Source organism: Zingiber officinale, chromosome 2B, assembly GCF_018446385.1.
Source record: "Zingiber officinale cultivar Zhangliang chromosome 2B, Zo_v1.1, whole genome shotgun sequence".
Taxonomy (NCBI): Eukaryota; Viridiplantae; Streptophyta; class Magnoliopsida; order Zingiberales; family Zingiberaceae; genus Zingiber; species Zingiber officinale.
In genome coordinates, this window is record NC_055989.1 from 156,456,501 (window position 1) to 156,600,679 (window position 144,179).

At 39.3% G+C, this 144,179-nt stretch overlaps 1 long non-coding RNA gene across 1 annotated transcript; it reads left to right on the top strand.

The window, feature by feature from the left end:
- Positions 1-25,253: 25,253 nt before the first annotated feature.
- Positions 25,254-26,015, top strand: LOC122049717. Its single transcript, XR_006131024.1, has 3 exons — positions 25,254-25,357; positions 25,443-25,523; positions 25,933-26,015. It is a non-coding gene; the product is annotated as an uncharacterized LOC122049717 (long non-coding RNA).
- The last annotated feature ends 118,164 nt before the right edge of the window (positions 26,016-144,179 follow it).

Sequence of the window (144,179 nt, forward strand, 5' to 3'; positions counted from 1 at the left end):
GGTCAGAAACTCCATGAAATAGGCTAAATTGGTCCTCTATTGATCGAGACAACATGAATCAATTGATCCTTTACTAACCAAGCCAATAATTGTATACAACTCTATCTTTCACCTAGATGGTAGTAGCAAGAGTTGGTACCACTGGTGGTAGGGTAGGATTAATTCTCTGAGACTATAATCTCTAATCTCCACTAGGTTGTTGATAGATTCGACCCTCACTTTCCAACTCGATATCAGTCGGTGCTACTAGAGAATCAACATTCTCTTCATCAAGGTAGCGTCTTCAACGTGTCAGCTAGTCACTTTCATAGTCAACAATGACCACAATTGAAAATAGAGCTGATTGACTAAGTATCATCATGCTACACCAAGTTAAAGAATACCTACTAGACAGGTATAGAAATAGATACACAATCCAACTAAATTGGAGAGTGTCTATCCATGATGTATAAAAGGTAGTCAACACAAAAGATAAGATAATCACCAGAAATATAACTTCGTTTCCTATATCTTGGAGATGTCCTACAGTTGCCTAGTCCTAGAACTCAAAAGTCGCATCGAAAAAAATAAACCATAAAATCAGATACATGTATAATAGACCTCGTAAACCTATGACTCTGAAACCAGTATCAAGCAATCAAAAATTGGGATCAAGGACTAGAAATCCATGTGGGACATGATCTTGAGAGATAAAGGGTTAATTTCTATAAAAAATGGATTGTTTACAAGGAATCTAAGAAACAAAATTCCTATCTTGGAGTATTTAATAGAAGCTATGAAATAAAAGTTTATTTTTAGGATATGGGTTCGTATGGAGTAAATGGTGAATCTATTCAGGTCAAATTTAATTTTTTTCCCAAATAATTAACTCTTCCATATAGTATTTTAGAAAATTAGACCATGTTGAATTTCAACCAATATCTTTATATTATGGTTGTTGCTTTGCTTTGCAAGGTTAGATTTGCATCATCACATAACAAAGTTTTGATACATTATTTATGTCTCACTCAAAATACAGGGCAGAACTTAATATTTGTATTGAGACTCTTAAATTTCAAGTGAGATGGTAAGCTAATAAACTAGAATTTATAATTTTTTTATTGAATCAAAAGTATCAAAATAGTAATCATTGATTAGCTCAGGAGAAGTTCAATGTATTGATAGGTTATATTTATATCAAATATCAAAATTTAAAATTTTCTTTTAGTTTGTATTTAAAAGTAAAGTTTTTTCTTGTATTGATTCAAAACTAAGGCATTTAATGTTGAATTTAATGAAACTTATAGGCATCTTTCAACTTTGTATCATTTTTGAAAATTTTGATGATGTTCATGTAACTTTGTGATTTTTCAAGAAAACCTTTCTTTGAAACTTTAAAATTTTTAGTGATTTGTATATTTTTTCAAGCAACATAGGGTTAAACTTATGTTTTCATTTAAATATATATGGATAATAATAAAAACATTTTTTTTTGATCAATTGTAATTTTGTAAAAAACTTACGTTTTCATTTAAATATTTCATAGTATTGATAATTTTTTTATTTATTATCATCAATATAATTTTTTCATTATATCTAATTATTTAAATTATCAACTAAATTTTAGGTTTTTTATAGTCAAAAAGTTGAATAATTACAATTTAAAGCATATTTTATATTAAAATTAATAATTTTAGTAAAAAAAAAAGTGATGCTATTTTTACACTAAATTATATGTAACAAATATTTTTATTATAAAAGGTGATTACGCTCACCCTATGAGCCCTTTACAACCGGTCCCTAAGTTATATAAAGGGAGATAAATCACGAGTTTAATTTATAGCCTACCGCCAAGTGGTTAGGGGGTGGAAGGGGGTTTTTTTTTTCAAAAGGATATGCACCCTTGGAGATTTAGTCCTTTGCTTCGTACCTAGTCTGCCCCCCTTTAGCTAAATGGGAACCTCGTGGGGACTATAGTTACCAAATCTTGACACTTATAAGCATTGCTATAATTTGTTAATTGAATAGTTTCATATTTACTTGTTCATTGCATCTTTTATTATAACTTTATTTTAGTTAATATTAATATAAGCTATAATATAGTTTAGTATATTCTTAAGATTACTAATAAAAATTTCAATAATTTTTTCAAATGATAATTTTTTTTTAATTTAAATTCTTTTATAGAATGTATATTCATTTTTGATATGCTCAATATTTCTATTAATTTTTTTAAAAATAATTTGAAGTATATTATCTTAGATCACTTAAATATGATTCATGCACATACCTCAATTAGATATTTTTAAAAGTAGTTTATTTAAGATATATTTATTTCTTATAGATATGACTAATCATACTGTCTAGGGGGATCCAAGCAAAGCCAACATTGCATGTTACGATTTCCAATTAATTGATTCCTTGGGAAAAATATGCCTTGTCTTTTTTCCGCAATTTCAGCAAGTTGGTTAACTGCGTATTAGTAAATAGAAATGAGTACTCTTAGTATTTGTAATTTGATAATCATACACAGAAAAATAAATATTTTGTATAAAAACTTTGAGATTTAAATTTAGGAACAATAAAGATAAGGTGATTATCTAAATATGTAATGTCACTTAGTTTCATAGCATATTTCACTCCGATGCCTTGAGATTTATGCTTTTAAACAATGTATGAAAATAATATTAAAAACTTACATAGTAATTCAAAAAAATCAATTCTTGTCGAAGATGGTGTAGGAGCAAGCTCTCTAGATGTTGTCGGAATAATAAAAATGGATAACATAAAGAGGATAGCTAAGCTAATTTTCCTTGTGTCCATTATCATGTCTCTAATATTAAGATGGATGTGAAACACAAACTTGATTAGCTTTTAAATTTAATTGAATAATATGTTCATTTGGATCTACTACTTATATGGTTAGAAACATATGTTACTTTTATGTGATAAGGATAACTTGAGATTTTATACTTTCTACGTAGGAAGTTATTTAAAGTATGTAAAGAAATGTTTATTTTGCATAAAGATAAATTGATAATTATAATATTTTTAAGTTACCTAAATGGTCTTGAAAATTATTATGCCAACAAAAAAACTTGTAAGAAAATTTCACATTATCATTTATTTTTTTTAAAAATTATCATAACCATATTATTGATCAATTTCTATAAAATACCGAAAAAGGGTAAATCACCATAACGGAATTTTTAGAAATCTTCTGAGAATTTTTCGAAGACCATATGGACGAGTTTACGGGGATAAAATTGGGCCCGGGAAAGGCTATTTAGGCTACCCCATTTAAATGAGGAAAAGTTTATTTCCTATTTCTTTTTCTTTTTCTCCCGTTACTGTGCCGTGCCCCTAATCTCCGCGCGCCCGAGCCGATGTCGATTTTCTTCTTCTCCCCCGATCTTCTGCACTAACTGCTCAACGACGGTTGCTTCTCCCTCCGGTACAAAAGCAGTCGCCAAGGGAAGCCAAAGCTTGTCACGCCCCAGAGGAGTCCCTGTCCGAAGAAATTTCGGCAGCATCTCCCCTGTACGGCGGACAATCTGAAACTTCTACATAACCCATATACCTCAGCCACAGACGATTGGAAAGATAACAATAAATAAAAACAATCACCACGCAGTTTATATAGATATTCAGCCTCTGGCTGTCACAACCACGCAGTTAATAATAGTAATCACAATACTACACTGACTCGAAATCCACCCTACTCCACTACACTCGTAAAACTCAAATCCGACGAAACTCACCTGTTCTGCCGTCCAGGCAGGCATGTAGTAAAGAAAACATATCGAATAGAACATCCATCAATATCAAAAGAAAACATACGATGTCCAAGTATCCAAATAACCAAGTACACACATAAGCAAATAAAAACCAAACCAAATGGTAAATAAATCCTCGAGATCTGTAGGGATCTAGCACTACGTGCAGTGAGGACTAGCGACTGGAACTCCCTCCGGACAGTATCAACCTGAAAATAACAACAATGGAGGCGGGGTGAGTCCAACACTCAGCAGGTACAATTGATATGCAAAGTAAAGAAAATAACACCTAGCACTAACCATGCGTACAGTCTCCTGATAAAAGTAAAGGTAAATGCAAACCGAAGTAGACAGGAGAGAAACTGTACTAACCAGGACCCGGTATAAGGACTGTAACGACCCAACTCCTGGGTACTAAGCTGTGAGCCGGATCGCTACATTAACTACTGATGCTACTGTGCGGAAACTGGGTAAAATAAAATTTCACTAACTGACTCGGTTAATCTGACAACTGATACACCCATGCTGTTATAAGGAAGGATTCAAGACCCTTTCCGGTTGGTGTACATGTGCTAAGGAGGATACTTGACCTCTCATCTGAGCTAGGAACTCAGAACTAACTTCCCAGCTAGCTACTGATCGATCCACGGATCGATAAACTTGCTACGATTCTGTGCCCTGTTGGATCGGTCTGCGGACCGATCTAGCAGAGGCTGGATCGGTCTGCAGACTGATCCAGGCACCTGGAGATGCTGGGATGCTTCTGTTCGGTGCTGGATCGGTCGGACGACCGATCAGATAGCATACAGTAGCATACTGTATGCCTCTGGATCGGTCGGCTGACCGATCCAGGACCCTGATACCGCAACGGATCGGTCGGCAGACCGATCCAACTCTGATATGAAATCAGAGTTTCTGATTTCAGAACTTTCAGGCACTGGAACGTACCACAACTCACAGACATAGGTTCTAGATACATGAAAAACAATCTAACATTAACCTACATGCGTCCTAAACTGAACAAACTGAATAGTGCATAGTTTTACTGGATTAAAACATTGAACCAGCTAAGGACTAAACCATAAATAAACTAACAACGTAAATGCTGGAATTAAGCTGTTTCGACCCCTAGGATCTTTATTCCAAACCCCTTGCACACACACACCTCCATAGCATTGTCCTCCAGCCTCCGTTAGTCCACCTTTCTGTATCTGCAGTATAAGAAAAGTAGTACCTGTAAGCTAAAGAGCTTAGTAAGAAACCATCTACCTCACAAAAACATGCAACGATGTGAGTATGGTTTCAAAACATGCTATTTGAAAACTGAACTGAGCATGGCAACATGGCATGGCATACAAACATGTACTGAACTGATCATGACATACAAACAAGCTGAGCATAGCATACTGTATCTGAAACTAAGCATACATACTGAACTGGTCATGCATATACATCTAACTGGTCATGAACTCAAATCATGAACTTAACTGAGATAATCAACTGTAGCTGAAACTAAGTTAGTGTTTCCATCACTGATTACATATTTGGAAAACTATATATAATAATAGATGAAAATACTAAACATGCTGTTGGGCCCTGGCAACTGTACTTACTGTGCGCGCATCCCTACGAGACCCGGGATTGCAAGTTCCGAATCCAGCAGGGTTACTAGGTTATCTGAACCTAGGGACGACTGTGGGAGTCCAGCCTATGGATATCTGATCCAATACAGTGCCAACTGAATAAAAGTAAAATACTGAATACTGTTTTATTTTACTTTGCTGTTCTAGGTTATCTGAACCTAGTGCTAGGTTATCTGAACCTAGAGGCTACTGTGAGAGCCCACCCAATGGATATCTGATCCATATAGTTGTAATAACTGATAATAAACTGAGTAAAATGTTTCTAATACATTTTACATGCTGTTAGGATGCCTATTGGTGCAATCTTCTGAACTGGGCATTCTACCGAATGCTTGGTGTGCACTAAAAGCACATCCTAAGACTGAAAACTGTAAAACTACTGAACTAACGCCAAAACTAACAAGCGAGAGCAATTATACTGCAGGTGAGGGGTTTCTTACCTCAATCGCAAGGTTTTCTTACGATTCTATTCGCTAGGTTTTCCGGAAAACTGCTCCGTTCGACGAACCGCTTACGTCCTCGTGTTCCTCTCGCGGAGAAGAACCTTTTTCGTGCTGGAGTCGTCGCCGGAAGATGATCCGAGAGCCCTTGGGGCTTGGGCTCCGAGAGAGGAGGAGGAAGAGGTGGCGTCGGCGTTGAGGGTTTGGAGAGGGAGGAGTTTGCCGAACCAAGCAAAATAAACCAAACCCACTTAGACCTTCTCTTTATATTAAGTGATAATTCCGGCCCCACTCTAATATAAATATAAATGTTTCTCCTTTCTCTCAGCACAGCCCTGCTGGGTTCAACTGGTTACTAACATTATCCCTTAAACCATAGGTCTCGGGTTCGATTCCCGCTTAGGCCGTTTTCGTTTATATTTATTTTTGCTACTTCCGCTACTCGGAAAATTCCGGAAAAATATCTAAAAATTCCAGAAAAATCACAGAATAATTCTAAAATAAATTTGAGAATTTTTCGGGCTTTACAATCCCCCATACCTTATAAAAAGTTCATCCCCGAACTTAAAACAATTCTGGGTACTTCTGTCTCATGCTGGCCTCTGGGTCCCAAGTCGCCTCTGCTGCTGTGTGATTTTGCCAGCTGACTTTTACTAATGGTACTTCCTTGTTCCGTAACTTCTTTACTGCTCGGTCTATTATCTGAATAGGCCGACTGTCATAGCTGAGATCATCACGGACCTGTACCATCGGGGCTCAATCACCTGGGTGGCGTCTGGAATATGCTTCTTCAGCATGGAGACATGAAATACGTTGTGGACAGCTGACATCTCCTGAGGTAACTCTAGCTCATATGCTACCTTGCCCACTCTCTTCGTGATAAGGTATGGTCCCACATATCTGGGAGCTAGCTTGCCCTTTTTCCCAAAACGCATGACTCCCTTCATGGGAGCTACTCTGAGGAAAACTGTATCCCCAACTGAAAACTCTAGGGGTCTGCGTCGTGTATCGGCATAGCTCTTCTGACGGCTCTGTGCTGTCTCTATCCTCTGGCGAATCTGCTGTATGGTTGCTGTGGTATCTGCTACTAGATCTGTCTGAAGCTCTAGTTCCTTCTGTTCACCACTCTCATACCAGCAGATTGGTGATCTGCACCTCCGCCCATAGAGTGCCTCATAAGGTGCCATGCTGATAGTGGTCTGATAACTGTTGTTGTATGCAAATTCTGCTAGACTCAGATATTTGCACCAACTTCCCTTGAAATCTAGGGCACAAGCCCGGAGCATATCTTCAAGTACCTGATTTACTCGCTCCGTCTGACCATCTGTCTGAGGATGGAAAGCTGTGCTGAATTTTAACTGGGTGCCCATAGCTGACTGTACACACTTCCAGAAGTGTGATGTAAATCTGCTGTCTCTGTCTGATACAATGGTTCGTGGGACTCCATGCAGCCTGACTATCTCCTTGAGATACAACTGAGCTAGCTGCTCCATGGAATAGGATATTTTGATAGCTAAGAAGTGGGCTGATTTAGTCAACCTGTCGACTATTACCCAAATGGCATCAAAATCATTCGTGGTTCTGGGTAATCCCACTATGAAGTCCATAGAGATATCCTCCCACTTCCATTCTGGAATCTGGATCGGCTGCAGAACTCCTCCTGGTCGCTGATGTTCTGCCTTAACCCTCAGACAGGTTAGACAGATGCTGACGTATCTGGCGATATCTCACTTTATCCCAGGCCACCAAAATCGTTTCTTTAGATCCTGATACATTTTGGTGGAACCAGGATGCATCGCATAGGGAGTCCTGTGAGCCTCGTCTAGAATCTGTTTTCGTAGTTCCTCCTGATCTGGAACACAAAGTCTGTCACCACAGTACACTACCCCACTGGCGGACACTCTGAACTCTCCATTTTCTGATTCTGCTAACCCTTGCTTGATTTTCTGGATTTCAGGATCCTGCTCCTGAGCTGTCTGGATATCATCAAGCAAGGTAGATGCTAAGGACATAGTGGAAAGCTGCCCGACTATAAGCTCGAGACTAAAGGCTGTAATCTCCTTCCTTAGGGGTGGTGACATAGCTGCTAAAGATAATAAGGTAGCACTGGTCTTCCTGCTGAGTGCGTCTGCTACCTTATTAACTTTCCCTGGATGGTAGAGGATATCTATGTCATAATCTTTGACCAGCTCTAACCATCCGCGCTGTCGCATATTCAGATCCTTCTGAGTAAAGAAATACTTCAGACTTTGATGATCTGTATACACTCTGCACTGAGCTCCGTACAAATAATGTCTCCAAATCTTGAGAGCGAACACCACTCCTGCAAGCTCAAGGTCGTGAGTAGGATAGTTCCTCTCATAATCCTTGAGTTGTCTAGAGGCATAGGCGATTACCTTGCCCTGTTGCATCAGTACTGCTCCTAATCCCAATTTAGAGGCGTCACTGTAGATGTCGAAGCTGTCTGTGTTTTCTGGTATAGCTAAAATAGGAGCACTGGTCAATCTCCGTTTTAGTTCGCTGAAGCTGTTCTCGCAATCCTCTGTCCACTGAAATTTCTTGTTCTTCCTGGTGAGAGCTGTCAGTGGGGAGGCTATCCTGGAGAAGTCCTCTACGAATTTCCTGTAGTAGCCTGCTAATCCCAGAAAGCTTCTGATTTCACTGGTGTTCCTGGGTCTCTTCCAGTTACTTACTGCTTCTATCTTGCTGGGATCTACCATAACACCATCCTTGGAGATGATGTGACCTAGAAAGGCTACCTGGTCTAGCCAAAATTCACATTTCGTGAATTTGGCGTACAACTGGTTCTGCTGAAGGATCTGCAAAACTGTTTTCAGATGCTCTGCATGGTCCTCCTGAGTGCCTGAATAGATAAGAATGTCATCGATGAACACGATGACAAACTTGTCTAAGTATTCTCTGAATACTCTGTTCATGAGGTCCATGAAAGTAGCTGGAGCATTTGTCACGCCGAAAGGCATGACTACGAACTCATAATGTCCGTATCTGGTCCTGAAAGCTGTTTTAGGTATATCACCTTTCTTGACTCTAACCTGGTGATATCCTGATCTGAGGTCAATTTTAGAGAACACTGTGGCTCCCTTTAGCTGATCAAACAGGTCATCTATCCTGGGGAGAGGGTACCTGTTTTTAATTGTGACCTGGTTCAAGGCACGGTAGTCTATGCATAGGCGCATGCTTCCATCCTTCTTCTTCACGAACAACACAGGTGCTCCCCATGGTGAGTGACTAGGGCGTATGAAACCCTTGTCAAGAAGCTCCTGTAATTGCTCCTGAAGTTCCTTCAGTTCTGCTGGAGCCATGCGGTACGATGCCTTGGAAATTGGATTTGTGCCGGGAATGAGCTCTATCTCAAATTCAATCTCCTTGTCTGGTGCTAAGCCTGGTAGTTCTTCAGGGAAGACTGCTGGGTAGTCACAAACGACTCGAACGTCTGTTAGCTGTTGGTTCTTGTCCTGACTGGTGTTGACTACATTTGCTAAAAATCCCATGCATCCTGAATCCATTAGCTGCTGTGCTTTCAGTGCTGAGAGGAACTTCCTGGCTTTTCTCTTTGGTTTTCCCATGTACTCAAACTGTACTTCTGCTTCAGGTTGGAATATGACCTTCTGTTTACGGCACTCTATAGAAGCGCCGTATCTGATCAGAAAATCCATTCCAAAGATGACATCGTAGTCAGTCATTTCTAGCACTATCAGATCACCAAAAAGTTCTCTGTCTGCTATAATGACTGGCACTGCTCTGAGCCAGTGCGTAGATGCCATAATGTCTCCTGAGGGTAGTGTTGTCAGAAACTGACTGTCGAATACCTCTGGAGGTGTTGCTAATTTCTCGGCAAATGCCCTGGATACATAAGAGTGGGTTGCCCCAGTATCGAATAAGACAGTTGCATTATGCTGTAAAATACTGATCTGACCTGTGACAACTGTCGAGGCATTTACTACGTCCTCTCTGGTCAGTGAGAAAATCCTGGCATTCGTGGTAGCTGTGGGGGCTTCTAATATGCCCTGACTGATCTGTGGACCATCTAAGGTAGCATACATCTGGTGTAGCTGCGCCGACTGAGCTCCATACTGTATCGGCTGAGGCTGAGGAAGACTGTTCTTGTTCGGGCACTGCTTAGCCATGTGCCCTTCCTGTCCACATTCAAAACAACCTCGCGTACCCTTGCGGTAAACTCCTGGATGATGTTTCCCACAAGTAGTACACTTGGGATGTCTGGAATGTTTTCCAGCTGGTCCTCCTTTTGGGTCACTGCTTGCCTTGCATTTCCCCTTCTAGTTGGAGCTATGTCCCTGTTGTTTCTGCTGAGTACCTGAGCCAGCTTGTCCCTTGGCCTCTGTGGAAACCTGCTTCTGCTGGGTGATGCTGTGCTGATAGTGCTCGGTGATCAGAGCACTACTCACTAGCTCCTTTGTGGTTTGTGGCCTATGAACGCCACCAGCCACATTCATTGCGATCTCTGGTCTGAGCATCTTCAGTATCAACCGTACTCGTTCCTTCTTTGAGCTGACTAGTTCTGGACACAGACGGGCCAACCTGTTGAATTTCTTCACGGCCTCCTGAACTGATAGGTTGCCCTGACAAAATTCTATAAACTCGTCATAGTGTCGGTTCGTGACTTGCATGTGAAAGAATTCTTCAAAGAATTCTTTCTCGAAGTTGGCCCATGTCATCTGGTTTACTGGCCACTTCGATTTAATCCGCTCCCACCACATGCGTGCATCTCCTGTTAAACAGAAGGAGGCACACTTCACCTTTTCGTGCTCTGGCCAGTCTAGAAGCTCGATCGTGCTTTCCAGTGTTTTAAACCATGCCTGAGCATCCCATGGTTCGCTGGTGCCTGAGAAGTTCTCGGGCTTAATTCTCTGCCACCGGATAAGGTAAGCTTCTCTCTTAGCCCCTGCTACTGGGGCCGCTGGGACTGGTACTGCAGGCTGAGCTGGTACTACCAATGTGATTACTGGAGTCGTGAGGTTCGGTACTAGAGTGACTGGGGGAGTAGTCTGCTGGTTAGCCTTTAAGGAGGCTATCTCCTGCTGCTGTTCAGCTAACTGCTGCTGTAGCTGAGCCACTAGTGCTGTAAGGTCTGGGGGAGGCACTGAACTGCCTGCCTCATGCTGGGGCTCAGCCGCTGATGCTTTCTTAGCTGGACGTCCTCGTACCATTTTCTAAATAGCAGAGAACACATATATATAACTAGGCTATCATGTTATAGTTAACTACTGGTAACATGTTAAATATTATCACTGTAAAGATGAATTAATTAACTACCAACATGAGAGCAAACATGAAAGCACATATAACTGATATGAAAGCTGAAAACAAAACTGAGTGAGAGATGTTCTTACTTGGAAGCTGTAGGCACAATGCTGATGTGTGTGTAGGAAGTAAGGAACTTACTCTGATACCACTCTGTAACGACCCAACTCCTGGGTACTAAGCTGTGAGCCGGATCGCTACATTAACTACTGATGCTACTGTGCGGAAACTGGGTAAAATAAAATTTCACTAACTGACTCGGTTAATCTGACAACTGATACACCCATGCTGTTATAAGGAAGGATTCAAGACCCTTTCCGGTTGGTGTACATGTGCTAAGGAGGATACTTGACCTCTCATCTGAGCTAGGAACTCAGAACTAACTTCCCAGCTAGCTACTGATCGATCCACGGATCGATAAACTTGCTACGATTCTGTGCCTTGCTGGATCGGTCTGCGGACCGATCCAGCAGACCGATCCAGGTGTGTCTGGATCAGTCTGCAGACCGATCCAGGCACCTGGAGACGCTGGGATGCTTCTGTTCGGTGCTGGATCGGTCGGACGACCGATCAGATAGCATACAGTAGCATACTGTATGCCTCTGGATCGGTCGGCTGACCGATCCAGGACCCTGATACCGCAACGGATCGGTCGGCAGACCGATCCAACTCTGATATGAAATCAGAGTTTCTGATTTCAGAACTTTCAGGCACTGGAACGTACCACAACTCACAGACATAGGTTCTAGATACATGAAAAACAATCTAACATTAACCTACATGCGTCCTAAACTGAACAAACTGAATAGTGCATAGTTTTACTGGATTAAAACATTGAACCAGCTAAGGACTAAACCATAAATAAACTAACAACGTAAATGCTGGAATTAAGCTGTTTCGACCCCTAGGATCTTTATTCCAAACCCCTTGCACACACACACCTCCATAGCATTGTCCTCCAGCCTCCGTTAGTCCACCTTTCTTTTACCTGTATCTGCAGTATAAGAAAAGTAGTACCTGTAAGCTAAAGAGCTTAGTAAGAAACCATCTACCTCACAAAAACATGCAACGATGCGAGTATGGTTTCAAAACATGCTATTTGAAAACTGAACTGAGCATGGCAACATGGCATGGCATACAAACATGTACTGAACTGATCATGACATACAAACAAGCTGAGCATAGCATACTGTATCTGAAACTAAGCATACATACTGAACTGGTCATGCATATACATCTAACTGGTCATGAACTCAAATCATGAACTTAACTGAGATAATCAACTGTAGCTGAAACTAAGTTAGTGTTTCCATCACTGATTACATATTTGGAAAACTATATATAATAATAGATGAAAATACTAAACATGCTGTTGGGCCCTGGCAACTGTACTTACTGTGCGCGCATCCCTACGAGACCCGGGATTGCAAGTTCCGAATCCAGCAGGGTTACTAGGTTATCTGAACCTAGGGACGACTGTGGGAGTCCAGCCTATGGATATCTGATCCAATATAGTGCCAACTGAATAAAAGTAAAATACTGAATGCTATTTTATTTTACTTTGCTGTTCTAGGTTATCTGAACCTAGTGCTAGGTTATCTGAACCTAGAGGCTACTGTGGGAGCCCACCCAATGGATATCTGATCCATATAGTTGTAATAACTGATAATAAACTGAGTAAAATGTTTTTAATACATTTTACATGCTGTTAGGATGCCTATTGGTGCAATCTTCTGAACTGGGCATTCTACCGAATGCTTGGTGTGCACTAAAAGCACATCCTAAGACTGAAAACTGTAAAACTACTGAACTAACGCCAAAACTAACAAGCGAGAGCAATTATACTGCAGGTGAGGGGTTTCTTACCTCAATCGCAAGGTTTTCTTACGATTCTATTCGCTAGGTTTTCCGGAAAATTGCTCCGTTCGACGAACCGCTTACGTCCTCGTGTTCCTCTCGCGGAGAAGAACCTTTTTCGTGCTGGAGTCGTCGCCGGAAGATGATCCGAGAGCCCTTGGGGCTTGGGCTCCGAGAGAGGAGGAGGAAGAGGTGGCGTCGGCGTTGAGGGTTTGGAGAGGGAGGAGTTTGCCGAACCAAGCAAAATAAACCAAACCCACTTAGACCTTCTCTTTATATTAAGTGATAATTCCGGCCCCACTCTAATATAAATATAAATGTTTCTCCTTTCTCTCAGCACAGCCCTGCTGGGTTCAACTGGTTACTAACATTATCCCTTAAACCATAGGTCTCGGGTTCGATTCCCGCTTAGGCCGTTTTCGTTTATATTTATTTTTACTACTTCCGCTACTCGGAAAATTCCGGAAAAATATCTAAAAATTCCAGAAAAATCACAGAATAATTCTAAAATAAATTCGGGAATTTTTCGGGCTTTACAAGGACAAACAGTCCGAAAGGTATAGAAGACCTGTATGCATGTCAAACATGGTATCCACACAATATGCAGCATATAAATGCAGCAAACACAAACACAAGCAATAAATGCATCATGCATATGATGCCAATGTCATGGTCACCCCTGACGCCAGTCAGCCATCTCACAACAAAAGTGGGACCGAGTGGGTAGGGCTATGACAACCGTGCACTCCGCAACACTACTCCTGATGAGTGATCGAGTGGACGGGATGCTGTCGGATTACATACATACTCCTACCCCAAATCATAAATGGGAGAGCGCAATGCTCTCATCTCCCGGTACGCTGTAACGGGGAGGGATCTCTAACGTGCTACACGCTGCGTCACACTACCCATGAGCGGATCAACGGAGCACCGGAAGAGTCAAACTGACGTGCTACCACGCTGTGTTACGCTACCCATGAGCGTCACAACGGAGCACCGAACAGTGATGAAACTGGCAATGTGCTCAACAATAATGGAGCAATCTATCGCACAGCATGCGATCATGCAAATGGTGCATGTCACTAAGCATGGTAATATACTAAACCAACCTCTGGACATATAACAATGGGCACCATAGTGAATAAATCAAATCAAGATATACTGATCAATAATGTATCAAACCTAGGTCCTGACATGGTAAAACATGGTTATATCACTACCCATGAGCATGTGAAATCAGATAGGTATCAATACGAGATGCAAATAAACAATCAATCAAGCAGGTAACATGTATCGGGTAGTGATTAACCGAAACAAATAAGAAAACACAATTAATGCAAATTGTTAATATCATTACTAAGCATATCAAAGACAATAAGTCAAAAGTACCCGCCTCCGATAAAATAGTCCAAATCTGACTCCGAGATACTCTTCTCGCATCAAAGTCCTGTGATACCAAACATACATTTTTATTTAGCTACAAATTAAACGAATAACTAAATAAAATTCCTTAAGAACAGTTTTAGGGAAAAACCCTAAACCATAATCTCGACCTTCCTAAATTAAATCCAACAATTAACTAGGGTTAATTTCCTTTAACCCTAATCATAACATTAGATTAAAAGTCTAAAGCGAATCAAATCTACCTATTCCAAACATAAACATAATCAACCTACTCGAAGTTCAATATCCTAAACCTTACCTCAAATTCACCGTCGTTACAAGAACCAATAGCCACTGTATGGAGTGACTGTCCAACCACAGCACAAAACTTCACCTCAAAGCTGGGGTCACTAATGAAATCAGACTGATCAGAAAAAGGATCAATCAGTGGAAATCACAGATCCTACACAACCTAACTCACCTTATCTGCTCGGGTTTAGGATCAATCGGGATGTGGCCGACGCGGTTTCGGGACTAAGGTACGTGGCTGGAGTTACCCAATCCAGGGTCGGCAGCAGCGCAGAGGGAAGGGAGAGCGGCAGTGTCGAAGAGGAGACCGGCTGGTGGCACTGTTTCGTGCGACGCCGGATACTAGCTAGGGCACAGCGGACAGAAGAGGGGATAGGCTCGGTGTCGGCAGTGCTCGGTCACAAGGGAAACACCGGCGGTGGTACTCAAGTGCCGGCGAGAAGGAAAACTAGGCCACAGTCGGCGCTGGGTCGAGAGATGGCAGCGTCGGCAAGCACAGTGGTGCCAGTCGGCGTTGGCTGTGATCGGCGGCGGAAGAAGGTGCGGCCAAGACGAAATCGGCTGGGAATAAGTAGAAGGAAAGAACCGCACAGCGGTTAGGGCACGAGGAGAGGTCGGGCTTGCGGGAGGTGTCGGCGTCTGTAGGGGTGGCGGCGGCGCGTCGCTCAGCGAGGAGGAAGAGCACCGGCGGTGCTGTTGGGTGGAGAAGGCCGGCGTCGCGAGAGATGAGGGAAGGAGGGTTCGGCAGAGGAGAAGAAGAACACGCGAGTTCGGCGTCGGGGAAAAACCAGAGGAAAAGAAAAATAAAAGAAAAAGAAAAGGAAAAGGAAAATTAAAACTTTTCCTCATTAAAAAAGGGTATCCTAAACAGGCTTTTCCGGGCCCCGTTTTTATCCCCGTTAACTCGTCCATACGAGCTCCGAAAAATTCCCGAAAAATTTCTAAAAATTCCAAAAAATTTCTAAAAATTCTGAAAAATTCCCTTATTAATATTCGCCTATTTTTCGGTATTTTACATTCTCCCCCACTAATAAAAATTTGGTCCCCAAATTTCGTTTCTACCATCAGCAAGTACTAACAACAGATATAAAGTATAAAATGCTGAACGGTAAATAAATCACATACCTCAAGTGAAAAGATGGGGATATCGAGCTCGGATTGTATCCTCGAGCTCCCAAGAAGCCTCCTCGTCCGAATGATGCTGCCATCCGACTTTAACCAGTCGGATAGTCTTGTTCCGCAACTGACGCTCTTTCCGGTCTAGAATCCATACCGGAACCTCCTCATAGGTGACGTCAAGCTGAAAGGAGAACTGAGATTATCTATCAACACATGTATCAGATCGGGTACGTATCTCCTCAGCGTAGATACATGGAATACGGCGTGAACGCCTGCCAAGGACGGCAATAGTGCCAACCGATAAGCTACTGCTCCAATCCTTTCCGAGATCTGGAAAGGTCCAATGTATCGCGGAGCTAGCTTACCTCTGAGGCCAATCTCTTCACCCCTTTCGTGGGTGAAACTCACAGAAATACCTGGTCACAAATGGAGAACTCTAAGGGTCTCCTACTCCGGTCAGCATAACACTTCTGGCAGTCTTATGCCTCTGACATCCTCTGCTGATAATATGGACCACTTTACCTCACGTTGAGCTCCATGAGGTCTCAACAACTGGGTCTCTCGGATTCTCTTCCTGATCGACGACTGAGCAACCATCGTAACAAGAATACCCTGCTCTGTCTGTCCCTGCTCCTCAATGTCTAACTCAGAGAAATCCTGAATCAAATCTGTGACCACAACTCGGTGGCAAGCTAAAGTCCCTCTAGACCTCTAGCTAAGTGCATCGGCAACCACATTAGCTTTTCCCAAGTGATAGCTATTGGTACAATCATAATCCTTCAGGAACTCCATTTATCTCCTCGGTCGAAGATTAAGTTCCTTCTGAGTGAACAGATATTTGAGACTCCGATGGTCAGTGAGAATCTCAATGTAATATCATACAGGTACTGCCGCCAAATCTTCAGGGCAAAAATAATAGCGGCCAACTCCAGATCATGAACTGAGTATTTTCTTCTCAGGCTCCCTCAACTATCGAGAAGCATATAAGAATACTCTACCGTGCTGCATCAGAACAGCACTCATACCCTGTAGAGACGCGTCGGTGTAGAGGACAAATTCGTCCTCTCTAGAAGGTAAAATCAAAACTGGAGCCGACACTAATCTCCGCTTCAGCTCCTAGAAGCTGGTCTTGAAATCCTCAGTCTAAATAAACTTCACGCCTTTCATGGTCAGGGGTGTAAGTGGCATAGCAATCCGTGAGAAACCCTCAACGTATCTCCGGAAATATCGAGCCAAACAAAGAAAGTTATGAGCCTCTTCTATAGACTCCGTCTACTTCCAACGATAACAACCTCGATCTCCTGTGGAACCACGGTATACTCCTACTGGTGACCGTGTGTCTCAAACATCTCACAGAAGACAATCAAAATACGCACTACTGATCTTCACATCTAGACGTTTCCATCGAAACATCTCTAGAACTATGCAAAGATGATGTGCGTGACTCACCGTGGATCCAAAATAAATCACAACATCATCAACAAAGACAATGGAAACCGATCCAAACATCCTGGGAATACCAAAATCATCCAGTCTCTGAAAACATCTAAGGCTTCCTAAACCCTAATGGTAAAATCATGACACATAATGTCCATATCACAGACACTTCTAACCATAAGATCTCTGACAATAAGTCTGAAATATGATCACCAACGATAAAAATCACCTAAGCATAGATCCTCCAGTGTGAGAGCTGTTAGAGTGTATACTAAAAGCCTAGCTTTTGGTATAAATATTTATCTAGAAATAAGAATCACATTGGTCAAATGTCTATATTTATGATAAATGTAGTTGCTCAATTAATTTATATTGCAGATAACATGGTGTGTGGTGTCACACACAGAAGATCATGTTATTGGTTCCTTATAAATTATAAACAGTAGCTCACGACCAAGATGGAAAGGAACAAACCATTGGAAGGTCGTAGTGTAATTAGGTATTAGTTTATCTTAACTATATAATTACACTAGTACACTTAGAGTGTATTGAGTAGGACCATTTGAGGTCGTTCCTTTTATACTGACTTTATGAAGGAACAAAGACCTCAGTTATTATGGAAGTGTGTGCTCTTAATCCTAATATAATAACAAGCACATATATTTGATATTTATTTATTTAATTTATCAATGGGTGAGATTTAGTTCGATGAATCAATAAGCCCGATAAGTTGAGAAATGATATCACTTATAGTGTGTGTTGTTGATTATAGAAGGAAACTGTGTCCTAGTAATCTAGGTTGAGAATGTCCCCAAGAGGAGGTCATAAGGATTGTCATGTTCAACCCTGCAGGTGGACTTAGTCCGACATGATGATGAAGTTGAGTGGTACTACTCTTGGAGCTAGATATTAATTAAGTGAGTTGTCAGTAACTTACTTAATTAGTGGACATTTGTTATCTTAAACACAGGGAGACTAACACACTCATAATAAGAAGGAGCCCAAAATGTAATTTGGGATTGGTGCGGTAGTTCAATAATAGTTCTTTAGTGGAATGAATTATTATTGATGAAATTAAGTTGTGTGTTCGGGGCGAACATGGGATGCTTAATTTCATCGGGAGACCAAAACCGATTCTTCCTCTCGGTCCCTATCGTAGCCTCTAGTATATAGAGATTTATACCCACCGCATATCCACCTTCTTACCCATCCAATGGGGCCGGCCAAGCTAGCTTGGAACCCAAGCTAGGGCCGGCCAAGATCAAGTGGATGAGTCATGTAGGTGGCCGGCCAAAGTTTGGGTCCCAAGCTTAGGTGGCCGGCCACTAGAATATTAAAAAGGTTTTTTTATTAAAATTATTTCTTATGTGGATATCATGATTTAAAAAGAGAGTTTAAAAATTAAAAATTTCCTTTTATAGCTTTCTACAAAAGATTAAGAGAAGAGATTAATCTCTTTCCTTATTTGTAGTTTAAAAGGATGGTTTTAATTTTTGGTAAAAACTTTCCTTATTTGTAAATCATCTACATGTTTAAAAGAGAGTTTAAAATTTGAAATCTTTCCTTATTTATTGATTAAAGGAGGATTTTAAATTTTAAGAAAACTTTCCTTTTTAACCATGTTCATGATTTAAAAGAAAGTTTAAAAATTAATAATTCTCTTTTATTAGTTTCTACAAAAGATTAAGAAAAGACTTGATATCTTTCCTTATTTGTAGATTAAAAGAGATTTTATTTTTAAAGATAACTTTCTTTTTATCCACATGTTTAAAAGAAATATTTTAATTTATTAAATTTCCTTTTTATAAACCAATCATGAAGGGAATAAATTATTGGAGAAATTTTTATAAATTTCCGGAAACAAATTAGGAAGTTTTAATTCTTGTTTTAATTAAAACTTTCCTTGATTTGGGGCTTGAGGTGGCCGGCCATTGTATTTGAAAAAGAAAATTATTTTTAATTAAATAATTTTTCTTTTCAATGGAAAAAGAATTAAGGAAATTTTTATTAAAATTTTCTTATTTGCCAAGACCAAGGATTATAAAAGAGGGGGTAGAGGAGGGTTCAAGGTGAACGACTCTATTCTATTTTTCTTCCTCTTTTCCTTGGTGGTGTGGCCGGCCCTTCCTTCTTCTCTTCTTCTTCTCTTTGTGGCCGAACCTCTTCATGCTTATGGAGTTTTAATTGGTGGCCGGATCTAGCTTGAGGAAGAAGAAGAGAAAGCCTACATCCCTTGGAGCTTGGTTGGTGGAAAAGATCTTCATCTTTTGGAAGCTTTGTGCTTGGCCGAAATTTGAAGAAAAGAGAAGGTGCCTTGGTGGTTTCTCATCTCGGAAGATCGTTGCCCACACAACGTCCGAGGTTAGAAGAGGAATACGGTAGAAGATCAAGAGGTTTTTCTAAAAGGTATAACTAGTATTTTTTCTTTCCGCATCATACTAGTTATTTTTGGAAATAATACTAAATACAAGAGGCATACGATTCTAGAGTTTCGAATTTGTTTTCGATATAGTGTTCTTTTGTTTTTCTTTTCCTTGTGATTTGATTGTTCTTTTCGGTTAACCTAAAGTTATTTTAGGAAATTAAATATTAGCTTTCCATAAAAGGTTTTGTCTAGTCAGTGGTGGTTGCTCCCATATCCAAGAAGGCCATGTGCCTCGCCACGTCAGTACTGGGAACCAATTATGGAAATTAATATTTAATGGAATTAATAACTTAAGGTGACTTGGGTCGAACGTGTTAAGTTCCGCAGGAGATCCAAATCAAAACCTAAAAGAACAAATAGATTAAGTTTTGGATCAAACGTGTTAAGTTCCGCAGGCGATCCAAAATTTAATTTAAAAGAACACATGGTAGCTAGGAAAGGGTTCAGACCTTTGTACAAAATTTTTGTACAGTGGAACCTCTAGGTTTTCCGAGTAGCAACCAACAATTGGTATCAGAGCTAGGGTTTTGCCTTGTGTATTTGGTATTAGTTTAATTATGCACATGTCATACATAATTTAGGCAGGTTAATAGTAGGATGTGCTAACTTTGTGGATGCAGGATCCAACTATTATGGCTTATAGTTATTATGTGTGTGATTGGACCCTTGGACATGTTAAGGGCATTTTATTGTGTGTGCATGATTGTATTATAAAATACAGCAGGAGCTGTATTTAGTTTTATTAGGATTTTATTTTTGATCTAGTTACATGTACATTCCTTTTATGGAATATAGGATCGATGGATGTAAATTTTATTTTATGTTCGATCTAGTTTACATGTACATTCCTTCGAGGAATATAGGATCAAAATGTAAAATTCTATTTATGTCGCGGATCGAATCTTGCAAAGCGTGGAACCTTCTAAGGACCAGAGGCGCAGCGGAACTAGGAGCAAGATGGATGCTAGACCCGGTGGCAGTGGCCAAATATGGCAGCAGCTTGGGATGACAATACACGGAGGATAACAAGAGATAAAAGCCATAATAGTTGAAAATTAGATTTTCTATTTATTGCTTTTATATTGTGTGTGTGCATGTTAGTTTACATATTTAGTAGGCTAGCATAGTTAAAATTCCTCATTTATAAATAACTAAGTGGGAGAGGGATTTTTAAGTAAATCCCATGGTCTCCATTACTGGTTTGTAAGTGATGCAAACAAGCTTGCGCGTTGGCTTTGAGTGCCTTCCTCCATAACGGATGAGCTTGTTTGTGGATCACTAGAACAGACTTCTATTTTTGGATGACTATAGGAAGTTAATTAAGAGCGTGTGATCTTCCCCAACGGAAGGGACATAATCTTATTAATGGACTTAGTGTCAAGTAATGGTATACACTTAGACACATCTAATAGTATCCTCCCCATCGGAGTCACTGCTATTATTTGTGTGACCAAATGATACCAACTATTAATTTTATTTGTCAAAAAGTTAGGTTGACAAGATAATAAAATTAATGGGTTAAAACCCTCCTTTTACAAATGTTGAATTTGTATACGTCCACACTAACGTGGTATGCAAAATTCACGGTGTTTGAGGTGTTGGTGAATTTAAATAATATTGTTTGAGGAATCAATATTTTTTAAATTCAAAAGTTTTTGACCAAATATTTGATCAAAGACAGATCAACTATTAATTTTATTCGTCATAAAGTAAAGTTGATGAGATAATAAAATTAATGAATAAAATCTCCTCTTCGATTTTGTATATGTCCACACTATTGTGGCATACAAAATTCATGGGGATTTTTAAGGAGTTGATCTTGACCAAGTATTTTTGTGATTCTTAGGATTTAAAATGTTTGTCAATCCCCTAGTAGTCATACTATAAGAAAGACTTAGTAATCCCAATTGTAATGATTGGAAATAGGACTTGGACATTAAGGTAAACTGTCTTCTTAGAACTAAGAACAATATAGGTGTATTTAATTCATTAGTTGAAACATGTTTAGTGGTGTTATCTACCAGAACCTGGAATGTAGATACAGATGCCATTAATCATGTCCGCAATTCATTGCAGGGTTCCAGGAAACCCGACAACTAAATGAAAATTAAAACACTGTCTACATGGGCACTACTGTAAAAATGGTAGCTGTTGCAGTGGGAGATGTTTATCTTTTGATAAGAATAAAACATGGATTTTTGAGTAATTGTCTTTACACACCAAGTTTAGAAAGAACTAGTTTTCAGTTTCTAAACTATTCAAAGAACTTGATATTCTGCCTCTTTTAATAACAAAGTTGTTATTAAGAAAAAGAGGGAAGTTATCTGTTCTGGTACGTTGGTTGGCAATTTATAAATCCAATAACTCTCACGATGCAACAAATGGAAAACACATCTTCTAACTTTAAGAGAAAGTAACCTTCGAAAATGAACCAATTATATCTTTGGTATCTAAAGCTAAGTTATACTTGAGTAGGATTCATTGGTAGCTGATGAACTTTTGGGTTCATTGGTAGTGGAAATCTTTCCAACCTGCGAGTCTTACTTGGAAGGAAAATAACCAAGAAGCTTTTAAGTCCAAGGGGTATGGAGTCAAAGATATGTTGAAATCAGTTCATTCTGATTTGTGTGATCCTATGACTATCCAGACAAGAGGTAGTATTGAATATTTTATCTATTTTATAGACAACTATTCAAGATACAAATAAATTTACTTAATGTACCGCAAGACTAAGTACTTTGATTAGTTCAAAGAGTACAAGGCTGATGCGGAGAAATGTTAAAGTAAAAGTCACTATGGTAAGATCGTAGTGGCAAGTACCTCTTGGGAGAATTTAGGAGTCACTTATCAGAAGTAGGGATTCAATCCCAACTAACAACACCTGGTATACTCCAACAGAATGGTGTAGAAAAAGGAAGGTATAAGACTCTTATGGAAATAAGTAGATTAATGATGAGTTATTTAGAGAATTACCAAATTCATTTTAAGGATATACTCTAGAAACGGAAGTGAACATACACTACAACAAAAACCCTCATAGACATCAGTGGAACAACAACAGTTTTAAGCAAAAACTGATGTCTTTGAGTATTTTACACCGATTTTTTCAAAAATCGGTGTCTATGAGCGCAGATTTTCGCTCATAGACATCGGTTTTTTAGGCGATGTCTATAAGCGCCCTTTTTTTCGTTAATAGACACCGATTTTAACAGCGATTTTTAAAACCAGGTGTTAATGAACCAAAATAAAATATTTTAATTTTCCCACCAGCCAAAATTTGCAACACTGTGAAGTTCCCTCCAAACCTAAATCTATATCGTGCCCCTTCCTCCGACCATCTCTCTCGCCTAAACCTAAACCTAAACCTCCAACCATCTCTCTCAACCTCATCTCCCTCTTCCCCCTTCCTAGATCGACGCCCCTTCCTCTCCCGATCAGGATCAACACACGATGCCCTTGCTTCTCCGTCCAACCACACAACATCAACACACGGGCTGCTAAGATCACGCTACTCTCGTTCGCCACTCATCCAGTCCGCCATTGGATTGGCTTCGTCAACCCTTTATTATCCAACTTTCCCCTCTCCTCCAGTCCTCCCATTCATCCTCCAAACCCTAGCCTCCTCGGATCTCTCCCATTTAGGATATTTTCTCAAAACCCTCGTCGTCCTACTTTCTATTTTTCTCCTGATTTGTTTCTCTTGTAGACTCTATCTAGCTCCACTTTCCAGGTTTCGTCTGCCAAGGTGATTCTTTTCATTTTCTTTTTAGTTTTTTAGTGTGATTGATGCGTTTTCGTTGTATATTTTGATATTATCTTGTCTTGATCTTTTTTTCTCTTGATTCGAGATAGTATGGGGGAAGCCAAGGATAATGATGTTTACGAGAAGGAGCTCCTGGACTACGAAGAGGAGGAAGAGAAAGCTCCAGATTCGGTCGCTGCCAAGGTTTCCGGTGAAGCAGTGAAAAAGCAAGAACGGATTTTTATCAGTCCATGCGAAGAAAGATGAGTAAAAGTGCTGCTTTTTATCATCACATACATCTATGCGGATAGGGAGGGAGGTAGAGGAGGATCGAAGAGGCTACAAATTGTAGAAGTAGTTGCTGCTACTTTTCGCTGTCCTGATCAAACATTCTCCTCTCTCTCTCTCTCTCTCTCGACCTCTGCGGCCGCCCTCTATTTTCCAAACCCTAGATTGGTGAGTTGAGAATATGAATTAGCATAAATTGAGTTTATATAATTCTTCACTTGGAACGGAGCTTGTTATAAAGTTTGATCTCTTATATTGATTGATTGATTGAAGCAGCTAGCGGTGGGTTAATTGCGAGATCGATCGATGGGGCGAGGGAAGATTGAGATCAAGCTCATTGAGAACACGACGAACCGGCAGGTTACCTTCTGCAAGCGCCGGAACGACCTCCTCAAGAAGGCTTATGAGTTGTCCGTCTTGTGCGAGGCTGAGGTCGCACTCATCGTCTTCTCCAGCTGCGGACGCCTCTATGAGTACGCCACCAACAAGTGAAAGTGAAACTCTAGTCTGTCTCTTCCCTCCACATTTTCTTTTCTTCTTCTTCTTTTTAATCTTGTTGGTTTGCCTCTTTATGCAACTTACAAAGGAATAGGTACTCCATAAGCCGAAGGTGTTTGACATTTTTTCTCACTGAGAGGAAGACTAAATTAGAAATCGTTTCTACGTTTTTTTCAAAGGAAGATTGGAACCTATCCTCTTAGATCTCAATGTCATTTTTGGCTTTGGCTTTGACTTTGGTTTTAGGAGCTGTGATCCGAATTGGTTATGAGTAGATAGATTTTAGATTTAGTTTTCTGTCAGATGTTTGTACACTCCAATTCACTTAGTAGTTGCATCTAATTCGTTAAAATCAATTTTGGTCTTTAAAGTTTGTTCATAATATAAAATATCTTCTGCTACAAAAGAGATCATTGTGTTGGGAATAGTTCAATTTCATCTTAGGCGTATGAGGTAATCAGTGAAATTATATGGAAGTGGTTTTTTTCAATTAAAGTACTAGAACTATAAACTTGTCCTCTGCTCATTTTACTTTCTTAATTTGAGAGCAAATCAGGAGAACCCTATTTAAATTTAAATAGATATCTCGTTTCATCATCGAGTGGATAGATGCATAAATATTTATGGTATTTTGCAGGTAAAGATCACTTGCATGTTTCTCAGTTTGGTGGAGAATAAGGTAAACCTTTCCATTAAAGGATCCAGAAGATTATTTTTTACTTACTGGGGTACTCCTCAATTTTCATCAGTACAACATGAATGTATTCCACAAGCTATTCTGGGAATGGATGTTATTTGTCAAGCAAAGTCTAGAATGGGTAAAACGGTGGTTTTTGTACTTTCTACTCTTCAGTAAATTGAGCCAACAGCAGGCCAAGTTGCTGCACTTGTAATGTGTCATACAAGAGAATTGGCCTTCCAGGTTTGACTTTATTTTTAAAGAATGATTTATGTTGATTTTGGTGGTTCTAGAATTTTGATTCATATTTATATTTGTGCAGATTTGCCATGAGTTTGAGCGATTCAACACGTACTTACCAGACATCAAGATTGCTTATTGTATACTGTACTTGTTGTCCAGTAACTTATCTTTGAACTATTAATATTATATCGTGATATAGGTTTTACATCAGAAACCAAAGAAGACACTGAAGGAGATAACCAAAGATTTATGCCCAGTTGAGACCACTTATAAATATTCAAAGTTTCAGTCATTTAGATTGTCAGTAACGAACTGTTTTTTTGGTTTGATTTGGTTTTCAGGTTCTTAGCATACAACAGTTATACAGAATCAGTACTATGTACTGGGATGACAAGTATGGCACGCAGAGTGTTACATCAGAGGTCTGATTTCACTTAGATATGTTCTTAAGTTGCATTCTGTTATATATATATATATATATATATCACATGCATAATTTTCATATTCACAATGGAATAGCTAAGTGTGGTACCAACTAAGTTTGTGTGGGGACAAAATAGAGAACAATTAAGGCACCAAGACGGGGCCAGTCTAGTGAAGCAATAATGGTGCGTTTCTAGCATCTAGTAATATTCTTGTTGACATAACCAACTGATGGAAGACAATTGGGAATAAATATATTGGCCTATACCAAGTCTTCCATCTCATAGTTTGCCTTTGGGACAAATGGTATCAACCTTATTTTGCAATGGCTTCAAACTGTTCTGTTGCACTTTTAGGTCTTTCCAAGTAATAACGTAGAGTTTTTTTTTTTCCTTTTCAATTTTATAGATCATTTCAAGTATGAGACTTGTGATGGCCGAGGGCTCAAATAATTCTTCCAATAATTCTTTCTTGTTAGATGATGATTCCAGGTAGGCCTTAAATTGTTTCTTCCTCTGTTCTACATATTAGTTACTATAAATTAGATTTACATTCTCCTTTGATGCAACATTCCATTTTTGGTCGATGATATCTCAAAGTCAATGACAGAAATAGATATAGAAGATATCGATCCACCACCTTTCCTTTGTCAGAGTTCGGGCTTTGCATTTTTGGCACAATGAAATTAGCAAATGTTACCCTCCTATTTATCCACTGCTAATCCCCCTGTGCCTGTGCATAAATTTCTGCCTTCCATCTTGTCCATATCATCAAGTAAACATGGTAGTATTATAGCAGATATAATATCATTCTTTTATGATATGATCTACACATGCACATTATAAACAATATACAATAAGCAATGATGATATATGGTGAATTTACTTCTTTACTTATTTCTTGTTTTACTTGATGTATTATTGAGCATCCTCATCCATATATTATAGGCCTTGGAAATTATATACAGTTATATATTGACCATAATATTAGTAATTTGATTATCAAGTTGATCTCATAGTTCTGTTGGTTCTAAAGGAAATTTATTCTTTGTCACTTTTTATACGTACAAGAGTTTTGGATTGTTTAGGGGAGAGAATTACAAGTCAGAAAAGCTCAAGTTCTTTAGTGGATATATACAGTTGTTTGTTTCACCTTTCTTGATCTCAATGCACACCAATCCCTTAGTTTAGGGAGGTAGTACATTTTGTTGAGTTGTTGTTACAAATTAATCCCTTATATTTATGTGATAATTGATGAATGTTTCTTTTTTTAAGCATTTTAGTTAGTCATCTTGTTACCTGGTGCCCTTACTACTTTTTCAACTATGATTTTTGGTCTTGGTTTACTAATATATTATTTATGTATTTTTACAGTTTACAAATCTCAAGTACTCTAGAGTTGAAATTGATGAAGTGCGGATCGAGTGGGCTGAATGCATGCTAGATTACATTTGAAGTGCGGTTCTACCTTGATATGTTGTTAAAAGAATGTTCTACCTTGATTTTGATATCTATTAGCTAGCTTTTGATGTAAAAAGAATGTTTGGGTATTTTATGGATAATGTTGTAAGAAGATTATTTATATAATTTGTGAATATTTGTGTATTTTATGGATATTGTTGAATGAAGAATATTTGTATAATTTGTGAATATTTGTGTATTTTTTTTTATTATTATCGATTTTTCATTGTTTCGGAAATCAAATTGTTAAAAAATATCCATATTACATCGGTTTTCCACCTCTCCAAAACCGGTGTTATTAACTAATATTACATCGGTCATTTACCGCTGCCAAAACTGGTGTTATTAACATACAATATTACATCGATTTTACACCATTGATGAAACAGTGTCGTTAAATGATACTACACCGGTTAATAACCGATTCGAAGACCGGTGTCGTTAATTGATACTACACCGGTTTTAAACCGATGTCTAAAATGACAGACTTTTTACATCGGCTTCATAGACATCGGTCGAAAATGAAATAGACACCGGTGGAAAACCGATGTCTATGAGGATTTTTGTTGTAGTGATAGTACCTTCCAAAGTCAGAACTCTCTACTCATATAGAATTGCTGAATAGCCGTAAGCCTATTTTGAAGCATATTCAGGTTCGGGTAATCCAGCACATATGCGGAAGAGAGACAATGATAAGTTGGACAGGAATTCACTTGTTTGTGAGTTATCCTAGAGAAATGAAAGTAGATTTATAGTCTTAAAAATCAGAAGGTCATTGATAGTATCAATGACCGATTTTTAGAAAAGGACTATGTAATAAACCAAGTGCCCATAAGTAAATTTGTTCTTACGGAAATAATAAAAGACATGTCTAATCTAGTACCAACTGTACAAGATGAGATACCACAAGGAAACTGCAACACGTATCACAAATGATACACAATTATAGAAAGTGCATCGTCGTAGTGGGAGTGTTGTTAGGCAACCTAAAAAAATTCATGTTTTGGGAGAGTTTTTGGACTCGATCCCAGGAGGACATGAACCTAATCTCCAGACATATGACGAATCACTCCAAGATAAAGATGCAGCATCTTGGCAAAGAGTAATGAATAATAGAATTAGAATATATGTATTCTAATAAAGTCTGGAAGATTGTAGAACCACCAAGTGGTGTAAAAGCCTTTGGGTGTAAAAAGGTCTATAATAGGAAAAGAGGGATAGACAGGAAGGTAGAAACTTTCAAAGCAAGGCTTGATGGAAAAGGAAACTTTTTCACTGGTAGCCATGCTTAAGTCTATCCGGATTCTTTTATCTATTTGGCAAGTGGATGTCAAGACAGCATTCTTTAATGGAAGTCTTGAAGAAAGCATCCATATAAAGCAACCAGAAGGATTCATTGCAAAGGGCTAAGAGCATCTTGTGTGCAAGCTCAATCAGTCTATGGACTGAGGCAAAGCTTCAAGGTCTTGGAACATCCGGTTTATCAAAGTAATCCAAACCTATGGATTTATTTAGTAACCAGATAAGTCTTGTGTATATAAAAGGTGTGATGGAAATGTGGTGGTATTTCTTGTACTATACGTAGATAACATTTTTGGTAGTTGGAAACAATATCAAAATGTTGTCAGAAGTAAGGGTATGGTTGTCCAAATAATTCGATATAAAGGACTTGGGAGAATGTATATATTTTTGAGATCAAAGTAATAAGGGATCGAAAGAAAATATATATCTTACTTATCCCAAGCTTGATACATCGGAAAATCCTTGCTCGTTTTAAGCATGCAAGACTCCTCGAAAGGTTTCTTACCTTTTAAGCATGGAGTGTCTTTATCTAAAGAGATGTCTCCGATGACATCAAAGGAGATTGAGGACATGTAGGCAGTTCTTTATGCTTCGGCAGTTAGACAACCTAATGTATGCTATGCACGAGATCAGAAATCTATTTTGCCAAGGGCATAGTTAACAGATATCAAAGTAACCCTAGACAAGGACATTGGACTGCAGTAAAGCATATATTAAAGTACCTTAGAGGCGCTAGAGATTATATGCTAGCTTACAAGGCAGTTAATTTGGTCCCTGTGGGTTACACGAATTTTGACTTCCAATCGGATAGGGACAATAATAAGTCGACCTCGGGGTTTTGTGTTTACTTTAGGAGGAAAAGTCATAACTATGGAAGAGTGATAAGCATAGGTGTTTTTCTAGACTCCACCATAGAAGCTGAGTATATGGCAAGCCTCTAAGGTAGCCATAAAAGCTGAATGACTTAATTACCTCAAGATAGACTTAGATATGATTTCTAGTTTATCCAAAGATTATTACAATTTATTGTAATAATAATGGTGCAGTAACAAACTCGAAGAAACCATGAGTCTATAAGGCAAGTAAACACAATAGAGCGCAAGTACTACCCAATACGAGAAATTGTATAACGAGGAGAAGTTGTTGCCGCCTAGATTGCATCAGATGATAACCTAAGGTCCTTAAGGCAAGAGCTTTTTGAAAGGCATGGGAATCAGATGTATGGCAGCAGATATGGCAGCTTAGTCTTTTAGTATAAGTGGGAGATTGTTAGAGTGTATACTAAAAGCCTAGCTTTTGGTATAAATATTTATCTAGAAATAAGAATCACATTGGTCAAATGTCTACATTTATGATAAATGTAGTTGCTCAATTAATTTATATTGTAGATAACATGGTGTGTGGTGTCACACACAGAAGATCATGTTATTGGTTCCTTATAAATTATAAGAGCTCACGACCAAGATGGAAAGGAACAAACCATTGGAAGGTCGTAGTGTAATTAGGTATTAGTTTATCTTAACTATATAATTACACTAGTACACTTAGAGTGTATTGAGTAGGACCATTTGAGGTCGTTCCTTTTATACCGACTTTATGAAGGAACAAAGACATCAGTTATTATGGAAGTGTGTGCTCTTAATCCTAATATAATAACAAGCATATATATTTGATATTTATTTCTTTAATTTATCAATGGGTGAGATTTAGTTCGATGAATCAATAAGCCCGATAAGTTGGGAAATGATATCACTTATAGTGTGTGTTGTTGATTATAGAAGGAAACTGTGTCCTAGTAATCTAGGTTGAGAATGCCTCCAAGAGGAGCTCATAAGGATTGTCATGTTAAACCCTGCAGGTGGACTTAGTTCGACATGATGATGAAGTTGAGTGATACTACTCTTGGAGCTAGATATTAATTAAGTGAGTTGTCAGTAACTTACTTAATTAGTGGACATTTGTTATCTTAAACACAGGGAGACTAACACACTCATAATAAGAAGGAGCCCAAAATGTAATTTGGGATTGGTGCGGTAGTTCAATAATAGTTCTTTAGTGGAATGAATTATTATTGATGAAATTAAGTTGTGTGTTCGGGACGAACACGGGATGCTTAATTTCATCGGGAGACTAAAACCAATTCTTCCTCTCGGTCCCTATCGTAGCCTCTAGTATATAGAGATTTATACCCACCGCATACCCACCTTCTTACCCATCCAATGGGGCCGGCCAAGCTAGCTTGGAACCCAAGCTAGGGCCGGCCAAGATCAAGTGGATGAGACATGTAGGTGGCCGGCTAAAGCTTGGGTCCCAAGCTTAGGTGGCCGGCCACTAGGATATTAAAAAGGTTTTTTATTAAAATTATTTCTTATGTGGATATCATGATTTAAAAAGAGAGTTTAAAAATTAAAAATTTCCTTTTATAGCTTTCTACAAAAGATTCAGAGAAGAGATTAATCTCTTTCCTTATTTGTAGTTAAAAGGATGGTTTTAATTTTTGGTAAAAACTTTCCTTATTTGTAAATCATCTACATGTTTAAAAGAGAGTTTAAAATTTGAAATCTTTTCTTATTTGTTGATTAAAGGAGGATTTTAAATTTTAAGAAAACTTTCCTTTTTAACCATGTTCATGATTTAAAAGAAAGTTTAAAAATTAATAATTCTCTTTTATTAGTTTCTACAAAAGATTAAGAAAAGACTTGATATCTTTCCTTATTTGTAGATTAAAAGAGATTTTATTTTTAGAGATAACTTTCTTTTTATCCACATGTTTAAAAGAAATATTTTAATTTATTAAATTTCTTTTTTATAAACCAATCATGAAGGGAATAAATTATTGGAGAAATTTTTATAAATTTCCGGAAACAAATTAGGAAGTTTTAATTCTTGTTTTAATTAAAACTTTCCTTGATTTGGGGCTTGAGGTGGCTGGCCATTGTATTTGAAAAAGAAAATTATTTTTAATTAAATAAATTTTCTTTTCAATGGAAAAAGAATTAAGGAAATTTTTATTAAATTTTTCTTATTTGCCAAGACCAAGGATTATAAAAGAGGGGGTAGAGGAGGGTTCAAGGTGAACGACTCTATTCTATTTTTCTTCCTCTTTTCCTTGGTGGTGTGGCCGGCCCTTCCTTCTTCTCTTCTTCTTCTCTTTGTGGCCGAACCTCTTCATGCTTATGGAGTTTTAATTGGTGGCCGGATCTAGCTTGAGGAAGAAGGAGAGAAAGCCTACATCCCTTGGAGCTTGGTTGGTGGAAAAGATCTTCATCTTTTGGAAGCTTTGTGCTTGGCCGAAATTTGAAGAAAAGAGAAGGTGCCTTGGTGGTTTCTCATCTCGGAAGATCATTGCCCACACAACGTCCGAGGTTAGAAGAGAAATACGGTAGAAGATCAAGAGGTTTTTCTAAAAGGTATAACCAGTATTTTTTCTTTCCGCATCATACTAGTTATTTTTGGAAATAATACTAAATACAAGAGGCATACGATTCTAGAGTTTCGAATTTGTTTTTGATATAGTGTTCTTTTGTTTTTCTTTTCCTTGTGATTTGATTGGTCTTTTCGGTTAACCTAAAGTTATTTTAGGAAATTAAATATTAGCTTTCCATAAAAGGTTTTGTCTAGTCGGTGGTGGTTGCTCCCATATCCAAGAAGGCCATGTGCCTCGCCACGTCAGTACTAGGAACCAATTACTGAAATTAATATTTAATAGAATTAATAACTTAAGGTGACTTGGGTCGAACGTGTTAAGTTCCGCAGGAGATCCAAATCAAAACCTAAAAGAACAAATAGATTAAGTTTTGGATCAAACGTGTTAAGTTCCGCAGGCGATCCAAAATTTAATTTAAAAGAACACATGGTAGCTAGGAAAGGGTTCAGACCTTTGTACAAAATTTTTGTACAGTGGAACCTCTAGGTTTTCCGAGTAGCAACCAACAATTGTTGGAGTGTATATTGAAAGCCTAAGCTTTTGTAAACATTTGTTTTGAATAAAGAATCACATTTGGTCAAATTATCTACATTTGTTTGTAGTTGTTCAATTAATTTATATTGTAGATAACATAGCATGTGGTGTCACATGCAGAAGATGATGTTATCAGTACCTTATAAATTATAAACAATAGCTCACGACCAAAATGGAAAGGAACAAACCATTAGAAGGTCGTAGTGTAATTAGGTATTAGTTTATCTTGACTATATAATTACACTAGTACACTCAGAGTGTAGTGAGTAGGACCATTTGAGGTCATTTCTTTTATACTGACTTTATAAAGGAACAAAGACCTCGGTTATTATGGAAGTGTGTGCTCTTAATCCTAATATAATATCAAGCATATATATTTGATATTTATTTCTTTAATTTATCAATGGGTGAGATTTAGTTCGATGAATCAATAAGCCCGATAAGTTGGGAAATGATATCACTTATAGTGTGTGTTGTTGATTATAGAAGGAAACTGTGTCCTAGAGATACTAGGTTGATAATGTCCTCAAGAGGAGCTCATAAGGATTGTCATGTTAAACCCTGCAGGTGGACCTAGTCCGACATGACGATAAGGTTGAGTGGTACTACTCTTGGACTTAGATATTAATTAAATGAGTTGTCAGTAACTTACTTAATTAGTGGACATTCGATATCTTAAACACAGGGAGACTAACACGCTCATAATAAGAAGGAGCCCAAAAATGTAATTTGGGATTGGTGCGGTAGTTCAATAATAGTTCTCTAGTGGAATGAATTATTATTGATAAAATTAAGTTGTGTGTTCGGGGTGAACACGGGATGCTTAATTTTATCGGGAGACCAAAACCAATTCCTCCTCTCGGTCCCTATCGTAGCCTCTTATTTATAGAGTACTATACCCACCTATACCCACCTTCTATACCCACCCAAAGAGGGCCGGCCAAGCTAGCTTGGGAGCCAAGCTAGGGCCGACCTAGGTATAAAATTGGGTGGCCGGCCCTAGCTTGAACCCAAGCTAGTGGGGGCCGGCCAAATTAAATTAAAAAGGAATTTTAATTTTAATTTTTATTATGTGGAAGAAATAATTTATTAAAGAGAATTAAAATTAAAATATCTCTCTTATAAAAGATCTACAAAAGATTAAAGAAAGATATTAAATCTCTTTCCTTATTTGTAGATTGGTGAGATATTTTATTTTCTCTTTAAAAATTATTCACATGTTATAAAATTAAAATTATAGAAATTTCCTTTTATCAACCATGAAGAGATTTTTAAAGAGAAATTTTATTTTTTTAAAATTTCCGGAAACAAATTAGGAAGTTTTAATTGTTGATTGAAACTTGTCCAATTTGTTCTTCATGATATGGTCGGCCACTTGATTTCAATTGGGTAAATTTTATTTTATTTTTCTCAATTAAATCATGTCAAGGAAATTGAGGAAATTTTATTGTAATTAAATTTCCTAATTTGCCTAGGCCAAGGAATATAAAAGAAGGGGTGAGGGTGCCTTCAAGAGATACAACCTCTATTATTTTCTCTCCCTCTTTTGTTCCTTGGTGTGGCCGGCCATCCTTTCCCTCTCTTCCTCTTGTGGTGGCCGAACCCCTCTATTCCCTTGGAGCTCTTGTGGTGGCCGGATACTACTTGGAGAAGAAGAAGAAGAAGGAGAGGAAGCTAGCGTCTCTTGGAGCTTGGTTGGTGTTTTGATTTTCTTCCTTGGTGAAGCTTCTTTCTTTGTGGCCGAACCTAGCTAGGAGGAGAAGAAGGTGGTTGGTGGTTTCTCATCTCGGAAGATCGTTGCCCACACAACGTCCGAGGTTAGAAGAGGAATACGGTAGAAGATCAAGAGGTTTTTCTATAAGGTATAACTAGTAATTTTTCTTTCCGTATCATGCTAGTTATTTATGGAAATAATACCAAATACAAGGGGCTTACGTTCTAGAATTCGAATATGTTTTTCGATGTTGTGTTCTTTTGTTTTTCTTTTCCTTGTGATTTGATTGTTCTTTTCGGTTAACCTAAAGTTATTTTAGGAAATTAAATATTAGATTTCTATAAAAGGTTTTGTCTAGTCGGTGGTGGTTGCTCCCATATCCAAGAAGGCCGTGTGCCTCGCCACGTCAGTACTGGGAACCAATTATGGAAATTAATATTTAATGGAATTAATAACTTAAGGTGATTTGGGTCGAACGTGTTAAGTTCCGCAGGAGACCCAAGTCAAAACCTAAAAGAACGAATATATTAAGTTTTGGATCAAACGTGTTAAGTTCCGCATGCGATCCAAAATTTAATTTAAAAAGAACACATGGTAGCTAGGAAAAGGTTCAGACCTTTGTACAAAATTTTTATACAGTGGAACCTCTAGGTTTTCCGAGTAGCAACCAACAATTGGTATCAGAGCTAGGGTTTTGCCTCTGTGTATTTGGTATTTAGTTTAATTATGCACATGTCATACATAATTTAGGCAGGTTAATAGTAGGATGTGCTAACTTTGTGGATGCAGGATCCAACTATTATGACTTTTAGTTATTATGTGTGTGATTGGACCCTTGGACATGTCAAGGGCATTTATATGTGTGTGCATGATTGTATTAAAATACAGCAGGAGCTGTATTTAGTTTTATTAGGATTTTATTTTTGATCTAGATACATGTACATTCCTTTTATGGAATATAGGATCAAAAATGTAAAATTCTATTTATGTCGCGGATCGAATCTTGCAAAGCGTGGAACCTTCTAAGGACCAGAGGCGCAGCGGAACTAGGAGCAAGATGGATGCGACAACTAGACCCGGTGGCGGTGGCCAAATATGGCAGCAGCTTGGGATGACAACACACGGAGGACAATTAGAGATAAAAGCCATAATAGTTGAAATTAGATTTTCTATTTATTGCTTTTATATTGTGCTGTGTGTGCATGTTAGTTTACCAGTTTAGTAGGCTAGCATAGTTAAAATTCCTCATTTATAAATAACTAAGTGGGAGAGGGATTTTTAAATAAAACCCATGGTCTCCATTACTGGTTTGTAAGTGATGCAAATAAGCTTGCGCGTTGGCTCTGAGTGCCTTCCTCCATAACGGATGAGCTTGTTTGCGGATCACTAGAACAGACTTCCATTTTTGGATGACTATAGGAAGTTAATTAAGAGCGTGTGATCTTCCCCAACGGAAGGGGCATAATCTTATTAATGGACTTAGTGTCAAGTAATGGTATACACTTAGACACATCTAATAGTATCCTCCCCATCGGAGTCACTGCTATTATTTGTGTGACCAAATGATACCAACTATTAATTTTATTTGTCAAAAAGTTAGGTTGACAAGATAATAAAATTAATGGGTTAAAACCCTCCTTTCACAAATGTTGAATTTGTATACGTCCACACTAACGTGACATACAAAATTCACGGTGTTTTGAGGTGTTGGTTAATTTAAAATAGTATTGTTTGAGGAATCAATATTATTCTAAATTTAGAGTTCTGACCAAAAATTATTTGTGATTCTTAGGATGTCTTTCAACCCACTGTCTATCATACTTCAACAGAATAGACTTACTGGACCTAATTACATAGATTGGAAAAGGAACCTGGACATTGTCCTTACTGCTGAAAGCTATAAATTTGTATTGACTGAGCCTTGCCCTGAAGCACTTACTGGTGAATCTACCCAAGAGGAGATTGAATATCATAGGAAATGGGTAAAAGCAGATGAGATGGCGCGGTGTTACATTTTGGCTTCAATGTCAAATGTATTGCAACATCAGCATCAAGATTTACCAACAGCTTATGATATTATGAACAATCTCAAAGAACTCTTTGGTCATCAGGATAGGGCTTCTAGGCAAGAAGCCATGAGAAAGATAATGACAGCCACCATGCAAGAGGGTACTCCTGTAAGGGATAATATCCTAAAGATGATGGCTTATCTGAACGAGATACAGATCCTTGGAGGAGAAATTGATGGGGAAACCCAGATCGATATGATCCTCCAAACACTACCTAGAAGTTTTGAGCAGTTTCGCCTGAACTATAATATGAATAAGAGGATTTATTCATTAGCGGAACTACTGACAGAACTTCAAGCAGCAGAAGGATTATTTCATCACAATTCTCATATTCACTATGCTGAAAATGGTTCTACTTCTAAACCGAGAGGAAAGAAGAAAAAGAAACAAGCTGGTTCAGCAAAGAAAGTGAATAAATCTCAGAGTACGGGATTTAAAGCTGGAGTGAAGAAGCCGAAGGGCAAGTGCTTCATCTGCAAGCAGGCAGGACATTGGAAGGCGGACTGTCCTCGTAGGAACCAAAACAAAGGTATATATCATGCTCTAGTTGTTGAAACATGTTTAGCGGTGTTATCTACCAGCACCTGGTGTGTAGATACGGGAGCCACTGATCATGTCTGCAATTCCTTGCAGGGGTTCCAGGAAACCCAACGACTATCTGAAGGAGAGATTACCGTCTACATGGGCAATGCTACTAAAGTGACAGTTGTTGCAGTGGGAGACGTCTACTTATCTTTTAGTAGAAATAGAAATTTGATTTTAAGAAATTGTCTTTATGTACCCAGTTTTAGAAAGAATTTAATTTCAGTTTCTAAACTATTTTTAGTGGATATTCAGTTTCTTTCAGTAACGATGTAGTTATTAAAAGAAATAAAGTGATTATCTGTTCTGGTGCATTGGTTGGCAATTTGTATACTTTAAATCCAATTTCTTCCACAAAGCAAAACATGGAAATTTATAACTCATCTTCTAACTCTAATAAGAGAAAAGAACCTTCGGAAATGAACCAAGCATATCTTTGGCATCTAAGGCTTGGTCATATTAACTTAAGTAGGATTCAGAGGCTTATAGCCGATGGACTTTTGAGTTCATTAGAGTTGGAAAATTTTCCAACTTGTGAATCCTGCTTAGAAGGAAAAATGACCAAGAGACCGTTCAAGGCCAAGGGGTATAGAGCCAAAGAAGTGTTAGAATTGATTCACTCTGATTTGTGTGGTCCTATGTCTGTCCAAGCAAGAGGAGGTTTTGAATATTTTGTCTTTCATAGACGATTATTCAAGATACGGATACATTTACCTAATGCGCCGCAAGTCCGAGTGCTTTGATAAGTTCAGAGAATACAAGGCTGATGTGGAGAAACGATTAGGTAAAAGTATCAAGACACTACGATCTGATCGTGGTGGCGAATACCTCTTAGGAGAGTTTAGGAATTACTTATCAGAGGCTAGGATTCAATCCCAATTGTCTGCACCTGGAACACCCCAACAGAATGGTGTAGCAGAACGAAGGAATAGGACTCTTATGGAGATGGTTAGATCGATGATGAGTTATTCAGAATTACCAAATTCGTTTTGGGGATATGCTCTGGAAACAATAGTATACGTTCTGAACTTAGTACCTTCTAAATCAGTTTCTTCTACTCCCATAGAATTGTGGAATGGGCGAAAACCCAGTCTAAGTCATATTCGGATTTGGGGTAGTCCAGCACATGTGCTGAAACCAGATGCTGATAAGTTAGAATCTCGTACAGAAGTTCGCGTGTTTGTAGGATATCCCAAAGGAATGAAAGGTGGTTTATTTTATAGTCCTAAAGACCAGAAGGTCATTGTTAGCACCAATGCCCAGTTTTTAGAAGAAGATTATATAATGGATCACAAGCCCAGTAGCAAAGTTGTTTTAGAAGAACTTAGAGAGGGCACGTCTACTTCAGTACCAACAGTACAAGATGAAGTATCACAAGAGACTGCAACACGTGTCACACATGATACACAACCACAGACAGTGCCTCGTCGTAGTGGGAGGGTTGTGAGGTAATCCGAAAGATTCATGTTTTTTGGAGAGTCTTCGGACTTGATCCCGGGTAAACATGAACCTGATCCACGAACATATGATGAAGCACTCCAAGATATAGATGCAGCATCTTGGCAAAAGGCAATGAATTCTGAAATAGAGTCTATGTACTCTAATAAGGTCTGGGAGCTTGTAAAGCCACCTGATGGTGTAAAAGCCGTTGGATGCAAGTGGATCTACAAAAGGAAAAGAGGGACAGACGGGAAGGTAGAAACCTTCAAAGCTAGGCTTGTTGCGAAAGGGTACACTCAGAAAGAGGGAATCGATTATGAGGAGACCTTTTCACCGGTGGCCATGCTTAAGTCTATCCGGATACTCTTATCCATTGCTGCTCATATGGATTATGAGATTTGGCAAATGGATGTCAAGACAACTTTCCTTAATGGAAGTCTTGAAGAGAACATCCATATGAAGCAACCAGAAGGGTTCATTGAAAAAGGCAAAGAGCATCTAGTGTGCAAGCTCAATCGGTCCATTTATGGACTGAAGCAAGCTTCAAGGTCTTGGAACATCCGGTTTAATGAAGTAATCCAGTCATATGGATTTATTCAAAGTCCGGATGAGTCTTGTGTATATAAGAAGTGTAATGGAAACGTGGTGGTATTTCTTGTACTATACGTAGATGATATTTTGTTAATTGGCAACAATGTCAAGGTATTATCAGACGTAAGGGTATGGTTGTCCAAACAATTTGATATGAAGGACTTAGGAGATTGTGCACACATTCTTGGGATCAAAGTTATAAGGGATCGTAAGAAAAGAATGTTGTGTATGTCCCAAGCTTCATATATAGATACAATCCTTGCTCGTTTTAGCATGCAGGATTCCAAGAAAGGTTTCTTACCTTTTAGACATGGAGTAGCTCTATCTAAAGAGATGTCTCCGAAGATGTCAAAAGAGATAGAGGACATGAAAGCAGTTCCTTATGCTTCGGCTGTAGGAAGCCTAATGTATGCAATGCTATGTACGAGACCTGATATCTGTTTTGCCGTGGGCATGGTCAGCAGATATCAGAGTAACCCTGGACAAGGACATTGGACTGCGGTAAAGCATATATTAAAGTACCTGAGAAGGACTAGAAATTATATGCTAGTTTACCAAGCAGACGATCTGCTCCCTGTGGGTTACACGGATTCAGATTTCCAATCAGATAGGGATAACAGTAAGTCTACATTAGGCTATGTGTTTACTTTAGGAGGTGGAGCCATTTCATGGAGGAGTGTTAAGCAGAAATGCGTTTCGGACTCAACCATGGAAGCTGAGTATGTAGCAGCCTCTGAGGCAGCTAAAGAAGCAGTATGACTAAGGAACTTTCTAATGGACTTAGATGTGATTTCTGGTTAGCCCAAAATCATCACAATTTATTGTGATAATAGCGGTGCAGTTGCAAACTCGAAGGAACCACAAGCTCATAAGGCAAGTAAACATATAGAGCGCAAGTACCACCTGATACGAGATATCGTGAAGCGAGGAGAAGTTGTCATCGCCAAGATTGCATCAGTAGATAACCTGGCAGATCCTTTCACTAAGGCCCTTCCGGCGAAAGCTTTCGATCGGCATATGGAGGGAATGGGAATCAGATGTATGGTAGAAGATATGGCAGCTTAGTCATTAGTATAAGTGGGAGATTGTTGGAGTGTATACTGAAAGCCTAAGCTTTTGTAAACATTTGTTTTGAATAAAGAATCACATTTGGTTAAATTATCTACATTTGTTTGTAGTTGTTCAATTAATTTATATTGTAGATAACATAGCATGTGGTGTCACATGCAGAAGATGATGTTATCAGTACCTTATAAATTATAAAGAATAGCTCACGACCAAAATGGAAAGGAACAAACCATTAGAAGGTCGTAGTGTAATTAGATATTAGTTTATCTTGACTATATAATTACACTAGTACACTCAGAGTGTATTGAGTAGGACCATTTGAGGTCGTTTCTTTTATACTGACTTTATAAAGGAACAAAGACCTCGGTTATTATGGAAGTGTGTGCTCTTAATCCTAATATAATAACAAGCATATATATTTGATATTTATTTCTTTAATTTATCAATGGGTGAGATTTAGTTCGATGAATCAATAAGCCCGATAAGTTGGGAAATGATATCACTTATAGTGTGTGTTGTTGATTATAGAAGAAAACTGTGTCCTAGAGATACTAGGTTGATAATGTCCTCAAGAGGAGCTCATAAGGATTACCATGTTAAACCCTGCAGGTGGACCTAGTCCGACATGACGATAAGGTTGAGTGGTACTACTCTTGGACTTAGATATTAATTAAATGAGTTGTCAGTAACTTACTTAATTAGTGGACATTCGATATCTTAAACACAGGGAGACTAACACGATCATAATAAGAAGGAGCCCAAAAATGTAATTTGGAATTGGTGCGGTAGTTCAATAATAGTTCTCTAGTGGAATGAATTATTATTGATAAAATTAAGTTGTGTGTTCGGGGCGAACACGGGATGCTTAATTTTATCGAGAGACCAAAACCAATTTCTCCTCTCGGTCCCTATCGTAGCCTCTTATTTATAGAGTACTATACCCACCTATACCCACCTTCTATACCCACCCAAAGAGGGCCGACCAAGCTAACTTGGGAACCAAGCTAGGGCCGGCCTAGGTATAAAATTGGGTGGCCGGCCCTAGCTTGAACCCAAGCTAGTGGGGGCCGGCCAAATTAAATTAAAAAGGAATTTTAATTTTAATTTTTATTATGTGGAAGAAATAATTTATTAAAGAGAATTAAAATTAAAATATCTCTCTTATAAAAGATCTACAAAAGATTAAAGAAAGATATTAAATCTCTTTCCTTATTTGTAGATTGGTGAGATATTTTATTTTCTCTTTAAAAATTATTCACATGTTATAAAATTAAAATTATAGAAATTTCCTTTTATCAACCATGAAAAGATTTTTAAAGAGAAATTTTATTTTTTTAAAATTTCCGGAAACAAATTAGGAAGTTTTAATTGTTGATTGAAACTTGTCCAATTTGTTCTTCATGATATGGCCGACCACTTGATTTCAATTGGGGAAATTTTATTTTATTTTTCTCAATTAAATCATGTCAAGGAAATTGAGGAAATTTTATTGTAATTAAATTTCCTAATTTGCCTAGGCCAAGGAATATAAAAGAAGGGGTGAGGGTGCCTTCAAGAGATACAACCTCTATTATTTTCTCTCCCTCTTTTGTTCCTTGGTGTGGCCGGCCATCCTTTCCCTCTCTTCCTCTTGTGGTGGCCGAACCCCTCTCTTCCCTTGGAGCTCTTGTGATGGCCGGATACTACTTGGAGAAGAAGAAGAAGAAGGAGAGGAAGCTAGCGTCTCTTGGAGCTTGGTTGGTGTTTTGATTTTCTTCCTTGGTGAAGCTTCTTTCTTTATGGCCGAACCTAGCTAGGAGGAGAAGAAGGTGGTTGGTGGTTTCTCATCTCGGAAGATTGTTGCCCACACAACGTCCGAGGTTAGAAGAGGAATACGGTAGAAGATCAAGAGGTTTTTCTACAAGGTATAACTAGTAATTTTTCTTTCCGCATCATGCTAGTTATTTATGGAAATAATACCAAATACAAGAGGCTTACATTCTAGAATTCGAATATGTTTTTCGATGTTGTGTTCTTTTGTTTTTCTTTTCCTTGTGATTTGATTGTTCTTTTCGGTTAACCTAAAGTTATTTTAGGAAATTAAATATTAGATTTCTATAAAAGGTTTTGTCTAGTCGGTGGTGGTTGCTCCCATATCCAAGAAGGCCGTGTGCCTCGCCACGTCAGTACTGGGAACCAATTATGGAAATTAATATTTAATGGAATTAATAACTTAAGGTGATTTGGGTCGAACGTGTTAAGTTCCGCAGGAGACTCAAGTCAAAATCTAAAAGAACGAATAGATTAAGTTTTGGATCAAACGTCTTAAGTTCCACAGGCGATCCAAAATTTAATTTAAAAAGAACACATGGTAGCTAGGAAAAGGTTCAGACCTTTGTACAAAATTTTTGTACAGTGGAACCTCTAGGTTTTCCGAGTAGCAACCAACAAATCACAGAAAATACCACATATGGGGGAGCTACGCTCTACAACAAGAAATCCTCAATATGTAGGAGTAACACTCCACTACAAATAATCCATAACATGTATATGCAATAGATATGGGAGCAATGCTCCGCTACAAGCAATCCGAAATATGTATATGTGGGAGCTCCGCTCCACCACAAACGATCCATAAGTGTCCAAGGCACCTAACTATCCAACTAAAGGCTGCACGAGATCACTCGACCACATATCACTGTGGGCAGCCAAAGGTATAAACAACCTAGTAAACAAATCAAATCCATAGTCAACTCTATCATCATCCTAGTGGGTTGGTCACCCACTAATAGGAGAATTAGTTGACAGGGTTATACAACCAATAACATAATGTAGACACTCAGCATTCTACATTCAACATAGGTAGAATCATCATGATACTACCCACCATACACCTGGCACACATGCACACACAACATATGTATGATCGACATAATTCTCCAATTAGTACACACCAAACATACTCACAACATAGGCATAAATCATCGTGCTACCTCCAACAATGCATACCGAACCCGTGTGCATATATCAAGATAGGTAAAATCAACAATACACCACAAACAACACTCACATGACATATCTTCACCTATGCCAAGAGTATAACCAACATATACTTCCAATATAGCATACTAAACTCAGGTGCACTCACAAATCAAACATAATCAAAAAGTTACCTCAGATACCACACCAAACACATATGTACATATCACAACTCAGATTAAATCGACAAAATGCCTCCATCAAAACACCACCGATGTACTTATACTACATCTCGGATTTAATCAACAAGCTATCTTCAATAATACCTCCAGATACATACACCGAACTACATATCTATGATCCACAAGGAACCTTCAAATCATATCAGAACATGGATACATATACTACTTGCAAATGGACAGTCTACCACATGACTCCTACAACCCAAAACAATCATGATATACATGCAAAATCAGCATACCAGCTCAATCAAAGAGACCAACCTTATGCTACCAACACTCATGGGTTACCGGTATATCTAAACAAAATTCATGCATATGTATCAAGCATGAATACATCAATCAAAAGCAACCCAAAATAAAGCAGCCTAATCATCCAGTAACAACCCTGCTCTAGGTTCAAAGGAACTGGTATCGGACAAGAAAAATATACACACCGTGGTATAACATTGCCAGTCAATGTCATACACTACCAAGACTATATCCAATGGGAAAAATTTTATCATCATAAATCCAAATGTACTCTCCCAGTTTACACTAGTAACGATTGTATCCCATAAGTGTTAAGCAATTAGCTCTACACTTCCTTACACTAGCGGCGTCACATATCCCAACGCACCCTCTAAGTTATCCCACCAGGTATATACAGTCCACGGTCAAAGTCTTCATGGAATAGGACACATCGATCCTTTATAAACTATCCAAGCTGAAAATGATTTCTGACTAAATCAGTCCTTCCCACATCAGTACAAAACATGTACTCAAAGGTGCTCTAGATACATAACTAAGCACAAATAACCTAAAGGTTCGAACCTCTAAAAATAGAGTATGACAATCCTCTACTGATCAACCAACAAAACTAAATTATTCATCTACTAACTAATCAAGAATACCTTAATCCTCCACAAGCAACTAAGGTATATCCAACCACATAATATCATATGTATAACTGTGTACGACCCAAAAGAAAAAATCAGAATTTAAGAACATCAAGACACTCTCATCTTCATCCTCAAAAACATCAGCCCACACTATATCAGATGAATAAATCTCTACTCCCCATGAGGGCAAGTTAGCATTCAAAACATCAATCATTATTTATCCACATAGTCCCCTATCAGAGGAAGCATATATCATTTTTTTTTATATCATCCTGTTAACTATCCATAACCAACCAGGTTTATTAAAATCTCATAGACACATTCAACCGTATAACTCTCCAGCACCCAATTTATAATCTGATCACCAACCCTAATCATCAAACCTGTGAATATCATAAATGACACTCACTATGTCACCATCAATGACAACCCAAATATAAATCATCAAAATAGTTATCCACTAATAGATCATCAAAACAAATATCTAGTAATTGATCATCAAACAATCACATAACATTTACTCTCATAAATCATTAGAAATCAACATATCATAATATCTTATCTCACAATATCCCTCAACCTCAAACCATTCTCAACAATGATCAAACATGGTAACTCCCCAAATGACCAATTTTCATCGTATCGGATACCCTAATATCCAAAAGATATGAGTATAAAAACTCTACTGACTAAAACAATAGGAATTATGTAGGTATCATCCACTACCCAGCTAACAATAGTAGAGGCTGGTATGTGCCTCCATCTCCTACTAGTAGTAATAGAAGCTTAAACTACTGATGGTATGATAAGAAAAATCACCAGAGACTATAATCCTTGATCTCTATTAGGGTCGACCAGGATCAGTGACTAACCCATCACATGTAATATGGCTACAACAACCAGACAAGTAATAAAGATAAAGTGCTAATAGATGTCCTAACTATCATAAAATAAACATCATACCTATTTGCCGTCTGGAGATGTTCCATCGCTGTCCAGTCTCCAACTTCTGACCTCAAAATTTCGAACGAGAAAATCACCGGAAATCCATATAAATCTGAAACAGAAGTCCGAAACATAACTATAACAGAAATCCGTACAAACCGAAATAGACATCTAAAAATCCAGAACACCAAAAGCAGGTATCCATAACCTGCTCTGATACCATTAAATTGGTATCAGATAAATCTCGAAAATCCAAAATACAAAAATCTAACAAGCGTCGCCAAACTCTGACGCTCTAATACCAAGTAAATAAATTGGTATCAGGTTATCCCAAACATCAAAAATACGAAAACAGAAGATCGTATACCTGTGCTCTGATACCACTAAATTGTCACGCCCCAGAGGAGTCCCTGTCCGAAGAAATTTCGGCAGCATCTCCCTTGTACGGCGGACAATCTGAAACTTCTACATAACCCATATACCTCAGCCACAGATGGCTGGAATAATAACAATAAATAAAAACAATCACCACGCAGTTTATATAGATATTCAGCCTCTGGCTGTCACAACCACGCAGTTAATAATAGTAATCACAATACTACACTGACTCGAAATCCACCCTACTCCACTACACTCGTAAAACTCAAATCCGACGAAACTCACCTCTTCTGCCGTCCAGGCAGGCATGTAGTAAAGAAAACATATCGAATAGAACATCCATCAATATCAAAAGAAAACATACGATGTCCAAGTATCTAAATAACCAAGTACACAAATAAGCAAATAAAAACTAAACCAAATGGTAAATAAATCCTCGAGGTCTGTAGGGATCTAGCACTACGTGCAGTGAGGACTAGCGACTGGAACTCCCTCCGGACAGCATCAACCTGAAAATAACAACAATGGAGGCGGGGTGAGTCCAACACTCAGCAGGTACAATTGATATGCAAAGTAAAGAAAATAACACCTAGCACTAACCATGCGTACAGTCTCCTGATAAAAATAAAGGTAAATACAAATCGAAGTAGATAGGAGAGAAACTGTACTAACCAGGACCCGGTATAAGGACAAACAGTCTGAAAGGTATAGAAGACCTGTATGCATGTCAAACATGGTATCCACACAATATGCAGCATATAAATGCAGCAAACACAAACATAAGCAATAAATGCATCATGCATATGATGCCAATGTCATGGTCACCCTTGACGCCAGTCAACCAACTCACAACAAAAGTGGGACCGAGTGGGTAGGGCTGCGACAACCGTGCACTCCGCAACACTACTCCTGATGAGTGATTGAGTGGACGGGATGCTGTCGGAGTACATACATACTCCTACCCCAAATCATAAATGGGGGGGCGCAATGCTCTCATCTCCCGGTACGCTGTGACGGGGAGGGATCTCTAACGTGCTACACGCTGCGTCACACTACCCATGAGCGGATCAACGGAGCACCGGAAGAGTCAAACTGACGTGCTACCACGCTGTGTCACGCTACCCATGAGCGTCACAACGGAGCACCGAACAATGATGAAACTGGCAATGTGCTCAACAATAATGGAGCAATCTATCGCACAGCATGCGATCATGCAAATGGTGCATGTCACTAAGCATGGTAATATACTAAACCAACCTCTGAACATATAACAATGGGCACCATAGTGAATAAATCAAATCAAGATATACTGATCAATAAAGTATCAAACCTAGGTCCTGACATGGTAAAACATGGTTATATCACTACCCATGAGCATGTGAATCAGATAGGTATCAATACGAGATGCAAATAAACAATCAATCAAGCAGGTAACATGTATCGGGTAGTGATTAACCGAAACAAATAAGAAAACACAATTAATGCAAATTGTTAATATCATTACTAAGCATATCAAAGACAATAAGTCAAAAGTACCCGCCTCCAATAAAATAGTCCAAATCTGACTCCGAGATACTCGTCTCGCGTCAAAGTCCTGTGATACCAAACATACATTTTTATTTAGCTACAAATTAAATGAATAACTAAATAAAAATCCTTAAGAACAGTTTTAGGGAAAAACCCTAAACCATAATCTCGACCTTCCTAAATTAAATCCAACAATTAACTAGGGTTAATTTCCTTTAACCCTAATCATAACATTAGATTAAAAGTCTAAAGCGAATCAAATCTACCTATTCCAAACATAAACATAATCAACCTACTCGAAGTTCAATATCCTAAACCTTACCTCAAATTCACCGTCGTTACAAGAACCAATAGCCACTGTACGGAGTGACTGTCCAACCACAACACAAAACTTCACCTCAAAGCTGGGATCACTGCTGAAATCAGACTGATCAGAAAAAGGATCAATCAGTGGAAATCACAGATCCTACACAACCTAACTCACCTTATCTGTTAGTTAGAGCCCTAGAGCCAATCATTTGATGATTGTATGAACTCATTGTATCATATTCTTGTATATTAATAAAGGCATTTGATTTTGGTTATTATACTTATTTATATTAGTGCCAAATAGACTAAGTATAATAGCGTCCTTGAGTAGAAGGTTCTTACCTATATCAATCGATTGGTTGAATCGATAGTGAGATGATATAGGGAACACTACTCTAAATCATTCCTAGTCGAGTATTAACATTCAGGGACAATGTTAATACAATAAGACTAGCATGTAGGTCAGCTCGATGACTTGATCTCACAAGTCATGGATATAGAGATATCAAGCTGACACATGGGTATGCATTAGAGAATGTATACTGAATGACCCGCCATGAGAAAGTATCATGGATCGTTATATGAGTGTCATATACTTTCTCATGTGGCTATTAGTATGACTATTAGTCCTTAGACTTGAAGTCACCATGGATCCCTACATAAAGAGTTATATACTTTGGTTTCTTCAAACGTCACCGTTAACTGGGTGGACTATAAAGGCGATTACTGGGTATATAACGAATTATGTAGAGGGATGTGAGTGATGTAGATGGGATCTATCCCTCCCATATGACGGGAGCGACATCGGTATTCTTGATAGAGTGAGACAACTAAGTGCATGGCCATGCCCAAATGAGTCAACATTAGATGTTGAGCTCATTTGATCGAGTGAGTCTACTTGGAGTTCAAGATTTAGATTGATTAGAGGATGACACGGTCTATGCCTCATATTGATCAATCTAGATGTCTAGGATAGAAGGACAATGTCTCATATATTGTGAGGAGTCACAATTAGTAGTCACAAGGTGATGTCGGATCTCGACATTCTTGTAACTTGGGTAGTAATGATGTGTTGCTAGATACCGCTCATTACTTATGCTCCTAAATGGGTTTAGGGCATTGCCAACGTTACAAGAACCTATAGGGTCACACACTTAGGACAATTAGATGGAGATTAGGTTCATATGATGAACCAAGAGGATTAGATTCATTTGATGAATCAAATTGGATTAAGAGTAATCCTAATTGGGCTAACTTGAGTTCGACTCAAGTTGATTCATGTGTTCAATGAGTCTAATTTAGATTTTGACTCATTGAATCAATTTAATTTAATGAATTAGATTCATTATATTAAGTTGGCTCGAATCAAATGGTTAGATTAGATCAACCATGGTAGAGATTGAGTCAAGTTTGACTTGACTTGAGAAGGAAGACCAAAGGTCAATTTTGACTTGACCTTTTGCCACCTCATTGGTGAGTTGGCATTAGGTGGACCAATAATGATGTTCCACATCATCATGGGTGCCACCTCATGGAAGTTACAAAGCCATTCTCTTTAATGGTTTCATATTAATTGCAATTAATGCAATTAATTTGGTGGTTTTTGAGAGTGTCCGGCCACTTTGTGTTTGTGTGGGAATTCATTTTTCCATTCATGTGGTGTAACTCCTTCTCCTTCCTTGTGTTCTCTTCTTGCTCTCCCTCTCTTCCTTGCCGTGACCTATCAAGGTGCTAGCACACCTTTGTTTAGGTTTTCTCCATCAAGAATTGTTCGTGTGGATACTTCTAGAGGACCGACGCTTGACGGTCTAGAGATCCGGCAACTTCTTGGACGAGCGGGAACGCAAAGGGCTTCGCTACAAGGGTAATGGTCTTAACTTTAGTGTAGATCTAAAGGTTCTACAAACTCGTACAAGAAAAAGGTTTTTCGAAAAGTTTTGTTTACGAATCTTTGCACGAGATCCATGGCTTTGGGTAACTCGGGGTTTCCGCGACGCGAAAAAGCAGTTTTCGTGGCCCGACGAACCCAACATTATCTGCTCGGGTTTAGGATCAATCGGGATGTGGCCGACGGCGGTTTCAGGACTAAGGTACGCAGCTGGAGTTACCCAATCCAGGGTCAGCAGCAGCGCAGAGGGAAGGGAGAGCGGCAGTGTCGAAGAGGAGACCGGCTGGTGGAACTGTTTCGTGCGACGTCGGATACTAGCTAGGGCACAGCGGACAGAAGAGGGGATAGGCTCGGTGTCGGCAGTGCTCGGTCACAAGGGAAACACCGACGGTGGTACTCAAGTGCCGGCGAGAAGGAAAACTAGGCCACAGTCGGCGCTGGGTCGAGAGATGGCAGCGTCGGCAAGCACAGTGGTGCCAGTCGGCGTTGGCTGTGATCGGCGGCGGAAGAAGGTGCGGCCAAGACGAAATCGGTTGGGAATAAGTAGAAGGAAAGAACCGCACAGCGGTTAGGGTACGAGGAGAAGTCGGGCTTGCGGGAGGTCTCGGCGTCGGTAGGGGTGGCGGCGGCGCGTCGCTCAGCGAGGAGGAAGAGCACCGGCGGTGCTGTCGGGTGGAGAAGGCCGGCGTCGCGAGAGATGAGGGAAGGAGGGTTCGGCAGAGGAGAAGAAGAACACGCGAGTTCGGCGTCGGGGAAAAACCAGAGGAAAAGAAAAATAAAAGAAAAAGAAAAGGAAAAGGAAAATTAAAACTTTTCCTCATTAAAAAAGGGTATCCTAAACAGGCTTTTCCGGGCCTCGTTTTTATCCCCGTTAACTCGTCCATACGAGCTCCGAAAAATTCCTGAAAAATTTCTAAAAATTCCAGAAAATTCTCTTATTAATATTCGCCTATTTTTCGGTATTTTAAAAAGCTTCTCTTCTCCTTCCCTCTCAAGCCGCTCATCCGACGCACACATACCTTCTCTATGCCTCTCCTCTTGTTGCGTCGCCCTCGGGTCGCCACAGCCGACAGCGGCGTCGTCAGCCGAGCCCTAGATCTTCCTCGTCTCCTTCCTCTCGACTCTGCCTCGACCCTTTTCTTCTTCCTTCTACCTAGCATCGGCGGTCCGCCCCTTTTCAGCGCCACCGACCACCACAGCCAACTCCGATAGCCCCTCTGCCCTAGGACCTCCGTCGCCGCACGGGACCAGTGCCGACCACCTCCACACCGTGCCCTAATACCCGAACTCTCCTCTACTGTTGACGCTGCCCTATGCCGTGAGCAGCCAGTGCCAACCTTGTACTCGACGCTAATCGCCACAGAGAGATCGTCGGCAGCAACCTTTCTCTAAGCCCTAACCTCGACCTTTCCGCTTCATCGCCGGCTTGGATCTACTGTCTTGTGCTAAAGCTTCCATTTAACACACGGTAAGCATCCCTGGTTGTTTCCATCAGTAAGCTACTAGGGTAGGATTGTTATGTGTTGTTTTGGATTAGTGATCTCTATTTCTTGGTGGACAACAAGTGATCAGGGCAGAGAGGTAGATTCCAGTAGCGTTTCCTTGTCGGCAGCACTCCAGCCAGCAACCTTATCGGCTGTGAATCGAGGTAAGGTGTAGGGATTTAGTTACATGTTGTGGATAATGGATCTTTGTGGTAGATCATGGTGTAATTTGATCATTTAGTAGTTGATTGTGCTTAGATTTATTTGTTTAGATTAATCTAAGGGGATGATTAGGGTTAAAGCAAATAACCCTAATAAACAGTTGGATTTATTTTAGGTTTGGAGATTTTTATTTAGCTATATAACTAAATACATTATTTGTTTGGTATCACAGGACTTTGACTCGAGAGGTGTCTCGACGAGGGATCTATTTCAGATACGATCCTTTCTATTAGAGGTGGGTACTTTGACTTTATGTCATTTGATATCCATAGTAGTGTTTTTAACAAATAGCAATGATTATGTTTCTTATCTGCTTCCGTTGGTCACTACCCGATCTGTTACATTCTTGTTTTGTATATTTGTTATGCACTTCATGTTAGTATCTACCTGATTATACATGCTTATAGGGGTAGTGACACAATCATGGTTTTATTATGTTCAGGACCTAGGTTTTGATACCTTATCTGACCTGTGTACCTAGACCATTAATTTGGTCAATTTGTTCTAGGGTACACATTATATATATGGATAGGTTTAGGATATTTTCTTTATGCTTAGTGTCATGCACCATCTCGCATGATTGCATGCTGTGCGATAGTCGGCTCCATTATTGTTGAGCACATCGCCAGTTATATAGATCTGCACACAACACCACTCATGGGTTAGTGGTATGTCAGGCAGGTGTGTGGCAGTTTTGCTGTTAGGCTCCGCTGGTTCGAGGACTTAGTGTGGTAGCTGGCAGACAGTTCTGCTCTGTTAGGCTCTGCTAGTTTAGAGATGCAGCGTGGTAGCCGGCAGACAGTTTGCTCTGTTTGGCTCCGTTGGTCCGCTCATAGGTAGTGGACGTAGCGTGGTAGCCGGCAGAGATCCCTCCTCTGGACTGGCTCAGGGAGATGAGAGCATTGAGCTCCCCCATTTATGATTTGGGGTAGGAGGATAGGTGTGCTCCGACAGCATCCCGTCCACTCAGTCACTCATCAGGAGTAGTGATGGCAGAGTGCACGGTTGTCACAGCCCTACCCACTCGGTCTCACCATCGTGTGTGAGATGGCTGACTCGCGTCAGGGGTGACCAGTGTTGGGGTTGCAAGGTTGCAAACATAGTCCCATATTGAAAACACATGGGAAAGATCATGAGTTTATAAGAGAAAAAGATATCTCCATTGGCATGAGGCCTTTTGGGCAGAGCCCAAGAGCAAAGCCATGAGGGTCTAGGCCCAAAGTGGACAATTTCATACCATTGTGGAGATATCTAAATTCTTTTTGATCCTACAATTGGTATCAGAGCCCTGACTGCCAGAAGGTTTAACCGCCAACTGTGCACAAGAGCTATGGTCTGATTGAGCCATGTGGATACAATATTGACCTCGAACAAAGAATGTGAGGGCTCCTATGTTCGGATCAAGAGGACTAGACACCAGGCAGGAAGTCCTAGTTGCGGCTAGGCAAGGAAGTCCTAGTAGGTCGGGTGGACCGAGGGGCAGGAAGACCTGGTGGGTCGAGGATCGGACGTGGGAAGCCTATGGTCCTTTGTTTGGGGGGGGGGAGATTGTTGGGGTTGCAAGGTTGCAAACATAGTCCCATATTGAAAACACATGGGAAAGATCATGGGTTTATAAGAGAAAAAGATATCTCCATTGGCATGAGACCTTTTGAGGAGAGCCCAAGAGCAAAGCCATGAGAGTCTAGGCCCAAAGTGGATAATTTCATACCATTGTGGAGATATCTAAATTCTTTTCGATCCTACAACCAGGACATGTCATTGGCATCATACGCATTGATGCATTTATTGCTTATGTTTGCTGCATTTGGACGGATGCATATGATTGACATGCATACAGGATTTATGACACTCTCGGTTTGACGACCTTGTTATACTTATACCCAGGTCCTGGTTAGTACAGTTTTCTTCTATTTATTTCAGTTGCATTTATCATCCTTATATCAGGAGACTGTACGCATGATTAGTGCTAGTTGTTATTTTCTTTATTATGCATATTAGTTGTTACCCGCTGAGGAGTTGACTCACCCCATGATTATTATTACATTTCAGGTTGAGACTATCCGGAGAGTTTCAGTCGCTAGTCCCTTGCACTCTTTCGAGGATGTGTTGTTTTCGGACTTTGGTTCTTATTCTCTTATTGCACTATTTGGACTTGTATTAGTTTACTTTATGGATGTTGTCGTTGAGTTTTATTTGGATTTATTTTACTACATGCCTGCCTGGACGGCAGAAGAGGTGAGTGGATTCTGGTTCATCGTGTTTTGAGCTTTATGGGTGTAGTTGAGTAGGGTTATTTTTGAGTTTTCTTATCACTACTTTAGTTTGTTTACTACATACATGCCCGCCAAATGGGCTGCCACTCACTTGGCTACCAGGATTCATAAACTCTAGTACTTAGCCTGGAGGTCTAGAGTTCGAATCCTTGGGAAGGCAAAAATCCACTGGCCAGGGGTGGGAATTCCTAGTGAGTAACGACACGACCGAGGGTCGTCGGTCGACGACATAAGGGGTCGCCGGTAGGGCCGCCAGTTGGGCCACACAAGGGACCGCCAAATGGGCCGCCGCTTTGGCTGCCCAAGGGGCTGAGGGGCCGGGTCATTACAATTTCTATCATGAGCGAAAAAATACTAGATTCTCTTATCCAGCAGATCCATGCGAAGGGAAGAAACAATTTTCATGGCAATAATCTATGCTAAGCTACATGATAGGATTATACCTTGGTTGCGTGCCCTTCGCAATCCCGACAACAACCTTTTCTTTGGATCCAGATCTCAACGCGTTCAAGCATCCGCGCCTCTACGGTATCCACACGAGCATATCCTTCGTTCGTCGCACGAACGAAGCCTTCGGAGAAGAACCATCTTCTTGTGATAGCAAGAAGCATGGTTCGACCAAACATCAAGAATCGAACATGGAAGGAGGAGGAAGAAGATGGAATCTCAAGAGTCACCTTTTTTTCATCTAATGAAAAATAAAATCCAAAAACCTATTTATATTCATCTAATGAATACCAAGGGTTTTTCTTGTCTCTTTGTATTACTGTTAATGGGTTAAATTTATTATATTGGATTAACCATTAATCCAATAACCCAATAAGTCTAACCCATTGAGTCTAACCCATTAATCCAATGTGTCTAATTCGGATTTGACTCAATCCAATGAGTGAGTTCATTTGAATCTAACTCAATTACTAACCAAAAGGGCTAATCATCTTATGATTGGCTCTTAGGGCTAATTACTAACATGAAACTCCTCCAGCCATGAGTTGACAGAGGAGAAATCCAATTTGGGTGAGTTTTAGAGTTGAATTTCAATTCTGCTTTGATTTGATTTGTTAATTGATGATGTTGTTAAGTTTGGTTGTATATGGATTACTAAATATGAATGTGAATTGGAGGAGAAAATGATTGTGTTGATTGAGGATTATTGGATTTGTTGGATGATATGATTAAACCTAAACTAATCATGTGGATGGACTATGTAGGTTGGGTTTATGATGCTTAATAGTTGACTCAAGTTAGCTTAATCCAGTGTAGTTGTGATTCTTTGTGGATGGGTTGATCGATTGATAATGAAGTAACTGAGTTTTAGATTGATTATGCTTCTAGTATACTCTAATTGGAGGTTAAATGGTTAGGGTTGCTTAATCTATTTAGTTATGAAATTAGAGCTTCATTTATAAGTTGATTTCTCTAGTTGAATTAATTCACCAAGATTTTATCTACGAAGAAGTATTGGATTACCAAATGGAATGGAAACATAGTTACCTAATCGAATTAGGATTGAGTTTTGGGGTTTAGCTATTTGTTGTATATGTGATTAGCTAAACCATATATCATATTATTTGAGGGCGTTGATTCGAGATAAGTGTATCGACGTGAGATTTTTTACCATGATCGACATATAAAGGCAGGTACTTCTCGCTTTATCTCTTTAGTACATTGATCTTAGTGCATGAAATAAATATTCAGATAGTTACTGTGTTTATCCTGACTCCACTCGTATTTTTCTTGTGCTTGATGCTTATCCACCCGATCTTTGAGCTACTCGTTTCTATATCTATACAGTCTCTCTTGTCATCTATGATATTTAGCAGATATTAGATACCGTGCTTACTTGCTTAAATGTTATTTATTTACACACCTTACTAAGCATGCTGGCTTCATGTAGCATACCTGATTTCTCCTTATATATATATGATGACTGCTACATTTTATGCATCATGCCATTGCAGGCATGGCGATGACCATTTTTCCCTTGTGGTCAAGAGGGTCGTTGGCCAAGGCCACACGCTTGGCCACTCTTGGGTAGTGGTAGCTGGAGCATGCCGCTTGTCATGTCGTGCTCCCACTCGCTTACTCATGGGTAGTGATAGCTGGAGTTGTGAGCAATAGGGACCCCCGTCGCAGACGTAGCTAGTTAGCTACTATGCAACTGCCCCCTCGACCAATCGAGAGTAGTGGTAGATGGAGTGGTGTATTGTCTGTCACCGACCTGACATCTCGACCATACAAGGTTCATGGTGCAGAGGGGTGGGCGGGAGTGACCATCCGTGCGTACGCTGTTATTATTATACCTGCTAATGCTGTTGCTTACTTATGCTGATATGCTTACATAGGTTCAGATATATACCTATGGTATGTGTTTAGGCACTGGCTTACTTATTGTTAATATGTATATACCTCACATGTTACCCATGTAGTTATGAGCAGCACTATAGCAGGTCTTGCTACTCCTGACTTTCTATTACTAGCCTAGGATATAGTTTCAATTATGGACACATATTATGATATCATTGTAGTATCTGCTATTTTCCCTACGAGACTGTATACCTTGTATCTCTAGTTCTTTATTATGTTCATGCACTATCTGTCTATTACCCGCTGAGTCCCAACACTCATTACCCCATAAACTGGTTTATTTTGCTAGGTAGCAGATAAAGGATTTATGGAGTCGCCTGGAGATCATGTCCGCCAGTCCTATGTCACATCGAGCTTCTCCTACTGTTATTGCTTCCATTCGCATTATTGGTTTTGCACTTATTATTGTATATGTGTATTCTTTTTTATGGAGTTTTGTTTTATGGAATCTTGTATTTGGTTTGGTGATGATGTGTCCAGCCGAGCCGGCTCGCAGTTATTTGTTTTGTTCGTTTCATGTTCATTATTTTGTGATTTTCGCTGTGCTATGTTCCAGCCATGTGGGCTGACTATTAACTGCATTGGTTGTGATTATTTCAAGTCGTGTGGGCTACTTATAAACTGCTGGTGTGTTTATATCCAGCTGTGTGGGCTAAAGTATATAGCTGATGAGTATGCTTGTGGATGTATGTATATATACTTCAGATTGTCATTGTTACAGGGGATGTGCTGTCCGATTTTCATCAGACTACCTTACCCTCGAGGCGTGATAGTTGTATCACATAAGTATTAAGCAACTACCTCTACACTTTTCCATATCATTGGGGGTCATCTACCTAAATATATCTACTAAGTTATCCAAACCATGTATATACAGTCCATCGAAAAAGTCTTAGAATAAGATACCTCGATCCTCTATTGACTAGTCAACCTAACAATGGTATATATATAATTCAGTCCTTTCTACGTCTGTACAAGTTATGTACTCAAGTGTTCCTTCTAGGTTATCTAACTAGTCACAAGCTACTCAAAGGTCAGAAACTCCATGAAATAGGCTAAATTAGTCCTCTATTGATCGAGACAACATGAATCAATTGATCCTTTACTAACCAAGCCAATAATTGTATACAACTCTATCTTTCACCTAGATGGTAGTAGCAAGAGTTGGTACCACTGGTGGTAGGGTAGGATTAATTCTCTGAGACTATAATCTCTAATCTCCACTAGGTTGTTGCTAGATTCGACCCTCACTTTCCAACTCGATATAGTCGGTGCTACTAGAGAATCAACATTCTCTTCATCAAGGTAGAGTCTTCAACGTGTCATCTAGTCACTTCCATAGTCAACAATGACCACAATTGAAAATAGAGCTGATTGACTAAGTATCATCATGCTACACCAAGTTAATGAATACCTACTAGACATGTATAGAAATAGATACACAATCCAACTAAATTGGAGAGTGTCTATCCATGACGTATAAAAGGTAGTCAACACAAAAGATAAGATAATCACCAGAAATATAACTTCATTTCCTATATCTTGTAGATGTCCTACAATTGCCTAGTCCTAGAACTCAAAAGTCGCATCGAAAAAAATAAACCATAAAATCAGAAACATGTATAATAGACCTCGTAAACCTGTGGCTCTGAAACCAGTATCAAGCATTCAAAAATTGGGATCAAGGACTAGAAATCCATGTGGAACATGATCTTGAGAGATAAAGGGTTAATTTCTATAAAAAATGGATTGTTTACAAGGAATCTAAGAAACAAAAGTCCTATCTTGGAGTATTTAGTAGAAGCTATGAAATAAAAGTTTATTTTTTGGATATGGGTTCGTATGGAGTAAATGGTGAATCTCTTCAGGTCAAATTTATTTTTTTCCCAAATAATTAACTCTTCCATATAGTATTTTAGAAAAGAAGACCATGTTGAATTTCAACCAATATCTTTATATTATGGTTGTTGCTTTGCTTTGCAAGGTTGGATTTGCATCATCACATTACAAAGTTTTGATACATTATTTATGTCTCACTCAAAATACAGGGCTGAACTTAATATTTGTATTGAGACTCTTAAATTTCAAGTGAGATGGTAAGCTAATAAACTAGAATTTATAATTTTTTTATTGAATCAAAAGTATCAAAATAGTAATCATTGATTAGCTCAGGAGAAGTTCAATGTATTGATAGGTTATATTTATATCAAATATCAAAATTTAAAATTTTCTTTTGGTTTGTATTTGAAAGTAAAGTTTTTTCTTGTATTGATTCAAAACTAAGGCATTTAAAGTTGAATTTAATGAAACTTATAGTCATCTTTCAACTTTGTATCATTTTTGAAAATTTTAATGATGTTCATGTAACTTTGTGATTTTTCAAGAAAACCTTTCTTTGAAACTTTAAAATTTTTAGTGAATTGTAGATTTTTTTCATGCAACATAGGGTTAAACTTATGTTTTCATTTAAACATATATGGATAATGATAAAAACATTTTTTTGATCAATTGTAATTTTGTAAAAAAAACTTATGTTTTCATTTAAATATTTCATAGTATTGATAGTTTTTTTATTTATTATCATCAATATATTTTTTTTTTCATATTATCTAATTATTTAAATTATCAAGTAAATTTTAGAATTTTTATAGTCAAAAAGTTGAATAATTACAATTTAAAGCATATTTTATATTAAAATTAATAATTTTAGTAAAAAAAAGGTGATGCTATTTTTACCCTAAATTCTATGTAACAAATATTTTTATTATAAATGGTGATTACGCTCACCCTATGAGTCCCTTACAATCGATCCCTAAGTTATATAAAGGGAGGTAAGTCACGGGTTTAATGTATATCCTACCGCCAAGTGGTTCGGGGGTGGAAGGGTTTTTTTTTTTCAAAAGGGTATGCACCCTCGGAGAATTACTCCTTTGCCCCGTACCTAGTCTGCCCCCCTTTAGCCAAATGGGAAACTTGTGGGGACTATAGTTACCAAATCTTGACACTTATAAGCATTGCTATAATTTGTTAAATGAATAGTTTCATATTTACTTGTTCATTGCATCTTTTATTATAGCTTTATTTTAGTTAATATTAATATAAACTATAATATAGTTTAGTATATTCTTAAGATTACTAATAAAAATTTCAATAATTTTTTCAAATGATATATTTATTTTTAATTTAAATGCTTTTATAGAATGTATATTCATTTTTGATAGGCTCAATACTTCTATTATTTTTTTAAAAAATAATTTGAAGTATATTATCTTAGACCACTTAAATATGATTCATGCACATACCTCAATTAGATATTTTTAAAAGTAATTTATTTAAGATATATTTTTTTCTTATAGATATGACTAATCATATTGTCTTGGGGGATCCAAGCAAAGCCAACATTGCATGTTACGATTTCCAATTAATTGATTCCTTGGGAAAAATATGCCTTGTCCTTTTTTCGCAATTTCAGCAAGTTGGTTAACTGCATATTAGTAAATAGAAATGAGTACTCTTAGTATTTGTAATTTGATAATCATACACACAAAAATAAATATTTTGTATAAAAACATTGAGATTTAAATTTAGGAACAATAAAGATAAGGTGATTATCTAAATATGTAATGTCACTTAGTTTCATAGCATATTTCACTTCTGATGCCTTGAGATTTATGCTTTCAAACAATGTATGAAAATAATATTAATAACTTACATAGTAATTCAAAAAAATCAATTCCTGTCGAAGATGGTGTAGGAGCAAGCTCTCTAGATGTTGTCGGAATAATAAAAATGGATAACATAAAGAGGATAGCTAAGCTAATTTTCCTTGTGTCCATTATCATGTCTCTAATATTAAGATGGATGTGAAACACAAACTTGATTAGCTTTTAAATTTAATTGAATAATATGTCCATTTGGATCTACTATTTATATGATTAGAAACATATGTTACTTTTATGTGATAAGGATAACTTAAGATTTTATACTTTCAATGTAGGAAGTTATTTAAAGTATGTAAAGAAATGTTTATTTTGTATAAAGATAAATTGATAATTATAATATTTTTAAGTTACCTAAATGGTCTTGAAAATTATTATGCCAACAAAAAAAACATGTAAGAAAATTTCACATTATCATTTAATTTTTTAAAAAATTATCATAACCATATTAGTGATCTATTTCTATCATGAGTGGAAAAATACTAGATCCTCTTATCTAGCGGATCCATGCGAAGGGAAGAAATAATTTTCATGACAATAATCTATGCTAAGCTACATGATAGGATTATACCTTTGTTGCGTACCCTTCGCAATCCCGACAGCAACCTTTTCTTTGGATCCAGATCTCACCGTGTTCAAGCGTCCGCGCCTCTACGGTATCCACGCGAACATATCCTTCGTTCGTCGCATGAACGAAGCCTTCGGAGAAGAACCATCTTCTTGTGATAGCGAGAAGCATGGTTCGGCCAAACATCAAGAATCGGCCATGGAAGGAGGAGGAAGAAGATGGAATCTCAAGAGTCACCTTTTTTTCATCTAATGAAAAATAAAATCCAAAAACCTATTTACATTCATCTAATGACTACCAAGGGTTTTTTTTTGTCTCTTTGTATTCCTTTTAATGGGTTGGATTTATTATATTGGATTAACCATTAATCTAATAACTCAATAAGTCTAACTCATTGAGTCTAACCCATTAATCCAATGTGTCTAATTCGGATTTGACTCAATCCAATGAGTGAGTTCATTTGAATCTAACTCAATTAGTAACCAAAAGGCCTAATCATCTCATGATTGGCTCTTAGGTCTAATTACTAACACGAAACTCCTCCAGCCATGAGTTGACAGAGAAGAAATCCAATTTGGGTGAGTTTGAGTTAAATTTCAATTCTGCTTTGATTTGATTTGTTAATTGATGATGTTGTTAAGTTTGGTTGTATATGGATTACTAAATATGAATGTGAATTGGAGGAGAAAATGATTGTGTTGATTGAGGATTATTGGATTTGTTGGATGATATGATTAAACCTAAACTAATCATGTGGATGGACTATGTAGGTTGGGTTTATGATGCTTAATAGTTGACTCAAGTTAGCTTAATCCAGTGTAGTTGTGATTCTTTGTGGATGGGTCGATTGATTGATAATGAAGTAACTGAGTTTTAGATTGGTTATGCTTCTAGTATGCTCTAACTGGAGGTTAAATGATTAGGGTTGCTTAATCTATTTAGTTATGATATTATAGCTTCATTTATAAGTTGATTTCTCTAGTTGAATTAATTCACCAAGATTTTATCTACGAAGAAGTATTGGATTACCAAATGGAATGGAAACATAGTTACCTAATCGAATTAGGATTGAGTTTTGGGGTTTAGCTAGTTGTTGTATATGTGATTAGCTAAACCATATATCATATTATTTGAGGACGTTGATTCGAGATAAGTGTATCGACGTGAGATTTTTTACCATGATCGACATATAAAGACAGGTACTTCTCGCTTTATCTCTTTAGTCAATTGATCTTAGTGCATGAGCTAAATATTCAGATAGTTACTGTGTTTATCCTGACTCCACTCGTATTTTTCTTGTGCTTGATGCTTATCCACCTGATCTTTGAGCTACTCGTTTATATATATATATATATATATAGTCTCTCTTGTCATCTATGATATTTAGCAGATACTAGATACCGTGCTTACTTGCTTGATTGTTGTTTATATACACACCTTACTAAGCATGCTGGCTTCATGTAGCATATCTGATTTTTGTTTATATATATATGATGACTGCTACATTTTATGCATCATGCCATTGCATGCATGGCGGCGACCATTTCTCCCTTGTGGTTGAGAGGGTCGTTGGCCAGGGCCACACGCTTGGCCACTCATGGGTAGTGGTAGCTGGAGTGTGCCTCTTGTCCTATCGTGCTTCCACTCGCTTACTCATGGGTAGTGATAGCTGGAGTTGCGAGCAACCGGGACCCCCGTCACAGACGTAGCTAGTTAGCTACTATGCAACTGTCCCCTCGGCCAATTGAGAGTAGTGGTAGATGGTATGGTGTATAGTCTGTCACTGACCTGACCTCTCGACCATATAGGGGGTGGGAGTGGTAAGAGTAGGGAGTCCAGATGAAACTTTTTACGAGGGATGCGATGGTATGCTCGGACAAGGAGTCCGTTTTGCGCGCCTGAGGGAAATCGATCGGAATGAGGTGAAAATGGAGGGGGTGGTAAGAGTAGGGAGGGGGGACGCGGTGGAGGTGTCACATGTCGCATTTGAGTGGCGGATGAAAATTTGGGACGAAAATTACGCTCCGGGCCCTTTCGGAGGGCCAAATCGCATTTTTTTGGCCACAAATTTTGTGCCAGTCCGATGTGCCTTCGGCCATGGGACACGTCTAGGTCTCTCAATTCCGGACATTTTGACATATCATATGACTTATTCTGACTCCAGACGGCCGTTAACCGTTAACCGGTAAATTGAAGTTGAATCCGAATCCCCGATGGAAACTGATCCGACGTCAGAAGAGTCTGAACCCAAGGTAAGTACCGAGACAGAACAAGAAACATAACTCCAACTTAAAGACCTAGAATGCTCATCACAAATGAGCATCGATGAAGGGGGAGAATCTTCCGAAGAAAACAACTCAACAGTGGGAGAATCAACCGCCGATAAGGTAAGTCAGGTATGGTCTCCACCTCTAAGCAAATTAATTGATTCAATTGAAATCTTGCGGAAAGATTTTTATGAATTATGAATTATTTTGTCGAAAGAATATTTTGAATTAAAACTTGAACAACTATTAAAGGATATTGAGTTAAAAGACACAATTTGTCAATTAAGAGATTTCGACAAATTAACAATAGAAAATATACAATTTTTTGCATGCTCAATATTTTTCGCTACAATTATAAAAAACTGTGATTTGAGAAATTATGAGAAGCTAAAATGGAAATTTAAAAATCATAGAGAATTTTGATTTAAATTTAAATGTTAGTTAGACTTAGCACTTTTCAGAGAAGAAAATTAAACAGAAAATTTCCTTATGCGACTTTGACTAGAAAGTGGTTGTTGCTCCAATAACCAAGAAGGCCTAGTGCCTTGCCACTAACTGGAAGCCAAATATAGAAATGAAAGGTTTAATTAACTTTCTAGTAAAAGCATTAAAGTTATAATAGAATAATGCTTTGAAAGTTGGTTTTAAACATTTTCTTAGAAAATTCTAAAAAATCATTTACCTTAGAATTTTTTTTTTAAAATTCAAGAAATTCATTTTAGTTAGAAATTATTTGGAAAATTCATTTTACTCAGAAATTTTTTACCCTGTGTTTACCCTGTTTTTGCTAAATATTATTATTACCCCATTTTTGCTGTGATCAAAGAGGGACAGAAAGGTACAAGTTTAGGGGGAGTTAGTTTAGGGGGAGTTAGGAAAATTAAAAATTAATTTTTTTTAAAACTGTGTTGTAATTTTATTTATTGCAAACATATGTTTAATATGCTAGTTTAGTAATTTTTTCTTTAAAATTACTTTTTGTGTCTATATTTACCCTAACTTGAACTTGGATTGATGCACATCAAAAAGGGGGAGATTGTTGGACCCCGTGGTATTTTTGATGTGATCAACCAAGTTGGTTAGGTCCTGCTTTGTGTTTGATCCCTGTGTCTGAGTGTGCAGGAGCTTAAGAGCACAGGAAGTCGAGCGGAAGACGCAGCTAGCGAGAAGGACAACACGGGAAGGGAGCCGACGGGCTCGGTGCATCCGAAGGACGAGAGAGCTGCGGAAGAGTACTCCGGTGGGCGTGAAGAGCGTGCGGGACGTTCGAGGGACGTTAAGCCTGGACGGAAGGCTGCTCGAGGAGAATGCCGGGAATTGGGTTCGGGTGAGCCCTATTTCGGTTGGCCGCAATCACCCAAAAGAACGGAGCTTCAGAAGCCAAAGCGAAGAAGAAAAGGAGTCAAAAGAGGCTGGAATTACTGTAGCAGAAATTACTGTAGCAGGAACCTTGAAGGCGCCTTAAACATATTGAAGGCACCTTAAACATATTGAAGGCGCCTTAAACATATTCAAGGCGCCTTCAACATTGAAGGCGCCTTGAAAGGCTTGTTTAAGGCGCCTTGAGCCAGGTCAGTTTGACCGTTTGCACTGCAGATAATGTTTTATCCGCTGACTGAGTTGGAGGCACCTTGAACCTTGTTGGAGGCGCCTTGGACTCTCGGGATAAGATTTCCAGGCCCTATATAAAGGCCCCTGGAGTTAGGAATTTAACAACAACTCAAGCAATCATTGTGTAGCCATTCCTAGCAATAGTTCTAAGCTTCCAAAGTATAAAAGGCTTCTCTGCCTTCAGCAAAGGAGATTTTTCTACTGCCCTGGATTAACAACCTCCTTGGTTGTAACCAGGTTAAATCCTGTCTACTACTTAATTTCTATTTTCTTGCTTGTTTTAATTTTACTATTACTTTTCTGAGTTGAAATCCGAGGAGGGTAGTTTTATTTTTGTTATCTCTTGCCGGCCTCCGCTGCACCTACAAAAACTTTATCCAAACAGCTCAACGTTCACTTCTGCCAGGTCTGAGGCGCCTTCAACAGGGGTTGAAGGTGCCCTCAAGCTGGAGGCGCCTCCAAGCTGGTTGGCAGCTTTTCCAGCTTGGTTGCTTCTTTGCTTCGTCTTCCGAAGTCTCGTTCTTTTGGGTGATTCCGGCCAACCGAAATAGGGCTCACCCGAACCCAATTTTCGGCCTTCTCCTTGAGCAGTCTTCCTCCCGGCTTAATGTCCCTCGAACGCCGCGCATGTTCTTCTCATCCATCCGTAAACTCTTCCGCAGCTCTCTCGTCCTTCGGACGCACCGAGCCCGTCGGCTCCCATCCCATGACGTCCTTCTCGCTAGCTGCGTCTTCCGCTCGACTTCCTGCGCTCCTAAGTGTAGGATTGGAAAGAATTTAGATATCTCCATAATAGCATGATATTATCCACTTTGGGCCTAAGCCCTCATGGTTTTACTCTTGGGCTCTACCCAAAAGGCCACACACCAATGGAGATATCTTTCTCTTTATAAACCCATGATCTTTCCCATGTGTTTTCAATGTGGGACTATGTTTGCAACCTTGCAACACCAACACTAAGCTCCTGCACACTTAGACACAGGGATCAAACACAAATTAGGACCTAACCAACTTGGTTGATCACATCAAAACACCCACGGGGACCAACAATATGTATATACCTCACATGTTACCCATGTAGTTATGAGCAGTACTGTAGCAGGTCTTTGGTACTCCTGACTTTCTATTACTAGCCTAGGATATTGTTTCAATTATGGACACATATTATGATATCACTGTAGTATATGCTATTTTCCTGACGAGACTGTATACCTTGTATCTCTAGTTCTTTATTATGTTCATGCACTATCTGTCTATTACCCGCTAAGTCCCAGCACTCACTACCCCATAAATTGGTTTATTTCGCCAGGTAGCAGATAAAGGATTTATGGAGTCGCCTGGAGATCCTATCCGCCAGTCCTATGTCACATCGAGCTTCTCCTACTGTTAGTGCTTCCATTCGCATTATTGGTTTTGCACTTATTCTAGTATTTTTGTATTCTTTTATATGGAGTTTTGTTTTGTGGAATCTTGAATTTGGTTTAGTGATGATGTGTCCAGCCGAGCCGGCTTGCAGTTAGTTGTTTTGTTCATTTCATGTTCGTTATTTTATGATTTCCGTTGTGCTATGTTTCAGCCTTGAGGGCTGACTATTTACTGCATTGGCGCTATTTATAAACTGCTGGTGTGTTTATATCCAGCCGTGTGGGCTAAAGTATATAGCTGATGAGTATGCTTGTGGATATATGTATATATACTTCAGATTGTCATTGTTACAGGGGATGTGCTATCCGATTTTCGTCGGACTACCTTACTCTCGAGGCGTGACAGTTGTATCACATAAGTATTAAGCAACTACCTCTACACTTTTCCATATCATTGGGGGTCATCTACCTAAATATATCTACTAAGTTATCCAAACCATGTATATACAGTCCATCGTAAAAGTCCTCATGGAATAAGATACCTCGATCCTCTATTGACTAGTCAAGTTAACAATGGTATATATATAATTCAGTCCTTTCTACGTCTGTGCAAGTTATGTACTCAAGTATTCCTTCAAGGTTATCTAACTAGTAACAAGCTACTCAAAAGTCAGAAACTCCATGAAATAGGCTAAATTGGTCCTCTATTGATCGAGACAACATGAATCAATTGATCCTTTACTAATCAAGCCAATAATTGTATACAAGTCTATCTTTCACCTAGATGGTAGTAGCAAGAGTTGGTACCATCGGTGGTAGGGTAGGATTAATTCTCTGAGACTATAATCTCTAATCTCCACTAGGTTGTTGATAGATTCGACCCTCACTTTCCAACTCGATATCAGTCGGTGCTACTAGAGAATCAACATTCTCTTCATCAAGGTAGAGTCTTCAACGTGTCAACTAGTCACTTCCATAGTCAACAATGACCACAATTGAAAATAGAGTTGATTGACTAAGTATCATCATGTTACACCAAGTTAATGAATACTTACTAGACAGGTATAGAAATAGATACACAATCCAACTAAATTGGAGAGTGTCTATCCACAACGTATAAAAGGTAGTCAACACAAAAGATAAGATTATCACCAGAAATATAACTTCATTTCCTATATCTTGGAGATGCCCTACAGTTGCCTAGTCCTAGAACTCAAAAGTCGCATAAAAAAAAATATACCATAAAATCAGAAACATGTATAATAGACCTCGTAAACCTGTGGCTCTGAAACTAGCATCAAGCATTCAAAAATTGGGATCAAGGACTAGAAATCCATGTGGAACGTGATCATGAGAGATAAAGGGTTAATTTCTATAAAAAAATGGATTGTTTACAAGGAATCTAAGAAACAAAAGTCCTATCTTGGAGTATTTAATAGAAGTTATGAAATAAAAGGTTATTTTTATGATAAGGGTTCGTATGGAGTAAATGGTGAGTCTATTCTGGTTAAATTTAATTTTTTCCCCAAATAATTAACTCTTCCATATAGTATTTTAGAAAAGCAGACCATGTTGAATTTCAACCAATATCTTTTTATTATGGTTGTTGCTTTGATTTGCAAGGTTAGATTTGCATCATCACATAACAAAGTTTTGATAAATTATTTATGTCTCACTCAAAATACAGGGCTGAACTTAATATTTGTATTGATACTCTTAAATTTCAAGTGAGATGGTAAGTTAATAAACTAGAATTTATAATTTTTTTATTGAATCAAAAGTATCAAAATAGTAATCATTGATTAGCTCAGGAGAAGTTCAATGTATTGATAGGTTATATTTATATCAAATATCAAATATCAAAATTTAAAATTTTCTTTTAGTTTGCATTTAAAAGTAAGTTTTTTTCTTGTATTGATTCAAAACTAAGGCATTTAATGTTGAATTTAATGAAACTTATAGTCATCTTTCAACTTTGTATCATTTTTGAAAATTTTGATAATGTTCATGTAACTTTGTGATTTTTCAAGAAAACCTTTCTTTGAAACTTTAATATTTTTAGTGATTTGTATATTTTTTTCAAGCAACATAGGGTTAAACTTATGTTTTCATTTAAATATATATGGATAATAATAAAAACATTTTTTTGATCAATTGTAATTTTGTAAAAAAACTTATGTTTTCATTTAAATATTTCATAGTATTGATAATTTTTTTGTTTATTATCATCAATATATTTTTTTCATTATATCTAATTATTTAAATTATCAATAAATTTTAGGATTTTTATAGTCAAAAAGTTGAATAATTACAATTTAAAGACTATTGATCCTGTCCGAGTCGCTGAATCGACGGACGCTGGGGACGTGGCGCTCTCCTAGCTGCTGAAGTAGATCTCCGACCGGTCGTCCGGACCTCCGGCGAACCTGCACAGAAGTCGGGCCGGGGAGGGGTCCCCGGCGACGACCCTCCGACGCTCAAGTCAGGCAAAGGAATAAGAAAGTGGCCTCGAATCTGTAGACTTGCGTACCTCTGGCGAAGGTTGAGGACCCTTATATAGGGTTGTGAAGAGGCGTGTGCACGCATACCGAGGTGCACACGTGTCCTGTGCCATACCTTAGCATGGGCTTGTCAGAGGAGCTTGCCTGACCCCTTACTGCTACAGTCTGAGCACGTCTCTGATGGGACAGTGAGCCCATGCCTTAAGATCCTGCGTATCACCTGCTGTCAGAAGATGTTTCTATCCTTGTATTTTCTTACTCCCTACCGAGCGTCCGACCGGTCGGCGGTTTCCTCGCGTCCGGCCGGTCGGCTGTGCTGATCCGCTCGGGAGCTTCCTGGTCATGTGCTCTGGACTGTTCGCAGTGTTGATATTTTATTCCTTCGGCTGAGTGGGCCATCCGCTCGGCGCTACTATACTGTTCATCATGAGCGTCAGAACCCCGACTTCCCGCTTGTAACGACCACCCTTCTTACTACTACTACTCTCTAAGGATGACCGTTACTTAACTACTAACTCTACTTAACCGGTATGATTAAAAATCACATGGAAACCCTACCGAAAAATTTCGGCAGAATCTCTCCTGTACCGGTGACCTTAAACTGACATACATAACATAATATACACAGCCACAGGCGGCTGGAACACATATCAAACACACAAAAGGAATAACATCACCACGCAGTTTAATGAAATCAAATCATGCAGGTAATGAATAGCGAAAACAAAATAAAAACATACAATTAACTAACAGCGGAAGACTAAATGACTCATCTAATACATTCTTAATAAATGACAATCTTAATAAATTCTTAAACTAAGTCCCAAGGCTTCCATAGTCCTGGAATCACACACCATCCGCGCCACCTTGTCGCCTTCCTTTCTATATCTTTTCCTTTCCTGTATCTGCAGTAAGAGGAAGTGTAGTCTATAAGCAAAATTTGCTTAGTAAGCGCTATCTAACTCACAAAATCTCGATATGCATGAGGATCTACTGAAATCTAAAACTGAATGCTCAAAAGGAAATCTACTCATGCTCATCTACTAGTGAAAGAAACATACTGAAAGGCTAAACATGTAAAGTAAATCTATACAATCATGCTAGCATAAAGAACTAAACTTACTGAATTCTAAACACCTTCTGAATCTTATTTCACTTGCTTAAAGACTTATTCTTTAATACTTTATACTTATGTAAAACTTGTTTTACTTGTTCAAAAACTTATACTTATAATACTTCAAAATAATAATCAACTTCTTCTTGGGCCCAGGCATAGTACCATCTTATGCGCGTTCCCTGATAGGTTGGGGTAGCGAGCCACCAATCCTAAAAGAGCAGACCTCGGTCTACCAGGGCCAAGACCTCGGAATTGGACACCTGGATTTGTTTAACGACAAGCTCTTGGATGTTGGGTACTAGCCTCTTCTTAAAAGTAAAATACTTATTAGCTTATTTACTTCTTCTTTAAATGCCTTGGCATTTTAATAGACACCTTGTGTGCCAAAAATCCCTAAAGTCTCGACTTTGGGATCTACTTAAGGCCTCGGCCTTTTCTTTCTTTTCTTTATCTTTCTTATACTTATCTTTATCTTTCTTTTACTTGTTATGTTAACTCTTTTTAACTAGACTTTGGTCTTTTCCTTACTTATAGCTGCTCATTATAGCAAGGAAAATCCAAACTAAATGCTACGTGCATACATGTATATGCCAAAATCTGTTCATGCATATCTTAAAGCAAAGGGAAACAAAAATCAACATACTACTATGTGTTATAAAACAAGGCAAAGGAAAGCAAATCTGAACTTACTAAACATGCTGTAAAATAAAGCAAAAGAGAGTTTATTTGGACTTTCTAACATGCTGTAAAATAGGCAAAAGAATGCAACTTTGAGCTTTCTAAACATGCTGTAAAATAGGCAAAAGAAAGCAACTTCGGACCTTCTAAACATGCTGTGATAAGAGCAAAAGAAAGCTAATTTGATCTTTCTAAACATGCTGTAATAAGAGCAAAAGAAAGCTAATCTACTTCTTACTAATCATGCTGCAAAATAGAGCAAAAAGAAACTAATTTGAGCTTGCTAATCATGCTACAAAATGGAGCAAAAGAAAACTAATTTGCTGGAATTTATAGCAGCAGGTAGACCTACCCGGATGCAACATTTAAGAGCTAAAGTGTAACGACCCAATTTTCCCTATTTTGAGTTCTAAATATCCTTAAAAATATTTGGAAACGCTTTTAAAATATTCTAGAGATTTTTAGAATTTTTTAGAGTATTTTTGCGTAATTTTTGGAGGTTGTTTAGTATTTTTACAAAACCAAAGAAGTTTAAAAAAAAAAACGTTGGAAGAGAGGTTCAAACCCGCGACCTCGGGTCGGACTGAACCAAGCCAAACCGGCTTGACCAGCTGGGATAAGAGATTTATGTTAATCTCATATAGAGTTAAATAAGGTTATAGTATAGTTGGGTTATATCCGAATACTTATAAAAGGAAATAAGTTTTGGGATTTTAAGAAAAACCTAACTTTTTCTCCCGAAAACCTAATCTCCTTCGCTCTTCTCCCTCGTGACGGCGCAAAGCTGCGGCGGAAACCTAGAGCGAGCTAGGGTTGGAGATTCCGGCGCCGGCGAGACTTGATTCCAGCCGTCCCTCATCCACGGTGGCTGTTCCCGACGGAGAGAAGCCCGAGAGCTCCAAGAACACGCCGGAAAAGCTGCTACCCGAGCCCTAGAAGCCCTCCTTCCCTTCTTCTCGGTTGTAAGTGCAAGGACAAGCAAAAGTGAGTTGCTTCTCACCTGCAGTAGGAGTTGCTCCGAGCTTCGATTTTCTTTCCTTGCTTCCGGATTTCACAGTGCCGAGTAGAAATATATGCTAGGGTTTCTTCCTTGCTTCCGAGATTTGTTTTCTTCATGTTATTTCTGCCGTAGCATTCTATAGCATGCTTAGAGAATTCTATATGAGATTTGCTTACTTCTTTTTAATGTGGCAGTAGCTTACTTTAAGAATTGAATGCATAGAGGTGTTCTGTGAACAACTCTTTGTTCATTCGTTTAAGGATTTTGGTTTAGGTGTTTTTGTGATTAGAACTGCCAAGAGTTTTCAAGGCTTAGAGGTGTTCGGTTTGGGAAATATAGCACTCCCTGTTGGTGCCATTAGTTCCTTGATTATGATACTGGTTCATGCTGTTAGTTTAAATTTATGCTATTACAGAATTGAAGCTCTTTATACCGGGTAGATTAGAGCATCTCTTGCATGGAATTTCTGTTTTGAATTCTTGTTAAACCGGACAGCCCTGATTTCAGCCTATGGTTGCCTTTTAAGCGTGCCTTTAGTTCTTAAATGTGGTACCCATGTAAGTCTAGTTGCTGCCATAAATTCCAGCAAAAAGGGATTCCTTTGCCCTGTTTTTACAGCATGATAGAAAGTGTAAAGTTGCATTCTTTTGCCCTATTTTACAGCATGTTTAGTAAGTCCAAGTTAGCTTTCTTTTGCTCTATTTTACAGCATGTTTAGAAAGTCTAAGTTGCTTTCTTTGCTCTATTTTATAGCATGATTATTAAGCTTAAAGTTGCTTTCTTTGCTCTAGTTTATAGCATGATTAGTAAGCTTAAAGTTGCTTTCTTTGCTCTATTTTATAGCATGATTAGTAAGCTCAAGTTGCTTTTCTTTGCTCTATTTTTTACAGCATGATTAGTAAGCTCAAGTTGTTTTTCTTTGCTCTATTTTTACAGCATGATTAGTAAGCTTAAAGTTGCTTTCTTTGCTCTATTTTATAGCATGATTAGTAAGCTTAAAGTTGTTTTCTTTAGCTCTATTTTATAGCATGATTAGTAAGCTCAAAGTTATTTCCATTTGCTATTTTAACAAGCATGAACAGCCATGTATTCTAATGGAAAAATAAGAATCCTATTAAATACTTTTAGAAGTATTAACAAGTAAAAGGAAGATAAAGAAAAGAAAGGGAAAAGGCTAAGGCCTTAAGTAAAATCCCGAATTCAAGACTTTAGGGATTTTGGCACACAAGGTGCTTATTAAATGCCAAGGCATTTTATTATAAGAAGTATTTAAAGATAAAAAGTATTTTACTTTTAAAGGGCATGTACCGGACACAAGATCCAAGGGATGGGCTCCAAGTTGCCCCTAGGCACATGGCCTAGAAGGGATGGGCTCCAAGTTGCCCCTAGGCACATGGCCTAGAAGTATCTTAGTAGTTTCGGGATTAGCTACCTCGATTCTTATTAAGAATGCGCGCAAAGTGGTACAATGCCGGGCCCAAGAGAAGTTGATTATTATTTTAAAGTATTAAAGTATAAGTTTTGAAACAAATGAAACAAGCTTCAAATATGTTTAGAATTAGAAAGTTTAGTTTCTTGTTATTTGAAGCATGCAGTAGTAGTTTATTTGTTTCTTGCTATTAGATTATTCAGCATGTTTAGCTTTATTTGCTTTCAGCATGCAGTTAGTATATTATTCTTGTGAGCATGAGTAGCTTTACAAGTTTAGTAGCTTTACATGTTTAGTATTTCAGTTAGTATGCTTCCTTTATTGGATTATGAGCATGATTAGCTATACATGTTTAGTATTTCAGTTAGTATGATTCCTTTATTGGATTTTAAGCATGATTAGCTATACATGATTAGTATTTCAGTTAGTTTGATTCCTTTGCTATTTATGAGCATGAGTAGCTTTACATGTTAGCATTCAGTTTTAGCATGTTTTTATTTATATACATGCATATCGAGTTTTTGTGAGTAGATAGCGCTCACTAAGCTTTATGCTTATAGACTGCACTTCCTCCTACTGCAGATAAAGGAAAGGAAAAGATTTAGCAAGGAAGGCGACAAGGTGGTGGTGATGAAGGTGTGTGATGCCAGGACTATGGAGAGATCATGAGTTTGCTAAGGAAACTGTCAAGACTCCTTTGAGTTTTCTTTCAGTTATTAAGTTGATTAAGATTGTAATTAAGTTTTTTCCGCACTTGTAGTTGGGTCTTATTGTTGGAGTGATATAGTTGTTTGCTATTGTTAGAGTAGTTCCTTCTTTTTATTTGAGTTATTATACTGCGTGGTCGTGTGATTATATGTTCCAGCCGCCTGTGGCTGAGTATACACTGTTTGTATTGTTGATTTGGTCACCGGTACAGGGGAGATTCTGCCGAAATTTTTCGGTAGGGATTTCTCATAGTTTTTAATTATACCGGTTAAGTAGAGTCAGTAGTTAAGTAACGGTCATCCTTAGAGTGTAGTAGCAGTAAGAAGGGTGGTCGTTACAGTTGGTATCAGAGCGAGGTTCCCATTCTCCAGCATCACACACACATCAGCATCATCCTTGCCGTCTTCAAGTAAGAAAGTATTTAAAATTCTTTCTTTATTCTGCTTACCTTATTACTAACTGCAGTATAGAGTATTTGTTTTTAAGTGCTTAAGAAAGATAGAAGATTTTGTTTCCCTTTTTTTTATTCATATATATATATGATTAGAAAGGGTTAGAGAAGCTATTTAGCCTTTTTCCTCTGCATAATTGGATGTCAAGAAGAGGACATCCCCGTACCGTTTATACTGAAGACCAAGTTCAGGAGAACGAAGAGCCCAGAACTCCTGGGCCTATTCTCTTTGAAGTTGTTACTCAACTTCAGAGACAAGTAGCGAGCAGCAGCAAGTGATTGCCAATCTAATGGCCAATCAAAAGCCAACTCCTCCCACTTCCCCAACCATTAATGTGGAGACCCCAGTGGTGATTGAAGTCCCATCAGTTGCCCTGGAAGTCGCCACAACACCTAGAAGACAAGAAGCATACCTCATCCAGTGACTGAAGCTGAAACCAGAAAGATTCTCAGGCACGATTGAGCCCTGGGATGCCCAGGCTTGGTTCAAGACATTTGAGAGCACAATGGAGCTTCTTGACTGACCAGAAGTCGAGAAGGTTGATACCATTAAGTGTGCCTCTTTCTGTCTATCTGGAGATGCTTGTATGTAGTGGGAGCGAGTTAAGAGTAAGAGAGCAGTCAACCAGATGAGCTGGGTTGACTTTGAGATAGAGTTGTACTAAGAGTTCTTCCGCCAACGGATCACCAATAAACATTATGAGTAGTTTATAGAATTTAGACCAGGTGACCTACCAGTAGAAGAAGCGGTTAAAAGATTTAATAGGCTAGCTCACCTTTGCCTAGAGTTAGTAAGTACAGTGAAAGAACGAGTCAGACTGATGCTCCTAATGCTGTGACCAGAAATAACACCTAATGTGATGTAGTGAAACTCACCGACCATTGATTGGTGAAGAGCTAGTCAGCAGGGCATTAGTGAGCACTATCTGAACAGCAACAAGGAACAACAAACACAACACAAGCCAGTCAAGATAGAAGACAAGACAGTGGGGAAACAGAGACCCCAGTTAAGTAGTTAGAACTAGAAAGACAATGATCATAAGAAAACCCAAGTAGGAAGATGTTCGGGTAGTCTGTGAGTATCCAAAGGTATTTCTAGAAGAGCTACCTGGACTATCTCACAACAGAGAAGCGGAATTTGAAATTGAATTGGTTCCTGACGCCAGCCCAATTTCAAAAGCCCTGTATCAAACTTCTCTAGCAGAGCTAAAAGAGTTACAAGAACAATTTCAGGAGCTACTTGACAAGGGTTTCATCCGCCCTAGTCACTCACCTTGGGGAGCTCCTGTGTTGTTCATTAAAGAGAAAGACGGATCTATGCGGATGTGCATAGATTTTAGAGTGCTGAGCAAAGTAACAGTTAAGGACTAGTACCCTCTTTCCAGAATAGATGATCTATTTGATCAGCTAAAGAGGGCAACAGTGTTCCCTAAAATATACCTGTGTTTTGGGAACCATCAGTTGAAAGCGAAAGGAAGTAATACACCCAGGTAAAGCTAACAAAGTGGCAGATACACTAAGTAGAAAGTCCAGTGCATCCCTGATGTCTCTATCATCATTAGCCCTGCCACTGCAGAAAGAGTTGTCAGACTTTGGAGTCGAAATTATTTATGGGCAACTCTCTGCATTGACCTTAGAGTCAACCCTACTTGAGGATATACAGAAAAAGCAAAGTGAAGATCCAGATATCCAAAAGATCAAGCAAGGAATACAAGAAGAAGGAAGTTTAGAATTTCGAGTATCAGACAGTGTAATTCTTTATCAGGGGAATCGCCTTTGTGTTCCAAATGATGAAGAGCTGAGAAAGAAAATTTTAGAAGAAGCCCATAGTACGCCATATTCTATGCATCCTGGTTCTACCAAGATGTACCAAGACGTGAAACAGAAGTTCTGGTGGTCTGGACTCAAAAGAGATGTAGCTAAATATGTCAGTACCTGCCTGACATGTCAGAGAGTCAAAGCAGAACACCAGAGACCAGGAGGAGTTTTACAACCTCTTCCAATACCAGAGTGGAAGTGGGAAGACATATCCATGGACTTCATAATAGGTCTCCCAAGAACCACAAATGGATATGATGCGATATGGGTGATAGTGGACAGATTGACCAAGTCTGCTCATTTTCTAGCCATCAAAGTGTCTCACTCTATAGAGCAGTTAGCACAGCTGTATGTTAAAGAGGTGATCAGACTTCACGGAGTTCCCAAATCTATTATTTCTGATAGAGATGGGCGCTTCACCTCTCACTTTTGGGAGTGTGTACAGACTGCACTAGGCACCAAGCTCAAGTTCAGCATAGCCTTCCATCCTCAGACTGATGGATAGACAGAGCGAGTAAATCAGATCCTAGAAGATATGCTCAGGGCTTGTGCACTAGATTTTAAAGGCAGTTGGTGCAAGTATCTGTGCTTAGCTGAGTTTGCCTACAAAAATAGCTATCAGACTACCATCAAGATGGCACCATATGAGGCGTTGTATGGCAAAAAGTGCAGATCACCTATATGCTGGCAAGAAGCAGGAGAAAGAAGAGAAATGGAAGTAGAGCTGGGCATTCAGACTGAGATGATAGAAGAAACCACTCAGGTTATTCAGAAGATCAGACAGAGGATTGAGATTGCCCAGAGTAGACAGAAAAGCTATGCTGACACACGCCGAAGGCCACTGGAATTCCAAGTAGGAGATTCAGTCTTTCTCAAGGTTGCTCCTATGAAAGGGGTGATGAGATTTGGCAAGAAGGGCAAATTAAGTCCTCGCTATGTAGGACCGTACCTGATTTCAGAAAGGATTGGTAAGGTGGCTTATAAGCTGGATTTATCACAAGACATGTCAGCAATACACAATGTATTTCATGTCTCCATGCTAAAGAAGTGTCTCCATGACCCGAGCCAAGTGATTCAGCCTCAGTTAGTGCAGATCCAAGAGGATCTTAGTTATGAGAGCAGACCTACACAGATAGTGGACAGAGCAGTCAAGAGACTAAGAAACAAAGAAGTACCACTAGTGAAGGTCGTCTGGCAGAACCAGAAACACGGGGAAGTCACTTGGGAGCGGGAGGACAACATGAGATAGAAATATCCAGAACTATTCTAAGTTCGAGGACGAACTTTTTATAAGGTATGGGGAATTGTAACGACCCAATTTTCCCTATTTTGAGTTCTAAATATCCTTAAAAATATTTGGAAACGCTTTTAAAATATTCTAGAGATTTTTAGAATTTTTTAGAGTATTTTTGCGTAATTTTTGGAGGTTGTTTAGTATTTTTACAAAACCAAAGAAGTTTAAAAAAAAAAAAAACGTTGGAAGAGAGGTTCAAACCCGCGACCTCGGGTCGGACTGAACCAAGCCAAACCGGCTTGACCAGCTGGGATAAGAGATTTATGTTAATCTCATATAGAGTTAAATAAGGTTATAGTATAGTTGGGTTATATCCGAATACTTATAAAAGGAAATAAGTTTTGGGATTTTAAGAAAAACCTAACTTTTTCTCCCGAAAACCTAATCTCCTTCGCTCTTCTCCCTCGTGACGGCGCAAAGCTGCGGCGGAAACCTAGAGCGAGCTAGGGTTGGAGATTCCGGCGCCGGCGAGACTTGATTCCAGCCGTCCCTCATCCACGGTGGCTGTTCCCGACGGAGAGAAGCCCGAGAGCTCCGAGAACACGCCGGAAAAGCTACTACCCGAGCCCTAGAAGCCCTCCTTCCCTTCTTCTCGGTTGTAAGTGCAAGGACAAGCAAAAGTGAGTTGCTTCTCACCTGCAGTAGGAGTTGCTCCGAGCTTCGATTTTCTTTCCTTGCTTCCGGATTTCACAGTGCCGAGTAGAAATACATGCTAGGGTTTCTTCCTTGCTTCCGAGATTTGTTTTCTTCATGTTATTTCTGCCGTAGCATTCTATAGCATGCTTAGAGAATTCTATATGAGATTCGCTTACTTCTTTTTAATGTGGCAGTAGCTTACTTTAAGAATTGAATGCATAGAGGTGTTCTTTGAACAACTCTTTGTTCATTCGTTTAAGGATTTTGGTTTAGGTGTTCTTGTGATTAAAACTGCCAAGAGTTTTCAAGGCTTAGAGGTGTTCGGTTTGGGAAATATAGCACTCCTTGTTGGTGCCATTAGTTCCTTGATTATGATATTGGTTCATGCTGTTAGTTTAAATTTATGCTATTACAGAATTGAAGCTCTTTATACCGGGTAGATTAGAGCATCTCTTGCATGGAATTTCTGTTTTGAATTCTTGTTAAACCGGACAGCCCTGATTTTAGCCTATGGTTGCCTTTTAAGCGTGCCTTTAGTTCTTAAATGTGGTACCCATGTAAGTCTAGTTGCTGCCATAAATTCCAGCAAAAAGGGATTCCTTTGCCCTGTTTTTACAGCATGATAGAAAGTGTAAAGTTGCATTCTTTTGCCCTATTTTACAGCATGTTTAGTAAGTCCAAGTTAGCTTTCTTTTGCTCTATTTTACAGCATGTTTAGAAAGTCTAAGTTGCTTTCTTTGCTCTATTTTATAGCATGATTAGTAAGCTTAAAGTTACTTTCTTTGCTCTAGTTTATAGCATGATTAGTAAGCTTAAAGTTGCTTTCTTTGCTCTATTTTATAGCATGATTAGTAAGCTCAAGTTGCTTTTCTTTGCTCTATTTTTTACAGCATGATTAGTAAGCTCAAGTTGTTTTTCTTTGCTCTATTTTTATAGCATGATTAGTAAGCTTAAAGTTGCTTTCTTTGCTCTATTTTATAGCATGATTAGTAAGCTTAAAGTTGCTTTCTTTAGCTCTATTTTATAGCATGATTAGTAAGCTCAAAGTTATTTCCATTTGCTATTTTAACAAGCATGAACAGCCATGTATTCTAATGGAAAAATAAGAATCCTATTAAATACTTTTAGAAGTATTAACAAGTAAAAGGAAGATAAAGAAAAGAAAGGGAAAAGGCTAAGGCCTTAAGTAAAATCCTGAATTCAAGACTTTAGGGATTTTGGCACACAAGGTGCTTATTAAATGCCAAGGCATTTTATTATAAGAAGTATTTAAAGATAAAAAGTATTTTACTTTTAAAGGGCATGTACCGGACACAAGATCCAAGGGATGGGCTCCAAGTTGCCCCTAGGCACATGGCCTAGAAGGGATGGGCTCCAAGTTGCCCCTAGACACATGGCCTAGAAGTATCTTAGTAGTTTCGGGATTAGCTACCTCGATTCTTATTAAGAATGCGCGCAAAGTGGTACAATGCCGGGCCCAAGAGAAGTTGATTATTATTTTAAAGTATTAAAGTATAAGTCTTGAAACAAATGAAACAAGCTTCAAATATGTTTAGAATTAGAAAGTTTAGTTTCTTGTTATTTGAAGCATGCAGTAGTAGTTTATTTGTTTCTTGCTATTAGATTATTCAGCATGTTTAGCTTTATTTGCTTTCAGCATGCAGTTAGTATATTATTCTTGTGAGCATGAGTAGCTTTACAAGTTTAGTAGCTTTACATGTTTAGTATTTCAGTTAGTATGCTTCCTTTATTGGATTATGAGCATAATTAGCTATACATGTTTAGTATTTCAGTTAGTATGATTCCTTTATTGGATTTTAAGCATGATTAGCTATACATGATTAGTATTTCAGTTAGTTTGATTCCTTTGCTATTTATGAGCATGAGTAGCTTTACATGTTAGCATTCAGTTTTAGCATGTTTTTATTTATATACATGCATATCGAGTTTTTGTGAGTAGATAGCGCTCACTAAGCTTTATGCTTATAGACTGCACTTCCTCCTACTGCAGATAAAGGAAAGGAAAAGATTTAGCAAGGAAGGCGACAAGGTGGTGGTGATGAAGGTGTGTGATGCCAGGACTATGGAGAGATCATGAGTTTGCTAAGGAAACTGTCAAGACTCCTTTGAGTTTTCTTTCAGTTATTAAGTTGATTAAGAATGTAATTAAGTTTATTCCGCACTTGTAGTTGGGTCTTATTGTTGGAGTGATATAGTTGTTTGCTATTGTTAGAGTAGTTCCTTCTTTTTATTTGAGTTATTATACTGCGTGGTCGTGTGATTATATGTTCCAGCCGCCTGTGGCTGAGTATACACTGTTTGTATTGTTGATTTGGTCACCGGTACAGGGGAGATTTTGCCGAAATTTTTCGGTAGGGATTTCTCTTAGTTTTTAATTATACCGGTTAAGTAGAGTTAGTAGTTAAGTAACGGTCATCCTTAGAGTGTAGTAGCAGTAAGAAGGGTGGTCGTTACATAAAGGCACGCTTAAAGCACAACCACAGGCTGGAATTAGGGGCTGTCCAACTTAACAATGAATTCGAAACAGAAATTCCATGCAAGAAATGCTCTAATCTACATGATATAAAGAGCTAACAACATAGGCAGAACATGCTATTACCTAACTGCAATGCTAACAATTAATCTACATACTATACTTATTCCTTAAAGCCATTCACACCAACCAAACCAGTACTGAGCATGGACGAAAAGGGTCTAACAGCAAATCTGAATCTATAAAGCCAGCACTGAACACGATCTTTTCATTGCTAATCTACACAACTTAAACGAAAACTAAAGCTGCGGTTAGGTAATAAGTGATAAAATGGCTAACAACATACCAATGAATTGATAACAAATCAAAACTGCACTGTGGTAATTGTTCCTCCTGCTATGTGCTACGGCAACCAAAGAAAAACACAAGATTGCAAGCTTCCCTTCAACCCGGACATTCTCATCAAGTCACAACCAACAAATCTAATGAAAATTGCTATTGTAACCTCAAAACCATACTTGTTCTACATGCTGCGAATTCAAGGAAAACAAGAAAACATCCAAACAAAATCCCCTTTCCCTCCTCCTTAACAACTCACGGCAGTAAGCCCTAAACCACATTCTTCACAAAAAAATTCAAAACAAAAGGAAGAGAACACCAAAACGAATCGAAATCCGGAACTATCCTACTGCAGGTGAGTAGCGACTTACCTTGCTCCTTGAACTCACAACCGAAAAGAGGGAGGCTCTAGGGTTCACGGAGAAGCTTGAGTTTCGGCGGATTCTTTGTGTTTCTGAGCTCTCCTCATCGAGGTGGTCACGTACGGTGAAGACCGGCCGGAAAAAGCCTTCGTCGGCCGCCGGAGGGAGAGAACCCTAGCTCCGCCGCCTTCTTCGCCCGAGAGCCGTCGCGCGCACAAGAGGGAGAAAGGGTTTCGTGAGCCAATCCCTTTCTCTCTTAACTTATCCCTTTTTATAACCGAGGGTATTCTGTTATGGCTTAAGAATATTTCGCTCCTTACCTTTTCATGAAATACTCACAGAACCGTTGGTTGGTTGTGTTCTCGCCGAACCCCAGGTCATGGCTTCAAATCCTCAGCCGAGCCTTTTTCTTCCTCTTTTATTTTAAATGTTCCTAACTATACCTTATATAAATTTGTTCTCATATGTAGATAACAAATCGAGCACAGCTCGGTTGGTCGGGCCGAGTTTTGCTTGGGCCGAGGAGCTCGGTTCGAAACCCAGCTTCTTCAATTTATTTTCCTTCTTATTATTCTCCATTACCATGTTCTACATCATATACATTTTATCTCATATATTATTAACAAAACGTTTCCAGACCAGTTGGTTGGCTAAGTCCGGATTCGGGTCCGGGGTCTTGGGTTCAAAATCCGGCTTCAACATTTTTTTGTCACAACTTCTTTCTTTTGGTAAAAATACCAAACGACCTCCAAAAATTCCATAAAAATACTATAAAAATTTCTAAAAATCTCCAGAATTTTTCTAAAGCATTTCTAGATTTTAATAAGGTCTTTTAGGATTCTAAATCATAAAATTTGGGGTGTTACAATTCTCCCTCCCTTATAAAAAGTTCGTCCTCGAACTTAGAATAATTCTGGATATCTCTATCTCATACTGTCCTCACGCTCCTAAGTAACTTCCTCTTGCTTCTGTTCTAAATGACTTTCACTAATGATACTCTTTGTTCCTTAATCTCTTAACTTCTCGGTCTTCTGTTATTCATATCGCATCGTACCCATTAGTGGTCATTGAAAGGCTTGATATCTTCTCTATTCTTTCTAAACATACTTATGTATATAAATATAAGAGAAACAAAACTAAAATTGTCTCTATTCTTTCTAAGCATATGTATCAAAACAAAAAAAAAAAAATTAAAACATGAATTTTCTTCTTTCCTAAGCACATATAAACAGATACTCTATACTGCAAATAATAAAGAAAGCATAAAAGAAAATTAAATACTTTCTTACTTGAAGACGGCAAGGATGGTGCTGATGTGTGATGCTGGAGAATGGGAACTGCTCTGATACCAACTGTAACGACCACCCTTCTTACTACTACTACTCTCTAAGGATGACCGTTACTTAACTACTAACTCTACTTAACCGGTATGATTAAAAATCACATGGAAACCCTACCGAAAAATTTCGGCAGAATCTCTCCTGTATCGGTGACCTTAAACTGTAACGACCCAATTTTCCCTATTTCGAGTTCTAAAAGTCCATAAAAATATTTGGAAATACTTTTAAAATATTCTAGAGATTTTTAGGAATTTTTAGAGTATTTTTACGTAATTTTTGGAGGTCGTTTAGTATGTTTACAAAAAAAAAGAAATTTTGACAAAAATCGTTAAAGGTAAGGCTCGAGCCCGTGACCTCCGGCCAAACCAAACCCAATCGGACACAGCAAACCAACCGAGCTGCGAGCACTTTGTTAACTAAGTATGGAGAGAAAAAGATTTAAAGTATAGTTAGATGGGAAAACCCTAGATTTAAAAGAAGCTTAAGTTTTCTTTTCCCCGAACCGAAACCTCTTCTCCTATGCTTCTGCGTGTGCGACGGCGGGCTCGGGCGGAAGGCAAAGGGAGCTAGGTTTTCCTTTCCCCGGCGGCCGGCGAAGGCTTTCTTCCGGCAAACCTTGCCGATTTTGATCCCCTTCATCGAGGAGAAGGTGAAGACGTAGAGGAATCGTCGAGATCTCCACCTCACCCGAAACCCTAGAAGCTTTAGAGCCCTCTTTCTTCGGTTGTAAGTCCTAGCAATCAAGAGTAAGTACTACTCACCTGCGGTAGGAGTTGTTTCGAGTTTTGCTTCGATTAGTTGGCTTTCGGAATGGAAATAGTATGGATTTTGAGATCTATGGATTTCTGCCGTGAGTTTTTGAGGAAGGATTGGGTTTTGATTGTCTTTTGCCAATCTAACAAAACATGATTTGAGCTTGCGGGATTGAAGTTGTGTGGGTTCTTGATGTCAATCGAGTCCTGCCGTGAGCTTTACAGGGAGATCCGAATTTTGTTTAGATTAATTAAACTTGTAGTATGATTTGTGCCAAGTGGCTTTACCATTGGTTTCGTTATACAGTTAAGTAGTTTTTTGTGTTACCTAAGCCGCTAGCTCCTTATACCAAGTAGATTTTGAGCATTTCTTACATAGAAATTCTATTTCGAACTCCTGTTGAAACTGGACAGCCTTAATATCAGCTTATAGTTGTCTTTTAAGCATGCCTACAGCCCTTAAATGTAGTATTAGTGTAGGTCTAATTGCTGCCATAAATTCCAGCAAATGGATTTAGGGTTTTTACAACATGATAAGAAGCATAAAGTTGCATTCTTTTACTTTTATTGCAGCATGCTAAAAAGTCTAGAATTAGCTTCCTTTTTACTATATTTACAGTATGATTGGAATCACTAAAGTAGCATTCCTTGCCTATTTTTACAGCATGAATGGAATCACTAAAGTAGCATCCTATACCTGTTTATTACAGCATACTTAGAAAGCCCAAAGTTAGCTTCCTTTTGCTTTATTTCTAGCATGATTAGAAAGTTTAAAGTAGTATGTTTTTGCCTATTTTGTATAGCATGTTTAGAAGATTAAAGTAGCATGTTTTATTCTATTTTTCAGCATGTTTAAAAGCCTTAGAGTAGTCATCCTTGCCATGTACTTACAGCAGGGTTAGAAGCCCTAAAGTATCGTTCTATACTTGTTTTTACAGCATGATTAGAATCATTTCATACTTGATTTTACAGCATGTTTAGAAGCACAAAAATAGCATCCTTTGCCATGTTTTCACAGTATGATTCAAAGGCTTTAAATTGCTTTCTTTAGTTTAGTTTATAACATGCTTGGTTAGTTGAAATCCTACACTTGTTAGGTCTATCTAAAGGATTCTAATAAACTCTAATAAAGGATTATGAGGAAACTAAGTAAAAAGAAAGAGACCAAGGTCTAGTTAAAAATAGGTAACAAGTAAACTAAAGTAAGAGGCTAGTACCCGACTTCCGAGGTTGTCGTTAAACAAATCCAGGTGACCGTTTCCGAGGTCTCGGCCCTGGTAAGACCGAGGTCTTTACCCCGTGGGACTACAGCAGTCTCTATTAGGGAGCGCGCATAAGATTAAGCTGGTACTAAGCCTGGGCCCAAAGAAAAGAAAAGAAGAAGAAAAGAAGAACAAGAAGAAGAAAGTGAAAGAGAAATTAAAGATTAATTTCTAGTATAAGAAAAGTAAGAAGAACAAGAAGAAGAAAGTGAAAGAGAAATTAAAGATTAATTTCTAGTATAAGAAAAGTAAGAAGAACAAGAAGAAGAAAGTGAAAGAGAAATTAAAAGATTTATTTTTCTAGTATAAGGATATAAGAAAATGAAACAAGTTTTATGCTTAGAATCAATAAAAGTTTAGTTCTTTAATTCTAAGCTTACAGTAGTTGTTTCATTACTTTCTTATCAGTAGTGAGCATGTTTAGTATTCAGTTTTATTTCTGTATACATGAGTACATGCAGCTTTGCTTTAGCATTTCAGTTTCAGTATTATTGCATTACATTTATGCATTTCGAGTTTTGTGAGATAGATTAGTACTTACTAAGCGTTTTCGCTTATAGATACTTTTCTTTTTTTTTCCTCCTACCGCAGATAAAGGAAAAGCTAAGATATGAAGGGAGGCGACAGGGTGGTGGTGATGATGGATGTGTGTGGTGACTGAACTATGGAGAGGTCCAGAGGGGACTAGCAAGACTTATTTATTTAGAGTTTATGTCTAGTTCATTTTCCTTATTTCTGTTATGAAATTATGAGTTATGATTGAGTTTGATGTGCATTGTAGCTTATTATGCTTCATTCTGGGAGATTGAGTTTAGTTCATGTTGCTAGATTAGTTTTTGATTATGATATGATTTATTACTGCATGGTTGTGAATAAATTGTGATCCAGCCGCATGTGGCTGTGTATATATATCTTGTGTATTATAGATTTGGTCACCGGTACAGGGGAGATTCTGCCGAAATTTTTCGGTAGGAATTTCTCTGAACCGTGATAAATCTAAGTGTCGCTAATAATAGCATAAGTGACACTAGTAAGTAGAGTAGGAGTTAGGTAACGGTCGCCCTTAGAGAGTAGTAGTAAGAAGGGTGGGCTGTTACATAAACTGACATACATAACATAATATACACAGCCACAGGCGGCTGGAACACATATCAAACACACAAAAGGAATAACATCACCACGCAGTTTAATGAAATCAAATCATGCAGGTAATGAATAGCGGAAACAAAATAAAAACATACAATTAACTAACAGCGGAAGACTAAATGACTCATCTAATACATTCTTAATAAATGACAATCTTAATAAATTCTTAAACTAAGTCCCAAGGCTTCCATAGTCCTGGCATCACACACCATCCGCGCCACCTTGTCGCCTTCCTTTCTATATATTTTCCTTTCCTGTATCTGCAGTAAGAGGAAGTGTAGTCTATAAGCAAAATTTACTTAGTAAGCGCTATCTAACTCACAAAATCTCGATATGCATGAGGATATACTGAAATCTAAAACTGAATGCTCAAAAGGAAATCTACTCATGCTCATCTACTAGTGAAAGAAACATACTGAAAGGCTAAACATGTAAAGTAAATCTATACAATCATGCTAGCATAAAGAACTAAACTTACTGAATTCTAAACACCTTCTGAATCTTATTTCACTTGCTTAAAGACTTATTCTTTAATACTTTATACTTATGTAAAACTTGCTTTACTTGTTCAAAAACTTATACTTATAATACTTCAAAATAATAATCAACTTCTTCTTGGGCCCAGGCATAGTACCATCTTATGCGCGTTCCCTGATAGGTTGGGGTAGCGAGCCACCAATCCTAAAAGAGCAGACCTCGGTCTACCAGGGCCAAGACCTCGGAATTGGACACCTGGATTTGTTTAACGACAAGCTCTTGGATGTCGGGTACTAGCCTCTTCTTAAAAGTAAAATACTTATTAGCTTATTTACTTCTTCTTTAAATGCCTTGGCATTTTAATAGACACCTTGTGTGCCAAAAATCCCTAAAGTCTCGACTTTGGGATCTACTTAAGGCCTCGGCCTTTTCTTTCTTTTCTTTATCTTTCTTATACTTATCTTTATCTTTCTTTTACTTGTTATGTTAACTCTTTTTAACTAGACTTTGGTCTTTTCCTTACTTATAGCTGCTCATTATAGCAAGGAAAATCCAAACTAAATGCTACGTGCATACATGTATATGCCAAAATCTGTTCATGCATATCTTAAAGCAAAGGGAAACAAAAATCAACATACTACTATGTGTTATAAAACAAGGCAAAGGAAAGCAAATCTGAACTTACTAAACATGCTGTAAAATAAAGCAAAAGAGAGTTTATTTGGACTTTCTAACATGCTGTAAAATAGGCAAAATAATGCAACTTTGAGCTTTCTAAACATGCTGTAAAATAGGCAAAAGAAAGCAACTTCGGACCTTCTAAACATGCTGTGATAAGAGTAAAAGAAAGCTAATTTGATCTTTCTAAACATGCTGTAATAAGAGCAAAAGAAAGCTAATCTACTTCTTACTAATCATGCTGCAAAATAGAGCAAAAAGAAACTAATTTGAGCTTGCTAATCATGTTACAAAATGGAGCAAAAGAAAACTAATTTGCTGGAATTTATAGCAGCAGGTAGACCTACCCGGATGCAACATTTAAGAGCTAAAGGCACGCTTAAAGCACAACCACAGGCTGGAATTAGGGGCTGTCCAACTTAACAATGAATTCGAAACAGAAATTCCATGCAAGAAATGCTCTAATCTACATGGTATAAAGAGCTAACAACATAGGCAGAACATGCTATTACCTAACTGCAATGCTAACAATTAATCTACATACTATACTTATTCCTTAAAGCCATTCACACCAACCAAACCAGTACTGAGCATGGACGAAAAGGGTCTAACAGCAAATCTGAATCTATAAAGCCAGCACTGAACACGATCTTTTCATTGCTAATCTACACAACTTAAACGAAAACTAAAGCTGCGGTTAGGTAATAAGTGATAAAATGGCTAACAACATACCAATGAATTGATAACAAATCAAAACTGCACTGTGGTAATTGTTCCTCCTGCTATGTGCTACGGCAACCAAAGAAAAACACAAGATTGCAAGCTTCCCTTCAACCCGGACATTCTCATCAAGTCACAACCAACAAATCTAATGAAAATTGCTATTGTAACCTCAAAACCATACTTGTTCTACATGCTGCGAATTCAAGGAAAACAAGAAAACATCCAAACAAAATCCCCTTTCCCTCCTCCTTAACAACTCACGGCAGTAAGCCCTAAACCACATTCTTCACAAAAAAATTCGAAACAAAAGGAAGAGAACACCAAAACGAATCGAAATCCGGAACTATCCTACTGCAGGTGAGTAGCGACTTACCTTGCTCCTTGAACTCACAACCGAAAAGAGGGAGGCTCTAGGGTTCACGGAGAAGCTTGAGTTTCGGCGGATTCTTTGTGTTTCCGAGCTCTCCTCATCGAGGTGGTCACGTACGGTGAAGTCCGGCCGGAAAAAGCCTTCGTCGGCCGCCGGAGGGAGAGAACCCTAGCTCCGCCGCCTTCTTCGCCCGAGAGCCGTCGCGCGCACAAGAGGGAGAAAGGGTTTCGTGAGCCAATCCCTTTCTCTCTTAACTTATCCCTTTTTATAACCGAGGGTATTCTGTTATGGCTTAAGAATATTTCGCTCCTTACCTTTTCACGAAATACTCGCAGAACCGTTGGTTGGTTGTGTTCTCGCCGAACCCCAGGTCATGGCTTCAAATCCTCAGCCGAGCCTTTTTCTTCCTCTTTTATTTTAAATGTTCCTAACTATACCTTATATAAATTTGTTCTCATATGTAGATAACAAATCGAGCACAGCTCGGTTGGTCGGGCCGAGTTTTGCTTGGGCCGAGGAGCTCGGTTCGAAACCTAGCTTCTTCAATTTATTTTCCTTCTTATTATTCTCCATTACCATGTTCTACATCATATACATTTTATCTCATATATTATTAACAAAATGTTTCCAGACCAGTTGGTTGGCTAAGTCCGGATTCGGGTCTGGGGTCTTGGTTTCAAAATCCGGCTTCAACATTTTTTTGTCACAACTTCTTTCTTTTGGTAAAAATACCAAACGACCTCCAAAAATTCCATAAAAATACTCTAAAAATTTCTAAAAATCTCCAGAATTTTTCTAAAGCATTTCTAGATTTTAATAAGGTCTTTTAGGATTCTAAATCATAAAATTTGGGGTGTTACACCGCTGGGGTGTATTGCTTCCGCTCGGAAGCTTCAGCCGGTCGTCACCATCATTATCTGCTCGGCCAAGTTTATGGTTAGCCTTTTACCTTTCGACCTCCGCGCAGTGTTGACTCTGCTAAATGGGGTCCCCCATTCTTACCGCCGGATCACTTGCCTCCCCTTCAAGTCTAGTCGAAGGAGGCGATTTAGTCCGACTGACTGGACTATTGTTTCGCCGAACGGCTCTTCCAAGGAATCATTGTCCGCTCGGCAGATGAGGTTGTAATTATGACCTCAGTCAATGCCATCATCCCTCCTTTCTTGTGCTCGAAAGGGGATTTCTGTTGAAGACTTTTTGATAAGCGAGTCGAACGGCCGTACGTTGGCCTTATCCTTCTGCTCGGAGGGTTTATAGACGTCGGCTCGTCTCTCGATATTTAACGACGGAGCTCGTCGGTCTTCTGCTCGGGGATTTATAGACGCCGGCACGTCTCCCGGTTTCTCGGCCGGAGGGTTTATAGATGCCGGACCATCTCCCGGTTTCCCGACCGGAGGCTTTATAGACGTCGGACCGTCTCTCGATCTTTAACGACGGAGCTCGTCGGTCTTCTGCTCGAGGATTTATAGACGCCGACACGTCTCCCGGCTTCCCGGCCAGAGGGTTTATAGACGCCGGACCGTCTCCTGGTTTCCCGGCCGGAGGGTTTATAGACGCCGGATCGTCTCTCGATTTTTAACGACGGAGCTCATCAGCGCGGATATTTATAGCCGGTCGGCGCGGCTCTCGATCTTTAATGACGGAGCTCGTCGGTCTTCTGATCGGGGATTTATAGATGCCGGCTCGTCTCCCGGTTTCCCGGCCGAAGGGTTTATAGACGCCGGACCGTCTCCCGGTTTCCCGGCCGGAGGGTTTATAGACGCCGTGTAAGACCGTTAGATTCGATAGAGGGGGGGTGAATATTGATTCGAAAATCTCGAGTTAAAACGTAGTGGAAAAGTAAGGAAGTAAAGAGATGAACACGGTTGATTTTTACTTCGTTCGGAGCCTGTGACGACTCCTACTCGAAGGCCCGTACTCCTTGAGTACTTTCGTTGGGCAATTCACTAGCAATTCGGATAATTACAATTTACGTACAAATATTGCTAATGAAAGAAAAACAAAGCTATACCGACAAATAATGAATTAAAAGAAAACCGGAGTGAGTCGTCGGAGCTTTGTGAACGTCGTTGGAGCGCAGAGTAGCAGAGTGATTGAACTCAGAGTTCTCAGAAAACAGATATCTTGAAGCTCCTGCCTGGGGCTTCTTTTATATGCTGCTCCGGGCGCCTGGATCCCTTCCGGGCGCCTGGAATGTGACGTAACACTCCCAACCAGCATGCTCCAAGTGTCAACGTCGCCCTGGGGATAAAACTTGCCTCCGGGCGCCTGGATCCCTTCTAGGCGCCCGGACTTCCGGGCGCCCAGAACCATCCCGGGCGCCCGGACCCTCACTATTCCCTACCTGCAAAACAGTGTTAGTCCGAGACAATAAAACCCTGCAGCACAGATTGTAAGCACATTTTTATAGATACGCTAAGTAATAAAAATTAACAACAAGAGTATGACTTAGATTCCGTCTTTCCGAGACCGGAATCTAGTCACGATCTCGACTTAGATATCCGAAATGGATCCAAGCCGGATCGACGCCTAATGTTCCCTTCCCGGGAACGCGTCCTCGCAGTCACTCCCCTCCAGTGACTTACCTCACTTACCTGCCAGACGTCCGGTTAGCCCGTCGACCCATCTGGACTTCTTGCCAAGCGTCCGGTCAGCCCGTCGACCCGCTTGGGCTTCTCGCCAGCTATCCGGTCAGCCCGTCGACCTAGCTGGACTTCTCGCCAAGCGTCCGGTCAGCCCGTCGACCCGCTTGGACTTCTCGCCAGCTATCCGGTCAGCCCGTCGACCTAGCTGGACTTTTCCTGCACACTTGATCAAAGTGTCAGACAACAACACAACTAACTTAACCTACTTGTCATTCATCAAAACCTGGGTTAGACCGTTAGTGCTACCCGCACCAACAATCTCCCCCTTTTTGATGGAATGACAACCTGGTTAGGTTAGTGAAAGCATATGCACAAATTTAAAGTCATGCATTTGTGTGGTTTTTAAGTTAGTTTGTGTTTTCAATTTGGTTTAGCTAACTTAACCACCTAACCCTCCTCTCCCTTTGGCATTCATCAAAAAACGAAGGGTAAACAAGCATAGTGTAGAGTTACTGAAAACAATAACACCTAATCATGAAAAATAACTGAGTTTGGTTCAAAATTTGGGGGAGTTCAAAGTTTTTGAAAACTTGTCTAAAGAATTTGCTTTTAGCTTTTGAAAAATTGCTAAGTGTAGATAGTCTAATTTTCAAACATAAGTGTATAAGGTCTAAATTTTCAAACATAAGTTTTCAAAACCAAATTTTCAAAACTAAGTTTGAAAAAATATATTTTTCAAAACTGATTTATTTTTCAACACTAAGTTTGTAAACGATTTAATTTAAAACTTAAGTTTTGACAATGATTTAAGTTTGAAAAATCTAACTTTCATAATTTTCAACACTGAGTTTTTGCAAGTCAAATTTCAGTTTGTAAATATTGATTTTGAACTTTACTTTTAGTTTTCAAAGGAGTTTGGTAGAACTAATTTTGATAAAGTAAAATAATTAAATCTAATTTTCAAAATCAAAATTTTAAAGTTCAAAAGTACTAGTTTCAAAACCATGGTTTAAAATACTTGAAAAGTTCAGTTTTCAAAGACTAAGTAAAAAGTTTGTGATTTAAAACAAACAATTTTGAGTTGATTTAAAAAAAATTTCACAATTTTAAGCAAGTTGATTTTGAAGATTGATTTTTAAACTTTGATTTTCAAAATTAAGGAAAATGATTTTGAGAAGCTTAGTTTGTAAACTTAAGTTTTGAAAAATCTAATTTCCACAATTTTCAAAACTAAGTTAAATTTAATTTTCAAAATCAATTTTCAATAAAAAGTAAAACCCAATTCTTAACAACAACTTAGTTTTATAAGAGTTAGTTTTCAAAAGTAGGTTTAAGAAATTTTTAAGAAAACATTTTTCAAACAAAATTTAAAATATTTTATATAAAGGAAAATTTTTAATTAATTCCTCCCCCTGAACCTGACATAAAATTTGAAAATATTTGCTAAAAATATTCAAAGTAGATATTTATTTTTTTTTAGTTTTTATTTTATTTTTTTTTAAATTGAGGTAGAATTTTTTAGAGAGATTTTAAAAAAAAATAGCACTTAAGGAGGTAATTAAAAGTAAACCTCCCCCTGAATTTGATACTCCTTTAATTTATTAATCCTCCTTATTTATTACTCCCCCTTAATATAATGCTAAGGTTTGAGTGTGTTAAATTTCAAGCCCTAACACATTTATCTACCTAAGTGTTCTAAGGAATTTGGTAACACTTATATTATTTACATATTTATCTCTGTATCCTTGATATAATTGTTTATTTGAGTTTGATTAATCAATAATTAATATTAGATTCAGGTGGTTGAGCTTCAGTTTAAGGTTTAATAAGACAAACTTTATTAAATCAAAAACAGTTGGCCATTATCAATAATTTATTGATTAATTTTTACTTGATTTAATAATTTAATATTTAATAAAATAATTTAAATTGATTGAGTTGTCAATGAAAGTGTTAGTTATAATTATTTTTTTTTTACTTCCTTTTAAGTGGGATTAATTTAGTTTGAAGTTAGCATGAAATTAAAATTATTAGACACAGTTAAGTAAGGTTTAATTCAAGTCAATTTTAGTTCTCAAATGACGTTAAACTTAAACAGTTAAGTTCTACTTATTAATTACATAATTAAGTTTAAAGTTAAAGTTAATGGAATTTAAGTTTTTAAGTTAGGTGTCTACGTTTTAGATGGATTTAAAAGAATTATTATTTTTAAGGGATTTCTAACAGGATTTCTAAAATAGTGTTTAAAAGGATTTTAAAATGATTTTTATAATTATTTAATGCCAATTAATATACGTTCAATTCAGTTTTGATTTCAGATTTAAATTAATATTAGTGGTTAATTTAAGTTTAAGAATAATTTTAAGATTAAATTAAAAAAATTAATTTTAATTGTAATTTCAATATTAAGTTTTAATTTAAGATTTAATTTTTAGTTAAGTTAAATTAAAAAATAATATTAAGGTTAAAATGATGTTTAAGATTAAAATGAGTTTAAAGTCAAAATAATAATTTTTAAAGTGAAAATAATTTATAGAAATAATTTATTATTACTATTTTTAAGTTAACAGAATTTTATTATAGTGAAAAAAATAAGAAGAATTTTTCAAAATGATACATAATTTTTAAAATAGTTTTAAAACGATTTTTTTTTTAAATGATTTTTTTTTTAAAGTTTTTTTTTAAAATAATTTTTGAAATAATTTTTAAAATAGTTTTAAAAAAGTATTTTTAAAAAAGTTTTTAAAATAATTTTTAAAATACTTTTTAAAATAATTTTTAAAAGGTTTTAAAAGAATTTTTAAAGTTTTTAAAATGATTTTTAAAAGAGTTTTTAAAATAATTTTTAAAAGGTTTTAAAATAATTTTTAAAAGAATTTTTTAAAGTTTTTTCTTGTAAATGATTTATAAAATAATTTTTAAAGAATTTTTTAAAAATAGTTTTTAAAGAATTTTTAAAATAATTTTTTAAAGAATTTTTACTATAATTTTTAAAGAATTTTTAAAATAGTTTTTAAAGAATTTTTAAAATAATTTTTAAAGAATTTTTTTTTAAAGAATTTTTAAAATATTTTTTAAAGAATTTCGAAAATAATTTTAAAATAATTTTTAAGTTTAGAATAAAAATTTTTAAAGTTAAATTTTTAAGTTAAATATAAAATTTTTAAAAGAATTTTTTTTTAAAATAGTTTTTGAAAAAAAATTTTAAAATAGTTTTTAAAGAATTTTTAAAATAGTTTTTAAAGATTTTTTTAAAATAGTTTTTAAAAGAATTTTTAAAATAATTTTCAAAATAAGTTTTAAAAGTTTTTAAAAGAATTTTTAAAATAATTTTCAAAATAAGTTTTAAAAGTTTTTAAAAGAATTTTTAAAATAATTTTCAAAATAAGTTTTAAAAGTTTTTAAAAGAATTTTTAAAATAGTTTTTAAAAGAATTTTTAAAATAGTTTTTAAAGAATTTTTAAAATAGTTTTTAAAGAATTTTTAAAATAGTGTTTAAAGAATTTTTAAAATATTTTTTAAAGAATTTTTAAAATTGTTTTTAAAAGAATTTTTAAAATAGTTTTTAAAGAATTTTTAAAATAGTTTTTAAAGAATTTTTAAAATAGTGTTTAAATAATTTTAAAAATAGTTTTTAAATAATTTTAAAAATAGTTTTTAAAGAATTTTTAAAATAGTTTTTTAAAGAATTTTTAAAATATTTTTTAAAGAAGTTTTAAATGTTTTTAAAAGAATTTTTAAAATAATTTTTAGGTTAAGATAATTTAAGTTTAATTTTTAAAATAAATTTGTAAGTAAAAGAAAATTAAATTTAATTTTTAAAATAAATTTTTAAATTAATGAAAATGTTATTTTAATTTAATTGTTTAATGTTAATTTAATTTAATTTAATTAATTTAATTAATTTCTTTTAGGGCCTTTGTCATCTCACCTGATCTATATTTTCAATCAGGAAATCCTACAATTTTGTGAGATGAATTAGATTTAATTATAGGGTTTGATTTAACTTGTGTTAGATTTAGGTTTAGCTTTGGTATCAACAAATAGGCATTCTTCGGATAAACTTCTAAGCTTGGCGAGTCACTTGGACGTCATTAGAAGTAACCAACCTTTCGAGGTTTTCCGAATAGTCCTATCCATGGAGCTTAGTACTAAACCTTGGTCTAACTAGTTAGGTTCTGTTTAAGGGTAGCTTCGGTCAGTTCCACTTGGCCAAATGCACCAGATCGAAGTCATATCTTTCTAGACATGCGATGCCCAAGCTTCCCTAACGTACTATCATCCAAAAACTTTACCCGTACCGTGATTCAAGTTAAACTGGGTCCCTTTTTAACTAATCCTAATTACCCTGCCGGGTTAGTTTATTTGGGTTACCCTGTCGGGTAAGTTATTTTTTGAGGTGCCAGCTATTCTGGAGCCTCCCCTTAAATTATTGATTTTTCTTTTTAAGATTTCTTGTATAATTAGAGTTAGTTTTAGTTAAGTTTTAATGTTTAATTTGTAATTTAAATTTAAGTTTTTAATTTTGAATTAATTAAATTGGTCAAATTATCTTTCTTTAAAAGAGTATATTTAACATTTAAATTTTCTTTCAATTTCAATTTCAATTTTATTGGGTTAATTGAATTATCTTTCTTTAATAGCTTATTTTTAAAGTTTAGGTTTTTATTTATTTTTGAGTTAATTAAATTGTTTGAATTATATTTCTTTAAAGGTTTATCTTTTAACTTTTTATTAATTGTTAATTTTAAATTTTCTAGATTATTTTTGTTTAATATGTTATCTTTAACATTTAATTTTAAGTTTGTTAACTTTCGTTTTGATTTTATCAAAGTGTTTGATTTTATCCTTATATTTTCTTTACCTTTTAAGTTGATATAATTAGTGGAATTTATTAAATAAGTCTTATCATTAAAATTTAATTTTTTGTTAATTAAATTATCTTGGGTTTGGATAGAATTTTCCAGATTGATATTGTCTAGATTATTAAATAATTTATTAATTATGTCTAGATTAATATTGACCTTGTCATCCTTTTTGTTCGAATTTTCAAATTTGTTTAGGTTTAAATTCGAATTTTTAGATTTATTGATTATTTTTAGATTTTCTGTATTTTCTAAATTAATTATATTTATTTTCTCAGAAAATATCCTAGGGGTATTTTCTATATTTTCTGAATTAATTATATTTATTTTATCAGAAAATATCCTAGGGGTATTTTTGCAAGTATTGTCATGTATACTATTTTCACATATAGTTTCAGACATATCCAAATTAACATGCACATATTTTAAACTACTACTAGCAAGGGTGTTTTGGTAATTATTACTAACCTTGAGCGCAACCCCTAATTCAGCAGGCTTCTCCGTTGGATCTGACTCGAGTCCGGATTCGACTTTAACTTGATCTTCTAGCTCCATTGGCGTCTCGTGAAGCTTGATCAACTGGGTCCATAACTCATATGCATTCTTGTATTTTTCGAGTCTGCATATAATATTGTTAGGTAAAATATTATAAATAATTTTACTTACGTTTTTATTCAGCTCCGAGTTCTGAGAAGGTTTTTTCAATATTAGCATATAATCGATATCTACGCTTCCTAAGAAGCATTCCATTCTTCGCCTCCAGTAGTTGAAATCTTCATCGTACGGTGGTGGTTCATTGGGGTTCCATCCTTCTTGAAAAGACATTGTTCTTGCACACAATGAAACAAAGTCAAAATCCCAAGACTTGGTCTTGGATTAGCAGTGCTGGAAAAAATAATATTTCACTACTAATTTTTTTTTAAATAATAAAATATTATTAAAATATTAATAAAAAATATTATCTCAAATTTTTGAAAATGTAATATTTTGTCGATACTAAATAATAGTGAAAAGATGACGATGTATTTTTCAAAACCAGTTTTGGAGGGAAAAAATGAAAGGCGTAAGGTTTTATTTTAAAAACGAACGATATATTATTTTTCTTTAAAAAGACCCCCTCTTTGTCTGATTGGTGGTTGCACCAAATCAGAGCGGTACCTGCTCTGATACCACTTGTGAGACCGCTAGATTCGATAGAGGGGGGGGGGGTGAATATCGATTCGAAAATCTCGAGTTAAAACGCAGCGGAAAAGTAAGGAAGTAAAGAGATGAACACAGTTGATTTTTACTTCGTTCGGAGCCTGTGACGACTCCTACTCGAAGGCCCGTACTCCTTGAGTACTTTCGTTGGGCAATTCACTAGCAATTCGGATAATTACAATTTACGTACAAATATTGCTAATGAAAGAAAAACAAAGCTATACCGACAAATAATGAATTAAAAGAAAACCGGAGTGAGTCGTCGGAGCTTTGTGAACGTCGTTGGAGCGCAGAGTAGCAGAGTGATTGAACTCAGAGTTCTCAGAAAACAGATATCTTGAAGCTCCTGCCTAGGGCTTCTTTTATATGCTGCTCCGGGCGCCTAGATCCCTTCCGGGCGCCTGGAATGTGACGTAACACTCCCAACCAGCATGCTCCAAGTGTCAACGTCGCCCTGGGGATAAAACGTGCCTCCGGGCGCCTGGATCCCTTCCAGGCGCCCGGACTTCCGGGCGCCCAGAACCATCCCGGGCGCCCGGACCCTCACTGTTCCCTACCTGCAAAACAGTGTTAGTCCGAGGCAAATAAAACCCTGCAGCACAGATTGTAAGCACATTTTTATAGATACGCTAAGTAATAAAAATTAACAACAAGAGTATGACTTAGATTCCGTCTTTCCGAGACCGGAATCTAGTCACGATCTCGACTTAGATATCCGAAATGGATCCAAGCCGGATCGACGCCTAATGTTCCCTTCCTGGGAACGCGTCCTCGCAGTCACTCCCCTCCAGTGACTTACCTCACTTACCTGCCAGACGTCCGGTCAGCCCGTCGACCCGTCTGGACTTCTTGCCAAGCGTCCGGTCAGCCCGTCGACCCGCCTGGGCTTCTCGCCAGCTATCCGGTCAGCCCGTCGACCTAGCTGGACTTCTCGCCAAGCGTCCGGTCAGCCCGTCGACCCGCTTGGACTTCTCGCCAGCTATCCGGTCAGCCCGTCGACCTAGCTGGACTTTTCCTGCACACTTGATCAAAGTGTCAGACAACAACACAACTAACTTAACCTACTTGTCATTCATCAAAACCTGGGTTAGACCGTTAGTGCTACCCGCACCAACACGCCGGACCGTCTCCCGGTTTCCCGGCCGGAGGGTTTATAGACGCCGGACCGTCTCTCGATTTTTAACGACGGGGCTCGTCGGCGCGGATATTTATAGCCGGTCGGCGCGGCACTCGATCTTTAATGACGGAGCTTGTCGGCGCGGATATTTATAGCCGGTCGGCGCGGATCTCGATCTTTAACGACGAAGCTCGTCGGTCTTCTGCTCGGGGATTTATAGACGCCGGCTCGTCTCCCGGTTCCCGGCCGGAGGGTTTATAGACGCCGGACCGTCTCCCGGTTTCCCGGCCGGAGGGTTTATAGACGCCGGACCGTCTCTCGATTTTTAACGACGGAGCTCGTCGGCGCGGATATTTATAGCCGGTCGGCGCGGCTCTCGATCTTTAACGACGGAGCTCATCGGCGCGGATATTTATAGCCGGTCGGCGCGACTCTCGATCTTTAACGACGGAGCTCGTCGGCGCGGATATTTATAACCGGTCGGCGCGGCTCTCGATCTTTAACGACGGAGCTCGTCGGCGTGGATATTTATAGCCGGTCGGTGCGGCTCTCGATCTTTAACGACGGAGCTCGTCGGTGCGGATATTTATAGCCGGTCGGCGCGGCTCTCGATCTTTAACGACGGAGCTCGTCGGCGCGGATATTTATAGCCGGTCGGCGCGGCTCTCGATCTTTAACGACGGAGCTCGTCGGCGCGGATATTTATAGCCGGTCGGCGCGGCTCTCGATCTTTAACGACGGAGCTCGTCGGTCTTCTGCTCGGGGATTTATAGATGCCGGCTCGTCTCCCGGTTTCCCGGCCGGAGGGTTTATAGACGCCGAACCATCTCCCGGTTTCCCGGCCGGAGGGTTTATAGACGCCGGACCGTCTTTCGATTTTTAACGACGGAGCTCGTCGGCGTGGATATTTATAGCCGGTCGGCGCGGCTCTCGATCTTTAACGACGGAGCTCGTCGGCGCGGATATTTATAGTCGGTCGGCGCGGCTCTCGATCTTTAACGACGGAGCTCGTCGGCGCGGATATTTATAGCCGGTCGGCGCGGCTCCCGATCTTTAACGACGGAGCTCGTCGGCGCGGATATTTATAGCCGGTCGGCGCAACTCTCGATATTTAACGACAGAGCTCGTCGGTCTTCTGCTCGGGGATTTATAGACGCCGGCTCGTCTTCCGGTTTCCCGGCCGGAGGGTTTATAGACGCCGGACCGTCTCTCGATTTTTAACGACGGAGCTCGTCGGCGCGGATATTTATAGCCGGTCGGTGCGGCTCTCAATCTTTAACGACGAAGCTCGTTGGCGGGGATATTTATAGCCGGTCGGCGCAGCTCTCAATCTTTAACGACGGAGCTCGTCGGCGCGGATATTTATAGCCGGTCGGCGCGGCTCTCGATCTTTAACGATGGAGCTCGTCGGCCTTTAAGGCTAATTTTGACGCTTCCGTTTGGCGAAGATGTTTGCCATCCTTAATCATTTACACCACTTCGCTTCTTTATGCTCGGATAATTTACCTCCGGCCGAACGGCACGGGGCCTTCGCTTTTTTGTGCCAATGTAGGGATATCGCACGCCCGGCCGAACGGCACGGGGTCTTCAGCATGGAGCATTTTGGCTCGAATCAGAATAATTCTCCTCCGGCCGAACGGCTCGGGGCCTTCTCTTTCGAGCGCTTGGCTCGAATACTTTACCTCCGGCCGAACGGCTCGGGGCCTTCGTTTCTCGAGCGTGCAGCTCGTTCAATACACCTCCGGCCGAACGGCTCGGGGCCTTCGTTCCTCGAGCGTGCAGCTCGTTCAATACACCTCCGGCCGAACGGCTTGGGGTCTTCATTTCTTGAGCGTGCAGCTCGTTCAATACACCTCCGGCCGAACGGCTCGGGGCCTTCGTTCCTCGAGCGTGCAGCTCATTCAATACACCTCCGGCCGAACGGCTCGGGGCCTTCGTTCCTCGAGCGTGCAGCTCGTTCAATACACCTCCGGCCGAACGGCTCGGGGCCTTCGTTCCTCGAGCGTGCAGCTCGTTCAATACACCTTCGGCCGAACGGCTCGGGGTCTTCGTTTCTCGAGCGTACAGCTCGTTCAATACACCTCCGGCCGAACGGCTCGGGGCCTTCGTTCCTCGAGCGTGCAGCTCGTTCAATACACCTCCGGCCGAACGGCTCGGGGCCTTCGTTCCATTGAGCCTTTGGCTCAGTTTACACTGTAAAATATTGGAAAATAGAGAAATATTAGTAAGGAATTTTTCAGAATTTTTGAAAATTTTTCGGGAATTTTTCGGAGCTCGTACGAACGAGTTAACGTGGATGAAAACGGGGCCGGGGAAAGCCTGTTTTGGGCTACCCGTTTAAGCGAGGAAATGTTTATTTTATATTCCTTTTCTTTTATTTCTTTTTATTTCCTTTATTTCCTCTCATCCTCGCCGATTCTCTCATCCTCTCCGTTTCTTCCTTCCCACGCGCGACAACTCCTGCCCGAGCCCTCGCCGCGCGCCCGATCTCCTCCGTGCCCTAACCGCCGACCCAGCGGTTCTCTTCTTCTTCTTCATTTCTTCTGCCCGACGCCATTGCTTTTCCGTCGTAGAGCCGATTTCTTTCTCCTCTCTGTGCCTGTGCCCGCGCGAAGCCTCAGCCGAGCCAACTCCGGCCTATGCCCTAGCCGCGACTCCCATCTCACGGCGCCACCTGTTATCTGTCCTAGCGACAACAGACGTCGCCGACGCTGATCCACCTCCGCCGGCCACTGGTCCGATAGCGCCGGCCAAACTCCTCTGCCTATTCATGCTTCAGGTAGTGACCCAACCATGTGATACATCATGTTCAGGACCTAGGGTTTTATATGATACCCTATCTATTTGTGTACCTTCCATCTGATACATTGACTTGTGGTACATCTTGTATTTATGTATGGATCTTGCTATGCTATTCATGAGATTGCCATGCTTAGTGTCATGCATCATGTTTGCATGCTGTGCGGTTGTCTGCTCCATTATTGTGAGCGCATCGCCAGTTACATGTACTGCACACACCACCACCCATGGATTAGTGGTATATTATGTAGGTGTGTGGCGGTTCTGCTGTTTGGCTCCGTTGGTCTGAGGACTCAGCGTGGTAGCCGGCAGTCAGTTCCGCTCTGTTTGGCTCCGCTGGCATTTAGTGTAGCAGCGTAGTAGCCGGCAGATGGTGGACTCTGTTTGGCTCCGTTGGTCAGGTGACTCGGCGTGGTAGCCGGCAGAGATATCCTCCCCGTCATTGTGTACCGGGAGATGAGAGCATTGAGCTCCCCCATTTATGATTTGGGGTCAGAGGACAGGAGTACTCCGACAGCATTCCGTCCACTCAGTCACTGTCAGGAGCAGTGATGTCCGAGTGCACGGTTTCCATATGCATTTATTTCACTTTATTGTTTGTGATTGCTGCACTTATATGCTGCATTTGTATGGATGCATTTGATTGACATGCATACATGATTATGATTTTCTTCGGTCGGACGACCTGTTACCTTTGTACCTTGATTCCGGTTAGTACAGTTATCTCCCGATTTCATTTCAGTTGCATTTATTCCTTCTCGTATTCGGGAGACTGTACGCATGATTAGTATTATCTGTTATTTGTTTTATTATGCATATCAGTTGTACCTGCTGAGTGTTGGACTCACCCCGCCTCCATTGTTGATATTTTCAAGTTGAGGCTGTCCGGAGCAGTTCCAGTCGCTGGCCCCCCATCTGCACATAGAGCCAGTTCTCTACTAGTTCGTTATTTGTTTTATTTTGGCCTTTTTCTATATCAGACTTTGTTTCAGTATTGTCTTTGGATTTTTCCTATGGATATTGTATGGAGTGATACCTTTTGATGGATTTTTGATATGATATTGGATTTCATTCTACTACGTGCCTGCCTGGACGGCAGAAGAGGTGAGTTCGTTGGATTTGAGCTTTACGAGTGTAGTGGAGTAGGGTGGATTTCGAGTCAGAGTCCTATTGTTATTGATTACTATTATTAACTGCGTGGTTGTGACAGCCAGAGGCTGAATATCTTTATAAACTGCGTGGTGTTTGTTTTTATTTTTGTTATCATTCCAGCCGCCTGTGGCTGATGTATATGTGATATGTAGAAAGTTTCATATTGTCCGCCGTATAGGGGAGATGCTGCCGAAATTTCTTCGGACAGAGACTCCTCTGGGGCGTGACATACACACTCCCGGCCGAGCAGCACGGGGTCTTCCCTTCGAGCCTTTGGCTCGGTTTATTCACTCCCGGCCGAGCGGCACGGGGTTTTCCCTTCGAGCGCTTGGCTCGGTTTATTCACTCCCGGCCGAACGACACGGGGTTTTTCCATCGAGCATTTGGCTCGACTTATTCACTCCCGGCCGAGCGGCACGGGGTTTTCCCTTCGAGCGCTTGGCTCGGTTTATTCACTCCCGGCCGAGCGGCACGGGGTTTTCCCTTAGAGCGCTTGGCTCGGTTTCTTCACTCCCGGCCGAGCGGCACGGGGTTTTCCCATCGAGCATTTGGCTCGGTCGCTATACTCCCGGCCGATCGGCATGGGAGTTCTCGCTCGTGATACTATAATAAACTTCGAGCAACAGATAATTAAAAGCACTGACCTATCAATCGGCACGATTGTGACCCAATTTCTCAACTCCCGAATACCCGTGGAGTGAGGAGCATACGTTATACTTGCCGAAACTTATTGTCCAGTTGCCTCGTCTGATGAAGACCCCTTTGTCGGACCGATATCAGGACAGGAGTTGCTTCCACCTGAGGGCCGATCGGACCCTTATTTTGCTCCCATTTCTAATGTTTATCCGGTCGGTCTTCTTGGGTCGCTCGGATATCCGCTCAGCTTGAGCCTTCTGCCTGTTGCTCCACGAGCTTAGCTGCTCTTGCCTCCACGGTGTGATCATCCAGCCTCATCCATCTCTTCCACTCGGATGCAGGAGCGTTCCCACAGACGGAGCCAATTTGATCCTGTCCGAGTCGCTGAATCGACGGACGCTGGGGACGTGGCGCTCTCCTAGCTGCTGAAGTAGATCTCCGACCGGTCGTCCGGACCTCCGACGAACCTGCACAGAAGTCGGGCCGGGGAGGGGTCCCCGGCGACGACCGTCCGACGCTCAAGTCAGGCAAAGGAATAAGAAAGTGGCCTCGAATCTGTAGACTTGCGTACCTCTAGCGAAGGTTGAGGACCCTTATATAGGGCTGTGAAGAGGCGTGTGCACGCATACCGAGGTGCACACGTGTCCTGTGCCATACCTTAGCATGGGCTTGTCAGAGGAGCTTGCCTGACCCCTTACTGCTACAGTCCGAGCACGTCTCTGATGGGACAGTGAGCCCATGCCTTAAGATCCTGCGTATCACCTGCTGTCAGAAGATGTTTCTATCCTTGTCTTTTCTTACTCCCTACCGAGCGTTCGACCGGTCGGCGGTTTCCTCGCGTCCGGCCGGTCGGATGTGCTGATCCGCTCGAGAGCTTCCTAGTCATGTGCTCTGGACTGTTCGCAGTGTTGATATTTTATTCCTTCGGCCGAGTGGGCCATCCGCTCGGCGCTACTATACTGTTCATCATGAGCGTCGGAACCCCGACTTCCCGCCGGGGTGTATTGCTTCCGCTCGGAAGCTTCAGCCGGTCGTCACCATCATTATCTACTCGGCCAAGCTTATGGTTGGCCTTTTACCTTTCGACCTCCGCGCGGCGTTGACTCTGCTAAATGGGGTCCCCCATTCTTACCGCCGGATCACTTGCCTCCCCTTCAAGTCTAGTCGAAGGAGGCGATTTAGTCCGACTGACTGGATGTAACGACCCGCCTTCTAACTACTAGGCTGTAAGGCGAATCGCTACAATTAATGCTAAACTATACTGTGCGGAAAGCTGGGCTAATTAAAATTTTACTCTACTATGACTAATGCAGCTGATAAGAAAGGTCTAAAGACCTTCTTTACTGGTGTACACATGCTGAAAAGGGAACTGGACATCCCAACTGAGCTAGGGACTAGAAACTAAGTTCCCAACTAGCTGCTGATCGATCCACGGTTCGATCAGACTTGCTACGATTCTGGGTCCTGCTGGATCGGTCTGCGGACCGATCCAGTAGAGGCTGGATCGGTCGGCAAGACCGATCCAGGGGTGTCGGGATCGGTCCGCAGACCGATCCAGGCACCTGGAGACGCTGGGGTGCTCTCTGTTCGGTGCTGGATCGGTCGAGCGACCGATCAGATAGCATACAGTAGCATACTGTATGCCTCTGGATCGGTCGGCTGACCGATCCAGGGCCCTGACACTGCAACGGATCGGTCGGCAGACCGATCCAACTCTGATATGAAATCAGAGGTTCTGATTCCAGAACTTTCAGGCACTAGAGCGTACCACAACTCACATATATGGATTTTAAATACATGAAAAACATCCTAACATGAACCTACATGCGTTCTAAACTGGACAAACTGAATAGTGCATAGTTTTATTGGATTAAAACATTTAACGAGCTCAAAAGTGAACATTAAGCAAACTGAAACCTAAATGCTGAAATTTAAGCTGTTTAGATCCCTAGGATCTTTATTCCAGACCCCTTGCACACACACACCATCGTAACATCGCCCTCCAGCTTCCGTTAGACCACTTTTCCTTTACCTGTATCTGCAGTATAAGAAAAGTAGTATCTGTAAGCTAATAAGCTTAGTAAGAAACCATCTACCTCACAAAATCATGCATACGATGTAATTATGATTTGAAAACATGCTATTCGAAAACATAATGAACAGGCTAGCATGGCATGGCATACAATCATATAAACATGGCATACTGAGCTAATCATGGCATAGCATACAAACTAATTATAAAGCCAACATAGAGAACTGCACTGAAGCATAATGCTGAGCTAAACTAAACTAAACTGAAGCTGCAATCAACTCAACTAACATAACTGATTTTGAGTTTGGAAAACTAGTACATAATAGGTGAAAATAATAAACATGCTGTTGGGCCCGGCAACTGTACTTGCTGTGCGCGCATCCCTAACTAGACCCGGGGTTGCAAGTCCCGAATTTAGTAGGGTTAACTAGGTTATCTAAACCTAGGGACGACTGTGGGAGTCCAACCCAATGGATATCTGATCCAGTACAGTGCCACTGAAAATAAAATACTGAAATAGCTAATACCTGCTTATTCTATTGTTTCTAGGTTATCTGAACCTAGAGCTAGGTTATCTAAACCTAGAGGCGACTGTGGGAGCCCACCCATTGGATATCTGATCCATATAAGCTGTAATAAACTGAGAATACTGAATAGATACCTCTAAAGTATCTAACTGAGCTGTTACAAATGCCTATGGTGCATTTTTACTAAACTAGCTATTTTATCGAACACCTGGGATGCTCTAACTCTTCTCCTTATTAGGGAGACCACCTCTAGGCACCCGACAACATCTAACCTCCTATCTGAAGAGGGAAGACATGCCCGGCCCATCTAAAGGTGCTCAACTAAGTCCCTAATCTGCGAAGAGAGTTAAATACACCCTAAATATCGATAACAAATCCGTATACATCCTAACTAAAGCATAAAACTCAAACGGAAGCTATTATACTGCAGGTGAGGGGTTTCTTACCTCAATCGTAAGGTTTTCTTACGATTCTATCCGCTAGGTTTTCCGGAAAACTGATCCTCTCGACGATCCGTTCACGTCTTCGCGTTCCTCTCGCGGAGATGAACCTTTTTCGTGTTGGAGTCCTCGCCGGAAAGTGATCCGAGAGCCCTTGGGGCTTGGGCGCCGAGAGAGGGAGAGGGAGAGGTGTGGGCGGCGGTGAGGTTTTGGAGAGGGAGAGTTGCGTGAGGTTTTTGTGAGGAAGGGCTGCCGAACCAAAATAAACCAAACCCCACTTAAACCCTCTATTTATATTAAGTGGTTAACCCGAACCAACTCTAATATAAATTAAATTGTCTCCCTTTCCTTTCAGCACGGCCCTGCTGGGTTCAACTGGTTACTAACATTATCCTTTACACAATAGGTCTCGGGTTCGATTCCCGCCTAGGCCGTTTTCGTTTATATTCATTTTTGCTACTTCCGCTACTCGGAAAATTCCGGAAAAATATCCAAAAATTCCAGAAAAATCATAGAATAATTCTAATGCAAGTTTGAGAATTTTCGGGCTTTACAATCCCCCATACCTTATAAAAAGTTCGTCCTCAAACTTAGAATAATTCTGGGTACTTCTGTCTCATGCTGACTTCTGTCTCCCATGTCGCCTCTGCTGCTGTGTGATTTTGCCAGCTGACTTTGACTAATTGTACCTCCTTGTTCCGCAATTTCTTTACTGCTCGGTCTATTATCTGAATAGGCCGACTGTCATAGCTGAGATCATCACGGACCTGTACCAACTGGGGCTCAATCACCTGGGTGGCGTCTGGAATATGCTTCTTCAGCATGGAGACATGAAATACGTTGTGGACGGCTGACATCTCCTGAGGTAGCTCTAGCTCATATGCTACCTTGCCCACTCTCTTCGTGATAAGGTATGGTCCCACATATCTGGGAGCTAGCTTGCCCTTTTTCCCAAAACGCATGACTCCCTTCATGGGAGTTACTCTGAGAAAAACTGTATCCCCAACTGAAAACTCTAGGGGTCTGCGTCGTGTATCAGCATAGCTCTTCTGTCGGCTCTGTGCTGTCTCTATCCTCTGGCGAATCTGCTGTATGGCTGCTGTGGTATCTGCTACTAGATCTGTCTGAAGCTCTAGTTCCTTCTGTTCACCACTCTCATACCAGCAGATTGGTGATCTGCACCTCCGCCCATAGAGTGCCTCATAAGGAGCCATGCCGATAGTAGCCTGATAACTGTTGTTGTATGCAAATTCTGCTAGACTCAGATATTTGCACCAACTTCCCTTGAAATCTAGGGCACAAGCTCGGAGCATATCTTCGAGTACCTGATTTACCCGCTCCGTCTGACCATCTGTCTGAGGATGGAAGGCTGTGCTGAATTTTAACTGGGTGCCCATAGCTGACTGTACACACTTCCAGAAGTGTGATGTAAATCTGCTGTCTCTGTCTGAAATAATGGTACGTGGGACTCCATGAAGTCTGACGATCTCCTGGAGATACAACTGAGCTAGCTTCTCCATGGAGTAGGATATCTTAATAGCTAAAAAGTGGGCTGATCTAGTCAACCTGTCGACTATTACCCAGATGGCATCAAAACCATTCATGGTTCTGGGTAGTCCCACTATGAAGTCCATAGAGATATCCTCCCACTTCCATTCTGGGATCTGTATCGGCTCCAGAACTCCTCCTGGTCGCTGATGTTCTGCCTTGACCCTCTGACAGGTGAGGCAGATGCTAACATATCTGGCGATGTCTCGCTTCATCCCGGGCCACCAAAAATGTTTCTTCATGTCTTGATACATTTTAGTGGAACCTGGATGCATCGCATAGGGAGTCCTGTGAGCCTCATCTAAAATCTGTCTCCGTAGCTCCTCCTGATCTGGAACACAGAGTCTATCACCAAGATACAACACCCCCCTAGCGGACACTCTGAATTCTCTACTTTCTGATTTTGCTAGCCCTTGCTTGATTTTCTGAATTTCAGGGTCCTGCTCCTGAGCTGACTGAATATCACCAAGCAAGGTAGACTCTAAGGTCATAGTAGAGAGCTGTCCAACGATGAGTTCGAGACCGAAATCTACAATCTCCTTCTGTAGGGGTGGCGACATAGCTGTAAGAGATAATAAGGTAGCACTGGATTTTCTGCTAAGTGCGTCTGCTACCTTATTGGCTTTCCCTGGATGGTAGAGGATGTCTATGTCGTAATCTTTGACCAACTCAAGCCACCTACGCTGTCGCATATTCAGATCCTTCTGAGTGAAGAAGTACTTCAAACTCTGATGATCTGTATACACTCTGCACTGAGCTCCATATAAGTAGTGTCTCCAAATTTTGAGAGAGAAGACGACTGCTGCTAGCTCAAGGTCATGAGTAGGGTAGTTCTTCTCATAATCCTTGAGTTGTCTGGAGGCATAGGCGATCACCTTGCCATTTTGCATCAGTACGGCTCCTAGTCCCAACTTAGAGGCATCACTATAAATGTCAAAGCTGCTGGTGTCGTCTGGTAGAGCCAAAATGGGAGCACTGGTCAATCTCCTTTTTAGCTCGCTAAAGCTGTTCTCGCAGTCCTCTTTCCACTGAAACTTTCTGTTCTTTCTGGTAAGAGCGGTCAGTGGGGAGGCTATCCTGGAGAAGTCCTCTACAAACTTCCTGTAATATCCTGCTAATCCCAGAAAGCTCCTGATCTCGCTGGCGTTCTTGGGTCTCTTCCAGTTACTTACTGCTTCTATCTTGCTGGGGTCTACCATAATACCATCCCTTGAGATGATGTGACCCAGGAAGGACACCTGATCTAGCCAAAATTCACATTTCGTGAACTTGGCGTATAGCTGGTTCTGCTGAAGTGTCTGCAATACTAGTTTCAGGTGCTCTGCATGTTCTTCCTGAGTTCCTGAGTAGATAAGGATGTCATCGATAAACACAATAACAAACTTATCTAAATACTCCCTGAATACTCTGTTCATGAGATCCATGAATGTCGCTGGAGCATTGGTCACGCCAAAGGGCATGACCACGAACTCGTAGTGTCCGTATCTGGTCCTGAATGCTGTCTTCGGTATATCACCCTCCTTGACTCTGACTTGGTGATATCCTGATCTGAGGTCAATCTTAGAGAACACTGCTGCTCCCTTTAACTGGTCGAACAGGTCATCTATCCTGGGAAGAGGATACCTGTTCTTGATCGTGACCTGATTCAGTGATCTGTAGTCTATGCACAGTCGCATGCTTCCATCCTTCTTCTTCACGAACAACACAGGCGCTCCCCATGGTGAGTGACTCGGGCGTATGAAACCCTTGTCAAGAAGCTCCTGTAATTGCTCCTGAAGTTCCTTCAGTTCTGCTGGAGCCATGCGGTATGGTGCCTTGGAAATTGGATTTGTGCCAGGGATGAGCTCTATCTCAAATTCAATCTCCCTGTCTGGTGCTAAGCCTGGTAGCTCTTCAGGGAAGACTGCTGGGTAGTCACAAACGACTCGGACCTCTGCTAGCTGTTGGTCCCTGTCCTGACTAGTGCTGACTACGTGTGCTAAGAATCCCGTACATCCTGAATCCAATAACTTCTGTGCCTTCATAGCTGAGAGAAACCTCTTGGCCTTTCTCTTTGGTTCCCCGACGAATTCGAACTGTGCTTCCGCTTCAAGTTGGAACGTGACTTTCTGTTTACGGCACTCGATCGAGGCACCGTATTTGATCAAAAAGTCCATTCCGAAGATAACGTCATAGTCGGTCATTTCTAGCACTATCAGATCACAAAAGAGCTCTTTGTCTGCTATAATGACCGGCACTGCTCTGAGCCAGTGCGTGGACGCCATGATCTCTCCTGAAGGTAGTGTCGTCAAAAACTGACCGCTGAGTATCTCTGGAGGTACCTCTAATTTTTCGGAGAACATCCTGGCTATATATGAATGGGTTGCCCCAGTATCAAATAGAACAGTAGCACTATACTGAAAAATGTTAATCTGACCTGTGACAACTGTCGAGGTATTGGCTACGTCCTCTCTGGTGAGTGCGTAGATCCTCGCATTCGCTAAAGCTGGAGGGGCTTCTAATCTGCCCTGGCTGATAAGTGGACCTTCTAGAGCGGCCTGCATCTGATGTAACTGAGCTGGCTGGCCTGTATATTGAACCTGCTGTGGCTGAGGAAGACCGGTCTTGTTCGGGCACTGCTTGGCTATGTGCCCTTCTTGTCCACATTCAAAGCATCCTCGTGTGCCCTTGCGACAAACCCCTGGGTGGAATTTCCCACAAGTGGTACACTTTGGATAACTGGGTCGCTTGCTAGATGATCCTCCTTTTGAGTCACTCCCTGATTTGCGCTTGCTGTTGGAGTTCCCTTTCCAGTTAGAGCTGTGGCCTTGCTGTTTTTGAGTGTGAGAGTGTCCTTGGCCCTTGGACTCTGAGGAGACTTGCCTCTGCTGCTTCATGCTGTTCTGGTAATGCTCTGTGGTCAAGGCACTGCTCACCAACTCCTCTGTGGTTTGTGGCCTATGTATGCCACCAGCCACGTTCACCGCTATCTCTGGCCTCAGCATCTTGAGCATCAACCTGATCCGTTCCTTCTCTGTGCTAACTAACTCTGGACATAGACGAGCCAACCTGTTGAATTTCTTCACGGCTTCCTCCACTGAAAGGTTGCCCTGACGAAACTCCGTGAACTCGTCGTAGTGGCGATTGGTAACCCGCATATGAAAGAACTCCTCGAAGAATTCTTTCTCGAAGTCCCCCCATGACATCTGATTCACTGGGTGATTCGTTCTGATTCTTTCCCACCACATGCGTGCGTCTCCTGTCAGGCAGAAGGAGGCACACTTCACCTTCTCGTGTTCTGGCCAGTCCAGAAGCTCCATCGTGCTCTCCAGTGTTTTGAACCATGCTTGTGCATCCCATGGTTCACTAGTGCCTGAGTAGTTCTCTGGCTTGACTCGCTGCCACTGGATCAGATAGGCTTCCTTCCTTGGCTCAGCTGCTGGGACTGCTGGTGCTGGGGCTGGTGCTGCAGGCTGAGCTGGTGGAACCTCTAAGACTACTGGGGTCGTCAGATTTGGCTCCGGGGTGACTGTGGGGGTATTCTGCTGATTAGCCTTTAAGGTGGCTATTTCCTGTTGCTGTTCAACTAGCTGCTGCTGTAACTGAGCCACTAATGCTGTAAGATCTGGAGGAGGCACTGAACTGCCTGCCTCTTGCTGGGGCTCAGTAGCTAGTGCCCTTCTAGCTGGGCGTCCTCGTGCCATTTCTAATGACATAGAGAACATGTGTATAACTAATACTATCACAGTCATACAATTCCTGATATCATGGTTAAACTATCACATACTAACAAGCAATAGGCATATAACATGAACTGTAACTAGCAGCAAGAAACAATAAGAGAGTAGAGGTATTCTTACTTGGAAGCTGTAGGCACGATGCTGATGTGTGTGTAGGAAGTAAGGAACACTGCTCTGATACCACTCTGTAACGACCCGCCTTCTAACTACTAGGCTGTAAGGCGAATCGCTACAATTAATGCTAAACTATACTGTGCGGAAAGCTGGGCTAATTAAAATTTTACTCTACTATGACTAATGCAGCTCATAAGAAAGGTCTAAAGACCTTCTTTACTGGTGTACACATGCTGAAAAGGGAACTGGACATCCCAACTGAGCTAGGGACTAGAAACTAAGTTCCCAACTAGCCGCTGATCGATCCACGGATCGATCAGACTTGCTACGATTCTGGGTCCTGCTGGATCGGTCTGCGGACCGATCCAGTAGAGGCTGGATCGGTCGGCAAGACCGATCCAGGGGTGTCGGGATCGGTCCGCAGACCGATCCAGGCACCTGGAGACGCTGGGGTGCTCTCTGTTCGGTGCTGGATCGGTCGAGCGACCGATCAGATAGCATACAGTAGCATACTGTATGCCTCTGGATCGGTCGGCTGACCGATCCAGGGCCCTAACACTGCAACGGATCGGTCGGCAGACCGATCCAACTCTGATATGAAATCAGAGGTTCTGATTCCAGAACTTTCAGGCACTAGAGCGTACCACAACTCACAGATATGGATTTTAAATACATGAAAAACATCCTAACATGAACCTACATGCGTTCTAAACTGGACAAACTGAATAGTGCATAGTTTTATTGGATTAAAACATTTAACGAGCTCAAAAGTGAACATTAAGCAAACTGAAACCTAAATGCTGAAATTTAAGCTGTTTAGATCCCTAGGATCTTTATTCCAGACCCCTTGCACACACACACCATCGTAGCATCGCCCTCCAGCTTCCGTTAGACCACTTTTCCTTTACCTGTATCTGTAGTATAAGAAAAGTAGTATCTGTAAGCTAATAAGCTTAGTAAGAAATCATCTACCTCACAAAATCATGCATACGATGCAATTATGATTTGAAAACATGCTATTCGAAAACATAATGAACAGGCTAGCATGGCATGGCATACAATCATATAAACATGGCATACTGAGCTAATCATGGCATAGCATACAAACTAATTATAAAGCCAACATAGAGAACTGCACTGAAGCATAATGCTGAGCTAAACTAAACTAAACTGAAGCTGCAATCAACTCAACTAACATAACTGATTTTGAGTTTGGAAAACTAGTACATAATAGGTGAAAATAATAAACATGCTGTTGGGCCCGGCAACTGTACTTGCTGTGCGCGCATCCCTAACTAGACCCGGGGTTGCAAGTCCCGAATTTAGTAGGGTTAACTAGGTTATCTAAACCTAGGGACGACTGTGGGAGTCCAACCCAATGGATATCTGATCCAGTACAGTGCCACTGAAAATAAAATACTGAAATAGCTAATACCTGCTTATTCTATTGTTTCTAGGTTATCTGAACCTAGAGCTAGGTTATCTAAACCTAGAGGCGACTGTGGGAGCCCACCCATTGGATATCTGATCCATATAAGCTGTAATAAACTGAGAATACTGAATAGATACCTCTAAAGTATCTAACTGAGCTGTTACAAATGCCTATGGTGCATTTTTACTAAACTAGCTATTTTATCGAACACCTGGGATGCTCTAACTCTTCTCCTTATTAGGGAGACCACCTCTAGGCACCCGACAACATCTAACCTCCTATCTGAAGAGGGAAGACATGCCCGGCCCATCTAAAGGTGTTCAACTAAGTCCCTAATCTGCGAAGAGAGTTAAATACACCCTAAATATCGATAACAAATCCGTATACATCCTAACTAAAGCATAAAACTCAAACGGAAGCTATTATACTGCAGGTGAGGGGTTTCTTACCTCAATCGTAAGGTTTTCTTACGATTCTATCCGCTAGGTTTTCCGGAAAACTGATCCTCTCGACGATCCGTTCACGTCTTCGCGTTCCTCTCGCGGAGATGAACCTTTTTCGTGTTGGAGTCCTCGCCGGAAAGTGATCCGAGAGCCCTTGGGGCTTGGGCGCCGAGAGAGGGAGAGGGAGAGGTGTGGGCGGCGGTGAGGTTTTGGAGAGGGAGAGTTGCGTGAGGTTTTTGTGAGGAAGGGCTGCCGAACCAAAATAAACCAAACCCCACTTAAACCCTCTATTTATATTAAGTGGTTAACCCGAACCAACTCTAATATAAATTAAATTGTCTCCCTTTCCTTTCAGCACGGCCCTGCTGGGTTCAACTGGTTACTAACATTATCCTTTACACAATAGGTCTCGGGTTCGATTCCCGCCTAGGCCGTTTTCGTTTATATTCATTTTTGCTACTTCCGCTACTCGGAAAATTCCGGAAAAATATCCAAAAATTCCAGAAAAATCATAGAATAATTCTAATGCAAGTTTGAGAATTTTCGGTCTTTACACTGGACTATTGTTTCGCCGAACGACTCTTCCAAGGAATCATTGTCCGCTCGACAGATGAGGCTGTAATTACGACCTCAGTCAACGCCATCATCCCTCCTTTCTTGTGCTCGAAAGGGGATTTCTGTCGAAGACTTTTTGATAAGCGAGTCGAACGACCGTACGTTGGCCTTATCCTTCCGCTCGGAGGGTTTATAGATGCCGGCTCGTCTCTCGATATTTAACGACGGAGCTCGTCGGTCTTCTGCTCGGGGATTTATAGACGCCGGCACGTCTCCCTGTTTCCCGACCGGAGGGTTTATAGACGCCGGACCGTCTCCCGGTTTCCCGGCCAGAGGGTTTATAGACGCCGGACCGTCTCTCGATCTTTAACGACGGATCTCGTCGGTCTTCTGCTCGGGGATTTATAGACGCCGGCACGTCTCCCGGCTTCCCGGCCGGAGGGTTTATAGACGCCGGACCGTCTCCCAGTTTCCCGGGCGGAGGGTTTATAGACGCCGGACCGTCTCTCGATTTTTAACGACGGAGCTCGTCGGCGCGGATATCAATATTTCTATTAACTTTTTAAAAAATAATTTGAAGTATATTATCTTAGATCACTTAAATATGATTCATGCACATACCTCAATTAGATATTTTTAAAAGTAGTTTATTTAAGATATTATTTCTTATTGATATGACTAATCATACTGTCTAGGGGGATCCAAGCAAAGCCAACATTGCATGTTACGATTTCCAATTAATTGATTCCTTGGGAAAAATATGCCTTGTCCTTTTTTCGTAATTTCAACAAGTTGGTTAACTGCATATTAGTAAATAGAAATGAGTACTCTTAGTATTTGTAATTTGATAATCATACACACAAAAATAAATATTTTGTATAAAAACTTTGAGATTTAAATTTGTTGGTGCGGGAAGCATCCGACGATCGAACCTAAGTTTTGATAATGGCAAAGGATTCAAAGTTAAGGTGTTTTGTTGTTTGACAGCTTTTGCTGAGTGTTTCAGGAAAGTCCTAACTGCGGTTAGGCAAGGTAAAACCCTAGGGGTGGTAACCCTAGGTCATAGGGGGTGGTAACCCTATGCGGAAAGTCTTGGCAGGTCGATGGCTTCAGGCAAAAGTCCTAGGGGGTGGTAACCCTAGGTGAAAAGTCCTGGTGTCGCGAACCAGGTGAAAGTCTGAACTGGCCGGTGAAGCGGATGTTCAGCAGAAAGTCCGGGAGCATCGAGTGCCGAGCAAAAGTCCAGGCGATCTGGAGGATCGTACTGGCAACAGGTAAATCTCCTGAGTGGAGTAGGTGAGGACGCGTTCCCCGTAGAGGGAGGTCGACCTAGGGTTTCCGGTCGGAAACCCGAAGTCAGACTCGGACAGTCCGGAGACTGTCTATACTTTATTTATCATGTGTACTGTGCTAACTTTGTTTTGCAGGGTATGTGTTTGGGACTAACACATTTTGCAGGAACAAAGGAGCAAGTTATAACTCGGATGAACAGTGTCCGAGGCACCTCCATGGAGCTTGGAGGCGCCTCGGGTGCGAGCCAGGAAAAGGCCAGCGCAGCAGACTGGAGGCGCCTTGAATGGAGTTCAAGGCGCCTTGGACCGGAGGTTGGAGGCGCCTTGGATAGGCTGAAGGTGCCTTGAACCAGATAGAGTTCGACCAGGTCAGTGCTGATCCACGCGGGTGACTCGGCTCGTTCAAGGCGCCTTGATGAACAGTATAAGGCGCCTTGAACCCTCTTTATAAGGGGTCTCGACCAGCAGCTCTAGACAACAATTTCCAAGCGATCGTTCTGCTACAAGCTGCTCACGAGACGATCCCGAAGTGCTGCTACGAGACACCGACGACCCGGAGCTCCGAAATCTTCAGATTACGATATTGTCGTCGGTATAATTGTATTTTTTTATTGTACTTAACTGTTATACTTGTACTCTTGTCGAGCTATTAGTTGTTGCCCACGGAAAGTGATCAAGGATCGCGGGCCTTCGAGTAGGAGTCGTCACAGGCTCCGAACGAAGTAAAACGACCGTGTCTTTGTGTTTGTGTCTTACATTTTCCGCTGCATATTTTACTTTGATAGTTTTACGATTCCGATAATCGAACAAAATAGCCGCGAGCGCTATTCACCCCCCTCTAGCGCGTCTCGATCCAACAATTGGTATCAGAGCGGGGTCGTTTTGAATTGGTGCAACCACCTTTCAAAACAAATTTTTCGCAGTTTTTTTTTTGTTTTCGGAGTCGAATTAGAATTTAGCCCTATAGCTATATTCTAATTTTTGTTTCCCTCGAATCGACTTTTACTCGAAGTAGGTGCAACACCACTCGAGTTCACTTTTTATTATTCTTTATTCCAGCACTACTAATCCAAGACTTAGTCTTGGAACATATTCTGTTGTTTTCTTTTGTTACATATTATAAATGGCCCAACAAGAGGGTTTCAGCACTGTACGTCCCCCGCTATTCTCCAGAGAGGACTTTGGCTACTGGAAGGGAAGAATGGAAACGTATCTAAAGATACAATTCGAAACGTGGATGATCATAAAGACAGGACTGAAACTGCCAATCGATGACGACGGCAAAACTACACCCTGCGAGAAGTGGGAGGCTTCGTTAATAAAAAAGGTGGAAGCCGACGCCAAAGCTACCTACACCCTCCAGTGTGGTCTTACCAAGGAAGAACTCAACAGAGTTGGCCCGTTCTCCTCTGCAAAGGAGCTCTGGGAAAAGCTAATCGAACTCCACGAAGGCACTGACGACACCAAGGTAAGTAAAAGAGATCTTTTACACAATAAATTATATAATCTAAAAATGCAGGAAGGCGAAATGGCGAGTTCTCTTCACGCGAGAATATAAGACATCCTTAACTCTCTTCACGGAATTGGCCAGAAGATAGAAAATCGGGACGTAATAAGGTATGCCCTAAACTCGTTTCCAAGGAATACATTGTGGGCATCAATGGTAGATGCCTACAAAGTTTCCAAGGATTTATCTTCCCTAAAACTAGATGAACTTTTTAGTGAATTTGAACTTCATGAGCAGACTAATGCACAGCCTACCGAGAAAGGTATTGCGTTGGTTGCAGGTACAAGCCGAACCCGGGAACCGAGACCACGACGGAGAACCGAACCAGCATCGGAAGCTGAACCAGACTCTGACGATGAAGAAGGTGACATTACAACCGAGCTGGTAAACCTCGTGAAGAAGCTCTACAAGACGAAAGGATTCGACAAAAGAGATCTGAAGAAGGCAGTAAAATCAAAGGAAGGCCCACAAAATACAAAGATGAAGTTTGAAGTTACATGCTACGGGTGTAACCAAAAAGGGCACATCAAAACCAACTGCCCTAACCTGAAGGAGGTCAAAAAGCAAAGAAGGAAAAAGGTCCTCAAGGCAACATGGGACGAATCTTCATCGGAGGACGACGACGACGAGCTCGAACAAACGAGTCTACTTGCATTAATGGCCCGGGACCAAGTCGTCGAATCTGGATGCGAGAGCGAGTCTGAGGCAGAGTCCGAGCAAAGCCACGGATCCGTATCCGTTTCTGAAGGACCATACCCCACTGTAAGTATCTCCCGGTTGAACAGTTTAGTTAGCTATTTATTGCGCAAATTAGCTAAATCAAACCTGAAAGTTAAGTCACTTCTAAAGGAAGTTAGTGTCCTTAAAGAAGTGGCTAACACCAAATCCTTACCTGACCAGAGTCAGACTGAATTTCCAACTCAAGTTCAAAAACTTGAGGAAGAAAATTCAAGTCTAATAAATCAGGTTAAAGATTTAGAAAATACCTTAGAACGGTTTACTTTGGGCTCCAAGAATTTGAACTTGATTCTTGGGACACAAAGAGCCATCTACAACAGAACTGGGCTGGGTTACAAAAGTAAATATAGATCTTATTTATCATTAACAAACAAACAAAGTATTAAAACAGTCCAAGCATGGGTCTCCAAGTCTAACTTGGTTAATCAAGTTGGACTTGGCCAATACTAGGTTCCGAAGGATCAAATATACTACCTCGATAGACCATATCGAGGCCATGATCCAGGGGGAGCAAAAAGAAAAACAATCCTAAAAATTTAAAAATTCTAAATTCGAAACTAAAATTAAAAATTTAAAATTAAAATTAAATTCGAAATTAAAACTCAAAATGAAGATGAGGGATCCAGACTCGCTGGCACCCCCAACTAAACTACCCGGCAGGGTAACTGAAACTAATCTACCCGAAATGGGTAAAACAAGAGTAGATTACCCGGCAGGGTAATTTAGGTTAGATTAAAACGATCTAAGGTTAACTTGAACCACAGTACTGGTGAAGTTTTTGGATGATAGTACGTTAGGGAAGCTTGGGCATCGCATGTCTAGGAAGATATGGCTTCGACCTGGTGCATTTGGCCAAGTGGAACTGACCGAAGCTACCCTTAAATGGATCCTAACTAGTTAGACCAAGGTTTAGTACTAAACTCAATGGGTAGGACTATTTGGAAAACCTCGAAGGCATGGTTACTTTAATGAGTTCCTTGTGACTCACCATAGCCCAGAAGTTTATCCAAAGAATGCTTACTTGTTGAACCCAAAGCTAAACCTGAATCTAACACAAAGTTAACCCAAACCCTAAAATTGAATTATAAATCATCTCACATCAATCATAGGATTCCCTGATTGAAAATTTAGATCGGGTGAGATGACTAAGTAATAAAATTCATTTGAAAATTATTTAATCCTTTCAAAATCGTTTTAAAAACAATTTTAAAACTCAATTTCAAAACTAAATTTCAAAACTAAATTTCAAAATTATTTTAAAACTCAATTTCAAAATTATTTTAAAACTCAATTTTAAAACTCAATTTCAAAACTAAATTTCAAAACTAAATTTCAAAATTATTTTAAAACTCAATTTCAAAATTATTTTAAAACTTAATTTTAAAACTCAATTTTAAAACTCAATTTCAAAACTAAATTTCAAAACTAAATTTAAAAATTATTTTAAAACTCAATTTCAAAATTATTTTAAAACTTAATTTTAAAACTCAATTTTAAAACTCAATTTCAAAACTAAATTTCAAAATTATTTTAAAACTCAATTTCAAAATTATTTTAAAACTTAATTTTAAAACTCAATTTTAAAACTCAATTTCAAAACTAAATTTCAAAACTAAATTTCAAAATTATTTTAAAACTCAATTTCAAAATTATTTTAAAACTTAATTTTAAAACTCAATTTTAAAACTCAATTTCAAAACTAAATTTCAAAACTAAATTTCAAAATTATTTTAAAACTCAATTTCAAAATTATTTTAAAACTTAATTTTAAAACTCAATTTTAAAACTTAATTTTAAAACTCAATTTTAAAACTCAATTTCAAAACTAAATTTCAAAACTAAATTTCAAAATCAATTTTAAAACTCAATTTCAAAATTATTTTAAAACTTAATTTTAAAACTCAATTTTAAAACTCAATTTCAAAACTCAATTTCAAAATTATTTTAAAACTCAATTTTAAAACTCAATTTCAAAACTAAATTTCAAAACTAAATTTCAAAATTATTTTAAAACTCAATTTCAAAATTATTTTAAAACTCAATTTTAAAACTCAATTTTAAAACTCAATTTCAAAATTATTTAAACTCAACTTCAAAACTCAATGTCAAAATTATTTTAAAAACTCAATTTCAAAATCAATTTTAAAACTCTATTTTAAAACTTAATTTCAAAATCAATTTTAAAACTCAGTTTCAAAATTATTTTAAAACTCAATTTTAAAACTCTATTTTAAAACTTAATTTTCAAAATCAATTTTAAAACTCAATTTCAAAATTATTGTAAACTCAATTTCAAAATCATTTTTAAAACTCAATTTTAAAACTCAATTTCAAAATTATTTTAAACTCAATTTCAAAATCAATTTTAAAACTTAATTTTAAAACTCAATTTCAAAATCATTTTTAAAACTCAATTTTAAAACTCAATTTCAAAATCAATTTTAAAACTTAATTTTAAAACTCAATTTCAAAATCATTTTTAAAACTCAATTTTAAAACTCAATTTCAAAATCATTTTTAAAACTCAATTTTAAAACTCAATTTCAAAATTATTTTAAACTCAATTTCAAAATCAATTTTAAAACTTAATTTTAAAACTCAATTTCAAAATTATTTTAAACTCAATTTCAAAATTGTTTTAAACTCAATTTCAAAATCAATTTTAAAACTTAATTTTAAAACTCAATTTAAAAATTAATTTTAAAACTCAATTTCAAAATTATTTAAAAAAAAAAATCAATTCTAAAACTCAATTTCTAAATTATTTCAAAACCTCTTCAAAATTAAATTAAATTTAAATTAAAACAAAAAAATCGGGTGGAGCTTATCAGAGGCGCCTCCCATCAAAAGGAGGCGCCTTAGCAAGCGGCGGGAAAATTCCCGCCGCTTCGTCTTAAGGCGCCTCGGATCAACCCGAGGTGCCTCCAACTTATATAAGGTGCCTTAAACCTTGGTTTAAGGCGCCTTCAACACTTTATATCAAAACGAACAGAAGCTTTTCTGTTCGTTTTCTGTCGACGCCGAGCACGCGATACTCGTGCGGTTTCTTCCCAACTAAGGCGCCCTCAACCGTTTTTTTCCCTCTCTACGTGACAATGCCTCCTAGGTATAATCCTAATCCCTTCCAATCAAGTTTTACTTAGAATATTTGCTTATTTCTGTCAATTTTTGGTAAAATCGTTCAAAATAGGAAACGCCGACATGTTGATCTTAATCCAGCTAGAATTCCATCAGCAGATATCCGATTCCCGACTATACATCTTAGGGATACCTTTGCTAATTACATCTTTGAACCTATCAAACCTAGATATGTAAATAAGACTTTTTATACCCAGTATTGTCAACCAACTATTCAAATGATAGAGCACTATCAACTGGATCAATTGGTTTACTGCACCGACACAGTAAACCAGGAGTTATGTGCACAGTTTTATCACAATCTTGAGAGGATTGATGATAATAGGTACAGCACGAGAGTTTCTGGCGTGGACATTGAGCTTACTCCCACTCTGCTATGCACCACCCTAGGACTTAGGGCTTCTGAGTCTACCTTTCTATGCTACCCTAGTAGGGATCTGCCATTTGGCGATCCTTACTCCCACATTACGTTAGATACTATCTATACGTATTTCCTCGGGGGAGAGAGACCTGCTGACTTGACTGAGTTCAGGTCAGTTACTCTTCGGATTCAGGACTACATGATGTATAGGGTCCTGACAGCATGTATTCTGCCGATCTCATCTCGGGATGTCCCGAAGATGAGATCTTCACACTCATTCTTCTTGTACGCCTTGTGTCATCGATTTGACATCGATATTGCCCTGCATATGTTCCATAACATTATCTGTGCATCTGGGACAGTCACCTCCAAGATAGTCCACATGCCCTATTGTCATATTCTGACACGCTTCTTTTCGACGATAGAGGGTATAGATGTGACCAGAGGAACAGTCATTCCTCTTACTATATATGATGAGCTAGGATCCCGTAGTTGTAGACTAGCCAGTGCCGATATCACAGCTGATGGAGTTCTAGCATGGATAGGACGACCACAGCAGGCAGCTGCCCCTATCGCTCCAGCAGCCGATGATTTACCAGGCGAGGGAGAGGAGTGGGCTGATTTCTTAGCTGAGGATCTTTTCACGGATCCCTCCCCGTCTGCCAGACCATCCACCTCGGCTGGACCTTCGACCTCTTCCTCACTCTCCGTCGAGGACAGACTAGCTCGACTCGAGGTTGAGTCCATCCAGACACGACGGATAGTTCTCTCTATTCGATCCGAGATGGCTGCCGGATTTACGTCCCTTCGTGACAAGATACGACGGCTAGGTCAGCCAGCACCGGAGCAGCCCCATGATCCTCCAGCTATTTCTCCTCGAGCAGATGATCCTGCTCTTTGATATGACTCTGTTATGCATTATTCTGTGGATTGTTGTCTCACTTGTTTAGACTTCCTTATTCTGTGGATATACTTATTTGCATGCTTATTCAGTTTCACAAAATCTGAGATTGGTTTTCATTTGCTTTTAAAATTTATAGGATAAAATATTTTTCAAAACTCCAATTTTGTTAGATTTTTTAAATTTGGATTTAGCTTAGGCTTTCCCCTAGATATCATGTACCCCTAGATTAAAGTCAGAGCATCTCACAAACACCTAGGTCTACCTTACTTGTGTTTGAAAAACTTAGAAAGGCGTGAGATGCATAGGGTACAGCCTGGACTCAGGAATGCTTATATTTGTGCATCGATATGAGTCTGGGCGTTAAAGACATCATAAATAATAATCAAGTCAAGTCTTCCAGCTCTAGTCAACTCTAACTGGACCAAATGGACTTAATTTGACTAACCATGTGAAAGCTACTGCCCTCTAGGCAATCAGCAAGTAGCTAAAGGTTAGACAATTGGGAAAAGTGTGTTTCCTTTTTTTTAGCATGATTGTACATTAAGGTTCTAATCAAATTACTTTACCTGATTATTTTAAGGCTCTGATACTTAATCAAATTAAACTCAGTAATGTAATTTGACTCATGCTTGGACTAGAAAACAAACTACTGCTACTCCCTGTGTCCTAAAACTAAATATTTTTTTTAATATCAAAGTTTCTTCAAAATGCGTATTCAAAACTTAATTATAGTTTTTCAAAACTTGTCCATGTAATTGAGTATTCAAATATTTTCAAATCTAGTCAACTTTTTAAAGTGTTCAAGTGACCTCATATTTTATAACTTCTAAGCAAATCCTTTTATTGAAAATTCAAATACTCATATTTTCAAACTTAGATAATTTTAAGACTATTTTAACTAGACTTTGTTAGATTGTACTCTAAACTTAGCTATTTGGCAAAATATTTTCTCAATACAAATCATTTCGAAGCTGCATATATATAGCTAAGTATTTTCAAATTTGGCAAACTCCAAAATTCAAAAAGCTAAGTCGTTTTGCTAAGAAGAAAAGTTATTTTTATCCCTCTTTGAAAATTTTCCTTCAGAAAAATCTACTTTCAAACTGGTTTATTTTTGATATATGGCAAAGGGGGAGAGTAGGTAAATTAAAATTTAAAGGAAAATTCAAAGTATTTAATAAAAGGAGGGCTTTTATTAAGGGGGAGTCTAATATTACAACTTTTATTAAGGGGGAGTCTAATATTACCAAGGTAAAAAGTTTCCAGCTTAACTGTTATTTCATTTGAAGTTTATTTACTTAAGCTTGGTTAACTTTATGCAGTTATTACATATGTTGTTTTTCTTAACTTTGAATTACGTATTGCCATAATCAAAAAGGGGGAGATTGTTGGTGCGGGAAGCATCCGACGATCGAACCTAAGTTTTGATAATGGCAAAGGATTCAAAGTTAAGGTGTTTTGTTGTCTGACAGCTTTTGCTGAGTGTTTCAGGAAAGTCCTAACTGCGGTTAGGCAAGGTAAAACCCTAGGGGTGGTAACCCTAGGTCATAGGGGGTGGTAACCCTATGCGGAAAGTCTTGGCAGGTCGATGGTTTCAGGCAAAAGTCCTAGGGGGTGGTAACCCTAGGTGAAAAGTCCTGGTGTCGCGAACCAGGTGAAAGTCTGAACTGGCCGGTGAAGCGGATGTTCAGCAGAAAGTCCGGGAGCATCGAGTGCCGAGCAAAAGTCCAGGCGATCTGGAGGATCGTACTGGCAACAGGTAAATCTCCTGAGTGGAGTAGGTGAGGACGCGTTCCCCGTAGAGGGAACAGTAGGCGTCGGGTCGACCTAGGGTTTCCGGTCGGAAACCCGAAGTCAGACTCGGACAGTCCGGAGACTGTCTATACTTTATTTATCATGTGTACTGTGCTAACTTGGTTTTGCAGGGTATATGTTTGGGACTAATACATTTTGCAGGAACAAAGGAGCAAGTTATAACTCGGATGAACAGTGTCCGAGGCGCCTCCATGGAGCTTGGAGGCGCCTCGGGTGCGAGCCAGGAAAAGGCCAGCGCAGCAGACTGGAGGCGCCTTGGACCGGAGGTTGGAGGCGCCTTGGATAGGCTGAAGGCGCCTTGAACCAGATAGAGTTCGACCAGCTCAGTGCTGATCCACGCGGGTGACTCGGCTCGTTCAAGGCGCCTTGATGAACAGTATAAGGCGCCTTGAACCCTCTTTATAAGGGGTCTCAACCAGCAGCTCTAGACAACAATTTCCAAGCGATCGTTCTGCTACAAGTTGCTCACGAGACGATCCCGAAGTGCTGCTACGAGACACCGACGACCCGGAGCTCCGAAATCTTCAGATTACGATATTGTCGTCGGTATAATTGTATTTTTTTATTGTACTTAACTGTTATACTTGTACTCTTGTCGAGCTATTAGTTGTTTCCCACGGAAAGCGATCAAGGATCGCGGGCCTTCGAGTAGGAGTCGTCACAGGCTCCGAACGAAGTAAAACGCCCGTGTCTTTGTGTTTGTGTCTTACATTTTCCGCTGCGTATTTTACTTTGATAGTTTTACAATTCCGATAATCGAACAAAATAGCCGCGAGCGCTATTCACCCCCCCTCTAGCGCGTCTCGATCCAACAAAATTTAGGAACAATAAAGATAAGTAGATTATCTAAATATGTAATGTCACTTAGTTTCATAGCATATTTCACTCCGATGCCTTGAGATTTATGCTTTCAAACAATGTATGTAAATAATATTAATAACTTACATAGTAATTCAAAAAAATCAATTCCTGTCGAAGATGGTGTAGGAGCAAGCTCTCTTGATGTTGTCGGAATAATAAAAATGGATAACATAAAGAGGATAGCTAAGCTAATTTTCCTTGTGTCCATTATCATGTCTTTAATATTAAGATGGATGTGAAATACAAACTTGATTAGCTTTTAAATTTAATTGAATAATATGTCCATTTGGATCTACTATTTATATGGTTAGAAACATATGTTACTTTTATGTGATAAGGATAACTCAAGATTTTATACTTTCAACGTAGGAAGTTATTTAAAGTATGTAAAGAAATGTTTATTTTGTATAAAGATAAATTGATAATTATAATATTTTTAAGTTACCTAAATGGTCTTGAAAATTATTATGCCAACAAAAAAACATGTAAGAAAATTTCACATTATCATTTAATTTTTTTTAAAAATTATCATAACCATATTAGTGATCCATTTCTATCATGAGCGGAAAAATACTAGATCCTCTTATCCAGCGGATCCATGCGAAGGGAAGAAACAATTTTCATGGCAATAATCTATGCTAAGTTACATGATAGGATTATACCTTTGTTGCATGCCCTTCCCAATCCCGACAGCAACCTTTTCTTTGGATCCAGATCTCAACGCGTTCAAGCGTCCGCGCCTCTACGGTATCCACATGAACATTTCCTTCGTTCATCGCACGAACGAAGCCTTCGGAGAAGAACCATCTTCTTGTGATAGCAAGAAGCATGGTTCGACCAAACAACAAGAATCGGCCATGGAAGGAGGAGGAAGAAGATGGAATCTCAAGAGTCACCTTTTTTTCATCTAATGAAAAATTAAATCCAAAAACCTATTTATCTAATGAATACCAAGGGTTTTTTTTGTCTCTTTGTATTCCTCTCAATGGGTTGGATTTATTATATTGGATTAACCATTAATCCAATAACCCAATAAGTCTAACCCATTGAGTCTAACCCATTAATCCAATGTGTCTAATTCGGATTGGACTCAATCCAATGAGTGGGCTCATTTGAATCTAACTCAATTGCTAACCAAAAGGCCTAATCATCTCATGATTGGCTCTTAGGTCTAATTATTAACACGAAACTCCTCCAGCCATGAGTTGACAGAGGAGAAATCCAATTTAGGTGAGTTTTAGAGTTGAATTTCAATTCTGCTTTGATTTGATTTGTTAATTGATGATGTTGTTAAGTTTGGTTGTATCTGGATGACTAAATATGGATGTGAATTGGAGGATAAAATGTTTGTGTTGATTGAGGATTATTGGATTTGTTGGATGATATGATTAAACCTAAACTAATCATCTGGATGGACTATGTAGGTTGGGTTTATGATGGTTAATAGTTGACTCAAGTTAGCTTAATCCAGTGTAGTTGTGATTCTTTGTGGATGGGTTGATTCATTGATAATGATGGAACTGAGTTTTAGATTGATTATGCTTCTAGTATACTCTAATTGGAGGTTAAATGGTTAGGGTTGCTTAATCTCTTTAGTTATGAAATTAGAGCTTCATTTATAAGTTGATTTCTCTAGTTGAATTAATTCACCAAGATTTTATCTACGAAGAAGTATTGGATTACCAAACGGAATGGAAACATAGTTACCTATTCAAATTATGATTGAGTTTTGGGGTTTAGCTAGTTGTTGTATATGTGATTAGCTAAACCATATATCATATTATTTGCAGGACGTTGATTCGAGATAAGTGTATCGGCGTGAGATTTTTTACCATGATCGACATATAAAGCAGGTATTTCTCGCTTTATCTCTTTAGTACATTGATCTTAGTGCATGAGCTAAATATTCAGATAGTTACTGTGTTTATCCTGACTCCACTCGTATTTTTCTTGTGCTTGATGCTTATCCACCCGATCTTTGAGCTACTCATTTCTATATATATACAGTCTTTCTTGTCATCTATGATATTTAGCAGATACTAGATACCACATTTACTTGCTTGAATGTTGTTTATTTACACACCTTACTAAGCATGCTGGCTTCATGTAGCATACCTGATTTCTGTTTATATATATATGATGACTGCTACATTTTATGCATCATGCCATTGCATGCATGGCGGCGACCATTTCACCCTTGTGGATGAGAGGGTCTTTGGCCAGGGCCACACGCTTGGCCACTCTTGGGTAGTGGTAGCTGGAGCGTGCCGCTTGTCCTGTCGTGCTCCCACTCGCTTACTCATGGGTAGTGATAGCTAAAGTTGCGAGCAGCAAGGACCCCTGTCGCAGACGTAGCTACTTAGCTACTATGCAACTGTCTCCTCGGCCAATCGAGAGTAGTGGTATATGGAGTGGTGTATAGTCCGTCACTGACCTGAGCTCTCGACCATACAGGGGTCATGGTGCAGAGGGGTGGGCGGGAGTGACCTTCCGTGCGTACGCTGTTATTATTATAAATACTAATGTTGTTGCTTACTTATGCTGATATGCTTACATAGGTTTAGATATATACCTATGGTATGTGTTTAGGCACTGACTTACTTATTGTTAATATGTATATACCTCACATGTTACCTATATAGTTATGAGCAGTACTGTAGCAGGTCTTTGCTACTCCTGACTTTCTATTACTAACCTATGATATGGTTTCAATTATGGACACATATTATGATATCACTATAGTATCTGCTATTTTCCCTACGAGATTGTATACCTTGTATCTCTAGTTCTTTATTATGTTTATGCATTATCTGTCTATTACCCACTGAGTCCCAACACTCACTACCCCATAAACTGATTTATTTCGCCAGGTAGCAGATAAAGGATTTATGGAGTCGCCTGGAGATCCTGTCCGGCAGTCCTATGTCACATCGAGCTTCTCCTACTGTTAGTGCTTCCATTCGCATTATTGGTTTTGCACTTGTTCTTGTATTTGTGTATTCTTTTATATGGAGTTTTGTTTTGTGGAATCTTGTATTTGGTTTGGTGATGATGTGTCTAGCCGAGCCGACGCGCAGGTAGTTGTTTTGTTCGTTTCATGTTCATTATTTTGTGATTTTCGTTGTGCTATGTTTCAGCCATGTGGGATGACTATTAACTGCATTGGTTGTGATTATTTCAATCCATGTGGGCTACTTATAAACTGTTGGTGTGTTTATATCCAGCCGTGTGGGCTAAAGTATATAGCTGATGAGTATTCTTGTGGATGTATGTATATATACTTCAGATTGTCATTGTTACAAGGGATGTGCTGTCCGATTTTCGTCGGACTACCTTACTCTCGAGGCGTGACAGTTGTATCACATAAGTATTAATCAACTACCTCTACACTTTTCCATATCATTGGGGGTCATCTACATGAATATATCTACTAAGTTATCCAAACCATGTATATATAGTCCATCGTAAAAGTCCTCATGGAATAAGATACCTTGATCCTCTATTGACTAGTCAAGCTAACAATGGTATATATATAATTTAGTCCTTTCTACGTCTGTACAAATTATGTACTCAAGTGTTCCTTCTTGGTTATCTAACTAGTCACAAGCTACTCAAAGGTCAGAAACTCCATGAAATAGGCTAAATTGGTCCTCTATTGATCGAGACAACATGAATCAATTGATCCTTTACTAACCAAGCCAATAATTGTATACAACTCTATCTTTCACCTAGATGGTAGTAGCAAGAGTTGGTACCACCGGTGGTAGGGTAGGATTAATTCTCTGAGACTATAATCTCTAATCTCCACTAGGTTGTTGATAGATTTGACCCTCACTTTCCAACTCGATATCAGTCGGTGCTACTAGAGAATCAACATTCTCTTCATCAAGGTAGAGTCTTCAACGTGTCAGTTAGTCACTTTCATAGTCAACAATGACCACAATTGAAAATAGAGCTGATTGACTAAGTATCATCATGCTACACCAAGTTAATGAATACCTACTAGACAGGTATAGAAATAGATACACAATCCAACTAAATTGGAGAGTGTCTATCCATGATGTATAAAAGGTAGTCAACACAAAAGATAAGATAATCACCAGAAATATAACTTCGTTTCCTATATCTTGGAGATGTCCTACAGTTGCCTAGTCCTAGAACTCAAAAGTCGCATCGAAAAAAATAAACCATAAAATCAGATACATGTATAATAGACCTCGTAAACCTATGGCTCTGAAACCAGTATCAAGCAATCAAAAATTGGGATCAAGGACTAGAAATCCATGTGGGACATGATCTTGAGAGATAAAGGGTTAATTTTTATAAAAAATGGATTGTTTACAAGGAATCTAAGAAACAAAATTCCTATCTTGGAGTATTTAATAGAAGCTATGAAATAAAAGTTTATTTTTAGGATATGGGTTCGTATGGAGTAAATGGTGAATCTATTCAGGTCAAATTTAAATTTTTTTTCCCAAATAATTAACTCTTCCATATAGTATTTTAGAAAATTAGACCATGTTGAATTTCAACCAATACCTTTATATTATGGTTGTTGCTTTGCTTTGCAAGGTTAGATTTGCATCATCACATAACAAAGTTTTGATACATTATTTATGTCTCACTCAAAATACAGGGAAGAACTTAATATTTGTATTGAGACTCTTAAATTTCAAGTGAGATGGTAAGCTAATAAACTAGAATTTATAATTTTTTTATTGAATCAAAAGTATCAAAATAGTAATCATTGATTAGCTCAGGAGAAGTTCAATGTATTGATAGGTTATATTTATATCAAATATGAAAATTTAAAAATTTCTTTTAGTTTGTATTTAAAAGTAAAGTTTTTTCTTGTATTGATTCAAAACTAAGGCATTTAATGTTGAATTTAATGAAACTTATAGGCATCTTTCAACTTTGTATCATTTTTGAAAATTTTGATGAAGTTCATGTAACTTTGTGATTTTTCAAGAAAACCTTTCTTTGAAACTTTAAAATTTTTAGTGATTTGTATATTTTTTCAAGCAACATAGGGTTAAACTTATGTTTTCATTTAAATATATATGGATAATAATAAAAACATTTTTTTTTGATCAATTGTAATTTTGTAAAAACTTATGTTTTCATTTAAATATTTCATAGTATTGATAGTTTTTTTATTTATTATCATCAATATAATTTTTTCATTATATCTAATTATTTAAATTATCAACTAAATTTTAGGATTTTTATAGTCAAAAAGTTGAATAATTACAATTTAAAGCATATTTTATATTAAAATTAATAATTTTAGTAAAAAAAAAAGTGATGCTATTTTTACACTAAATTATATGTAACAAATATTTTTATTATAAAAGGTGATTATGCTCACCCTATGAGCCCTTTACAACCGGTCCCTAAGTTATATAAAGGGAGATAAATCACGAGGTTAATTTATAGCCTACCGCCAAGTGGTTAGGGGGTGGAAGGGGGGTTTTTTTTTCAAAAGGATATGCACCCTTGGAGATTTAGTCCTTTGCTTCGTACCTAGTCTGCCCCCCTTTAGCTAAATGGGAACCTCGTGGGGACTATAGTTACCAAATCTTGACACTTATAAGCATTGCTATAATTTGTTAATTGAATAGTTTCATATTTACTTGTTCATTGCATCTTTTATTATAACTTTATTTTAGTTAATATTAATATAAGCTATAATATAGTTTAGTATATTCTTAAGATTATTAATAAAAATTTCAATAATTTTTTCAAATGATAAATTTATTTTTAATTTAAATTCTTTTATAGAATGTATATTCATTTTTGATATGCTCAATATTTCTATTAATTTTTTTAAAAATAATTGAAGTATATTATCTTAGATCACTTAAATATGATTCATGCACATACCTCAATTAGATATTTTTAAAAGTAGTTTATTTAAGATATATTTATTTCTTATAGATATGACTAATCATACTGTCTAGGGGGATCCAAGCAAAGCCAACATTGCATGTTACGATTTCCAATTAATTGATTCCTTGGGAAAAATATGCCTTGTCTTTTTTCCGTAATTTCAGCAAGTTGGTTAACTGCATATTAGTAAATAGAAATGAGTACTCTTAGTATTTGTAATTTGATAATCATACACAGAAAAATAAATATTTTGTATAAAAACTTTGAGATTTAAATTTAGGAACAATAAAGATAAGGTGATTATCTAAATATGTAATGTCACTTAGTTTCATAGCATATTTCACTCCGATGCCTTGAGATTTATGCTTTTAAACAATGTATGAAAATAATATTAAAAACTTACATAGTAATTCAAAAAAATCAATTCTTGTCGAAGATGGTGTAGGAGCAAGCTCTCTAGATGTTGTCGGAATAATAAAAATGGATAACATAAAGAGGATAGCTAAGCTAATTTTCCTTGTGTCCATTATCATGTCTCTAATATTAAGATGGATGTGAAACACAAACTTGATTAGCCTTTAAATTTAATTGAATAATATGTCCATTTGGATCTACTATTTATATGGTTAGAAACATATGTTACTTTTATGTGATAAGGATAACTTAAGATTTTATACTTTCTACGTAGGAAGTTATTTAAAGTATGTAAAGAAATGTTTATTTTGTATAAAGATAAATTGATAATTATAATATTTTTAAGTTACCTAAATGGTCTTGAAAATTATTATGCCAACAAAAAAACTTGTAATAAAATTTCACATTATCATTTATTTTTTTAAAAAATTATCATAAGCATATTATTGATCAATTTCTGTAAAATACTGAAAAAGGGTAAATCACCATAACGGAATTTTTAGAAATTTTCTGAGAATTTTTCGAAGATCATATGGACGAGTTTACGGGGATAAAATTGGGCCCGGGAAAGCCTATTTAGGCTACCCCATTTAAATGAGGAAAAGTTTATTTCCTATTTCTTTTTCTTTTTCTCCCGTTACTGTGTCGTGCCCCTAATCTCCGCGCGCCCGAGCCGATGCCGATTCTGTGCCTCTCCTCTTGTTGCGTCGCCCTCGGGTCGCCACAGCCGACAGCGGCGTCGTCAGCCGAGGCCTAGATCTTCCTCGTCTCCTTCCTCTCGACTCTGCCTCGACCCTTTTCTTCTTCCTTCTGCCTAGCATCGGCGGTCCACCCCTTTTCAGCGCCACCGACCACCACAGCCAACTCCGATAGCCCCTCTGCCCTAGTACCTCTACTCGACGCTAATCGCCACAGAGAGATCATCGGCAGCAACCTTTCTCTAAGCCCTAACCTCGACCTTTCCGCTTCATCGCCGGCTTGGATCTACTGTCTTGTGCTAAAGCTTCCATTTAACACACGGTAAGCATCCCTGGTTGTTTCCATCAGTAAGCTACTAGGGTAGGATTGTTATGTGTTGTTTTGGATTAGTGATCTCTATTTCTTGGTGGACAGCAAGTGATCAGGGCAGAGAGGTAGAGGTAAGGTGTAGGGATTTAGTTACATGTTGTGGATAATGGATCTTTGTGGTAGATCATGGTGTAATTTGATCATTTAGTAGTTGATTGTGCTTAGATTTATTTGTTTAGATTAATCTAAGGGGATGATTAGGGTTAAAGCGAATAACCCTAATAAACAGTTGGATTTATTTTAGGTTTGGAGATTTTTATTTAGCTATATAACTAAATACATTATTTGTTTGGTATCACAGGACTTTGACTCGAGAGGTGTCTCGACGAGGGATCTATTTCAGATACGATCCTTTCTATTGGGGGCGGGTACTTTGACTTTATGTCATTTGATATCCATAGTAGTGTTTTTAACAAATAGCAATGATTATGTTTCTTATCTGCTTCCGTTGGTCACTACCCGATCTGTTACATGCTTGTTTTGTATATTTGTTATGCACTTCATGTTAGTACCTACCTGATTATACATGCTTATAGGGGTAGTGACACAATCATGGTTTTATTATGTTCAGGACCTAGGTTTTGATACCTTATCTGACCTGTGTACCTAGACCATTAATTTGGTCAATTTGTTCTAGGGTACACATTATATATATGGATAGGTTTAGGATATTTTCTTTATGCTTAGTGTCATGCACCATCTCGCATGATTGCATGCTGTGCGATAGTCGGCTCCATTATTTGAGTCTAACTCAATTAGTAACCAAAAGGCCTAATCATCTCATGATTGGCTCTTAGGTCTAATTACTAACACGAAACTCCTCCAGCCATGAGTTGACAGAGAAGAAATCCAATTTGGGTGAGTTTGAGTTAAATATTTGAGTTAAATTTCAATTCTGCTTTGATTTGATTTGTTAATTGATGATGTTGTTAAGTTTGGTTGTATATGGATTACTAAATATGAATGTGAATTGGAGGAGAAAATGATTGTGTTGATTGAGGATTATTGGATTTGTTGGATGATATGATTAAACCTAAACTAATCATGTGGATGGACTATGTAGGTTGGGTTTATGATGCTTAATAGTTGACTCATGTTAGCTTAATCCAGTGTAGTTGTGATTCTTTGTGGATGGGTCGATTGATTGATAATGAAGTAACTGAGTTTTAGATTGATTATGCTTCTAGTATACTCTAACTGGAGGTTAAATGATTAGGGTTGCTTAATCTATTTAGTTATGATATTATAGCTTCATTTATAAGTTGATTTCTCTAGTTGAATTAATTCACCAAGATTTTATCTACGAAGAAGTATTGGATTACCAAATGGAATGGAAACATAGTTACCTAATCGAATTAGGATTGAGTTTTGGGGTTTAGCTAGTTGTTGTATATGTGATTAGCTAAACCATATATCATATTATTTGCAGGACGTTGATTCGAGATAAGTGTATCGACGTGAGATTTTTTACCATGATCGACATATAAAGGAAGGTATTTCTCGCTTTATCTCTTTAGTACATTGATCTTAGTGCATGAGCTAAATATTCAGATAGTTACTGTGTTTATCCTGACTCCACTCATATTTTTCTTGTGCTTGATGCTTATCCACCTGATCTTTGAGCTACTTGTTTATATATATATATAGTCTCTCTTGTCATCTATGATATTTAGCAGATACTAGATACCGTGCTTACTTGCTTGATTGTTGTTTATATACACACCTTACTAAGCATGCTGGCTTCATGTAGCATATCTGATTTTTGTTTATATATATATGATGACTGCTACATTTTATGCATCATGCCATTGCATGCATGGCGGCGACCATTTCTCCCTTGTGGTTGAGAGGGTCGTTGGCCAGGGCCACACGCTTGGCCACTCATGGGTATTGGTAGCTGGAGTGTGCCGCTTGTCCTATCGTGCTTCCACTCGCTTACTCATGGGTAGTGATAGCTGGAGTTGCGAGCAACCGGGACTCCCGTCACAGACGTAGCTAGTTAGCTACTATGCAACTGTCCCCTCGACCAATTGAGAGTAGTGGTAGATGGTATGGTGTATAGTCTGTCACTGACCTGACCTCTCGACCATATAGGGGGCGGGAGTGGTAAGAGTAGGGAGTCCAGATGAAACTTTTTACGAGGGATGCGATGGTATGCTCGGACAAGGAGTCCGTTTTGCGCGCCCGAGGGAAATCGATCGGAATGAGGTGAAAATGGAGGGGGTGGTAAGAGTAGGGAGGGGGGACGCGGTGGAGGTGTCGCATGTCGCATTTGAGTGGCGGATGAAAATTTGGGACGAAAATTACGCTCCGGGCCCTTTCGGAGGCCACAAATTTTGTGCCACAAATTTTTTGGCCACAAATTTTGTGCCAGTCCGATGTGCCTTCGGCCATGGGACACGTCTAGGTCTCTCAATTCCGGACATTTTGACATATCATATGACTCATTCTGACTCCGGACGACCGTTAACCGTTAACTGGTAAATCTTAACCCTTAACCATTAACCGTTAAATCTTAACCCTTAACGGTTATACCTTACCCATTAAATGTTAATTCTTAACAGTAAACCCATAACCCATAATTCTTAACCGTTAACCCTTACCCCTTACACGTTACATGGTAACCGTTAACCCATAACCCTTAACCGCTAACCGTCAACCCTTAACCGTTAACTCTTAACCTGTAACTGTTAACTGTTAACCGTTAACCATTAACCGTTAACTCTAAACCCTAAACCCTAAAACCCTAAACCCTAAATCCTAACAGTCCGAAGAAAATCAGATAGCACCTCCCTTGTAACAGTGACAATCTGAAGTATATATACATACATCCACAAGCATACTCATCAGTTGTATACTTCAACCCACACAACTAGATATAAACACACCACGCAGATTATAAGAAGCCCACACGGCTGGAAATAATCACAACCACGTAGTTAATAGTCAACCCACAATGCTGAAACATAGTACAGCGGAAATCACAAAATAATGAACGAAACAACTAACTGCTAGCCGGCTCAACTTGCCACATCATCACCTAACCAAATACAAGATACCACAAAACAAAACACCATATAAAAGAATCCACAAATACAAGAACAAGTACAAAACCAATCATGTGAATGGAAGCACTAACGGTAGGAGAAGCTCGGTGTGATATGGGACTGGAGGACAGGATCTCCAGGCAACTCCATAAATCCTTTACCTGCTACCAGGCGAAATAAATGAGTAGCTGGGGTAGTGAGTGTTGGTACTCAGCGGGTAATAGACAGATAATGCATGAACATAATAAAGAACTAGATATATAAGGTGTTGGAGGATCTTGCGGCCGGCTTGAAGAGGGGTTAGATAGACGGCGCCCCCCAAATCAATCACTTTCTACGTATTTGTTAGTTGCGCAGCGGAATACAAATAATACAACACAAATACGAAAGCTAAATACCAAATACAAGAATGGAAATGCAAACCGCTAACACGTTCGTTTACGTGGTTCGGAGATAACTTGCTCCTACTCCACGGCGTGTCCGTAAGGTGGACGATCCCTCAATCCGTCGGTGGATTAGTCCCCGGCAAACTCTGGCTAGCTCAACCTCCTTGTGGGTGGAGAAACCTCACCACAACACTCACCAAAAATACTTGGACACAAGGGAACCTTTGAGCACTTAGTGACTACTAATTAGGCTTTAACCAAGTCTAATTTCGTCGCCTTGGCCGGCCATACCAAGCTCCTTCTTATAGAGCTTGGAACAAATCAGAACCTGATTTGCCCGTTACCAGTCGACTGGTCCATACACCAGTCGACTAGTGCCAGCCCAACGGCTATCTCAACGGCTCTCTACTACAGTGCATCAGTCGACTGGTCCATACACCAGTTGACTGCTACAGTACGCTACAGTAACTACTACAATGCCGCTACAGTAAAATCCTAAAAATAGGATTTTACTCCGAGTACAATCTCTCATGCACTCGTACCCTCACGACTCATTTGACTCTTCTTTGCAGCCTTGACCTCTTGCCTTCAAGCCTATTTCCTTTGGCTCTCGTCCCTCGGTTGCATCCAAGCCCGCGGCTCGTCCCCAATGCCATCCTTCGCGTATACCTCGAAGTCGCTTCCCTCGGCCCTTGTCCTCGCTGCCTTGTCCACGGTCCCTCGGATGCTCCATCCTTCACCGGACCCGAAGCCGTCAACCTGAGTCACATGTGTCACCTGCAGTCCTGCACAACTCAAGTACACATATCAAATAACACGGGTAAACCTAACTTAAACCCTTTGCCCAAACACCAAAACACATGGTCCCGCGGACCATTGGGATTGCTCCAACAATCTCCTCCTTTTTTTGGTGTTTGGCAATATGTTTAAGTTAGGGAAAACATAGAGCAAAACAAACATGCTAAAACAAATGGACTTACGATGCCAAGGCTACACACTTGGACTTACACCGCCGAATGGACTTACGTTGCCAAGGCTACACACTTGGCAATCGCCGAATGGAAAATGCACCATGCATTGGAACCTATGCCAAGGCTCCCCCTACACCTAAGCTCCCCATTGAGCTAGGATTTTCCCACAGGACTTTTTAAGAACCTATCCCAAGGCTCCCCCTACTCAAAGGCACTTTCAGGGTTTCCCAACTAAACCTTACTTCTCTCCCTTTGCCTAACATCCAAAAAGTTCTCGAACAATATCCCAATTGTTGAAAATTTATCACCCAAACTGACCCTAAACTCATGTATTTATCCCCCATGGATCCCATACATCTAAACGAGTTGACATGGTCAAGATCAGCGCTAAAAAACACTTTCAGGCTGGTATCAGTCGACTGCCCCAAGTGCTAGTCGACTACCCCAAGTGCCAGTCGACTGCCCCCTTCGACACAACCTTACAGAAGCATTCTGTGGTCGAAATCTACTGTTACCAGTCGACTGGTATCATCACCAGTCGTCTGGTATCGACAAAATGAGCTTACAGAGACATTCTGTGCTCAAAAATACTGTTACCAGTCGACTGGTACCCTATTTCTGAAAAAATCAACCTTTTCAGGCCAACTTCAGAAATGCACCAGTAATTCCCTAGACCTCCAAAAATTTCCAAATTTTGTGGAGAGGTCTATTGTACCCTTGTCTACTTGGGAAAAATACATTACAAAATGTATCTATCACCAATCCTAAGATTGACACAAAATCTAAAACTAGCTAAATTGTTCAATTGAACCTTGACCTAAAGTCCTAGTTTTGGCTTCCTTTTGATGTATTTGCCCATACCAACCCACAATGCATCCCTAGCATTGGTTTATATGACATCTATACATCCAAAACCAATTATCATGCAATATGAACCTTAATGTCATATTTCCATGCATGAAACATAATTCATGTGTGCCAAATCCCTAGGTTTGAGACTCAAATCCGTCTCTAAACCATTTGGCACACTCCATGGCTCCTCTAGACCCCCAAGTAGAACCCACCTGAGATCCATTGGCCATGGGTCCCAATTTGACTCTTTGAACTCCCCCTAGAGCTCTTAACCTTAGCCATCTTCTTAGATGCTTTCTCCATTATAGTTAAACCACAGTGGTGCACCTTGGACACATCATCCTTGCCATAATCATATGCAACCCTAGCATATTTCTTCTCATTGGCTTTAGATGACTCTCCCTTGCCCTTATCATGTGCCACCCTATCACATGGTCTCCTTTTGGCCTTGGAGGGACTAGATTGGTATCCCAAACCTGATCTGTCATTATTGGGTCTTTGACTACCCAACACCATATTTAATCCTTTAGATCCAATAGTGAATCTCTTAAGAAATTGTTCTAACTTATCAAGCTTTTCCCTTAAAGCTTGATTCTCCTTTTCTAGGTTCCTAACCCTAGAGTCAACATGTCCACCTTGGACATTCCTAGATCTACCTTTTCTAGGCATGTGTCTCCCCTTCTTGGGATTAATGCCTTGGGTCTCCTTAGGTCTACAATTTCTAGGTTTTTCATGCATAGATTTCCTAGGGTTATGATCTACATTTACCCTATTCCGATCATGATATTTGAAACCAAAATTTTGCATGGGCATATAATGATTAACATTATTTTTCCTAGCATGCATGGAGGAGTTTAAATTTGAATTAACCTTCAAGTTAGGGTATACCTCCCTTACCCTTGAAGCTCCCCCTTGACTCTTGCTTCTCTTCTTCTCCCATTTCTTCAAATGCGCCAACTTTTTGATTTTTTTCTTCTTTGGGCATTTGGTGTGGTAATGACCCCGCTCACCACACGTGAAGCACACTATGTGCCATTTCTTCTCCTTCTTTTGGGCTTCTTTATTCCTACAACCCATGTTAGTATTCAAAATAACTTGATTGGGTTTAGGAGTTACCTTCTTCTTACCCATTGGACACCTACTCTTGTAGTGTCCCTTCTCATTGCATCCGAAGCACACAATGTGGTCCTTTGACTATGCTTTGGTGGAGGTGCTTGCTAGATTAACCACTTCCAAGACCTCTTCTTCTTCTTCACTTGCCGTGGAATTTTCTTCAATTATTGAGGAAGTAGATGATGCCTCATCTTCCTTCTCCTCCTCGGATGTTGAGCATGGCTCAACTTCCGTTTGCTCCTCTTCAACTTGAGCAACCAGACCCATCTCAATGGGTTCTTCTTCCTCTTGTGTAGGTTTAGGTTCTTCTTGTAAAACCATCTTCACTTTGCTCCACAACTCGTGGGCGTTCTTATACTTACCTACACCATTTATCACATGATTAGGCAAAATATCAATCAATAAAGATATTACCTTTGTATTTGCCTCCGATCGTGTGGTTTGCTCTTCAGTCCAATGTCGTGGTCGGAGTCTCTTCCCTTTCTTGTCTTTCGGGTCTTCGAACGGTTCCTTGATCACCATCATGATATCCCAATCCGTGTTAAAGAAGATCTCCATCTTCATCATCCAAAATGTGATCTCCCCAAGGCTTCCTCCTTCAAACTTTGGAGGGACAATCAACCCGGCCATCTTCTTATATGTGTTGCTCTTCTTGGTGGTTAGTCCGGTGAAGTGCGTCCTTGCTCTGATACCACTTGTTGGAGGATCTTGCAGCTGACTTGAAGGGGGGTTGGATAGACGGCGCCCCCAAATCAATCGCTTTCTACGTATTTGTTAGTTGCACAGCGGAATACAAATAATACAACACAAATACGAAAGCTAAATACCAAATACAAGAATGGAAATGCAAACCGCTAACACGTTCGTTTACGTGGTTCAGAGATAACTTGCTCCTACTCCACGGCGTGTCCGTAAGGTGGACAATCCCTCAATCCGTCGGTGGATTAGTCCCCGGCAAACTCCGGCTAGCTCAACCTCCTTGTGGGTGGAGAAACCTCACCACAACACTCACCAAAAATACTTGGACACAAGGGAACCTTTGAGCACTTAGTGACTACTAATTAGGCTTTAACCAAGTCTAATTTCGTCGCCTTGGCCGGCCATACCATGCTCTTTCTTATAGAGCTTGAAACAAATCAGAACCTGATTTGCCCATTACCAGTCGACTGGTCCATACACCAGTCGACTAGTGCCAGCCCAACGGCTATCTCAACGGCTTTCTGCTACAGTGCATCAGTCGACTGGTCCATACACCAGTTGACTACTATAGTACGCTACAATAACTGCTACAGTGCCGCTACAGTAAAACCCTAAAACTAGAATTTTACTCCGAGTACAATCTCTCATGCACTCGTACCCTCACGACTCATTTGACTCTTCTTTGCAGCCTTGACCTCTTGCCTTCAAGCCTATTTCCTTTGGCTCTTGTCCCTCGGATGCATCCAAGCCCGCGGCTCGTCCCCAATGCCATCCTTCGCGTATGCCTCGAAGTCGCTTCCCTCGGCCCTTGTCCTCGCTGCCTTGTCACCGGACCCGAAGCCGTCAACCTGAGTCACATGTGTCACCTGCAGTCCTGCACAACTCAAGTACACATATCAAATAACACGGGTAAACCTAACTTAAACCCTTTGCCCAAACACCAAAACACATGGTCCCGCGGACCATTGGGATTGCTCCAACACAAGGTATACAGTCTCGTAGGGAAAATAGCAGATACTACAGTGATATCATAATATGTGTCCATAATTGAAATCATATCCTAGGCTAGTAATAGAAAGTCAGGAGTAGCAAAGACCTGCTACAGTACTGCTCATAACTACATGGGTAACATGTGAGGTATATACATATTAACAACAAGTAAGCCGGTACCTAAACACATACCATAGGTATATATCTAAACATATGTAAGCATATCAGCATAAGTAAGCAACAACATTAGCAGGTATCATAATAACAGCGTACGCACGGATGGTCAGTCCTGCCCACCCCTTTGCACCAAGACCCCTGTATGGTCGAGAGGTCAGGTCAGAGACAGACTATACACCACTCCATCTACCACTACTCTCGATTGGCCGATGGGACAGTTGCATAGTAGCTAAGTAGCTACGTCTGTGACAGGGGTCCCTGCTGCTCGCAACTCCACCTATCACTACCCATGAGTAAGCGAGTGGGAGCACGACAGGACAAACGACACACTCCAGCTACCACTACCCATGAGTGGCCGAGCGTGCGACCCTGGCCAACGACCCTCTCAACCACAAGGGAGACATGGTCGCCGACATGTATGCAATGGCATGATGCATAAAATACAGCAGTCATCATATATATATATATAAACAGAAATCAGGTATGCTACATGAAGCCAGCATGCTCAGTAAGGTGTGTAAATAAATAACATTCATGTAAATAAGCACAGTATCTAATATATGCTAAATATCATAGATGACAATAAGAGACTGTATAGATATAGAAATGAGTAGCTCAAAGATCAGGTGGATAAGCATCAAGCACAAGAAAAATATGAGTGGAGTCAAGATAAACACAGTAACTATCTGAATATTTAGCTCATGCACTAAGATCAATGTACTAAAGAGATAAAGCAAGAAGTACCCGCCTTTATATGTCGATCATGATAAATAATCTCACGTCGATACGCTCATCTCGAATCAACGTCCTGCAAATAATATGATATATGGTTTAGCTAATCACATATACAACAACTAGCTTAACCCTAAAACTCAATCCTAATTCGATTAGGTAACTATGTTTCCATTCCATTTGGTAATCCAATACTTCTTCGTAGATCAAATCTTGGTGAATTAATTCAACCAGAGAAATCAACTCATAAATTTATCTCTAAATTAATAACTAAATAGATTAAGCAACCCTAACCATTTAACCTTCAATTAGAGTAGACTTGAAGCATAATCAATCTAAAACTCAGTTACTTCATTATTAATCGATCAACCCGTCCACAAAGAATCACAACTATACTGGATTAAGCTAACTTGAATCAACTATCAAGCATCATAAACTCGACCTACATAGTCCATCCACATGATTAGTTTAGGTTTAATCATATCATTCAACAAATCCAATAATCCCCAATCAACCAATCATTTCTTCCTCCAATTCACATTCATATTTAGTAATCCATATACAACCAAACTTAACAACATCATCAATTAACAAATCAAATCAAAGTAGAATTTGTAAGATATCGGAAATTTTAAATAATAAGGTTATTTTAGAAATAACCTTATAGAATTTTTTTCGAAATTTTTAGAAATTTTTTAGAAATTTTTCGGAGCTCGTACGGAAGGTTTTGAGGGGATCAAATTCGGGCGCGGATAAAGCCTGTTTGGGATACCTATTTAAGTGAGGAAATGTTTATTATATAAATTGCTTTTTCCTTTTTCTTTTATTCTCTTCCCAAAGCGCCATTTCCCCCAAACTCGAGTCTTCTCCCCTCTCTGCCCCGATCCTCTCTGCTCACGCTGCCTCTCTCTCTCTCTCTCTCTCGCGGACGAATCGGAGGCAACGGGAGCGGAGCTTCTCCTTTGGCGATCATCCTCGTTCGCTGGAGCTTGCTGGAGCACAGTGGAGTCTAGATCTTCTTCGACCGAGGAGTTTCTGTCCGGGAGTTTCAGAGACCGATCGCCGACGATATAACGACTAGGGCACGGTGAGGTGTCGGATCTCGCTTCGTCTCCAACCGGTAGGACTTCCCTATCCTCTCCTTGCACTGCTCACAGTGCGATCCACTTCTTTATTGGCCGGATTGGATCGAGTGAGGCCACCAAGCAGTGATCTTGGAGGTAAGGCATCGCCGGATCTTTGGTGGATTCAAAGGTTCGTTAGGTTACAGTTCTTCCAGCATTGATTCTTCTTGTGCTGGTATTTCCTCTTGAGCAGATCTTGCACCTCCTATTCTTGTGGTAGATTGGGAGATTTAGTTGATGATGGTGGTGTTCTTCAGCTGTCGGGCAGAGGCTTGAAGGGTGTTGTTTGATTGTGATCTCTTGATCTCTACTTGATCCGGTTGATTCCAGTAGGTTGCTCTGTTCTATTCTGTGGAATTGTGATCGTGAGGTATTTCCTTGCCGACAACACTCCAACCAGCAATAGTATCAACTGTGATTCGAGGTAAGGTGTAGGGTAATTGTTTCATGTGTTGATGAATTAGATTCATGTATTGGATTAGGAATACATTGGATTAATCCATGATTAGTTGATACATGATGTGTAGATTTGAATTAGGGTTATGTTGATTGTGATTAGATTTAATTGCTTAGATTAATCTAATGGAATAATTAGGGTTAAGACACTTAACCCTAGTCAACTATTAGATTTAATCTAAGTTTAGATTTCTAATCTATTGGTGATTAGGGATTAGGTAACTAACCCTAATTGACCGTTAGAGTTAATTAGGTAGGTTGAGATTGTATGGATTAGGGTTTTGCCCTAATTTAGTTTTAGGAATTTTATTTAGCTATTCTTTTGGATTTAGCTAAATAATATATATATATTGTTTGATACAGGACTTTGATTCGAGACAGGCGTCTCGACGTTGGATTTGGCGTGATACTATTTGCTATTTGAGGCGGGTACCCTTTGACTTATCTCTTGATAGTGTCTTATGATATGTGCAGTTTATATATACTTACTAGTATTGGTAGTTAGTACTTCCCTGGTTAGTTTAGTTGATACCTGATGTATGCTTCTACTGATAGCTGCTATACATTAGTCTGGAATGCTTTTCTTTCTTGCTATGCTTATCTGAGTTCATAGAGATAGATGTATTTATTGTGCTTCCCTCTATACTGGATTAGATGATAGATATGTTGGATATGTGATGTTAGATTCATGCTGTTTATTATCATTGTTATATATGTGTTTATCTGTTTGGCATCTACACATATGGAGGAGGATATGTTCAGGTATGACATACTGTAGCCGCATGCACCATATCGCATGATTGCATGCTGGGCGATTGACGACTCAATTATTGTTGAGCTCGTCGGCCGGCTACATTGACCTGCGCACCACGTGACCACTGCATGGGTAGTGGCACAACACACAGGGTGTGTAGGTTGCTCGGTGGTGCTCTGCTGGAGGCTCCACTCATGGGTAGTGTGATAGGCAGCGTGGTAGCACGCCGGGGCCCCTCCCCGTCATTGTATACCGGGAGATGAGAGCATTGCGCTCCCTCCTATGGTTGAGGTTGGAGGATAGGTGTACTCCGGTGCATCCCGTCCACTCGGTCACTCTTCAGGGGTAGTGACGACAGAGTGCACGGTGTCACAGCCCTACCCACTCGGTCTCACCATTGAGTATGAGATGGCTGACTGGCGTCAAGGGTGACCATGTCATATTGCATCATATGCACATATTGCATTTATTGTGATTGATGCATATTGGATGGTGCACTTGGGTGACTGCATATGATTGACATGCATATAGGATACATGCTTATTTGCTCTGACTATCTTTATCTATATATGTCCACAATCATTCTCCCAAGCCTCGCATGTGAGTATAATTTATTTCAGTTATGCACTTCTTAATATTCTTGCAGTAGATTGTATTTCAAGCTTATTGTTGGTTACTGCAGTTTATTTAGTTATGCATACCTGTTATACTTAGGAGACTATACTGTTGGAGCAATCTCAATGGTCCGCGGGACCATGTGTTTTGGTGTTTGGGCAAAGGGTTTAAGTTAGGTTCACCCTTGTATTTGATATGTGTATTTGAGTTGTGCAGGTTTGCAGGATACACATATGACTCAGGTTGATGGCTTCGGGTCCGGTGAAGGATGGAGCATCCGAGGGACCGTGGACAAGGCAGCGAGGACAAGGGCCGATGGAAGCGACTTCGAGGCATACGCGAAGGATGGCATTGAGAATGAAATAGAGGTGGTTAATCTCTATTAGTAGTCTACCTATGCCCTAGTGTCAAAGGAGCTCTTGTGAGGGTTGTGGTGAGGTTTCTCCACCCACAAGGAGGTTTGAGCTAGCCGAAAGTTTTCCGGAGAGTAATCCACCGAAGGATCGGGATCGTCCACCTTACGGACAGCCGTGGAGTAGGAGCCCTAATCTCCGAACCACGTTAAACAACGTGTTAGCTTGGTTTGCATTTCTTATTCTTGTCTTAAGCTTTCTTTGTATTCATATGTGTAGTTAGTATTAGATTTCCGCCGCGCATACTAACAATAGTGTAGAAAGCGATTATTTGGGGGTGCCGCTATCCAACCCCCCTTCAAGCCGGCCACCGATCCCCAACAAGTGGTATCAGAGCGAGGACGCTCTCCTTTGGACTAACCGCCAAGGATGCACAAGATGACCGGCTTGATAGATCCGCCAAAGTTCGAAGGAGGAAGCTTATGGGACATCACCTTTTGGATGGTGAAGATGAAGAACTTCTTTGAGACGGATTGGGACACAATGATGGTGGTGGAAGAGCCATTTGAAGTCCCTAAAGACAAGAAAGGAAAGAAGCTCCGACCACGACATTGGACGGAGGAGCAAATCTCACGATCGGAGGCAAACTCAAAGGTAATAGCAATTTTAATTGATTTATTGCCTCCTAATGTGATAAGTGGTGTAGGTAAATATGAGAATGCCCATGAATTGTGGAGCAAAGTGAAGAAATTACCATGGAAGGAATTTTTGCCTACACAAGAAGATGAAAAATCCGAAGAAAGTGATGAAGTGGTCCAAGAGGAGAAGAAGGACCAATCGGATGTGGAGAGCAATTCAATATCAAAAGAAGAAGAACCCAAGGAGATGGGTTTAATTGCTCAAGTTGAGGAGGAGGAAAATGAAGATGAGGCATTATCTACATCCTCAAGAATTGAAGAAAATTCCAAGGCAAGTGAAGAAGAAGAAGAGGTCTTGGAAGTGGTCAATCTAGCAAGCACCTCCACCGAAGTGAAGTCAAAGGACCACATAATTTGCTTCGGGTGCAATAAGAAGGGACACTACAAGAGTAGATGTCCTTTGGGTAAGAAAGAGGTAACTCCTAAACTCAATTCAATTCATTTTGAATCTAATTTGAGTTGTAGGAAGAAGAACGAGAAGAAGCACATTAGATGCTTCACTTGTGGTGAAATAGGGCACTACCACACCAAATGCCCAAGGAAGAGAGAGCTCAAAAGGTTGGGGCATTTAAGGATGTGGGAAAAGAAGTGGAGGAAGAATGGAGGCTCATGTCAAGGGGGAGCTCCAAAGGTAAAGGGTAAGGTAAACCCTAATTTAAATTTGAAGTCAAATTTAAATTCTTCCATGCATGTTAGGAAAAATAATGTTAATCATTATATACCCATGCAAAATTTTGGTTTTAAATATCATGATAGGAGTAGGGTAATTGTAGGTCAAACCCTTAGGAGACCCTTTCATGATAAACCTAGAAATGGTAGACCTAAGGAGACCCAAGGCATTAATCCCAAGAAGGGGAGACACATGCCTAAAAAGGATAGGTCTAGGAATGTCCAAGGTGGACATGTTGACTCTAGGGTTAGGAACTTAGAAAGGGAAAATCAAGCTTTGAAGTCAAAGCTTGATAATTTGGAGAAATTCCTTAAGAGATTCACTATTGGATCTAAGGGATTAAATATGGTGTTGGGTAGTCAAAGACCCAACAATGATAGATCGGGCTTGGGATACCGATCTAGTCCCTCCAAGGTTAAAAGAAGACCATGTGCTAGGGTGGCACATGATAAGTGCAAGGGAGAGTCATCCAAGGCCAATAAAAAGAAATATGCTAGGGTTGCATATGATTATGGCAAGGATGATATGTCCAAGGTCAAGAAGATAAGGAGATCTTCTAAGGGACATCATTGTGGTTTGGTCACAATAGATGAGTCACCTAGGGAGGTGACTAAGGTAAAGAGCTCTAGGGGGAGCTCCAAGAGTCAATTTGGGACCCATGGCCAATGGATCTCAGGTGGGTTCTACTTGGGGGTCTAGAGGAGCCATGGAGTGTGTCAAGTGGTTTAGAGACGGACTTGAGTCTCAAACCTGGGGAATTGGCACACATGGTTTGTATTTCATGCAAGAAATATGACAATTGGGGTCATATAGCATGATAATTGGTTTTGGATGTATATATGCCATATAAATCAATGCTAGTGATTCATTATGGGTTAGTATGGGCAAATACATCAAGAGGAAGCCAAAACTATGACTTTAGGTCAAGGTTCAATTGAACTTTTTAGCTAGTTTTATGTTTTGTGTCAATCTTGGGATTGGTGATAGATATATTTTTATATATATTTTTCCCAAGTAGATATTGAAATAATAGACCTCTCCACAAAATTTGGGGATTTTTGGAGGTCTGTGGAATTTCTGGCGCATTTCTGAAGTTGGC